Source organism: Thamnophis elegans, chromosome 13, assembly GCF_009769535.1.
Source record: "Thamnophis elegans isolate rThaEle1 chromosome 13, rThaEle1.pri, whole genome shotgun sequence".
Classification (NCBI taxonomy): Eukaryota; Metazoa; Chordata; class Lepidosauria; order Squamata; family Colubridae; genus Thamnophis; species Thamnophis elegans.
The window spans coordinates 11,725,576-11,842,440 of record NC_045553.1 but is presented as its reverse complement, the minus strand read 5'-3'; the positions used below and the strand labels follow the sequence as shown (position 1 = coordinate 11,842,440).

Here is a 116,865-nt window from a genome sequence, read left to right as displayed (position 1 = left end):
TCATCCACTGGGATGCTGGAAATGAGACCTGATGCTCTCCCGTGGTGGATGTGTGATGGGGCACCCATTCTCCATCCATGGGGAGGAGGACACATCCATAGAAGACTGTAGACCTCTTTCAAGTAGTTGGAGCCACACAATACAATCTTGAAGCGATCGCGTTCCTTCTCAAGAAGCCAAAAACCGTCTAGGGTAGAGAGATGCCTCCTCTACCCGGGCAAGGGGACATTCGATAAATGCATGGAAATGACCCCCTCGTCCAATTTAGGTACACATGTTGTGAGAAGGCACAACATAGTTTCTGGAGAAACCTTGGAGTTTTTTCTTCTTCTTCTCATCAATAGCTTCTCTTCCAGGAGGGACAGGAAAAGAGAGGAAAGAAAACACATATGCAATACACAACACACACATACACTAGCTTTGTGAATCAAAGGAGCACTTTATGGAGATGTTGAACTCGATGGTTGCGGGCTGGATCTTCTGTAACAGCTCCAGAGGTGTCTACTGTATGGGACTTCTTGACGTGTTCTGCTCTGCGCTAAATTCATCGTGGAGGGTTCCTTTGTGTTTTTTTTTCGTTTTCTTTTCTTCAGAAATTGCACTACAAGTATGTGTGGGTGTCTACACACACATACACAGACACGTTGCTAAGATCCAATATGTATTTATGTGTATATAACGTATAATGTTACGTGTTTTAACTGTACTGTATGTTGTTAGAATAAGGGGAGGGGGGGACAGCTACACCTTTTTCCTGTTCTCTCTGTAATCCAGGTTGCTAACTTGAACAATTTCTAACATCAATCATGGTCTGTTTTATTTTCTCTCTCCTCCTCCTTCTTCCATCTTCTTCCTATTTTTCTCCTCCTCTTCCTCCTCCCCCTTCTATCTTCTTCCTCTTCTCCTCCTCTTCCTCCTCCTCTTCCATCTTCTTCCTCCTCTTCTCCTACTTTTCTCCTCCTCTTCCATCTTCTTCTTCTCATCTTCCTCCTCTTCTTCTCATCTTCCTCCTCCTCCTCCTCCTCCTCCTCCTCTATACTGTTCAAACCAACATGGTTTTCAGAAGCTAAAGGAGAAGGTTGTGATGGATTGCGTATTTGCAACTTATTGGGTCCCCCTCCCCATTTTTCTTTTGCAAAGAAGTTTTTTTTTGTTTTAGTTGTCTGTTTTCCCATTTTAGCATTCAACTTAAAATTCCCCATTCCGCCCATTTTTAAAAACAATGAAGTAGCTCCCTCCCATCCCACCCACCCCACAAAAAAAGAGATGTTAGGACATGGTGTCTGTATGTTTCTGTACTTTGGAGTGTGCGTGTGTTTGTTTGAGGGGGCAGCGGGGGTGGGAGCTGTACATGCACATTTGATCTTGTGACGGCATCACAGCTCCGAGCCAATGCTTGAGATACACACACACACACGCCCATGAGCTTTGTCTGTGTTGTGTGGTGTGCTTTGTTTTGTGGTGCGTGCATTTGGTTTGTGGTTTTTGTTTTGTTTGTTCATTTTAAATGGAGGGATCCAACATTCGGTTAATTTTTGTCCATTCAAAGTGAAGAAGCATGCTTAGAAAATATATCCCAGATTTCAATATTGACGTTCTTCCCCCCCCCCGCCTTTTCTAAAATAAGAGCGAGTTGCGTTTCTTTTGCACGCAGCCAAGTTCACAATCCATCCCTTTATTTTCTCGTAAAGGAAGAAACAATCTTATTGACTTTGGAGCCAGTTCTGTACCTTTTTTTAATTTTAAAAAAGGGTAATCTACATGGAATGCATTAAAAGATTTATTTTAAAAAAGGAAAAAAAATCTCCCTCGTTTACACGCATACGGGATGGTGGTTTTTTTTTTTTTACACCAACATTTTCACGCACCTTTTGTTTACGCCGTTTCTGGCAATTTGATTGCGTTTTAAATTAGGTACACAAATGCTTGGTTTCAAGAGAAAGAGTGTGTTATGGATTAAAAGCCATCACTGTTGATTTGTGCCTAAACTAACAAGAAACCAGCAAATGTTGTTTTAACCCTGGTGACATTATGGGAGTGGAGATGCATATCTATACATAGTAATAAGAATAAAGGATATTTTTGTCTCTAAGTAACCCAGCACTGCTAAACATATCTGGGTATTATCAAGCATCAAGTTATTATCAAGCATTAGCTAGATGTTTAGGAATACAGTTCAGACAAGAATGGGTGTATGAGTCAAGTATGAGCCACGGTTTGAAAATTGGAAATAGGAATTTTTCTGGTTAGTCCATAAGATGAATATTCAGCTTTGGTGGGTGGGTGGGGAAATCCCCTCGCGCTGAGTGTTAAGTTTGTTGGGCTCCAGAAACTTTTCTAGAAGTGTAAAAACAGGCAAGAGAGCATTTAGAAATTAGGAAGATAAGAGTAATGAAAAGCTCCAAAGTTGAGTGAGAGAGGAGGAATATTCTCACGCCTTGAGATGGATGGGGCAAGAGCAAATAACGTCCTGTATTTGAACATTACTTATCTCAAAGTCTGTTTCCCGTTGTGTTGTGTGATATTTGGTTGCAACCTTTCTATTGCTGTACGTATCTATTACAACATGGCTTGTATCTGCTCTCTCTATGTCTCTCTCTTTGTCTCTTATCTCTGTCTATCTATCTATGTGTGTTTCTCTCTGTGTGTGTCTCTCTGTCTCTGTATATATATATATATCTTTTTTCTTGTCTACCAATCAGCACCCAGGCAATCAACTGTGAAGGCAATTTATCTTTTTCAGCCCCTCACACATCCCTGCCCCCCCCAAACAACATGCATTCTGATGCCACCTACCCACAAAATTTGAGATAAGTGCTGACAGACAACCCCCTTCTCATGAATCTTTACCAAAATAGAGTGAGGGGAAATCTTAAGCCATCTTCTCCTCTGGGCAACTTTTATTTTTTTTTAAATTAAAGATGTTTTTTTCCATAAGTTAGAAAAAATTCTGTAAAGAAAATAGAGAATGCTTCCTATCTACTCTTTGAAACATCCTAACAGACCCAACTTCTTCCAGAATTCCCTTCTATTCCTTACATATCCCACGGCCCAAAGTTGAATCTCGGTCACCGGAACAAAGATTTAATTTACTTTTCCGAGTTTTCAGACTCATTCTGGAGTCTATCTTCGGGGAACTTCTCTCTGTTGGCTGATTGGTGTTGATGGCTGGCAATTGGCTGTTGTTTCTTTCTACTGCCAAGCCCTCGGCTCTTAAGTATTTAATAAACCAATGGTAAATCAGTACTCCTGTTGACTGACAAGGGGCCCGTTTCCCAGGCTTCCACCTTTTCCTTGGTTGTTTTTGTCCTTGCTCAGCCAACAATTTTAGTAGCTACGAAATTGAATGTGTGTCTTTGTTCCTTGCAATGCGAAGCTACCGATGCGTCCGGGGTCTCCTTGTCTGACGGCTCGCTTGTGTTCTTGCAATCTGGTGGTTTAGCTGTGTCTGTCCTACATAGTCATAGGGGCAATCCGTGCATGGGATCCAGTAGATTACAATTGGAAGTTTCTCCTACTTCCAAGCAATCTTTACAGTGCATAATTTGTCCTCGTACGGCAGTGCGATGCCCACTTGCAGAAGCTGCATCCTATTGGTTCCCAAATGTTTTTGATGTGTCCTATAACCGGTCTTGTATCTTCTTTTATCTTTCCTTGCGTTCTGCGCAGGCATCTTGTAATAAATTATTGTGGGTACCCATTACCCTCGAATTGTTCACGTAGGGGACCTTCTCTCCATTTGCTTAGCTTGCTGGCTACGACAATGGGTTGTCACCCTGCCATACATTGTTCTGGCACAGATTTTTTGTGTGTGACAGTGGATGATTCTTCTTGAAATTAAGAATCTGTGGCGTGAAGAAAGAGGCTTCTGCTTTCTTCATTCATCTTCAAAATCTTTTGCATCGTCGTATGAGTTTGGGTCAGAAGCTTCCTCACCAGTCCAATCTCTTTTCTTCATTTAGCAAAAGTCCAATCAAAGTGTCCAGTGTTTTAAAAATGCATGTCACGTTTTTCTCCTTGATCAAATGAGGTCACATTTTTGCGTTAACTTCAGCTGTTTTCTTCCTTTAAGTCTTGTTTAAGCACGAAGGGGATAATTGGATAATCTAAACTTTTTAAAATAAGTTTTATTTTAATAACAACATACCATCTTTCATTAAACAGTGTGCCATCCAGGTACAAATATTTTGTGCAGTAACAATTAAAATTACAGCCGTATTCATTATTTAATCTATTCTTAAGTTAATATTAATACATAACATACCATTGTAACAGTCCCCTTCTTAACTTATTTAACTTTACAATAGAATAATTATTAATACAATTTCCCTCTTTCACTCCTCTGCTTTCATTTCTAATTTTCACATTTATTCTCTATCCATTGATCAATAACTCCCATATACTATAACAATCAGATTCTTCCTTTTCTTTAATTGCAAATGTTAATCTACTCATTTCTGCGCATTCTAATATTTTCTTAATCACCGTCTCATCCATAGGGATCTCTTCACTTTTCAAATTTTGTGGAAATACAATTCTAGCTGCAGTTATTACATGAATAATCAAGTATACCTTTTCTTTATTATATGTTTCTGGTAAAATCCCCAATCTAAACCTTTAAGAGATTTCGGTTCTTGCTGCTCTGGGTTCAAAGACGCCATCCCTGTTGCACGAGAAACGTTTGAAATAGTTTTTTTCTACCTGTCAAGCTGCCAGTTTTTGCTCTTGAGGCTGTAAACTTCCAATTTATCTCCCCACTTTGCTAAAACACTTGGTCTATTCAGTGCTAACTTTCCTGCTATCCTTAGTGACTTGAATGCATCTTAGCTGTCCACGTCATTCAGGAGAGAAAATAGAGAAAGAAAGAAAGAAAGAAAGAGAGAGAGAGAGAAAGAAAGAAAATCACTGAGATTGTCTCCCTCACATGTTCACACGGTATTTTCTCAATACTTGAAATTTAACCACTGTGCTTGAATTAAAACAATACAAATAAAGAAACAAGGCATTTTTTTAAACGCCATATTGGTAGCTTTGTTGTTATTATTTTGTCCTTCTAGGTTTTCAAACTAACTGCATGTAGCATGAGACATTGTTGATTTTTTTTGTTCTTTTTGTTTGATTAGAAAAGTAATTATTTATTGAGCTGTACACGTCAGGAATGGGGGGGGAAGTTTAAAATGAGGAGGGAAAGAATTAGGATGTATCTTCCATCCGTTTCGTTCCCTCGATGGGTTTGTTACTTGTTATCGGCATTTTGTACGTAGCGTCTGAATTTAGATCCCAACTGACCTTCAGTTTTCACCGCCACTCCGTTCAGGTTTGTGAGAAAGTATGTTTGATTGACACTTGGCCTTTCATTTTATTTCAATTTTTTTTTTTTGTTGGAAAAGTGTTACGTGACTTTGCGCGTGGGTGTATTCTTGCTTTCCGTTGTATGACGCCGACTTCAGGAAAATAAAAATTTTGATTTTTCATTCTTGGGGTGCTTTGTTCTCTTTTTTCCCCCCTCTCCAGGATGGACTTCTGGTTGTTCTGCTGATTGGAGATTCTTGTCCCAAAGGTACCTTTTCTCCAAAAGGCAATGGGACTTTGTTTTTCCTTGAAATTTTTTTGCTCCTGATCCAAGAAGCTTCTTCATTTCTTAGGTCAGACTTCCAACCAGTCAGAACAGAAGAAGCTTCTTGGATGAGGAGCGAAACGTCTTCAAGGAAAAACCAAGTCCAGTTGCCTTTTGGAAAAGCATCTTTGGTACATTCAGCTAAGGGAGGCCCGCCAGGCTGAAGTCACCTTGGAGGTCACTTGATTTTTGGTGACGCCATGGAGAAACCCTTAAGGAATAGGACAGAATAGAATTAGAGTAGAATACAATGGGGAATATAAATGGGAATAGGAATAGAAAAGGGAATAGGAATAGGAATTGAATTAGAATAGAATGATAGAAAACAGAACAGAGAATGAAATGAATAGAATAGAGGGAAAGAAGAGGGAGGATAAGAATGAGAGAAGTAGAAGCGAATGGAATAGGAGGATGAAATGAAATGAATAGAAAATAGAATGAAGTAGAATAGAATAAGGAATAGAAAAGAATAGGATGAAATGAATAGAAAATAGAATAAAGTAGAATAGAATTGAATAGAATAGCAGAGTTGGAAGGGACCGTGGAGGTCTTCTAGTCCAACCCCCTGCTTAGGCAGGAAACGCTATACTACTTCAGACAAATGGTTATCCAACATTTTAAAAAACTTAACAGTGCTGGAACATTCACAACTTCTGGAAGCAAGTTGTTCCACTGATTAATTGTCTTCACTGTCAGGAAATTGGTTGTGAATTTTGCCCCCGTTTACGACCTTTCTTTCCACATTTGTTAAGTGAATCAATGCAGTTGTTAGTGACACGGTTGTTAAGTGAATCTGTCCCCCCCCCATTGACAGAAGGTCGCAAGAGGGGATTACATGACCCCAGGGACACCATAGCAACCATTGCCACTAAGAGTCAGTGGCCAAGCATCTGAATTTTGATCATGTGATCATGGGGATGCGGCAATGGTCGCAAGTGTGAAAAATGGTCGTAAGTCACTTTTTCAGAGTTGCTGTAACTTCAAAGTCACTAAACAAAGGATTGTTAAATTGAAGATTACTTCCAGTGTGCTAAAAGAAGCAAATGACACAGAAATATAGTATCTACGTGGGACACCCAATTCTTTTTGTCTGTGTGTGGGTAAGTAAGGTTTTTTATTTTTGGTTACAAATTTTAATACAATACAATAGCAGAGTTGGAAGGGACCTTTGAGGTCTTCTAGTCCAACCCCCTGCCTAGGCAGTAAACCCTATACCATTCCAGACAAACAACTATCCAACATCTTCTTAAAGACTTCCAGTGTTGGAGCATCCACAACTTCTGGAGGCAAGCTGTTCCACTGATTAATTGTTCTAACTGTCAGGAAATTTCTCCTCAGTTCTAAGTTGCTTCTCTCCTTGATTAGTTTCCACCCATTGCTTCTTGTTCTACCCTTAGGTGCCTTGGAGAATAGCTTGACTCCCTCTTCTTTGTGACAGCCCATCAGAGGTGGGTTCCTACCAGTTCGCACCAGTTCGGTAGAACCAATTCGTCAAATCTACCGAACCGGTTAGAAGAGGTTCCACCAGAAAGCAGGCCACACCTACAGAAGAGGTTCCAAAAATTTTTGAAACCCCCCCCCCCCGACTCACACAGACAGAGAAAGAAAGAAAGAAAGAAAGGAAGAAATGCATAAAGAAAAAAAGAAAGAAAAAGTGAGAGGGAGATGAAAGAAAAAAAGGAAAAAGGGACAGAGAGACAAAAGGAAGGAAAGAGAGAGAGAAAATACATGGCCGGCAAGCCACTCCCACAAAGGACGCCACACCCACAGAGTAGGTTCGAAATTTTTTTGAAACCCACCACTGCAGCCCATCAAAAAACCAGGTTTTTCCCAACCTAGTCAAACCCCAGAAAATAAACTGAGATGCAAAATCAGCCCCGCTTCTCTCAAGGGCTTCCTTTTCCAACCCAACTGGGCAGAATGGATCAGGATCAGAATAACAAAGTTACAAGAGACCTTGTAGATCATCTAGTCCAACCCCGCCTCCCTCGGCCCAAGCAGGAGACTCTACATCATTTCTGATTGATTGCAGCCTTGCTTCAGAATATTTCTCCTTATTTCTAGGTTTTGAATCTCTAGGTTCACACTGGGTTGAAATGCAACCGAGCACCCACTCCTTGAGCCAGCCTGGAGGGTTAATAAAGTTGGGTTTATTCAATAAACTTTGAAACTTGGCTGTGCTAAGCTCTCAAAACTGTCCTGTTCACACATCCCCCCCCCTGCATCCAGAAGATAAAGTTGGGAGAAGGGACCTTCTTGGTAGGTCATCTAGTCCAACCCCCTGCCCAAGCAGGAGACCCTACACCATTTCTGACAGATGGCAGTCCAGTCTCTTCTTGAAAGCCTCCAGTGATGAAGCTCCCACAACTTCCAAACACAACTCATTCCACTGAATATAGAATAATAGAGTTGGAAGGGACCTTGTAGGTCATCTAGTCCAACCCCCCACCCAAGCAGGAGACCCTACACCATTTCTGACAGAGGGCAGTCCAGTCTCTTCTTGAAAGCCCCCAGTGATGAAGCTCCCAGAACTTCCAAACACAACTCATTCCACTGAATATAGAATAACAGAGTTGGAAGGGACCTTGTAGGTCATCTAGTCCAACCCCCTGCCCAAGCAGGAGACCCTACACCATTTCTGACAGATGGCAGTCCAGTCTCTTCTTAAAAGCTTCCAGGGATGAAGATCCGAGAACTTCTGAAGGCAACTTCTGTTCCATCAGTTGATTGTTTTCACTGTCAGAAAAATCCTCCTTATTTCCAGGTTGAATCTCTCCTTGTTCAGTTTCCATCCATTATTCCATAGAATAGAATAGAACAGAATAGAATAACAGAGTTTGGAAGTCTAAACCCCTGCTTAGGCAGGAAACCGCGACACCGGTACCACGCGCAACGCTTTTCACACGGTACTTTTGCAAAACAGCGCGCCCGATGCCGTTGTGCGCCTGTGTTTGTATGTGTATGTGAGACAGTGTGTTTGCAAAAGCAAAACGCGTAACGCCCTGCACGGCCGGCCCGTTGCACGCGGTCCCTCTTCGCCTGCCGTACGCCATCCCATAATTTTTTCTCCTCCCCTCCCCACTCCTCCTTTTGCTCCGGTTCCCACGTGGTCCCGGGTTGGGAACCCGGGGTTGCATTGCACGTCGGAAGGCTTGCCAAAAAAAAAAAAAAAAAGCAGAAAAAGCCCCGCTCCTCTGCAGCGCTTGCTGGAATGAGGAGGCTGCTGGGGGGGCCAAAGGGGATTTGGGGTTATTTGAGGGTCGCCGTCGGGGCATGGAGAAGCGGCCCCGGGGGTCGGCGGAAGGGGCGCCCGGGTCCTGGGTTTCTCGGGGAAGCCAGCGGAGTTTTGCCCGGTCCCTGGAGATCTAGCCCTTGGGTGGGCGAAGGCTGGAGGGGAGCCGCCGGTCAGGAGGTAAGGAGATGCCCCCAGGAGGAGGGTCCCTCCTTCTCACCAGCCAGAGGGGGCTGGAAGCGTGCAAGTCCTCGTAGGGAGGTCTTTGCAAAGGTCCTGCTTGCTTTTCAGCTCCAGATTTCCTTTCCTCCCATCTTTTTCTCCGTTCTCTCTCCCATCTCTCCTTCCTTTCTTCCTCTACCTGCCTTCACTCCCTCCCTCTCTCTTATTTATTTACTTACTTCCTCCCTCCCATCTTTTTCCTTCCTTCCCTCCCTCTTTTACTTTCTTCTTCCCTCCCTCCTTCCCTCCCTCCCTTCCTCTACCTACCTTCCTATCATTCCTCTCTTTACTTACTCCTTCACTCCCATCTTTTTCCTTCCCTCCCTCCCAGTTCCTTCCTATCCCCTTACTTACTTACTTCTTCCTCCCTCCTGCCCTTCCTTCCTTTTTCTTCCTTCCTACCCTCCCTCTCTTTTATTTACTTCCTCCCTCCCATCTTTCTTCCTTCCCTCCCCCTTTGTCCATACCCCCTCTCTCCCTCTTGTCCTTCTTCCCTCCCTCCCTCCTGCCCTTCCTCCCTTTTCCTTCCTTCTTTCCTCCTTCCGTCCGTCTCTCCCAGTCATCTTTCTCCTTCCTTCCTTCCTTCCTTCCTTCCTTCCTTCCTTCCCCTACTTTCCTACCCTCCCTCTCATTTACTTCCTCTCTCCCTTCTTTTTTCTTCCCCCCCTTTGTCCTTACCCCCCCTCTCCCTCTTAAGTCCTTCTTCCCTCCCTCCCTCCTGCCCATCCTTCCTTTTCCTTCCTTCTTTCCTCTCTCCATCCATCCTCCCAGTCATCTTTCTCCTTCCTTTCTTCCTACCCTCCCTCCCTCCATTATTTACTTACTTCCTCGCTCACATCTTTTTTCCTCCCTCTCTTGCCCATTCGTTCCTACCCCCTTTCTCCCCTCCTGCCCTTCCTTCCTTCCCCAACCTTTCTACCCTCCCTCTCATTTACTTCCTCCCTCCCTTCTTTTTTCCTTCCTTCCTCCCTCCCTCCCCCTTCCTTCCTGCCTTCCTCTACCTCCCCTCCCCTCCCCTCCCTCCCGTCAATCCATCTTTCTCTAGACAGAAACATTTTCAGCATCTCCTTCCCCCTTCCTATTTTTTTGCAGGGCAGAGTCTTGGGCGGGGGGGCATGCTTCCTTTTTAACCCTTCTTTTCTGCAAAACTCGTCTGCTTTTCAGTATTACATGTATTTTATTTGCAATTGTATTTATAGTGGGCCGCTATTTCTCTGGATGGTACAGGGCTCCTTGCTTTGGGAGGGGGGTTGAACTACAAGACCTCCAAGGACCCTTCCCACCCATATTATTTTATGTTCTATACAAGCAACTCAGAGTCCCGGGGAGGGGGCTGCAGAGCAGATTAAAATCCATTTTTATCTGTGGGTTCTCTCTTTTCTACCCTTATGTACTTAAACTAGGATTGCAACTGTACTTAACTACCATGGCAATTATACCTAGCTAGCATTGCTACTCTGCCTAACTAGCATTGCAGCTGTATCTAGCTGTATCTATCTGCAACTATAACTAGCTAGTATTGCAGCTGTACCTAACTAGCATTATAGGTATATCTAACTATTATTTCAACTGTCCCTGACTAGCATTGCAATTGTACTTAACTACCATGGCAATTATACCTAGCTAGCATTACTACTCTACCTAACTAGCATTGCAGCTGTATCTAGCTGTAGCTACCTGCAACTGTAGCTAACTAGTATTGCAACTGTACCTAATTAGCATTATAGGTATATCTAACTATTATTTCAACTGTCCCTGACTAGCATTGCAACTGTACTTGACTGCCATACCTAACTAGCTTTGCAATGAAGCAGCTAGTCCTCCGTTACACTGTGCATTCTTGTGTGTGTGGGGTGTGTGTGTGTTGTGGTCTCTTCCAGTGTCTTGCAATGGCTGAGCAATTTGGAAGTCTGGAAAACAGCCTGGCTAAGAGGCCGAGGGAGGAGAAGGAGCCTGGGAAGCAGGAGGAGAACGGACACGATGCCAAAAGGCTGAAGGACAACGAGGACGAGGTCAAAGACGAGGCGAAGAAGTTCCCGAAGAAGAAAGTTGTGCTGTTGCTGGTGTATTGTGGGAAAGGCTATCATGGGATGCAGGTAAGTGCCTGGCTGTAATGGCACGTGGGAATATGACTTAGAACCTAGACCAGTGATGGCTAACCTTTTTTGGCTCCCTTGGCAAAAGTGGGGGGAGCGCAAGGGGGTCGTGAATGGGCGTGCCACGCCCATAATGCTATGCATGTTCCCCCCCTTGCGCACATGCGGGCACGACCAGCTCACACACACACAAACACCTTTCTAGAAGCTTGAGGAGGGCAAAAACAGCCTCCCCCCCACATGGAGGCTCCCAGGAGGCTTCAGAGAAGTCACTTCCAGTTTGCTCGTAGAGCCATTTTTTGCCCTCCGGAGCCTTCTGGGAAGCCTCCTGAAGGCCTCCGGAGGGCGAAAACTGGTCCTATGAGCAAACCGGAAGTCCTTTCCCGAACTTCTGGTTTGCCTGTAGGGCCAGTTTTTCGCACTCCAAACGGCCTCAAAAGAAGGCCGAAGTCAGCTGGCCAGCGCACGGATGCGCGCTGGAGCTGACAGGGCAACGCCTCGCGTACCCTAACAAATGGCTGTGTGTGCCACAGGTTCGCCATCACGGGCCTAGAACAATTTTACTGTCACTTTGAATGTACACTAATCTGCATACGTTAAAATGAAATTTTGTTGCGCGCAGCTCTGAATTGGTCTCCGCCTACAATATACTCTAGATAAAAATGACTAAAATGAATGAATACAAAATTATGCATCTCTCTATATATAAAATCCAAATACCACTCAAACACATCATGAAATTTCTAGAACCATAAAGCCTACAAAGTTGTAATTTGGCATGTACCTCTTGGCTTCTAGGTGCTCACTAAGAAAGGATTTCTTGAAATGACTATCAGATCCATTAGTATTTCTTATAGGGTCTTCTGCCTGAACAGGGCGTTGGACTAGAAGACTTCCAAGTTCCCTTCCAACTCTGTTATTCTGCTCTCTGCAGATGTTTGAATGTTCTCAGGATCTAAAGTCCTTGTTTGGATAAAGGTGATCCAGTTCAGCTGGAGTTAGACTTCCTCGGATGGCCTCGTAAATCAGTTTTCAGCTTTTAATAAGCAGCAGACAAATTCATTTTTGGTCAATACAGTCAATCCTCTCTCTCCCTCCTTCCCTCCCTCTCTCTTTCCCCCCATCTCTTAGCGCAACGTGAAATCTTCCCAGTACAGGACAATTGAAGACGACTTAGTATCAGCCCTCATAAAATCTGGATGTATTCCAGAAAACCATGGAGAAGACATGAAGAAAATGTCATTTCAGAGATGTGCTAGGACCGATAAGGTAATACCAGAAGTTCTTGACTAATGGCCATTGGTTTAATGATGGGGAATTAAAGATTGTGCTGAATAGGTAATTGTTGTTAGTTGCGAAGTTGTGTCCGACCCATCGCGACCCCATGGACAATGTTCCTCCAGGCCTTCCTGTCGTCTACCATCCTCTGGAGTTCATTGAAGCTCACACTGACTGCTTCCGTGACTCCATCCAGCCACCTCATTCTCTGCCGTCCCCTTCTTCTTTTGCCCTCCATCGTTCCCAGCATAAGACTCTTCTCCAGGGAGTCCTTCCTTCTCATTAGGTGGCCAAAGTCTTTGAGTTTCCTCTTCAGGATCTGGCCTTCTAAAGAACAGTCAGGGTTGATCTCCTCTAGGACTGACCGGTTGGATGGCCTTGCAGTCCAAGGGACTCGCAGGAGTCTTCTCCAGCACCAGAGTCCAACGGCCTCCATTCTTTGGCGCTCAGTCTTCCTTATGGCCCAGCCTTCACAGCCATCCATTGCAACTGGGAAATCCGTCGCCTTGACTAGACTCACTTTTGTTGGCAGGGTGATGTCTCTGTTTTTTAATATGCTGCCTAGATTTGCCATAACTTTCCTCCCGAGGAGCAAGCATCTTTTAATTTCTTGGCTGCAGTTCCCATCTGCGGTGATCTTGGAGCCCAGGAAAATATAATCTACCTCCATTTCTTCCATATCCATTTACCAGGAATTGAGAGGGTCGGATGCCATGATCTTAGTAATTCAGTTGGTTTTCGAACGAACAGTTGTTGTTTTTTTCCTGGAACTTAATTTTAACACTTAATATTTTCAAGTTTGTGAATTGCAAATTGAGTGGCAAACATTCTTCGAAATGTGACTCAGTGGCATTTTTATAACATCTACCAGTTGTACCGATTCTGTCCAGTTCTGTTTAGTCCATTCCTCATTTTTATTTGATTTCTTTTTGGGGGAAAAAATTCAGGGTGTGTCTGCGGCCGGACAGATTGTTTCCTTGAAGGTCTGGCTGATTGAAGATATTTTACAGAAGATAAACCAGCATCTACCTTCTCACATAAGAATTTTAGGTAAGGCAACAGGACTTTAGAATTATATCATAAGACACAAGAAACTTGGGGATTCTCAGGGAATTCTCAGTCATCCAGGTCCTGGTTGTTCCAAAGGTACTTTTTCAAGAGGCAACAGGACTTTCTTGGTTTTTCTTTTGAAGATGTTTTGCTTCTCATCCAAAAAGCTGCTTCAACTCTGACTGGATGGTGGGAATGGACGGATTTATATTCCTTGCCAATAGCTGGTCATTTGCGTTCTTTTTGTTTTTTGGGGGTGTGGGAGGATTTAGGGAAAAAAAAAACCTTGTGGCCCAGTGACCTCTGCCCGAGGACACTGCATCTGTTTTTAAAAACATACAGTAGTAGCCAAAATTGTCGAAATTTTTATTTTAATGGGATTAAAATTAAAAATGTAATTTTAACGGGGGTGCGGGAGGTTGCACACATGCACAGGGGGGGGCAGAGGGGCGTGCACACATGAGCGGGGGGGCACATTGCATTATGGGTGTAGTGCATTGTATTATGGGTATTGCATGCATGCACAGGGGGGCATGGAGAGGTCGTGCATGCATGCGCAGGGGGACGGGGTGCTTTGCATTATGGGTGTTGCACACACGCACGAGTGTGAGAGGCGCGGAGGGGTCATGCACACATGAGCAGGGGACAGCGCATTGCATTATGGGTGTGGTGCATTGCATTATGGGTGTTGCACGCATGCACAGGGGTGTGTGGAGGAGTCGTGCACGCATGCTCAGGGGGACGGGGTGCATTGCATTATGGGTATAGGCGTGTGCTCGATTTTGCCACGCGAGGAGAGAAAGTTTAGCCACCCTGTCCTAAAGTTTTGTCTGTTAAAAAAAAAATAGGGCTGAAAAGAGTGACAGGGAAATTCAATTCCAAGAACAGATGTGATGCCCGGACCTATTCCTACATGCTGCCGACGTTCGCCTTCGCCCACAAGGACGACACACGTCAGGATGAAATCTACCGCTTGAGTGCCGAGACTTTGGAGGCCGTCAACAACCTCCTGGCCTGCTATAAAGGCACCCACAACTTCCACAACTTCACCTCCCAGAAGGGCCCCAAGGACCCCAGCGCCAAACGTTACATCATGGAGATGCTGTGCGAAGAGCCCTTCGTGAGGGACGGCTTGGAGTTTGCGGTGGTCAAGGTGAAAGGGCAGAGTTTCATGATGCACCAGATCCGTAAGATGGTCGGCTTGGTGATCGCCATCGTGAAGGGCCATGCCGCCAAATCCATTATGGAGCAGAGCTGGGGAGAGGAGAAGGTGGACATTCCCAAAGCCCCTGGGCTGGGCCTGATTTTGGAACGGGTTCACTTTGAGAGCTACAACCAGCGGTTTGGGGACGACGGCCTCCACGAAGCCCTGGAATGGGCAGAAGAAGAGGAGAAGATTGCGGCTTTCAAAGAGCAGCACATCTATCCCACCATTATCAAGACGGAGAAGGAAGAGAGGTCCATGATGAGTTGGCTGGAGACGCTCTTCAACCATCAGTTTGATTCCACCATCTCGAGGTTGCAGGAAGATACCAGAGATGCCAAGGTAAGGGAAAACGATTTTGAGACGATCCCTCCTCCTCAGGCCAAGAACCAGGGGGGTTCAGTGGTGAAGGGGCTGGAGTAGAAGTGGTGAGGCTCATATTGAGGTCCCCTCTCAACTAAACTTCTTGGACGAGAAGCTTCTATCTTCTGATTCTTGATGAATGTATTTTTTTTCTTTTATATACACCGAGAGTTTCTGCACCAAAGACAAATTCCTTGTGTATCCAGTCGCACTTGGCCAATAAAGAAATCCTATCCTATCCTATCCTATTCTATTCCTATTCTTTTCTTTTTCTATTTTTTCTTTTCTTTTCTATTCCTATTTCTATTCTTTTCTATTTCTCTTCTATTTCTCTTCTATTCTCTTCTATTCCTATTATTTTCTTTTTCTATTATTTTCTTTTCTATTCCTATTCTATTATTTTCTATTTCCATTCTATTTCTATTCTATTCCTATTCTTTTCTTTTTCTATTTTTTCTTTTCTTTTCTATTCCTATTTCTATTCTTTTCTATTTCTCTTCTATTTCTATTTCTATTCTCTTCTATTCCTATTATTTTCTTTTTCTATTATTTTCTTTTCTATTCCTATTCTATTATTTTCTATTTCCATTCTATTTCTATTCTATTCCTATTCTTTTCTTTTTCTATTTTTTCTTTTCTTTTCTATTCCTATTTCTATTCTTTTCTATTTCTCTTCTATTCCTATTTTCTTTTTCTATTTATTATTTTCTTTTCTATTCCTATTTCTATTCTATTTTTATTCTATTTCTATTCTATTCCTATTCCTATTCTTTTTTATTTCTTTTCTATTTCTCTCCTACTTCTATTCTATTCTATTCTTTGATGATAAGCGAAATATTTTCAAGGAAAAAAAAAACCCCAAGAAAGCCTTTGGGTGGGATGTGGGGGAACCACTTTTGAGATTATTATGACCTGGGTGATGGAGAATCTCCATTGAAAAATTAAAATGTTTTGCTTCTTTCAGTCTGATCCTGAAGGCAGCGATGGATGTGAAGACAATTCTGATTGAGGATTTCAGGCACCCTTTGATACCCTGGATTCTAGTCCCTTTGGCCAGGAAAACCAAGCTTTTCTCAATGATGGATATTCCTTAGTCTTGAACCAAATGAAATGATGCTTTCCATCCTCACTGCAGCAATGGAAAGGGAGACTGCTAGCTAGAACAAACACTGCTTAAATTATGCTCTATAAAAAAAATGATTTTTTAAAAACATGTCGGAGAAAAATAATTATCGGACTCTTACGGATAAGGGCAAGCCATTAAGAATGCTGTTCTCTTGGTTTTTTTCCAAACAGCCAAAATTAATTGTTCTCTTGGAAAGCTTTCTGTGATTATTGGCTTAGCCGAATAGTAAGGATTTTGGAAACTCTTTCTTCCTTTTGTAAAAACAATATATTTTTAATTTGTTTTTTTTTATTTTATTTTCACTTTCTCATAGACCAAATAATGTGGTGGTTGAAACAAACTCTGGATTGGAACATCTGAGTTTCATCTCTTTTTTTTTTTTTTTAAGGAAATTCTATTTCAGGTTTTTTTTAATGCTCCTTTTGGAAAAATAATAATAATAAAGGCTTCTTATGACACAAGGTACTAAGGTTTTTAAAAAATTATTTCTAATCCAGGCTGCATGTAATGCTGCCATAACTTGGTTGATCTGGGGGAAGGTCAGAGAACATTCTCAGTGTTGGAAGCCATCAAGAAAAAGAAGCCAGAACTAGTAGTGGGTTTCAAAAAATTTTGGAACCTCTTCTGTAGGTGTGGCCTGCTTTCCGGGTCCACTGGTGGAACCTCTTCTAACCGGTTCAGTAGATTTGATGAACCGGTTCTACCGAACTGGTGCGAACTGGTAGGAACCCACCTCTGGCCCGAACATAGTTGTTTTGCTTACTAGTTAACATACAGTTAAAGTACAGGTAGTCGTCAACTTAACCATTCAGTGTCCGTTTGAAGTTATGATGACACTGAAAAAACGGACTGAATATTTGCAAGTCAAGGACGAGTATATAGGTGATTATGAATGTCCTAATAAAAAAATAGAATAAAAGAACAGCTTAGCTGCAAATAAATGGCTATTTATTATCATTTATTTGGTGAATTGGGGTTTGAATCCAATTATGTGAGTATATTTTTATGAGCAAAATGCATTACCACGGGAGAGCCAAATTGTTGGAAAACTGCTGGAATTTTTTAAAATAATTTTTATAATAATGATTTATAATTGTAGGACAAAGCCTACAATTTTCACCCTTTTTAAAGATAAAAAATAGATCTGTATATTAAGTTTTATTAATCGCTATTCTCCTTGTGCCGGCTTGAAAAATCAAAATTTCACATTCCTGCAGGTGTTATTTTTTAATATGTCAATAATGAATAAATGGTGTAGGTAGGGTTTCCTGTTTAGGCAGTGGGGTTGGACTAGATGACCTACAAGGTCCCTTCCAATCTGTTAATCTGAGATGAGGTGAATGTTTATACTTTGCTTCCCCTACTTTCATATTATTTGGTCCCTTGCTGGCTTCCGTAGCGGGAATCACATCTTGCTAGTTTTCTTCCGTTTACAAAGGATTTCAACTCCACCCACCCCCATCCACTGCGCCTGCACTGCCGGAGCTATACATTGCAATCGACCAATAGAATCTCTCCCCCCCCCCCCAAGACGTGGAGCTTACGATGGTATGATCTGAAGGGATTCTTAAAGTGATACCATCTGGTGCAGAAACATGCTTTTGAGCAAACTTGCATAGAACTAGTAAGTAGATAAAGTTCATTTTTTTAAAACAATAAGGGAAGGGCATTTTCCTGGCTGGTGTGTGCGCGCGTGTGTGTATAATATATAATATATATTTACATTATATATACACAGATCAACTCTGTAGCCAAGACCCTCATCTCCAGAACCAAACGCCTAGCCGACAAAGACCACCTGAAAACTGAATTACAGACTCTCACAAACGTATTAATCTCCAACGGATTCCAAAGAAAAACAATTACCAAGCTATCCAAAGGGAGACTCCCCCAAAAAAGCGAGAGACAGAACAGGACAACGGCATCGGCCTCCCCTCTTACATCAAAGGCACCACAGATAAAATCAGCAAAATTCTCCATAAGCACAATATCATGACAGCCTTCAGCACTGACCAAAAAATAGCCAACATCTTAAGAAACCCCAAAGACAAAATCCAGCTAGAAAACCAAGGAGTCTACAAAATACCATGCAAAATCTGCCCTGCCACATACATTGGACAAACTAATAGAAGAATAAATGCACGCATCGCAGAACACAGTCACAAAAAAAACCTTCCTTTTTCAGCACCTTAAAGCTACAAGACATGAAATTAATTTTGAAGGAACCAGGTTAATCTCCAAAACAGAACACTTCAACAAGAGAATAATTATGGAAGCTATCGAAATAGAGAAACACCCCCACAACATGAATAAACATGACGATACCTCCCGCCTACCAAACATCTGGAAACCAGCCCTAATCAACAAACGGGCCCCATCCACCACCCAGGCCATTGCAACATGAAACAACGACACACAGCCAGCACCAATCTACCAATCATGATACAACCAAACAAACAATCATTCCACTTACTGAAACAAAGCCAGTACTCCACATACTCCACACCAAGATTTATAGAAAGACGGCAGCTCCGACCACGCTTTAAGCCCAAAACCCAGCCTGAAGATGTTCAGCCGGTACAATGGCCGTGCTGGTAGTTTTTAAAGAATGGGTTTGTAGAGTGTGAAGTTTATGTGCTTTATTGTGGTTTTTAACATGCTTCTTATTGTTTCTTGCTTGCTTATCAATAGTTTTGTGGCTCTTTGGAATTGCTTTTATAGTTTTCATTGCTTGCAAGCTGCCTAGAGTCCTCTGGAGGAGAGGCGCAGTTACATACATATAAATTAATTAGCAGATACATTTAATTCCATCATGGGTTTAACACAGATATATCGTGGGTTTTGCTGATTTCTGGATCCAAGGGTGAGAAATTGGAATAATTAATAAGTTATAGTTTAATTCCATCATGAGCTCGTTTGTTGAGGGAGAGATTTTATTTATTTATTTATTTATTTATTTTGGTTTGTCAAGCATGTATGAGAAAAGTATAAGTACTAATATAACATATAAACATCAGTATAAGCAGGTATATCTATCATGTATGTATGTCAGAAATGAGTACAAATAGATGAGAACAGTAGGATGGGGGCGGTAGGCATCCTAGTGCACTTATGCACGCCCCCTTAGAGACCTCTTGGGAATGGGGTGAGGTCCACGGTAGACAGTTTAAGGTTGACATTTTGTGGGTTATGAATGGTGTCATCATCAGAATATTAATTGCAGCTCCTGCTTTTCCTCAGCCTTACTCCAGAGGCTCCCCAACCCATGGAGTGCCTTGGCATTGCCTGAGGAGACAGTGAAAATGTTCTGACTGGATGTCCAGAAGGGTATTTCATTCCCTTTGAGGCTTACAGTTGGAGCAAACATTCCTTTTGTTACCTGTTGATTGATTGGGGATCAGTAAATTATCTCATACTTGGATTGCTAAATGCATAATTAGGAATTTCTGTTCTGGTTCTCTTTTCCTTTTTAGGTACTTTGATTCTAACTGTGATACTCACGTTGGACAGCACTGTCTGCCAGGCACCCCTTCTACGTAACGAGCACAGTTGATCTCCAGAACAGATCCCAGCAGTATAAATAATGTATTGATCTTGAGATCTTCACGAGAAGATACATACCAAGATTCTCTCCTGAATCAATGAATTTGTCATTTGAATTAACTGGCTTGTAAGCTCTAAACCTTGGAAAGAATCGGCCTGTGTCAGGGCCATTGAATGGCTGGAATATGCCATTAAGAAGCGTAGCTGTTTGAGAGAACCACTTAAAAAGCAGTGTGGTTTTCCTAAGTCCCACTTTTTAAAATAAAGTTAACAGTGGCAGGGGCATGCAAAAAAAAAAGTGACTTTAGGTAAAGGTAAAGGTTCCCCCGCATATGTATGCTAGTCGTTTCTGGCTATAGGGGCGGTGCTCATCTCCGTTTCAAAGCCGAAGAGCCAGCGCTGTCCCAAGACATCTCCGTGGCCGGCATAACTCAATGCTGAAAGCGCACGGAACACTGTTACCTTCCCACCAAAGGTGGTCCCTATTTTTCTACTGGCATTTTTTACATGCTTTCAAACTGCTTGGTTGGCAGAAGCTGGGACACGTAACAGGAGCTCCCTCTATTATGCAGCGCTAGGGATTCGAACTGCCAAACTGCTGACCTTTCTGATTGACAAGCTCAACATCTTAGCCGCTAAGCCACCTTTATGGAGGGAGGAGGGGGGGTAATCACCACACGACTAGGGTATGTCTAATTTAAACACTCATCTATCCAGATACGTAATCTGTAACTAAGGAAATAAACTGGATTCTAACAGGATGATTGTGTCTGAATGTTTTTGAAACTTAAAAAAAGTTGATTGTTTAAAGAGCCTCCGGGTTGAAAGGATGAGTGGGTGACATCCCCTTTGCCCAGGGATACCCCAGGGGTGGGGGGTGGGAGGCTCATTTTATATCCCTGCAAGGAGCTCATGCAGGAGGTCTCCGGTTTTGAACCAAGTCTTCTAACCGCGTGAGCCACCCTGCTCCAGTCCATAATGGTGAGAAAAATGGAAAAAGGAGCTTATGACCAACAGCAAGATGGACAGACTCATGTTACTGGAGTGATGGGGGAAGGACTAAAGGACCAGATCAGAGATAAATTGGGAGAAAGACTTAGGATAACTTTAAACCTTACTGAATGCATTCAAGAACGCATGACTAGAGGGGCATCAATAGAATACATATCTCCTTATGAGAATAGTAAAACCCAATTTGTTTACAAAAGCCACGTCCAAAATGCAAGACTTAATTACTGAGGAGGCTGTAATTCGAAAAAAAATTGACTGCCGAAATGGTTAGATAAACCTTCAAAAGTCAGGACTTAATTCCTTTTAATTAGCAATGCTTCTCCAGTGCGCATGCGGAGCGTGGACTTCTTTCCCCTGCTTCCTTCCCGTTATGTCTCTACTCCAGGCTCTTCCCGCATGCGCACTAATGTCTTCCCAGCTATACGATTGCAAGGGAGGAAAAAAAAACCACGTCGTTTTCCTGAGGCTTTTTTTTTGTCCCTTGCCAGCGCTCGTCCGCCGACGCATGCGCCCTTTTTTGTTTTCTTCCTCAGGCACCTCCCCTTGCTCAGGCTCCTCCCCCACGCCTCCATCCGTTTCCTGTCAGGAGCGGATGGCCGAGGCTGGGCCCGGCTCGGAGCGGGCCGTCTTCGCTGAGCATCGGCGGACGCTTCGTTCGCGCGCTCCGGCTTCCTGAGAGCCGACGCGAGAAGGCGTAACAAAAGAAAAGAAAGAAAAAGGTAACCAGCCGGGGCCGCGTTTAGGCGGCTTAGGCCGCGCTAAAAGGAACGTTACGGTTCCTACTCTCTCCCCCCCCCCCCACTACGAGCGCATCCATCCCATGCGTCGCGCGCGCCTGCTGAGAGAAATAACGGGAAGCGGCAAAAGCCAAAAAGGTGACGTTGCGGGATAGGCGAACGCGGGTTTTTTTTACTATCTATGGAAGGCACGTTTGCTGGACTCCTTTCGGGGCTGTTTGCTCGTCCTCTCCCTCTGCATCTTTTTTTTAGGGTGAACGGCCACGATTAACGGTCCTTCTCTGGTCCAACAGGCTGCTGAGGTCTCTTAAAGGATAGCTATAGGATGCCCTGTTGGATAATGGATCAGTCAATGGACAGTAGCTGAGTATCAGCAGGCACAGTGAAGTAGGATTAAAATGAAATAAGGTACAGCGGAAGCCGACAGTGAGATAAAATAGGATGAAAGCTAGTAGGTAAGATAAAGAGAAGGTAAAAAAAAAGTGAGATCAAATAGTATAAGGCGAAGGAGGAGGAGGAGGAGGGATGGAAAGAAGAGAAGAAGACTTTATTGAGTCAATGGAATGTATCAATGATGAGCATCAACAGGCACAGTGAAGTGGAATTAAAATGAAATAAGATACAGTGAAGGAGGGGGGGAAGAGATGAAACGGCCGACAGTGATATAAAATAGGATAAAAGGTAGCAGGTAAGATAAAGGGAAGGTAAAAGCAGTAAGATCAAGTGGAATAATGCATGGAAACTGACCAAGGAGAGATTCAACCTGGAAATAAGAGAATTTTTCTGACAGTGAGAACCAACGGGACAGAAGTTGCCTTTGGAAGTTGTGGGAGCTTCATCACTGGAGGCTTTCAAGAAGAGACTGGACTGCCATTTGTCAGAAATGGTGTAGGGTCTCCTGCTTGGGCGGAGGGTTGGACTAGATGACCTACAAGGTTCCTTCCAACTGTTAATCTGAAACAGAAGAAAAACTTTATTTTAAGTCGATGGACCTTATCAAAGAAGAGCATCAGCCGCAGTGAAGTAGAATTAAAATGAAATAAGATACAGTGAAGGGGAGACAGATAAAAACAGCCTATGGTGAGATAAAATAGGATAAAAGGTAGCAGGTAAGTTAAAGGGAAGGTTAGAAAAAGTGAGATCAAATAGTATAAAGGGAAGGTGGAGAAAAGGAAAGGAGGAAGGATGGAAAGAAAAGGATGGAAAAGAACTTTATTAAGTCAATGAACCGTATGAAAGATGAGAATCAGGCAGAGTAAAATAGAATAAAATGAGATAAGATAGAGTGAAGGAAGATAGAGCAGCTACAGTGAGATAAAATTTTATAAAATGTATTAGGTAAGATAAAGTGAAGATAAAAGATCAAATAATAGAAGGAGGAGAAAGAGACTTTGTTAATTAAATGTTTATTTAATTAAGTATTAATTTTCTGACAATTAATTAACCAGTGGAACAACTTGCCTCCAGAAGTTGTGAATGCTCCAACACTGGAGGTTTTTAAGAAGATGTTGGATTTGTCTGAAGTGGTATAGGGTTTCCTGCCTAGACAGGGGCTTGGACTAGAAGACCTCCAAGGTCCCTTCTAACTCTGTTATAATATTCTACCATATCAAAGATGAGCATCAGGCACAGTAAAATAGAATAAAATCAGATGAGATATGTGATATAAAATAGCTGCAGTGAGATAAAGCAGGATAAAATGTAAGATAAAGTAAAGATAAAAGAGTTCTCGTAGTATAAGGTGAAATAGAAGAAGGGAGCTTTATTAAGTCAATTTACTGTAGCCAACTAATACAAAAAAGCAAATAGGTAAAAAGAAAATGAAACTTCACAATATATCATCACTCTTACAGTTATCTCGCGTTTGATCAAGGTGTTGTGTCTGATTTGAGTTGGCCTTTGAAACAAAGAGCACAGTCTTTTTGATGATGTGTTTTTTGTTCCCTGCCAGAAGTAAGACTGTTTCTCCTGATGCCCCGTTATTTTTTTAGTTTTTTAAATAAGGGTTTAAATGGGCTGCCCTTTCTGGAGAGTGCTATTTGCAATTGAAAAGGATGCGTCCAGTATCTTCAATTGGCTGGAAGGTTGCTTTAATAAAATGTTTCTGTGTATTTATTTGATTGGGAAGAGATGTTTCCAGTTAGGAAGATGGGTGCTACCGAATTAGATTTGATTTCTTGGACAAATGCTTATCAGTCCATAGTTCTCCCAAGATTTTGCCTATACTTTGTGTTATCTGCCTCAACTGTTTTTTCAATGATCATACCTGTCAAGTATAATAATTCTTAAAATCCAAAAGCTTTTCATAAAGGCAATTCCTTTCCCCCCCCCTCTTAATCTCTTTGAGAATAGAATAGACTAGAACAGAACTTTATTGTCACTTTAAATGTACACTAATCAGCATACATTAAAATAAAATTTCATTGTGTTCAGCTCTCAAAGGATAACCATTATGCATATACCCACATACACACACACGTATGACACAGAAACATCACAGTTTAGTTCGAATGTGTACACACACACACACACACACAAACACACACAGTGAAAAAAAAATCTTGTGAGTTTACTGGACGGATGGCATAGCGTTCCAGAATCTGGAAGTCCTGCTAGAAATACTTTGAAATCTCACCCCCCAGAGAGGAGCAACAGAAACAGACCTTAAAGTGGGTGTGTGCAGTCTCTTAACAATGCTTTGAGCTCTAAGCTCATAGTGCTTATAAGCAGTATCCTGAATAAAGTGAAGTGAGCTTCCTATAATCTTCTCTGCTATCCTCAATACTCTCTGTAGGGACTTTCTATCTGTGGAATTGTAGGAAGCGATGGTCAATTGCCCTAACAAGGAATTTGATGTCAGTTTCCCCCCTAATGGAACTTTTTGCCTCCCGTCTTCTTTTAGAATTCGAGACCGCTGTCAGCGCGATAATGCACCATGGGACTGGTTCACAGAATGCACAGCGCCAGCTCCAGAGGTCTCGATCCTTCACCGGCAGTGAGAGCGAAGACCAGCAGGCCAATTTACCACAGTCCCCGGCTCCTTCTTTTGCTCCTTCGGCCAGCCCTTCTGCCCCTCAGTCTCCCGGCTACCAAATCCAGCAGTTTATCATGAGCCGAAGTCCAGTGGCAGGGCAGAACGTCAACATCACCTTGCAGAACGTGGGACCTGTTTCTACCGCCAATCAGCAGATCACCCTGACCCCGCTGCCCATCCCGAGCCCGACTTCCCCCAGTTTTCAGTTCAGTCCTCAACAAAGACGGTTCGAGCATGGCTCGCCTTCCTACATCCAGGTCACTTCTCCGTTGCCCCCTCAGGTTCAGTCGCAGAGCCCCACCCAGCCCAGCCCGGTGTCCGTTCAGACCATTTCAAGCGTCCGAGCAGGCACCCCGGGTCCCGGCTTGGGCATGTGCAGCCAGAGCCCGACGCGAGGCTTTGTGGACGCCAGTGTGTTGGTGAGGCAGATCAGCCTGAGCCCTTCCAACGGCGGGCACTTCGTGTACCAGGAAGGGTCGGGCCTCACCCAGATCGCTCAAAGCGCCACGGCTCAGGTCCAGCTTTCATCCTCCGGCACCTCGTCGACCGTCCGAGAGCGCCGACTGTCCCAGCCCCATTCTCAAACAGGAGGGACCATCCACCATCTTGGACCTCAGAGCCCCGTGGCTAGCGGAGGAAATATCCAAGGTTTGCCTAACCCTGGTCACATTACCACCAGCAACCTGCCGCCACAGATCAGCAACATTATCCAAGGGATGCAGCAACAGCAGCAACAGCAGCAGGGGCAGCCTCCCAACAGACCTTTGGGCTTTGACAGGAGTTCTGCCGGATTAATTGCTGGGGTGGGAGGCCCCGCTTTCGGCATCACCTCTCCACCGCCCCCCACAAGCCCTTCCCGGGCCAGCATCCCTCAAGGGCTCACCGGCCACTCGCTGGCCCCCTCGGTCTGCACCGTGGTGAAAAAACCCAAAAAAGTCGAGGAAATCCCGCCGGCCACTCCGGAAGCGGCTCAGATGAGGAAGCAGTGCCTGGAGCACCACTTCAAGCAGATGGAGGCTCTGAAAGACGCTTTCAAAGAGTACTTGGTCGAGTTGTTTTTCCTGCAACACCTGCAAGGGAACATGATGGACTTCTTGGCCTTTAAGAAGAAGCATTGCCTGCCGCTGCAGGCCTACCTTCGGCAGAACGACTTGGATCTGGAGGAGGAGGAGGAGGAAGAGCAGTCGGAGGTCATCAACGACGAGGTAGGAGCTCCTCTTCGCGTACCTGGGTTAAAAACTGTTAGCTCGTGTTTTCCAAGGCTCTGCCCCCCTAAAACGAAGTTGGATTAGAATTTTGTGATGGAGAAAACATTTTAGGAATCTAGATTGTGTGGCTGGTCCAGCAGGGAATGCATCAAGTCTGCAGCGTGAGCTCTGAATGACCTGCGTTAGCACGCGTGTTAACACAAATAAGGGATGGGAGGTGTTCATTTTGGATCGGGGTAAATGTATAAAACGTAAATGCATATACCAGTGGTCCCCAAACTGGGGCCCAGGCCTCACATGGGGGCAATTATATTTTTAATATTTGAGCCTTGTTTGAACCAAGTTAATGGCCTTTTAGGCTTCCTCCATGTGAGTAGAGTTCACCTTTTGAGTAAAGTAAGAATTTCATGTCACGGAGGGGGGTGGGCATCAGGATTTTAAAGATGCTTAGGTGAGGCATGGCCAAAAAAAGGTTAGGAACCACAGGTATATGTATATATTGGGGTAAATGCATAGACAAGGGACGCGGTGGCTCAGTGGCTAAGACATTGAGCTTGTTAATCAGAAAGGTCAGCAGTTCAAATCCCGAGCGCTGCGTAATTGAGTGAGCCCCTGTTACTTGTCCCAGCTTCTGCCAACCTAGCTGTTCGTAAGCACGTAAAAAATGCAAGTAGAAAAATAGGAACCACCTTTGGTGGGAAGCTAACAGCATTCCGTGCACCTTTGGCATTGAGTCATGCCGGTCACATGACCATGGAGACGTCTCTGGACAGAGCTAGCTCTTCGGCTTTGAAATGGAGATGAGCATCGCCCCCTAGAGTCAGGAACGACTAGCACATATGTGCGAGGGGAACCTTTACCTGACACAAATAAGGGATGCAAGGTGTTCGTTTCGGATTGGGGTAAATGGATAGAAGTGTCTCTCTCCATTTATCTTTGAAGGGTAGTAAAATGGGGAAGTGGAAACTCCAAGAAAATGGAAAAGTTTCTTTCTGAATGGTGCTCTTTTCTTCAGAGAAATCGCAGAACTGCAAGCGAGATTGATGAAATCGTCCTTTGCAGGAGTTAGAATTGAGCTTGAAATCGTTTTAAGTCTTGAGTTTTGCTTCACTTTGTTCACCTCACTTTGCGATCTGAGATTTTCTTCTAGATATCACTCAGAAAGTTCTTATCGGAAAAGACAGTTTTAATAAGTCTGTTGTGGTGGGCCGTTTATTTATACTTGCACTCTCAAGTATAGAGAAAAAGGTGCAGGAATTTTATCCAGTTTTGTGGCTTCCCCCCCCCCCCCAAAAAAAAAAAACTTTTGCTGACAAAATATATATTAAATATCACTTGACGGAACCTCGATGTGATTTTTGGATCCTGATTCATGTCCCTTCGTTATGTGTTTTAAAAGTTGCAAATTGGTTTCCCCCAATCCAGTATTTTGTTTGATCGTTTTTCTGAAAATGTCCAATTTCCAGCTTTCTTTTTCTGAAAATAAAAAAATTCAAATGTAATTCTTTCCATACCCTTTTGGAATTTAGGGAAACTTCTTGTTAGGTAATTGTATACAGAATTGCAATCAAAAGAAGTTACAATTGAGAATTGCAACCTAAAATTTTAAAAATGATGTCCATATTTTATAAACTGGTGTTTGTTTATCTTATTTATTTGTAAAACTGCATAAACTTTGCCAATCTTTTATTCTGAACCGTGAGTTAATCTTTATGCAATTCCACACCTTTATTGAGAGAGAAAATGAAATCTATGATTGGAATTTTAATAGTTGATGTCCTACAATTCCAGTTTGGAGTGACATCCGTTTAACAGAAAGTTGATTTCTGTTGTTTTTTTAAAGCTTCGTAAATTGACTCAATTGCTGTTTAACTTTATTAAAAATATAGAATATATGGGTTTGGAAGTACCATTTCCTCAGAGAGGTTTAAATTATGGCCGATTTGGTTTTAATAAAAAGCAGTGAGTATAATTGCAGCGTTAGTAAATTAATAGAATGTTTGCTTCATCCACATGATAATGACTGTGTTCCTAAAAGAACTAGGGAGATTGAATGGAGAGCAGGCATTTCAAATTAGATGGATTATTCATTAGGCATAATAAATATTCAGAAGGCAGTTAAGCGCTGCACCTCCATCACACAGGAAATTAATTATTTTGTACTGCTGGATTAATCCCCATAAAGTCAGGAGAAGCTACCCCATCGATGTAACGTTCGTTTGTTTGATTTTAAACTTTTAAGATTTAGGCAAAGGCTCCAGGTTTTAAAAGCAGGTATTATTGAGAAAGTCCTTTTAAAATCTGTTCACTTGAAAAAGGTGAGGTGCAGCAAAAAATAAAAAAAATAAAAATCTCATCGCTTTTCTGGACAAAATAAGACTGTTTTCAGTTCATAGTGACAATTTAAAAGGTGGGCTTTAAACTGTCTCCTCCGAGGCATCTTTTTTAATGGTCCATTAAATGTATGCAGTTATTGGGTTTTCTTGTGACACACAGGCGTTTGCTTCCCCTTTTTAAATCTGCAAGTAATCTTTATTGGATGTAGTTGTTATTTAGTCGGACTGGGCAAATATGTTTGGTCTCTAGGCTCCTCACTGAGATATCCAGCTAAATGTTTCTTACACGTTTATCCTCATTTTGAGAAATCTGTTTGTAGTGTCCGTAAGGGGGAGTCAAAAATTGGTCTAAGTGAATTTAGGAAAGATAGAAGGGAATATTTGTAGCTCAGGGTTGAACTGTGGTGTCCTCGGTGCTCTCTGAGCTTGGTTGTTTTCTTGCAGACGTTTCATTACCCAAGTAGGGAACATCATCAGCGTTAGAAGGGAGAGGCGTTCATTCTCTTTTTATCTACTAGCCGCTTGCCCTGTCTGTGTTGGTGGGAATGTCCTTGGTGGCTTCTTGATTTGGCTGTTGTTTACCAACAATCAAGCTCTATATGTCATCTGGATAGGTAAATCCATGGTTAAACCACTTAACACCGAGATAATCATCACATCTGAATGTTTTCGCTCACACACACACACACACACACACACACACTATTATGGATACTTAAGTTGGCTGGTGATTTTGGGCACGGGGCTGCCTGAGCAAGTCATGAAGGATTGGAAGGGGGGGGGGGAAGGTGGCACGCAATTTGTTAGAGCATGTGAGGCTTTGCCCTGTCAGCTCCAGCACCCTGGCTAGGTGACTTCAGTCTTCATTTTCGGCCATTTTTCGCCCTCCGGAGCTTTCAGGGATGGACCTGCCTTCTGAATGCAGGTCCATTCCTGAACTTCCGGTTTCCCCATAGGGCTGGTTTTCACGCTTCAGGATGGGCGGGGGGGGGGGGGCAGGGGAGGCTGTTTTCGCCCACCCCAGGTTCGTAGAAAGCCTCTGGAGCCTGGGGAGAGCAAAAAACATGTCCATTGGGTGCCAAAAGCGGTGGGGTCACCTGCATATGTGGGTGGGGGGTGTTTGTGCTCCCACCCGCTTTTGGTGCACGATGGGAAAAAGGTTAGCCATCATTACCCCAAGAGGAATCCCCAAAGGAAAGATCCTCTAAAACAGGGACACCCCTTTAAGACTTGTGGACTTCAGCTCCCAGAATTCCACCTGGCTGGGGAATTCTGGGAGTGGAAGTCCATAAGTCTTAAAAGAGGCCAAGGTTTTGGATACCCTTACTTTAAAACCTAGAGAACCAAGACCAGAAGGGCTTCCTTGTAGGGAAGCAGCTGGCTCAAAGCAAGCCCTGGGGTCACCATGGACCCTTAACCTGTCCCTCAGAGGTAGACTGGACCCCAGGGGCGTTTTATCAAGGGCTAGAAATGAAAGGCTTCATCCAAGACAACCATCAACCCAATCAAGGAACCATCAACCTAGACAAAGAATCAAACTGTAAACAACAACCTCATCAAAGAACCACCCCTCTCACCAACACTGACAGAGTAAGCCACTAGTATACAGATAATCCTCAATTTACGACACTTCATTTAGTGACTGTTCAAAGTTAAAATGGCACTGAAAAAAGTGACCTATTAATCATGCGATCAGAATTCAGACGCCTTACGAACTTGCCAACTACAGTGATTCCCTTAACAACGATGGCAAGGAAGGTCGCAAAACGGGACAAAGCTCACTTAACAACTGTCCCCCTTAACAACAGAAATGTTGGGCTCCGTTGTGGTCATAAGTAGAAGACTAGCCGTGTACAAAAGAGAGTGAACTCCGCTCCCTTTGTCATCCAGATGATGTTACCTAGTCAAGTCGTGAGGCGTCTCCAAGCTAGCCGCCGAGCTCGGAGAGCGCCAAGGACCCAACAGGGTTTTGGAAAAGCTTTCACAAAATCCACGAAGCACCCAACTTGTCTTATCAGCCAAGGATAAGTGTGCGGCACATTGACACCTAAGGTATTCCAGTGTCTCTTCCTTCACTCTGCATATTGTAATGTCCTTCTCTTCTTCACCATCTTCTGCTAAGCTAAAGCAACGCACCTCATCGCTCGCCTTGGTTGTGGGAATGGTGACGGGTGGTGGGAACGGGAGGTGTACACTCATTGCTTAATAAATGTCTAGGGGCTTCTTCTGAGTGTCAACTGTCTGTCACGCTAATGTTGTTTGTTAGAAAGCCAAGGTCTCAAGACTTTAACCCACGCTAATGTCTACATGCAATTTCAATTTAGAACTTTTTGCATGGCCAGAGGGTGAAAAAAAATTGCTGCTAGCTTGTCCCTCACTCTGTTTTGATAGATAACAAAAAAAAAAAAAAAAAAACACCAAACCCCACAACAAAACTTTGCCTTCCTTCGCAAAAAAAGAGACTCTTTTAAACAAAAATAATCAAGAATTAAATGAAGTTTTGTCTCAACCCCATTGGTAGAATGCAAAGCGGGATGCTTTGATCCTATTTTTCTTTTTTGGAATTAAAAAAAAGAGAGAGAATGAAAGAAAAAAATGATTTCCCTTTTTGTTCCCTCCCTCCTTCCCAAAATATCTTCTCTCAGGTAAAGGTTGTGACAGGAAAGGATGGGCAGACTGGTACTCCTGTTGCTATAGCAACCCAGCTTCCTCCAAATGTTTCTGCTGCTTTTTCAACTCAGCAGCAACCGTTTCAGGTACTTTTTCAATGGATTTAAAAACTCTTCAGTTTCATCCCAGATGATGATGATATTAATAATAACAATGATCATTTTGGCTCAGTCAGATTTGGTAACCGAAAGTTAAGTCTGTTTCCTCCCCCCACATCCTTCCTTCCTCCCAACAGCCCATCCCTTCTTCTCATTTTAGAAAAATGAGCAGTAAAAACATTTGAACTTTTCAAATGCATGAGTGGGGAATACCAAGAATGATTTTATTTATTTTATTTTATTTATCTTGTCTCAAAGTTGCTGGCTGATTTCATTAACTTTCAGCTTTTAACGTGTTCCACTTTGGTTTGCTTGTCCTTTGGTCCCTTTGTATGTTCTACTTGGTAACTGTGGGTCTCTCTCTGTGTCTCTCTCTCTCTGTCTCTCTCTCTCTTTTTCTCTCTCTCTCTCTGTGGGATCTTTCTACAAAATATTTTTTTGGGAGTTCGGCGGTGGTCGCCAAAAGCTAACCTACAAAAATGACAAGTTTGCAACCGTGCTTTCCCTTCTTTCTGGTTCAGATGGAGTTAGCACACTTTACAGCAGCGGTCACCAACTGGTGGACTACCAGTGGTCCGTGAGAAAAGTTTGGTGGTCCACAGAAAAATTATTTGAATTTTTTTATAGTGCGCTAAACGCTATTTATCTATTTTAAAAAAATTCCAATTAGTGGTCCGCGGGATTTAAAATTATTAGGAATTTAGTGGTCCCTGAGGTCCGAAAGGTTGGTGACCTTTGCTTTATAGAGTCCAGCGGCATGCTAATTTATCGAGAAATGTATGCATTACAGGATTAATTGTCAGTGCTATGAAGCAAGCATGGGGTTTGCGGCATGTGAATCAGTAATACCTTGATCCAGTACTAATGACAAATCATGGTTGAGTGTTACAAAAAGGAGACTTCAAACCTAGGACTTAGGCCAGTGATGATGAATCTTTTCGGCACTGAGTGCCCAAACCAGAACGTGAGTGCATGGATGTGCATGTGCGTGTGCCAGAAATCCAAGGCCGGAGCGTCTGTTTTTTGGCTGGTTTTCACTGTTTTTAGGCCATTTTCCGAGCCATTTTGGAGTCATTTTCAGGGCCATTTCAGGAAAACCAGCCTGAAAATAGTCTGGAAAATAGCCCAAAACACCTGCCTGTTTTTTGGGCTGTTTTCCGGTGCTCCAGCCCACATGAAGACCAGCTGGTCAATGTGTATGTATGTGCTGGAAACCAGATAACGCGTGTGCCCACAGAGACGGCTCTGCATGCGACCTCTGGCCACAGTTTTGCCACAGGTTCACCATTACGGACTTAGGCGTTTATTCTTCCTGCAACCGGAGGTGGATATCTTTGGCGTTTAGATTTTAGGCAAAGAAGCTCTCAAACTTTGTTTGCTCTGAGGCCAGAGAGATTCAGTAGTCCTCGAGCTAACGACCGTTCATTTAGCAACCATTCAAAGTTCCAACGGCGCGGGGGAAACAAAAAGTGACCGAGGATCGTTTTTCCACACTTAACGACCATCGCAGCATTCCCCAGAATCACGTGATCAAAATTCAGGTGCTGGGCCACTGCTTCATATTTATGACCGTTGTTGGAGGGTCCCCGAGGTCACGCAATCCCTTTGGCAACCTTCCGGCCGGCAGAGCCAGTGGGGAAGCCTGATTCACTTAACAATCCACGGGACTAACTTTAACAAACGCAACGGCTTGCTTAATGACGGTGGCAAGGAAGGAGGTAAAATGGGGCGAAATTCACTTCTCTGCTTCGCTTAGCAGCAGGGATTTAGGGCTGAAATGTGGCCGTAGGTCGAGGACTACCTGTGTTTGGCTTTTTGAGACCAGGAGTGGAATGGAGTGCATTCCCAAAAGGAGCGCCTTTGCATGTCCACAAGCATGATCAGGCATGAAATGTCCATTTCCTGTCCTTTCCAAAAACCCCACCCGATGTTGGTCTATTCTCCCTACAGGACAGCGTTGGCGAACCTTTTCAGCACCAAGTGCCCAAACCAGAACGTGTGTGCATGCACGCCGGCCAGCTGGTCTTCATAGGCGCAGGAGCCGGACTATTGCCTGAAAAATGGCAAAAAAAACCAGGTCATATTTTAGGCCAAAAATGGCCGAAAAACAGTCTGAAAACAGTCTGAAAAACAGCCTGAAAATGGCCCACAAAACAGGCTGGTTTTCCGGCTGTTTTCAGGCCACTTATTGGGCCATTTATTGGCTGAAAAAAGTCTGAAAACAGCCTGAAAATGGTCCACAAAACAGTCTGTTTTTGGGGCTGCTTTCAGGCCATTTTTGGGGTCACAAATGGCCTGAAAATTGTCTGGTAAAGAGCCTGGTTTTGGGGTGTTTTGGGGGCCATTTTCTAGCACTCCAGTGCCTGCAAAGTTTAGTTTAGTTTTATTGGGCTTGTATGCCGCCCTATTCCCCGAGGGGACTCAGGGCGGCTAACAAACTAAATAGGGGAAAGGGGAAGTACAAAAAACCCCCGAAAAGACAGACAAATACGAACAGATTAAAAACTCATCAATAGCCACAACAATTCGAGAGGGGCTGGGAACTCATCAGCCCCAGGCCTGCCGGAACAGCCAGGTTTTAACAGCTTTGCGGAAAGCCTGAAGGGTGGCAAGGGTCCGAATCTCCACGGGGAGATTGTTCCAAAGACCAGCTGGCCGGCGCACATGCGTGCTGGAAACCAGAAGAGCAGCTGGTGCCGCCGTCCATGGCCACAGTGAGGGCTCTGCGTGCCACCTCTGGCACCGCATGCCATCACGGCTATAGGACCCTCTGGGATCTCCTCAAATAATTAATATTTTATATAACTATATGCTTATATCTTCAACCTTATTTATTTTTTAATTAAATGTCACATGAGGCACCTAGACCTTTTAAAAAGTGTTACCATGACTTGGCACCAGTTTTTTTTGTTTTTACCCCTTAGCTTTTTAAATAGTTTCACTTACTTTTTTTTTTGTACCTAACTTACCTTCTGTATGTTAATTTTCATTTCTGACTGGGAGCCACTCAGAGTTTGTTATCAGAGGGGCAGCTGTATAAATGTTTCAGATCAATAAGTAATAACCAGCAGATTATTGATAGGAATGGTAGAAATGTCAGGTGATATTGCCTTTCTCTGTTCTGTTTGTTTACTTCGAGTAGTAGGCCATTGCTTCTACAATTCAGAAACAACAGAGCTCTGATTAGTGCAGAAACCTTTAGGCAGGGAAAAGAGATGAGATATGCTTTCCTATTTATTTTTTGATTATTAGTTTATTTATTTATGAAAAATTATATTGGTTTTCAATGTATCTGAAATAGGCTTGGTAGGAATTCTGGAGATCAATAATCCAATCTTTTGGTTAATTTTATGTGTTTGTATGTGTGTACTATGTACGTACATACATACATATACATAGATATATTTATACACACACTATATATATATATATACACACACACATGCATATATACATATATAGGGATGTGGTGGCTCCGTGGCTAAGACACTGAGCTTGTCGATCAGAAAGGTCGACAGTTGGGCAGTTTGAATCCCTAGCGCCACATAACTGAGTGAGCTCCTGTTACTTGTCCAGCTTCTGCCAACCTAACAGTTCAAAAGGACGTAAAAAATGCAAGTAGAAAAATGGGAACCACCTTTGGTGGGAAGGGTTGAGTCATGCTGGCCACATGACACGGAGACGTCTTCAGACAGCGCCGATATGTGCGAGGGGAACCTTTACCTTTATCTTACACACACACACACACACACACACACACACACACACACATATACATATACATATACATAAATACACACACACACCGTATTTTTTGGAGTATAAGACACACCAAGGTTTTGAAGAGGCAAATTTAAAAAAAAGTAGGTAGGTAGATAGGGAGGGAGGGAGAGAAATATAGTAGGTAGGTAAGGAGAGAGAGAGAGTAGGTAGGTAGGTAGGTATGTAGGTAGGTAGATAGAAGGAGAGAGAGAAATACAATAGGTAGGGAGACAGTGAGAGTAGGTAGGTAGGTAGGTAGAGGGAGAGAGAGAGAAATACAGTAGGTAGGTAGGGAGAGAGATATAGAGAGAAATACGGAAGATAGGGGAAGAGAGAGAGGGATAGAGAGTAGGTAGGTAGGTAGATGTTTCCAGATGTATTTATCCATGTCCTGGAGAAGGAAATTACTGACAACCTGCAACACCTGAGACTTGTTTCTGCTGGCACAGCACTTGATCAATGTAATTCTCATCAATCACTCTAACTAAAGAGCTTTCCGAAAGGAAAAAAAAAAGTTTTTGCATTCTGCAAACCTCCCCAAAATGGCCCATTTTCCGTGAAAACGGGCCCTTTTTTTTGTCAAAAAAATTACATGCATAGCATTATGGAGGCTTAAAGAGTGCTGCTGGGGGCTGGGGGAGGGCAAAAACAACCCATTTTTTTGCTCATTTCTGCCCTCCCCAGCCCCCAGGAACTCTCTGAAAGCCTCCATAAGGCTATGCACAGCGGGGCTTTGGGAGGCAAAAAAATGCTCTATTTGATGTATAAGACACACCCAGATTTTCAGCCTCTTTTTTGAGGAAAAAAGGTGCATCTTATACTCCAAAAATACGGTACATATACATGCAGAACAGTACATTAAAAAAATGAATACAGATATAAAAGACTATATTAGTAAACATTCTATTTACTATAAATATGTCTTTAAAGGATAATTAGTCAAAGTAATTTGTAAAGTAAGAGACTTCATGGTGATTAGCTAGATGGGTAAACAGATGCTCCATGCTTAATGGCAAAACACCTCTTCCTTGTGTACCAGAATGGGGAAAACTGCTGCCTTAGCATCTTGCAAAGTATTCAGTAGTATCTTTTTACTGCTTGTCAGGGGGGGAAATGAGGATGAGCATTTAATCTCATTTCATGGACACTTCCTGCTCCTCTAGTACTGTATGTATTCCCACACACCTTATAAAAATGCCGGTGTTCATTGCCAAACCAGTGACAAGAATATGGGCTTGCTAGCTGTAGATCTAGGAGATCGAATGTCAGTGGCTAAGAAGACAAACATTAATAAGACAGGAACTTGCATTGGGGACTGGAGTGCGTTAAATTATTTTCAGTAAACACTGTAATGGCAAGTTGCTTAACTGTTATATAGACAGAAGTGGAGAATTGACAGTGTTGTCTATTGCACGATTATTAGATGAGAAAAAACAAGGTATTGAATTTTGGAGAAAGTCACACGTGAATTCCCTCAAGCCTTGAGCTCTGGATCTGTTTTGTATGCAAAATACAGGATCAGTTGATCAGACCCTAATGCTAGGAAGGTGAGAGATTTGAGTTGCGAGAAAGGAAGCTCTTTTCATATTGTGTTAGTAGGAAAGAGAGACCCAAACCAACTGGCCCATCACTCAGCTTTTGGCAGCTTTTATATTTGCGATTGAAAGGAACGTTACCAAACGGATACAAAGGCAAACCTTTTGGAAATCAAAAATAACCTCAAATTCTTCCAATGCACACCAGTGGATCCCCATCCTTTTGGACACCATGGATCGGTTCTGCGAAAAGAGATTTTTCCAGGAACTGTAGGAGATCTGGTTTTGCTTGCTGCCTGCATCTTGCGGATGGGGCCTTCGCCTCTTTGTGCGGCCCGGTTTCTGACAGTCCATGTACCTGGGGTTGGGGACCCCTGCTTTGAGCTCTTTAAAAACAAGGGTGCCATGCCCTTTAAAAAAAAAGTCTTAAAAATAAACCTGTCTTCTGCTCACAGACTGTTGACTTCTCCTGTTTTGTTTTACTGATAGCAGGCCCATGCAGGGGCTCCAGTAACGGGAACTGTCAATGCCATAGAAATCGAAGCGTTTAAGAGACAGCAAGCTCTTACATCAGCAGGTATGGCCTCCTCCTCTTCCTCCTCTTCCTCCTCCTCCTCTTCCTCCAGAACTTTTATGGTCCCTTTAGGCTCTCAACCCAAAGATGGTTCCGATTTGCCCTTTTTTAAAACCGCTCTCCTCTCCACTTCATCAGGGCGCCAACCCATTCGGCCAATCTCTTGGGATGGAAAGTCCCAGGATGTCAGGTTCTCCGCCAGCAGCCACATTTGAGAAACGACATTCTTCGACCACGCCACCCTTTCACAGCATTTATTTTTTTAAAAAGAAAGAAAGAAAGAAAAAACCCCAGCAACATCAAAATATTTCTAAACTCTCTTTTCAGGGTCAAAACTCTCACCTGGTAGGCTCGTAGGTATCAGTAGCAATAGAACTCAGACTTATATACCTCTTTATAGTGCTTTCCAGCCTGCTCTAAGCGGTTTACAGAGTCAGCCTCTTGCCCCCAACAATCTGGGTCCTCATTTTACCCATCTCGGAAGGATGGAAGGCAGAGTCAACTTTGAGCTTGGTGAGATTCGAACTGCTAAATTGCAGGCAGCCGGCAGTCAGCAGAAGTTGCCTGCAGTACTGCCCTCTAACCACTGCGCTGCGGCGGCTCATAATATCAACATTTAAACCTCCCAGGGAGCGCCGTTGCCAATCGTATAACCTGACACCCCCTCCTCCTCCTCCCCCTTGTGCACTTATAAATGGAATTTGAATATCACCAGATTCGTCTAAGAGACCCCGAATTGAAGTGGGCCGTCATGGGATGGTTTTTCAGCATCCGGGCGTGGCTTCAGGAGTCCCTCTTCAACAGCTCATGCCAACTGCACAAGGTACTGTGTTGCCACATGCCAGCCGCAGATTAATTTAGCAAAGGGGCTGGGGGCGAGGGAAGCAGAAGCCGGCTAAGAGGTTTTTTTATTTTAAAAAATTGTTATTGAGCTCTCTGGTTCTGCACCCCCACCCCCACCCCCTTGCAAATTAATGTTTGGCGTGAAGTGGCTTGTTCATGTCAAAAAGAGCCGGGAAATATGAGCTCGAGCGATGCATGCGGGCATGGAAGGAAAAAAAAAACCCACCACTCTGCACGTTGAGACCAAAATAATTAGTTCTGGAACCCCAGTAGTTATTATTTATTTTCGCTCCTCTTTTTTTCTTTTCAACGGACCTTAGTACCTCCATTCCTCCTTCGTATTCGGTTTTCATTTTGCAGCTGCCTGTCGGCCCTTCTTAAGCCGTAGGGCATTTCATGTAGCCCTTCCCTTCATCGTGAGGTTTGCTTTCTGCGAGTCGAATCCCTACGCCCACTCTTCCTCACCAGGCAACACGCTCAAGTTGTGTCATGCATGGCCTCTCTGGCTGGGATACCCCAGGGACTTTGAATTTGCCGGTTGGTGAAGAACGGTGGTTTATTTAACTGACCGAGTTTATGCATATTTATGGTTTATTTCCTTGAGTTGGCCAAGTAAGTAAAATAGACGAACACTTCACATCTTCGCTCTGCCCTGGCATGCCACCCTTATAGTTTTTTGAACCTTTGGCTCCCTTATCCCAAAGGTGCTTTTTTTGCCCCAAGAGGCAACTGGACTTTCTGGTTTTTCTTGGAAGATGTTTCGCTTCTCATCAAAAAAGCTTCTTCAGCTTTGACTGGATGGTGAGGAAGGGAAGGATTTAAAATTCCTTGCAGACAGTTGGTCATTTTCATCCTTTAAGAGAGTCATTGAGGCCACCTGGAGGTTTATCTGTGTCATCAGGAGGGATATGACATCATCATCTATCTCCAGTCTACACCACAGTCCTTTCAAGAGATCCAAGAAAAATAGACCAACAGATGAAATAGGAAATGATAATCTGGTTTAACTTTGAAGGGGCAATTAGTGCTACTGTTTATGTATTAAGAAAATAAGTTTAAGATGGAAAATATGGAAAGAGGATCATAGGGCTGAAATTGGAAAAAGAATATGATGTAAAATGGATTATGCATATAGTAGTATAGACTTTATTGTCATTGTACAAAATAAATACAACGAAATTGGTTTTAGCCTCACTGGTGCAATCACATTTATTAACCACATTTATATGTCGCCCAATCCCGAAGGACTCCGGGCGGCAACAAGTACAAACAACACAAGTAGTATAAAGAACAATCCCAGTGCAAGTAATTAGGGGAAGAGAAAAAAGAAAAGAAAGAAAAAGAAAAACTAGTCATATGTTTCCACCCGTGAGTGATTGTGGTAGTGTTTAAGAGTCTGACAGCACAAGAAGAGAGAGGGAGGGAGGGAGGGATGGATGGATGGATGGATGGATGGATAGATAGATGAGAGATAGATGGATGGATGGATGGATGGATGGATGGATGGATGGATGGATAGATGATGGATGGATGGATGGATGTCGGATGGATGGATAGATGTTGGATGGATGGATGGATGGATAGATAGATGAGAGATAGATGTTGGTTGGTTGGTTGGTTGGTTGGTTGGATGGATGGATGGATGGATGGATGGATGGCTAGATAGATAGATAGATAGATAGATAGATAGATAGATAGATAGATAGATAGATAGATAGATGAGAGATAGATCTTGGATGGATGGATAGATGAAAGATAGATGGATGGATGGATGGATGGATGGATGGATGGATGGATGGATGGATGAGAGATGTTGGATTGATGGATAGATAGATGAGAGATAGATGTAGGTTGGTTGGTTGGTTGGTTGGTTGGTTGGTTGGTTGGTTGGTTCTATCTAGATAGATGATAGATAGATAGATAGATAGATAGATAGATAGATAGATAGATAGATAGATAGATAGATAGATAGATGAGAGATAGATCTTGGATGGATGGATAGATGAAAGATAGATGGATGGATGGATGGATGGATGGATGGATGGATGGATGAGAGATGTTGGATTGATGGATAGATAGATGAGAGATAGATGTAGGTTGGTTGGTTGGTTGGTTGGTTGGTTGGTTGGTTGGTTGGTTCTATCTAGATAGATGATAGATAGATAGATAGATAGATAGATAGATAGATAGATAGATAGATAGATAGATAGATAGATAGACAGACAGACAGACAGACAGACAGACAGACAGACAGACAGACAGACAGACAGACAAATGTAAAAGAAAAAAAACCTCGGACAACACTTTGTGCATAAATATATTATTTGTAATAAAACATAAAAATTGGTTTTTGTAAAAGAAAAACCAGTTCCAAGAACATCCATTCGCACCACTCAGTGGCCCTGAGGACACAGATAAACCTCCAAGTGCCTCAATGACCCTCTAAAAGGATGCAAATGACCAGCTGTCTGCAAGGAATATAAATCCTTCCATTCCCCACCATTCTTTCAGAGCTGAAGAAGCTTCTTGGATGAGAAGCAAAACGTCTTCAAAAGAAAAAACCAGGAAGTCCAGTGGCCTCTTGAAGAAAAAGCACCTTTGGGACAACCAGGACCTGGATGACTGAGAATCTCCACGGACTTTGCCACCCTTAATTCTTATGTCCTCTTGCTTTGCAGGGGGAATGCCTCCCACCCCTCAAACCGTGAAGCTGATGGGTCAGAAGCAGAGCCAGCAGCAGTACGACCCTTCCAAAGGGCCCCCGGTGCAGAATGCAGCCAGCCTTCACACCCCACCGCCTCAGCTGCCCGGTAGAATGCAGCCCACCAACGTGTCCATCAGCTCCCACCCTCCAACACTGCAGCTGGCACCCCAGGCGGCTCAGATGAACGACCCTCCCGTGCAACAGGCGGCGATTCACGTCAAAGCTCAGTCCCAAAACGTGATGGTCACTGCGGCTGCTGTGTCCCACGGCCAGGTTCAAGCGCCGTCTCAGCCACAAGGGCAGCCGGCAACGCACGGACCGGGGCAGATGACACCCCCCTCCCAGGTGGCGGCCTCTCAAACTCCAGCCCCACAGCAGGTAGGCAGAGGCAGTAACTTGGCATTTCAGTCAGGGCTGAAAGCCTGTTCTAAAGAGTAAAGGCAGGGGTGTCAAACTTGATATCACTGAGGGCTGCATCAGGGTTGTGTTTGACCTTGGGAGGGGGGGGCTGCTTGACGTTACTGGTGTCGGGGCCTAGATAGGGTGGGGGGGAGGGGGGGGATGCATTGTCTCCAGTGGAGGAATGTGATACCAGAGAGAAGGCCAAACCCTGGTCCTCCAAGAGCAGCGGTCACCAACTGCTGGTCCGTGGACCACTGGTGGTTCGCGAGAAAAATTATTTGCGTTTATTATATTGCACTCAATCAGGGGGTCCTCAAACTTCAGCCCCTGGGACGGATACGTGCAATGAACGCTTGTGTTGCTGCAGAGAGTCTCCCCCTTCGGAGTCCTTTTCTGCAGGTCGGAGGGGGGCAGAAATTCCGACTTGGGGTCTGCTTCAGCCTCCTGGTGTGAGGCTTTGGGAAAAGGCTGGAGGGAAGTATTGGTGGTGGCAAAGAAGCGTTCACTGCATGTATCCATCCCAGGGGCCGTAGTTTGAGGACTCCTGATTTAGGGCAATATAAAAATTGCAAATAATTTCTCTCTGGATCACCAAAATTTTCTCGCGGACCACCAGTTGGTGACCGCTGTCCTAAATGGCAAATTTGTGTATTTCTTTTTGACTGTTTCTCTAAAACGAAATATGGTTTATCCCTTGAAGCTATTAATTTTTCTAATCTTATATTCTAATTTATGTGTCTTCTTTTAGATCACAACTCTCTCTCGTCCCTCATCCGACTCTAACCAAAACTCCCAGCGCATTTCGTCAAGTGTGGTTCCTCCTACCTCAAGCAACCCACCAACTTCTGCTTCCAACCCTGCCCCACAAACAACACACTCAACCCAAGCCAGCAGGTCCTCGCCAGGAGCAACTAAGTCAACATCTCCCGTGGCCTCCAAACCCCCAGGGTTGGCCGTGGCAGCAACCCCCAAAACTCAGAACACAACACAAAATACCGCAACAGGTCAGGATAGCACACACGAGAAGTTGGCTGAACAAGTGAAGTTGGTGAGAGTTTTTCTGTCTCTTCTGATGCCAAAGCAACATGTTTTCCCCAACTGATAAGTTACCTGTTTACCAACCATCCAGCCATTTTAATCCATAGGCTGAAAGGTGATGATGTCCCTGTTCCAGGTTTAGGAACTAATGGGACGCAGTGGCTCTGTGGCTAAGCACTGTGCTTGTCGATCAGAAAGGTTGGCAGTTCAACGGTTTGAATCCGTAGTGCCACGTAACGGAGTGAGCTCCTGTGACTTGTCCCAGCTTCTGCCAACCTAGCAGTTCGAAAGCACATAAAAAAATGCAAGCGAGAAAATAGGAACCACCTTTGGTGGGAAGGTAACAGCGTTCCATGCACCTTTGGCGTTGAGTCATGCCGGCCACATGACCACAGAGACGTCTTTGGACAGCGCTGGCTCTTCGGCTTTGAAACGGAGATGAGCACTGCCACCTAGAGTCTTGTTTTTGAACAAGAACAAACAAACATAAAAATAAAAAAAACCATCTTCCATTACAAATTGTAGAAAGTGTGTCAGATGGTTACCATATTTCCATGCATCTCTTCCATAGTCACCATCTGTTTTTCATATCAACTTGCATATTTTATATTCACCTATATTCATGTATATCACAATTATTATATATCAACCTTAATTTGACTATAATTGTTCTTTTATATATAATATTCAAAATCTAGAATAGGATTATATGATAACATTCCATTAAATCATCCTAAAATCATCCAATTGCAATACATCTTTATAACATATTCTAGATAAAGCTTTTAAACCTCCTCTCATATTCTCCAGGTGTTGTTTATATAAAATTTCATATTATCAAACTATGCATCTTTTGATGTCACCAGAAACCCCGCTCATTGTTCTCCCTTGTTTGCTTCCCCCAGGAAAACCAAGTTCACCAGCGCATCGCGGAGCTGAGGAAGGAAGGCTTGTGGTCTCTGAGACGACTGCCCAAACTCCAGGAGGCCTCCAGGCCCAAATCTCAGTGGGATTATCTCCTGGAGGAGATGCAGTGGATGGCCACAGATTTTGCCCAAGAAAGACGATGGAAGATGGCCACCGCCAAAAAGGTCTGGACTGTCTTTATTTGTAATTCTTTAGCAAAGGGATGCGGTGGCTCAGTGGCTGTTGAACTTGTCGATCAGAAAGGTCGGCAGTTGGGGATTCGAATCCCTAGCGCTGCGTAACAGAGTGAGCTCCCGTGACTTGTCCCAGCTTCTGCCACCCTAGCCATTTGAAAGCACGTAAAAATGCAAGTAGAAAAATAGGAACCACCTTTGGTGGGAAGGGAACAGCGTTCCGTGCGTCTTTGGCATTGAGTCATGCCTGCCACATGACCACGGAGACGTCTTCAGATAATCCTGGCTCTTCAGCTTTGTAACGGAGATGAGCACCGCCCCCTAGAGTCAGGAACGACCAGCACATATGTGCCAGGGGAACCTTTACCTTTATTTTATATGGGAGCTTTCAAAAAGTTAATGATTAATGCAAACAAACAAAAAAAAGCTGGCTTTTTCACGTGGACAAAGTTTTATATATACTTTATGTTTCGTATGGCGTCACTGAATACAACACGAATGCATGAAAAAACACAAAAGGCAACCTATAAAGTGCCCGTCAAACATTTTATAGCTGTCAAAGACAGACAGCTGTGATAAATTTGTGGATGACCCCACTGTCTAACAACCCTTTAAAATTTTTACGTCAGATGGTCAGGACAGTGGCGCGCTACCACGAAGAGAAACAGCTCAATGCAGAGCGGGCGAAGAAGGAAGAGAAGATCAAGCTAAGGCGCATCGCTGCTACCATTGCCAGAGAAATAGAATATTTCTGGTCTAATATTGAACAGGTAAATCCTTCTCTTTCTTTGCCAGTCATTTTTGAAACCCTCGAAGTGGGTGTGTGGAGAAATGGCTCCCTGGGACGGTATTCTGGTGACCCCGGGTGGCACCTAGAAATTCACATTTCGGATCCATGTCAGTCCAGAAAAATTTCACGTAGCTTTGACATTCAAGTTCCCAGCTTCTCTGAGGTGAGTGCAGTGGTGGGATTCAGCCAGTTCGCACCACTTTGGGAGAACCGGTTGTTAACTTTCTGAGCAGTTTGGTGAACTGGTTGTTGGAAGAAATCATTAGGGCAGAGAACAGATTGTTAAATTATTTGAATCCCACCACTGGATAAGTGTGAAAAACAGTCATCGTGTCAGGGTTCCAGACAGCATCCAAAATTAAATCAGAGTCAAAGGCAAAACATTGCTCTAAGTTCCAATTTATTAAACTTCCTGGGGTTTCCACCCATTTGAAAGTTCATGGTCTTGTCCCCACCCCCACAAGTCCATCACATGGTCCAATCTTCCATTGCCACGCTGGCATCTCCACCCATCCACTTCCAGTCAGGTGCAGAGATGCAGAGACAGGGTTCCAGGTTCTTGTTGTGTAGAGCCTGGAAGTTGAACGCTTACATTTGGAGAATTACAGGTTATGACCGTTTTTCGCATTTATGACTATAGTAGCACCGAGCAGGTCACACAATCAAAATTCAGGCGCTTGGCTTCAGTGACTCACATTTACAACAGTTTACAATGTCCCGGGGGTCTCGTGATTTTCCCCTTTTGTGACCTTATGATAAGAACAGTCCAAGAGGGACGCTGGATTCACTTAACAACTGTGTGACTATTATAAGAACCGCAGCGATCAACCTCACAAATGCAGGAAGCAAGTGTCAGCGTTCCAAATACCATCCAGGATTAAATCAGAGTTCAAGGCAGAGCTTTCATCAAAGTTCCAATTTAATAAGAGAGACACATTGGTACAAACTGTGGAAAACCTGAATCTGAAAGCTTCCTGGGTTTTCCAACCAGTTGAAAGTTCAAGACCTTGCCCCCACAACCACAAGTCCATCACACGGTCCAATCTTCCTCTGCCACACTGGCATTTCCACCCATCCAGTTCCGGTCAGGTGCAGAGACAAAGGATGACCTTGGGCTTCTAAGAAGGAATTTTTTATTTTGGCAACAACACATTCTACTCCTTACTATTTCCCCTCCCAATTACCCCACTAATAAAACTGCATAGTAAAATAATAGAGTGTGTGAAAGGCCAAAGGTCCAGCAAGGAATATGGCTGCAGGCCTGACACGCAGATTCAAAGGTTTGCTGAGAATTTTAACGAAGAGGCATTTTGCCCAAAGCTGTTGCAATTCCTTTGTCTGGCAGGAGGGAAGATCACTCTGTCCCTACTCAGGACGTTTTATCTTCCCTAGTTAGTAATTATCATTGTATACCTTAAGCAGACAGAGATAAAGGGGCTAAATTTGACTGAGAAAGGTGAAAACAGAATATAGGTTATAGGGCTTTGTGAGGATCTCTTCCTCTCGTTAGAAGATGCTTTCTACGGTGAAAACGCACCTTTTATTTGTTCGTTTGTTTGTGAAACATGTACAAGGTAACAAGTATAGGTATGAGCATAAACATGAACAAAGGAAGTAGGCGCAGATGAATGGGGACAATAGGACAGGGGCGGAAGGCACGCTGGTGCGCTTATGCACGCCCCCTTTACGGACCTCTTAGGAATGGGCTGAGGTCCACGGTAGACAGTTTAAGGTTGGAGCTGTGTGGGGTTTGAGGAGGTAACAACTGAGTCAGGTAGAGCATTCCAGGTGTTGACCACTCTGTTGCTGAAGTCGTATTTTCTGCAATCGAGTTTGAAGCGGTTGACCTTCAGTTTGTATCGATTGTTTGCCCATGTATTATTGCGGTTGAAGCTGAAGTAGTTGTGACAGGTAGGACGTTGCAGCAGGCAATTTTGTGTAGTATGCTTAGGTTGGACTGTAGGAAGCGCAGTTCTAGGTTTTCCAAGCCCAAAATTTCAAGCCTGGTGACATAACGGATTTTGTTGTGAGCAGAGGAGTGGAGGATTCTTCTCGTGAAATACCTCTGGACTCTCTCGATTGTATTAATATCCGATATACAGTGTGGGTTCCAGGCAGACGAGCTTGTATTCAAGAATCCGCCTTCAAAAGATGCCCTTATGTGGATGACACTGCTTAGGGCCCCTCAATTCAGTTTCCTTGCCAAGTTTGTCCTGCTGACACTTAGTGTAAAGCTTAAGCATAACGTAAAGCGAATGCAATCATTGTCATAATCAACAATCAACAATAAATCTATTTCTGCCTTTCTGTCTTTCAGGTGGTTGAAATAAAGCTGCAGATTGAATTTCAAGAGAAAAGGAGAAAAGCATTGAATTTAAAAAGATGTGCCAAGAAAGGTCCTTTCCCTTTTCGTTTGCTACACCATTAGATTACAATATTGCAGACTAGGAAGTTGCGGGGTGCGGGGGTGGTACTGTCCTCGGTGCTCTCTGAGCTGAGTGTGTGTGTGTGTTTCTAGCAGACAATTCCTTACCAAACTAGGTGACATCATCAGTGCGGTGTCATTTTGCGTTATTGCAAAGCAGGAAGCACGTTCTTGCTCAGAGTTAACAGGTGGCTTTTAAAACAGGTTTTGGGACTGGCTAGTCTAAATAAAAAAAAAGAATTAGGGGTAGCAGCATTCCAGTATTTGAAGGGGTGCCATAAAGAAGAAGGGGGTCAATTTATGCTACAAAACTCCTGAAGGCAGGAGGACAAACAGTGGATGGAAACTAAACAAAGAGAGAAGCAACCAGGAATTGAGGAGAAACGTCCTAACAGTGAGGGCAATTAACCATTGGAAGAGCTTGCATTCATAAATTGTGTCCACTCCATCACTGGATGTTTTTAAGAAGAGACTAGACAGTCACTTGTCTGAAATGGTATAGGATCTCCTGCTTGAGCAGGGGCTGGACTAGAAGACCTCCAAGGTCCCCTCCAGCTCTATTCTATTCTAAACATCTTTTCACTGGGTTTATTTTCTTGCTCCCGGATGAATTGACATGCTAGGCTAACATATTAAGTTGGTTGACTTAAAAAGTGCTTTAAAAAGATAACCATTTTGCAGGTAAAGAGTCGAGACACTTAGAGGACATCCTTCTGGAAAAAGGAAACAAGTCGGTAAGGGATTTTTTTTCCTCCCGTCTCCCTGTTGATAACTCTGGACGGATTGCATGTTTGACAATTATTGAGATTACAATTTTTCAAGGAGTATATTTAGAGAGTGGTCGATCTGCTGCCAGTAAACAGCTTTCTCGTATATAAGGAACATAATAGGAAGATGGGGAGCCGTAGTGAGAAAGTGGTGTATAATAGAAAGCCATTGTTGGTCAGTTTCCTTGGATAACCTTTGAAGAAGGGAGCAGGGTAACATGAAGCTCAGAGGTGATTATTCAGCCGCTTTGGACTGGTTCGGGTGAACCAGTGGTAGAAATTTTGAGTACCGCATTTTTTGAAGTATAAGATGCACCTTTTTCCCCCCCAAAAGAGGATGAAAATCTGAGTTCATCTTATACACTGAATACAGCATTTTTGACCCCCCGAAACCCTGCCCCCTTCGCAAAAATGGCTACGCATAGCCTTTAGAAGGCTTCCAGAGTGCTCCTGGGGTCTGGGGAGGGCAAAAATGAGAAAAAAATGGGCCGTTTTCGCTCGCTTTTGCCTCCCCCAATCCGCAGCAGCAAATTGCAGGCCTCCTAAAGGCTATGCATGCCCCTTTTCTGGGCAAAAAATGGGCCAATTTTTATGGAAAACGGGCCATTTTTTGCTTGTTTTTGGGCCCAACCCCAGGAGCACTTTGCAGGCCTCTCAAACCCTCTGCATGCCCCATTTTTCACAAAAAATGAGGTGTGCAGAGAGTCTGGGAGGTCTGCAGATTGCAGAAACTTTTAAAAAATATTTACCTCTTCAAAATCTTGGTGCGTCTTATACTACGGTGTGTCTTATATTCTGAAAAATACAGTAGTTCGGAGAACCGGCAAATTCCACCTCTGGTTGGTCCCACCCTCCCACCTCTGCTGTTCCCTGTCCTATATTCCCTTGGTTTTTTTTGGCTCAGCTGATTCACGCACTCTCATAGAACTGGTAGGAAAAGATTTGAAATCCCACCACTGATCAAGCTATATGTCAAACTCTTTCAATAATGGCTGCTGTGGTGGGCAGATGTTTTTCCACGGGGGCTTGTGTGTGTGTAGAATGATGGAGATCTTCCCCATCCTCTTTTTCACAATTTTGGGGGGGTGTTAGTTAGGTAAGCTCCCGGTTGGGAGAGTGAGTACGTTCACCGAAGTGTTGGGAGAGTTGTGTTGGAGAACACACAAACCAGCATACAGAGACACTGCAGTTTAAATAGGCTTTTACTTTTGTGGAAGTAGAGGTATCAGAGCATCAAACAGTCCAAGTCATACACAGATAAGACAGTCAGTCATCAATGTCTTTCAGTTAAGGGATAATCCAAACAACATAGTCCAGTATCATATAATCAGTTCAATACTCAAAGTTTGCTAGTAGTTGCAAAACTTACAATAGCTCATGGCACTTTCTAACAGCCAGCTTCCAAAAACACTCAGATCAGATCAGCCCAACATCTAACGAACAAAGAACTAACAGTCGTTCTGGCTCCCTCTTATGGCCGATTGAGGAAAACAGCAACCAATCACATTTTATAGTATGATTTAAAAAAACAGGTACAACATTGTTACATGATTTATATATCATGTAACCCAACCGTTAGAATTATATTCCTAACAGTGTTGGTCCTTTTCTGTTCCTCCTTTGAGGTAATTAACAATAAATCATGTGTTTGATGGAAGGGATAAGGGAAAGGACCCTTCTGAAACGGATGCACAACCTTTATACCTATATTCGTTTTGTAGGGTTCGTGGTCCTGTAGAAGAAAGAGAAAAGCCAGCACTTCTCTAACAGATGATGAAGGTCAGTCAGGGGTGGTCTTCTGATCCACCCCCTTTTTTATATAAAAAGTTTTTTTTATTAGATAAACATTAAAAACATTGGACATAGTGTTGCATTTCTGGCATAAACGTGATTAGATCTTACAACAATTACATTTTATATCCATTACATACAGTAGGTGTATGTAGTCAGTCAGGTTACCTGTCCGTTGATCCTTTCTTTTATATAATTACTAACCATACAAATGCATATCCAATTCCTATCCATCACATATTCTTAATACCATATTTTCCGATTCTTAACTTGTCTGCGTTTTTCTGTCCTGGCCTTTTCCCCTCATTTCTAACCATCGGTACCATTTGTCCCAGATTTCGTGGTATTCCGGCTCACCCTCGTCTTTGAGCTCTAGAGTCAGTCTGTCCATTTCTGCGCACGTCAGTATCTTATTTATTATTTCTTCTTCCGAGGGAGACTTCATTTTTCCATTTTTTGTGTGCAAAAAACATTCTTGCCGCTGTTAAAATCTGCAGCATTAAATATAGTCCACCTTTTCCATGTTTTTCTTTTGTGCTGATCCACCCTTTTCATCTCATTTACTAACGTTGCTCCAACAGCGTTGCAGAAAATGTGAAATCTGAAATCAAATAGCTACGGAGGTTCTCAGCCATCCAGGTCATGGTTGTCCCAAAGGTGCTTTTTTCCCCAAGAGGCAACTGGACTTCTTTTGTTTTTCTTTGAAGGCGTTTCACTTCTCATCCAAGAAGCTTCTTCAGCTCCGACTGGCCGCTCTTAGGAAGACAGCAAAGTCCACATTCTGGACAGAGAGGACCGCTGGTTTGAAAGAGGAGTCAAAGAGACCATCAATGTCAAAATTGAATGGCCCTCTTAACAGAGGGGGAGGGATACGACCTCATCTATCTGCAGTCTACAACACAGGAGTCCTTTCAACGGTTCCAAGAAGGCTCCACACCCATTTGCACCACTCAGGTGACCCTGAGGACACAGACAAACCTCCAGGTGGCCTCAATGACCCTCTAAAAGGATGCAAATGACCAGCTGTCTGCAAGGAGTGTAAATCCTTCCATTCCCCACCACCCAATCAGAGCTGAAGAAGCTTCTTGGATGTGAAGTGGAATGTCTTCAAAGAAAAAACAAGGAAGTCCAGTTGCTTCCTAAAAAAAAGCACCTTTGGGATTCTTAACAAATAGTGAAGTTTTGTGCACATTGTTGACTACAAAGGAGCATAGGAGATCCTATCTAGCATCCGTCTTTCCTTCAAACACAATCCTAAAGAAATAAATCCTGACGGTTTATCCAAATGTGTCCTCCCCATCCAAAAAAAAACCCCAACCCAAAACAAAACCCCACTTAATCATTCATGTATTAACCGTAGCTAGAATTGTATTTGCATGACATTGGGAAAGTGTAGAGATTCCTATTGATGAGAAGATGATAAGGAATGTATTAGAATGTGCAGAAATGAACAGATTAACATTAGCAATTAAGGAGAAAGAGGAAACTGAATATTATGAATATCTCTTGGATGAGAAGCGAAATGTCTTCAAAATTAAAAATGAAAGTCCAGTTGCCTCCTGAAAAAAAGCACCTTTCGGACTGAAAGAAAACAGCACAGCTCCAATTTGGGATTCTGTTTTAGTTCCAGAGGGAAACTACTGCCGTCTCCGTCTCCGTATCTCTCTCTCTCTCTCTCTCACACACACACACACACACACACACACCAGAATTCTGTGACGAAGCCTTCTCAATTATTCTTGCGTGTATATGACTATTCCTTCCTCTCTTTGGCTTACATTTGGGCCTTACATTTTCTTTTCAGCGGAAGATGAAGAGGAGACAATAGAAGAGCAGGAAAAGAAGGAAGGGAATGTCAACCATCAGATGGAGCTGTCCACGCTGGCGAAGGAAGGTGAGTGCGTTGACGATTCCAAAGGAACCGGGCCTGGCTAGGCTAGTGAAGAGAAGGACAAGGGGAGACAGGAGAGCAGTCTTCCAATATTTGAGGGGCTGCGAGAGAGAGGAGGGGGTCAAGCTATTCTCCAAAGCACCCGAAGGCCAGACAAGGAATAATGGATGGAAACTGAACAAGGAGAGATTCAACCTAAGAAGAAATTTTCTGACAGTGAGAACAATCAATCAATGGAACGGAAGTTCCCTTCGGAAGTTGTGGGAGCTTCATCACTGGAGGCTTTCAAGAAGAGACTGGACAGCCATCTGTCAGAAATGATGTAGGGTCTCCTGCTTGGGCGGGGGGTTTGACTAGATGACTTTCAAGGTCCCTAAGAAATCTGCTAATCTGTATCTGTGTGTGATGTCCATGAAGTCAGGGCCTCATTAGCCAAGGACCGGTCATAAAAGTCATTTATTTTCAAGGCCGTTGCAACTTTAAACAGTCACTAAGCAAATAGTTGTAAGTCAAGGACCCTTCCAACTCTGTTAATATGAATCTATCTAAGATGATCAAAGGCCTGAAGGCTAAAGCATACAATGAATGGTTGCAGGAACTGGGCATGGCCAATCTAGTGAAGAGAAGGACCAGGGAAGACATGATAGCAGTCTTACAATATTTCAGGGGCTGCCACAGAGAGGAGGGGGTCAAGCTATTCTCCAAAGTACCCGAAGGCCAGACAAGGAATAATGAATGGAAACTGACCAAGGAGAGATTCAACCTGGAAATAAGGAGAAATTTCCTGACAGTGAGAGTAATCAACCCATGCAACAGAAATTGCCTTCAGGAGTTGTGGGAGCTTCATCACTTGAGACTTTTAAGAAGAGACTGGACAGCCATCTGTCGGAAATAATATAGGGTCTCCTGCTTATGCGTGTGTGTGTGTGTGTGTGTGTGTGTGTGTGTGTGTGTGTGTGCTGGATTAGATGACCTACAAGGTCCGTTCCAACTCTGTTAATCTGTAATTCTGTCCCATCCGTCCCCCCCCCATAGCTGAGCTGCCTTTGGATGATCTGATGAAGATGTACGAAGGAGCCTTCGCTGAGAACTTTCACTGGCCGCAGCCAAAGCCAGAAGAGGAGACAAGCGAAGAAGGTACATCCTGGCAGAGTTTCCTTTCCAAATGCTTTCCTAGAAGGGACTAGCTTAGATGTAGAGAGGTGGATTTTTTCACCTTTCCATCACAGCTCCATTAATGTAATACTTGGCTGTACATGGAATTTTCAGGAATTCCGGGGGCATTTTGAGATATTCAGGAGGGATTATCTCCCCCCACCCCCATGGCCAGAACTGCTCCCATCCTTTCACTTTCCGAAAGGCCTTTGAAGACATGGCTAGGCCAACTAGCCTGAGGCCCTAATGGAGGTGTGGCACGTTGGAAGTGGCTAATGGGCTAGAGAACACCCCACTTTTTCTCTCTATAGACGCTCTGCTCCCTCCCTCTCCATCCTGCTTAGATTTATTTAAATTGACTCTAAATATTTATTGTTCTAATGTTTTATTCAATGTCTGGCTTTCAGCGAGATGGGTGGCATACCAGTTGGATGAAGGAAGAAGGAATGAATGAAAGAATGAATGAAAATATCTAGCATAGCACATTAAAACAAAGCAGTTTTTTTTTTAAAAAAAATTATTTATTCTTTTTCTAGAAATGGAAGATCACCTATGATTGAAAATATGAATGAAAATATAAATGAAAGAATGAATGGAAATATCTAGCATAGCATTCATTAAAGCAATAAAAACAGGGTTTTTAAAAAAACCCATTTATTCTTTATTTAGAAATGGAAGATGACCTATGATTGATTGAATGAATGAATGAAAATATCTAGCATAGCACTCATTAAAATAATAAAAGGGTTTTTTTAAAAAACTTTTATTCTTTATTTAGAAATGGAAGATCACTTATGAATGAATGGAAAATATCTAGCATAGCACTCATTAAAACAATAAAATAGGTTTTTTTAAAAGACCTATTTATTTAGAAATGGAAGATCACTTATGAATGAATGAATGGAAAATGTCTAGCATAGCACTCATTAAACAATAAAAACAGAGGTTTTTTTTTTTTAAAGAAACATTTATTCTTTATTTAGAAATGGAAGATCACCCGGCCGAAAGGGAACTCTTTCAAAAGGAGGTCATCTCGATTGAATCTCTGCTCAGCATCGAGCAGTACAAGGGGGCTGAGAGAATGATGGCCAGCAAGAACCGCGGGCGAGATATAGCCGAAGTGGCCGCCACAGCGGAAGCCCTGTTGCCAAAAGGCAGCGCCCGGATCACCACTGCGGTATGTCCGTCTGTGTGGGTTGATCTTGGTTTCACTGGTGGTAGGCAAGCAGTCCTTGACCTTTTAAAAAAAAATATTAATTTTCTATTAATTACATTCCTTTTTATCATATGTACAAATATTTTTTAGATGTATGTTGAATGCATGAACAGTGTGGCATCTAGGAATTGTTAGTTTTTATACCAAATAATAGTAATAATATTGACAATTTTAGTAATCTTGGTTACATTAATCATACATCATTATAATAACATTATACATAATGTATTATTTACATTCCTTAGTGCTTAATAGACATTGGATTGTCTGGGTATTTAATTTGCTTAACATTGCAAATGCCATCCTTACTCCCCCTCCCCTTTTTCCAACCACTGGTAAAAGAAATTCCAAGTTTGATATCCTATGTCTTCTTTCTGTTTGATTTTCAATATAAGTCTGCCCATTTCTGTACAGTCTAATATCTTCTTCATTATCTCTTTATCTTGGATATATATATATTTAAAGTCACAACCCCTGGTATGCCCCAATTATGGGAGGAAGCTAACTGCTTCCATTCTCTTTCCATCAGCTCGTCACAAGAGACCATCCAGAGAGAAATGTGTGTGTGTGTGTGTGTGTATTTGTGCTGTATTTGTGCTGATAAATAAATAAAGGTGCTGATAAATAAATAAATAACTCTAAATATATATATATATAGATCTGATATATATATGTCACTTCTCTTATCAAATTTTCCTGATATCCCTAATTAAAAAAACACTTCAGTTTAAAAGTCTACATGTTCACCTATTATCTTTTCTAGTCATCAGTATATTCCTGCGCAATTTTTTTTTAACACAAATCCACCACATGTGATGAAATGTGCCCGTCTTTTGGTTACATTTCCAACATTTACTAGACGATGTTTTTAAACATTCTAGCTAACCTTACAGGTGGTAAATGGGCATCTATAAAACATTTTAAATACATTTTCTGTGTAAGAAGTTGCAACCTTTTGTTTATTGGTCAAAGTTCAGACAGCGCTGGAAAAAAAACAACATATGACCGTTTTTCACCCTTAATGACTGTGACTGCATCCCCACAGTCATCTGAGCATCTGGATTTTGATTCCTTATAACCATGGGGATGCCGCAGAGGCAACAGTCCTTGGTGTGAAAAAGTCCTTTGTTGTAACTTTGGAACGGTCCCTAAATGACCTTGTTGTAAGTCGAGGACAAGTGTCATGAAGGGAGCAGCACAACACGGAGAAGAAGAAATGTGTTTGCACAACTTTTTGCAGGTCAAATACAACACCCCTCCTCTCTTGTACGGCTCCCTCCGAGAGTATCAGAAGATTGGCCTCGATTGGTTGGCCAAGTTGTACAAGAAGAAGCTGAATGGCATCTTGGCTGACGAAGCTGGCCTCGGGAAGACGGTGCAGATCATCGCCTTCTTCGCACACCTGGCCTGCAATGAAGGTAGGCACCCTTGTGTTGTGTAAACGGGCCAGGTAGCGAAATGGAATAGATGTCAGGCCTGCAGTCATATTCCTTTTAGGATTTTGGCCTGCCACACTTTCTATTATTTTACTATGCTATTTCATTAGTGGGGTGATTGGGAGGGGGAATAGTAAGGAGTAGAATTGTAGAATGTGTTGTTGTCCAAATAAAACATTCCTTTCTAGAAGCCCAAGGTCATCCTTTGTCTCTGCACCTCTGCACCTGACCGGAACTAGATGGGTGGAAATGCCAGAGTGGCAGAGGAAGATTGGACCATGTGATGGACTTGTGGGTGTGGGGGCAAGGTCTTGAACTTTCAACTGGGTGAAAAACCCAGGAAGCTTTCAGATTCGGGTTTTCCAGAGATGTACCAACATGGCTCTCTTATTAAATTGGAACTATGCCTTGAACTCCGATTTAATTCTGGATGATATTTGGAACGCTGACAATAGGAATAGAACAGAGAAGGAGTGGAAGGAGAAAGGGAGAAGGAGAAGCAGAGAATAGAATATAACAGAACAATTTGACTCCCTCTTCTTTGTGGCAGCCCCTCAAGTACTGGAATAGTGCTATCATGTCACCCGTAATTCTTATTTTCTTTAGACTAGCCAAACCCAAATCCTTCATATGGTTTAGTCTCCAAGCCTTGGATCATCTTAGTTGCTCTTCTCTGAACTTTTTCACAAAATCTCAACAAATGTTTTTTTTTTTTTTTTGTAATATGGTGACCAAAAATTAGTTGCCGTATTCCAGATGTGGTGTTACTAGGGCTTTATAAAGTGGTACTAGTCCTTCACATGATCTTGATTCTATGCCTCTGTTTATACAGCCCAGGGATGGATTCTTAGCCTCTCTTCTTGGTTTTCCTTTCCAGGGGATTGGGGTCCTCACCTTGTCGTCGTCCGAAGTTGTAACATTCTGAAGTGGGAACTAGAGCTCAAACGTTGGTGCCCTGGCCTAAAGGTCCTGCTCTACATCGGTACCCAGCGAGAACTAAGAATGAAAAGACAGGTAGGTGGTTTTATTAGTTCAAATCCATTGGGTGTGTGTGTATGTGCTTGTTGTTGAGTTTGTAGCAGAAATCAAATCCAGAAAGCACACACACATAACTGATTCAGCAGGATTCATTAACTTCTTTATATATATAAAAACAACACATGAATAAATGTACAATACCAACAGCTGATTTTTCCAACGTGGTAGAGAGGAGATATTGTAAGCAGGTTCAAACATGGGCAGGCTATATAGAGAATGAGTTTCTTTTAGTTTCAGTTCAGAACTAAGCCACACCCAGACCCCAAACTGTTTCTGCTCCCATTGGCTGACCTTGTTACTAAGCCTTATTTATTGGCTGACCTTGTTACCATGTCTCTTCTGGTTCATGAATATTCTGACTGTGTTTACCACAAATTCCGCCCCCACCCCTCAATCCGCTGTCCCAAAGGTGCTTTTTCTAAAGGCAAATTGGACTTCAGCCACAGAGCCAAAGAAGCTTCTTGGATGAGAAGCAAAACAACTTCAAAAGAAAAAAACAGAAAAGTCCAGTTGCCTCCTGAAAAAGCACCTTTGAGACAACCAAGACCTGGATGACGCAGAATCTCTACAGACTTTTAGCTATACAATTTGGGATGAAGTCCCTTTGAATGGGGTGGGAGTAGGAATGGATTTCCAGAAGGGAGAAAAAATTGCAGACTACAGGAACCATTTGCACCACTCAGGTGATTCTGAGGATGCAGATAAACCTCCAAGTGGCCTCAATGACCCTCTAAAAGGATGCAAATGGCCAGCTGTCTGCAAGGAATATAAATCCTTCCTTTCCCCACCATCCAGTCAGAGTTGTAGAAGCTTCTTGGATGATAAGCGAAAAGTCTTAAAAAAAACCCCAAGAAAGTCCAGTCATGGTTGTCCTTTGGGACAACCATGACCTGGATGACAGACAATCTCCATAGACTTTCACCCATTTGGTTGTGAACTGTTTCAGATTCACTTCTAAGCTGGCTCAGACTGATTTGGATTCTTAAATCCAGCCAAATCCGTGTTCCTCAATCTTGCCCTCTTGAAGATGTCTGGGCTTCAACTCTCCGAATTTCCCAGCCAGCGTCTGGAGTGTGTGGGGGTGGGGGGATGGGGGCTTTCTTAACCAATGGTTTGTTTGAAAGTGTTTTGATTGACTTGAGTTTGTGCAGTCATGGCTTGAGTTTTCCTGAGCCACAGTTGGGTTTTCTGACATTATGGTTTGTGAATAACATGGAAGTTAGTTCTTCTTCAGAAAGAAATGTTTAGGTAGATGTCAGAGGTTTCCCTGGAATGTTGTCTATCACCTGAAAGAAAATAGGGGAGTGGGATATAGGGGAACATTCCTGCCACAGTTTTTTAAGTCCACAAGTTAATATAGGTGTAGATTCCAGGTTCTAAATCTTTGTTTACTTTGCCTCCCCCTCTTCCTTCCTTCCTCCCTCCCCCTCCCTTCTTCCTTCCCTCCTTCCACCATTCCTTCCCTTCTTCCTCCCTCCCTCCCTTCCACCCTTCTTTCCTTCTCCCCCTCCCTCCCATTGTTCCTTCCTTCCTTCCCTCCCTTCCTTCTCTCCCTCCCTCTCATTGCCCCTTCCTTCTTCCCTTCCCTCCCATTGGCCCTCCCTCCCTCCCATTGGCCCTCCCTTCCTTCCATAGGAGTGGACCGAACCCAACAGTTTTAACGTCTGCATCACCTCCTACAAGCAGCTCTTCAAAGGCCACCAAGCATTCATGAAGATACGATGGAAGTACCTCATGGTAGACGAGATGCAACAGATTAAGAACATGACGGAGAAGCACTGGGAAGCCCTCTTCCACCTACGCAGGTCTGGACCCGGTCAAAATCTTATATATTTTTATATCTATATATATATATAACTCTGGAACGCCTCGAGCAATTTCAACCAAACTTGGTACACAGATGATGTACCCTCTGGAGACAAATACTGTGGGGGAAGACACCCCTAACATTGCCCCCCCCCTTCATTGGGGTGTGTTTTCTGCTAAGATACAGCCTGTTGTGCTGTAAAATGGCTTCTAATGTACTGCTGTAAAATGGATTCTACTGTACAGCGCAGTGGAATCGCCATGTAAACAGCTTCCCAGTACTCCACAAGGGGGCTTCCTCTGGTAAGGGGGAAAATCCAATGTTAGAAATTACGTTTGGTTTGGACTTTTCCCCCCTATAAATAAATACCCAGGCAATGCCGGATTATCGGCTAGTAAACTATTAAAAAAAAGTATCCATGGAAAGTTTGGACCTTCCGACTTGCAAGATTCTGTTGATGTAGCCTTACACTAAAATAGAAGGAGGCCATTTGATTGTGTTTCTTTTTCTCGTTTCTCCGGGAGGGCTTACACTGTGCCACCCCCACCCCCTCACCTCTCTTTGCAGTCAGTACCGCTTACTTCTGATCGATACCCCTCTGCACAACACCTTGATGGAACTGTGGACCATGGTGCACTTCCTGATTCCAGGAATCTCCAAAGCTTACCTGGATTTCCCAGTGAAAGCAGCCAACGAGGAGAATCAAGACTACTGCCATAAGCTCGTCATCAGGCTGCACAGGGTGAGTCCCTCAAGCCAGGCGCTGGGATTGGGCCCAGGGCAATAGGATTTGACAAAGGTTATGTTGGAAAGATAGAAAACTGGCAGAAGAAAAAGTGGTGCATCAAGGCTGCCCTTTGAGTTTATTTCCTTCCTTCCCATTCTCCCTTCCTTCCTTCCCTCCCTCCCTTCCTTCCTCCTTCCTTCCATCCTTCCTCCTTCCTTCCTTCCTTCCATCCTTCCTCCCTCCCTCTCTCCCTTGGTTCCTTTCATACCTCCCTCTCATTGCCCCTTCCCTCCCTCCCTCCCTCCCTCCCTCCCTCTCAATGTCCCTTCCCTCCTCCCTCCCTCTCATTGTCCCTTCCCTCCTTCCTCCCTCCCTTTCATTGTCACTTCCTTTCTCCTCCTCCTTTCTTTCCTTTTCTTTTTCTCCTTCACCTTTAATTTTTATCAAATTGAAACTAATTTAATAATTCATTATTTTTATTAATTTTTATTTTATTTTTCATTTTTGGCCGGATGATGGACATCTGTTTACCCCCAGCATGTTTATTTAAGCTTCATTTCCTAACAGCCGACTTCCCTGAAAGTTGCTTCCAAGCTTCTGCTACTCTTTGTGCGAAGGGATATCCTTGAACGTCTAAAATATTCACCGCCGCTTCCTCCTCTCCCTCCCTCCCACCTCTCCTCTGCAGATGATCCAGCCATTCATCCTGCGCAGATCCAAAAGGGACGTGGAGAAGCAGCTGACGAAGAAGTACGAACACGTCCTCAAGTGCCGGCTTTCCAATCGGCAGAAAATGATGTACGAAGACGTCATCCTCCAGCCCGAGTAGGTGTCTCTGAGTTGAACATCGAACCATTAACGATGGTTAGCCATGCCCGGTTCCTGCAACCGTTCATCATAGGTTTCATCCTCCAGTCCCCTCATCATCCTGGTTACAGATTAACAGAGTTGGGAAGGACCTTGTAGGTCATCTAGTCCAACCCCCTGCCCAAGCAGGAGACCCTGCAGCATTTCTGACGGATGGCAGTCCAGTTTCTTCTTGAAAGCCTCCAGGGACGAAGCTCCCACAACTTACGAAGGCAACTTCTGTTCCATGGGTTGATTGTTCTCACTGTCAGAAAATTCCTCCTTATTTCCAGGTTGAATCTCTCCTTGGTCAGTTTCCATCCATTATTCCTTGTCTGGCCTTCGGGTGCTTTGGAAAACAGGTTGACACCCTCCTCTCTGTGGCAGCCCCTCAGATACTGGAAGACTGCTCTCCTGTCTACCCTGGTCCTTCTTTTTCCTAGACTAGACATGCCCAATTCCTGCAACCGTTCATCGTAGGTTTCAGCCTTAATTCACTCTTCTAGCTTTGAGCCTCTGGTTTCTTCTCCTTCGGCAGAACCCAAGACGCTGTGAAAAGTGGGCACTTCGTCAGTGTTCTTCATGTCTTGATGCAGCTGCAGAAGATCTGCAACCACCCGGATCTGATCAACCCTCGGCTGTGTGGCTCCTCTTACGTTTCAGGGGCCTTGCAGTTCTCGACCGCCTCGCTGGCCTTAACAGCCTTGGAGAGCGGCCTGTGGAAGGTGAGTGAAGGGTTGGACTCGCAAGGTCCCCTGTTGGGTGAGGAAGAGGGAGAACCTTTCCAACTTCCCATTTCTAATTCTATTCTTTTGCCCCATGGCGTGCCCAAGGACTCCATAGTGTGTGTGTGTGTGTGTGTGTGTGTGTGTGAGTGAGTGAGTGAGTGAGAGAGAGAGATGGAGATGGAGAGATGAAATGGACTAGAAAATAAAAGGGAGAATGTTTTCAACTTCTAAGTTCTAATTTTACTTTTCTGCTCCAAGGTGTGATCAAGGACTCCATAGTTTGTATGTGTGAGAGAGGGGGGGGGGAGAGAGAGGGAGATGGAGAGATGAAATGGACTAGAAATGGACTAGGAAATAAGGAAGAATCTTTTCAATTTCTAATTTTACTTTTCTGCTCCAAGGTGTGATCAAGGATTCCACAGTTTGTGTGTGTGTGTGTGTGTGTGTGTGTGTGTGTGTGTGAGAGAGAGAGAGAGAGAGAGAGAGAGAGAGAGAGAGAGAGAGAGAGAGAGAGAGAGAGAGATATGAAATGAACTAGCAATAGAAGAGAATCTTTGTAACTCAAGATTGAACTGTTGGGTCCTTGTTGCTCTCTGAGCTCGGTGGTTTCCTTGCAGACGTTTCATGACCCAACTAGGTAGCATCATCAGTGCTAGAAAGGAATGCGGCTTGCAGAGTGGAGGAGGAGGAGACGGGAGGAGGAAGAGAAGAAGGACTGTGGGGTCCGTGATGCTTCCTGAGCTTGGTTGTTTCCTTGCAGACCTTTCGTTACCAAACTAAGTAACATCATCAGCCTAACAACTAAAGGGACTAAATCCAATGATAACAGGTTCCCAAGGTACACTTTCTCCCCTCTTGGCCATCCTCTAGGTTGCAGACCTGAGTCTCTTTGACCTGATTGGACTCGAGAAGAAAATGACGCGGTATGAATCCCAGGTGGTGCCCAAACAAAAAATAACCCGGAAGCTCATCGAAGAGATCTACACCTCTCCCCTGCCACCTCCCAGGCCACCTCCCGTCAAGCTGAAGCCCAACAGGTAAGCCGCACCTAGCCTTCCATAACACCACTGCCTCTTGTTCAGCCAATCGTAATGCTGATCGGACTCTTGTCCCTGCACAGTTTTGTGTGGCGTGTTGATGCTCACAGGGGAGTGTTGCGGTGGCCCAGAGCTGGAGCTCTCACCTTACAGTTAGGAGGCTGTGAGTTCAGTCCTAGGTGGAGGCAGATATTTCTCTCTGTCTGGGCAGGATGAGAATGTATCTGCTGAACAAAACTCCACCCTGGCAACAGGAATGGCATCCGGCCATTAAACCTTCTGCTAGCTCCATTCCCTTGGCCAGATTCCACCCCACAAGGAATTATGGGGTCGTTAAAAGACGATGATGATGATGATGATGCTCACGGTCTCAAGCATGGGTCTCAATTTCAGAATGGCATTCAAGGGTTGGAAGGAAGGAAGGAAGGAAGGAAGGAAGGAAGGAAGGAAGGAAGGAAGAGTTTAAAGCATCTCCAAGGGTTAGGGCACCATGACCATCCCCTAAATATTCAACCCCCTTCCACCCTAAGGTCATTAAAAAGGATGCTAGAATGTGCCTTTGGCTCAAGATAGCAAAATCCCAAAATCCTTCTCCTCCTTGAGGAGTTCCTCAATTTTTAAATGTGGTCGAAAGGACTCTGAATTACTGTATTTTTTGGAGTATAAGACGCACCGATGTTTTGAAGAGGCAAATTAAAAAAAAAAGTTTGCACTGTGCAAACCTCCCAAAAATGTCCCGTTTTTTGCAAAAATGGGCCTGCTTTTTGTCACAGAGGGCATGGATAGCCTTTAGGAGGCTTACAAAATGCTCCTGGGGGCGGGGGCAAAATTGAGCAACAAATGGGCTGGTTTTTTGCTCATTTCTGCCCTCCCCAGCCCCCAGGAGCTCTCTGAAAGCCTCCATAAGGCTATGCATGGCCATTTTGGTGAAGGGGCGGGGATTTGGTAGGCAAAAAATGCTGTATTCAGTGTATAACATGCACCCAGATTTTCAGCCTCTCTTTTTGAGGGGAAAAGGTGCATCTTATATTCTGAAAAATATGGTACTTCTTGCTTTTTTTTATTACTATGACTCCAAAATTACTTTGTGGAAAATCATCCCAGTAGCCAACCGTCCTTGGGTTTTTCTTTTTTCCAGATTGTTTCAACCTGTTCAGTATGGACAAAAACCTGAAGGCAAGATGGTCACCTTTCCTAGCGCTCAAGTGCAGCGGGCCACCAGTACGGCAACGGTTGCTCAACAGGCCCAAGTGCGAGGAAGGTCTCCCATGACAACGGTATCTGCCAATCAAGGTGAGAAAGGCGATCCTTCTCGGTTTCCTTCCTTGTCAACAAGGGTGGGTTGGTTCCCCTTCATGCTCATCCTCCCTCCCTCCCCCTCCCGTGACAAAACCAGTCCTTGGAATTAAACCAGCCTTCCTCAACCTGGTGCCTTCCCGATCTGTTGAGGTTCACCACAACCACCACTAACTACAAGCCCAGGTTGGAATTCCTGCACATCTGGATGAAATCAATGTTGAGGAAGCTGCACACAAGTCATCAGACTGGAGGCACGAATTGGGGTAGATCCACCTAATTGTTTCTTCTCCAACCAGCATTTCCAGCTGTGGACCTCAGGCCAGGTTGGGTCTACAGATGTTGAGATATTGTCCACTTGGGATTTGGATGGAAGGATTCCCAGGTCTTTGACTTGACCTTCTACTCAGCTTGAGCTGCATTTAGTGGTTTCTCTGTTTCCTGAATGCGTCCTGAGCTGGCACTTTGGAAGCTCAATTCTGAGGTTCTTCTGTGAATTGTGAACCAATTCTGTGGTTCTTCAACACATAAGGTGCTCTCCTACCCTGGTTTCCCCCCAAATAAGACCTCCCCAGATAATAAGCCCAATTGGGCATTTGAGCCAGTGCTAAAATAAGCCCTCCCCAAAAAATAAGCCTTCCCTGAAAATATTTAAGCGCATGAGCAGCCGGTCCCTGCCATTTCTTGGGGATGGGGAAGGAAAGGGGGGACATGCTCCCCAAATGCACCTGCCATCCATTTGGAACAGAGTCACAGAGGCCACTCCCACAAACCCTAGCTCCCACGCCCCTTCTCTTAGTGGCGGCTGCAAAAAGAGCAGCCCGCCCAGTGACGCTAGGGCTGGCAAGAGTGTACCAGAAACAGACAGAATTTCCGGCCCTCTCTGGATCAGCTGAGCCACGGGCCAAGGTTAAGGGGCCTCCTGCACCTCCAAAATAATAAGACCTCCCCGAAAATAAGGCCAAGCGCTTATTTGGGGGGGGAGGTGTCAAACGAAAATTAGAGCCTGTCTTTTTTTCAGGAAAACATGGTAGGTTTTGGTGGGTGTCTTCCTGAGTTTTCAAGGCAGGATGCTCTTGTTGAGTTCGCTTGGGCTGAGATATTCCCGGACATTTTATTTCGTTTGTTAAATTTTCATACGCTGTTCATCTCACCAGCAAGTGACACTGGGCAGATTTCATTTTGATGGAATTTCTCTCAGAAGAGCTAATTTTAAGCTCTCCCACCCCCCCTTTTTCCCCCCTCCCCCTTTTGATTTGAAACTTCAGAAAGGGACTTAAAAAAATGGAACAACAGCCAGTTGTCCTGCTCTTTCTGGAGATGGTCCAGGCAAGCGACCTGGGGCTTAAATGCTTAAATCCCACACCCCCAAACTTGGTTTTAAAGAGGTTGATCCCAGTTTGATCACTAATATTTTCTTTTTAAAGGTTTCAGCTTGAGCGGAAAGTCAACATTTCCAGCAGAATGTTTAGACTGTGTCCTTTTTTTGGTCTCAAATTCAGCGGGTGGTTAGGATGGGCATGATAAAGCTGCTTTGTTGTGTGTTTGTGTTTTTTTCCCCTTTGGTCTCAAATTCAGTGAGTGCTTAGGATGATGAAGCTTCATCAGGGCAGCCCTTTTTATTTATTTATTCATTTGTTTGTATCCCACTGCTATTATTTTTAGAAATAACTCAAGGCAAATTTATCCAACACACCTTTTTTCCTCCTCCTTTCCCCCATAACAACAATCCTGTGACGTGGGTTGGGGAGGAAGGGAGGGAGGGAGAGAGACAGAGAGAGAAAATAGATAGATAGATAGATAGATAGATAGATAGATAGATAGATAGATAGATAGATAGATAGATAATTGATGATAAATAGAGATGTAGGGAGAGAGATTTATGGATGGATGGATGAATAGAGAAATAGAGAAATAGAGAGATAAAGAGATAAATGAAAAAGATAGAGACAGAGAGACAGACACTGGCTCAAGGTTGTGGTTGTGGTCCACCAGTGGCCAGCAGAGCTGGCCATTGATTCGGACAGTGAGGAGGTTGGGGAGGAACATGGGCCAATCCAGGAGTCTGGGGAAGGCTGTGATGAGGGCTCTGTGTCAGAGGCAGAAATGAGGCCAGGGCCATCTGGTAGTTATGTGCTGCCTCTGGAGTCTGACATCAGCGAGGCAGAAGAACAGTGTGAGCCTGTTCCCAGTGTGCGCATGCTCAGAGCTGCCAGAAGGCAAGAACAGTTAAGACAAAAAGGGCTTGGAGATGATTGGCCCCTCCCATGAGACATAAAAGAGGAGCAAACGGAGGTGAGCCTTTGCAGGAAGCAATCTGGTCGGTTCAAGCTCTGAGAAGTCCTGTTTGACTCTGTGCTCTGTTTGGCTTTGTAAAACTAATTGACAATTAGGTCTCTGGCAGAGTTTCAAGGGAGAGAAAGGTGGGTGCTTATCAACATTACCCTGAAAGACTTTGGCAACTTGACCAGACATCTGTCAGAATCTTCACATAATGTTTGTGAATAATTATGGGCTGTGAGTGACCATAATTCACAGCCATTTAAATAGAAGAGGGTTTTGGGGACTAAGATTGTGATTCAGCTTTCTCAGGAAGCCTAGGTCAGAACACCCACCTGGTTCTCTTGCCAAAGGGAGGAACTAGAACTCACAGTCTCCTGCTTTCTAGCCTGGCACCTGAACCAACCTGGCGGTCTTTACACCACCCCAGCTCTCCTTGGATAAAGTTGGAGAACTTCATGTTAGAAAGCCTTCCAAGCTTTCAAAGTGAAGAGCTGGAAACCCACCTGAACTCTCTCCCCTCCCCTCCTCCTCCCCAAAGTTGTGTTCCCATGTGTTTGTGCATGTGTGTTTACACGCACAGCCACCGAGAAGCTAAATTTGAGCATCGGGTCGCTTTCGGTGCCTTGATTTAAGGCTCCCAAATCATCATCATTTAATAATCCCTTGCGGGGTGGAGTCTGGGCAGCTGAATGCAGCTGAGTGATTACTGGCCGGATGCCTTTCTTGTCACCAGTGCGGAGTTTTGTTTGGCAGATAATATTCTCATTGTGCCCAGAGAGAGAAAGATCTGCCTCTGCCTACGATCAAACCCACAGCCTCCTGATTGTGAGGGGAGAGCTCCACCTCTAGGCCAACCGCACCACTCATTTAAGGGTTAGGCTGTCTGTAGTCACCCCCCCCCCCCCGATGTTTAAAACTGTGACCGCTGAAATTTCTCCATTGCTCTAACCCTTGAAAGAAAAAAAAAGGACCGACTCTAACCGCTTATACCCCCTGACCTTATTGATTGCAGCCGCCGTTGCCGTCTCCTCGGCTGCCACCGCCGCGCCACCACAATTGCAGTCTTCCTCCAGTGTTCCTCCACCTCCTCCTCTTCCTCTTCCTCCTCCAAGACATCCGCCAGCAATGACCTTCGCCAACGCAACTAGCCCGGCCCATCCAGTGAAACTGCGGGGCCAGGCTACCACCCAGGGCCTCCAGCTAGGGCAGGCCCAGCCACAGGCTCCCCCACCCACCATCCAACAGAGTGTCCAGCCTCAGAGGCTCCTGTTAACCAGTCAGGCACAGGCTCGGTTACCCAGTAAGTGCCCCTCTGCCCTGCTTCCTAGGTGTCTCCAGCTTCCTTCTCTCCCTCCTCCTCCTCTTCCTCCTCTTCCTCCTCCCCTCCTCCTTTCCAAAGCTTCCCTGAGGTTAAGTTATTAGGCACCCCTAACCATGTGTACAGGGATCCGCGTAGAGGTATAGAGGTATATTTGGACGGGGGCTCGGTTTGCTCCCTCCCTTTCCATTCTCCTCCCCCTTTGGAGTTTGCCTTGCTCACCGTTTTAATTTGCTTTATTTTGGGAACGGAAAACTTTGGGGTGCAACGTAAGAGCCACAGTGGCACAGTGGTTAGTGCAGTACTGCAGGCGACTTCAGCTGGCTGCTAGCTGCAGTTCGGCAGTTCGAGTCTCACCAGGCTCAAGGTTGACTCAGCCTCCCGCCCTTCCGAGGTGGGTAAAATAAGGACCCAGATTGTTGGGGGCAAGAGGCTGATTCTGTAAACCACTTAGAGACCGCTGTAAAAAGCACTGTGAAGCGGTATATAAGTCTGAGTACTATTGCTATTTAGATAAGAAAAAAGGACTCTGAAAATTGATGTGAACACACAGGTGGTCCTTGACTTAAAACCGTTTTGTTAGTGACAGTCCGAAGTTAACAGCACATTCAAAATACTTGCAGCATCAAAATCTCGGCAACTGGCATGTACTTACGACAGTTGCACTATCCTAGGGTCATGTGATCCCAGCTGGTAACCTTTCCAGGCGGTTTCCGGACAAAGTCAACCGGGGGGGGGGCAGCCGGATTCACTTAATGACCTCCGGATTCTGCGGCGATTCATTTAACCAATGTGGCAACATTTAAAAGGCTGGGAAACGGGGCGCGGCTCTCTTAAGGACCGCCTTGCTTAGCCGCGTAAACTTTGGGCTTTGTTATTGAGGTTAAGTCAAGGATTACCTGCACATTAGCGGTGTCAACTTAATCTCCTTTCTCTTTGCATGTTTCTTCTCTTCGGTCAGCCTTCCTCGGAAACTAAATTTTGGGAAAGGAAAAAAAAAGCACATTTCCTCCTCCTAATTTAATTCTTTCATTTTTATTTATTTTTCTGAGAACACTAATCTCACAGGAAGGAACCACGCTCCGTAAGGAAGAATGGGAAGCTGGGCTTAGGAACAGGCTAAAGCTATTTCTATTTCTGATGAATAGATGAATTATTAGCACCTCTGGAGCAAGGGTGGGCGGCTCTGTCCCCTTTCCACCTGTAGGCTTCAACTCCCAGAATTCCTCAGCCAGGGATTCTGGGAGTTAAAGTCCACAGATGGTATAAAGGAGCCAGAGTCGTCCACTCTTGCTTTAGAGTGACTCTCCAGCACTGTTGTACTAATGTTCTCCCCTCACCCCCATCTCCCCAGGGAACCCACTGCCTTTATAAAAGTCAAACAAACATGCCACACTCTACTCCAAAACTTGAGAGATTCGACGTTTGTATACAGGCGTTAAAAATCCTGATTTTTTCTGTCCCTTTCTGAGTTGATTTTACAGAGAAACTCCATAAATTCAGGTTAACAGAGCCTGAATTTCATGTTTCATTCATGGCAGGGACACCTACACACACACTCAAAAAATTGTCACTTGTCACAACCAATAAACCTTCAATTCTTCATCAAAGGGAGTCTGAGAAAGATAACCTTCTGTGTGCTGAAAAATACATTTGCTGAATCCAAGTCCTTTTGGCTAGAGCTGCATGAGCTTACCGACCTCCCCAGTAGAAAAATTCGTCATTGCTAATTGGACGTTTCCAATGAATTGGGGAAATTAAATCCTTGGGAATGAATCTGCTTTCACGTAGATTTCCAAGCCCCCCCAAAAAATATCTTCCTCCTTCTTTCATATATATATATATATATATGAAATAAATGAATGGTTGTGTGTATTTGTGTGTGTGTATGTTCCAACATAATTCAACAAACTTGGTACACAGTTGACTTACTCTCTGGAAAAAATTACTGTGGGGGGTACGACACCCTTAAAACCCCTCGGTGTGTGTGTTCTGTTAAGATATAGCCTATTGTGCCTTAAAATGGCTTCTACTGTACTGCTGTAAAATGGCTTCTGCTGTACAGCGCAGTGGAGTTGCCATGGTAACAGCTTCACAGTACTCCACAAGGGGGCTCCCTCTGGTAAGGGGGAAAATCCAACTTAGAAATTATGTTTGGTCCCGATATTTCCCCCCTATAAATAAATACCTGGGCAATGCTGGGTTATCAGCTTGTGTATATGTATGTATGTATGTATGCTTGCATACATGCATGCATGTACAGTATATCACAAGTGAGTACACCCACTCACATATGATCTTATTTTGGGCTTGGAGTTCAATGCAAAAGTAGATTGTGTATATATACACATAAACATACTCTTCTTCGGTTCAATTATTCCGTGTGCCCTGTGCATTGTTAATTCCTGTGTTAGTTTGCTTTTGAAAAGGCAGTAGAGGTTCCGATCTTAAGGACTTTTCTTCTCTCTCTTTTCTGAAGTGTCACGTGAGTTTTTTCCAGGTCACGCTTGTTAATCCGTGAAAGTGGAAGGATCTCTGCCCTCTGCCTGCCCCGATCACCCCACCGTTCCACATTTAAAGAAACTGAGCCCAATGAAATTGGCCCGTCACACCTGTATCAAAGCTGTACCTGTGGAACTTCTTGGATGACACTTCCCTCCTCCCTTCCCCTCCCTCCTTCCCTCCGCTCCCACCTCTGCATTCTCTCTACATCTCTGCATGTGGTTCACGTCCTCCGTTTTACTAACCGCCACAACAGGAAATCAGGGGATCTCTGGGAGAAGCCCCCCCCCCACCTGCCTCGCCCTCTCCTTCTTCACGGGTGCTTCCACCCCTCTTCCCCAGGTGGTGAAGTGGTCAAAATAGCCCAGCTGGCTTCCATTGCAGGGGCACAGGGCCGGATCACACAGCCGGAGACACCGGTGACGCTGCAGTTCCAGGGGAACAAATTCACTCTGTCTCACAGCCAACTCCGCCAGTTGACCGCAGGACAGCCTCTACAACTGCAAGGTGAGCAGCTTTGAAGTATACTTCTGGGGAGACTCCCCGTCCCCAGCATTTTTCTCGGTTGGGATGGGTGATCTACCCGTGCTTCCTGGGACGTATTTTGGATTTTGCGTGGTCTTCCGGTTGTAGACATTAAGGGCAATTGCATCCCTGTTTGGTTTGGTGGCAGCAGTGCCTCAGATAGAAAATTCCTACAGAGAGTAGTGAGGGCAGCAGAGAAGATTATGGGAAGCTCACGTCCCTTTATTCAGGATATTGCTTATAAGCGCTATGTGCTTAGAGCTCAAAGTATTGTTAGAGACCTCCCCACCCTACCCATCCCATAGTCTGTTTCTGTTGCTCCCCTCTGGGACGAGGTTTCGAAGTATTTCTAACAGGACTACCAGATTCTGTTACAATTTTGTTTCCAAGTCTGGTAAATTCTCAAGATTCATTTTTCTCGCCATAAACATGTATACATCCAATCTAAACGATTGTTTCTCTGTGTCATAGAATATATGTGGGTATATACATACTTTTGTATTTACCTATTTATTTATTTTGTCATGTTTATGTAGGGTAAATTGGAGGTGGTGACCCTTTAAGAGCTGGATGCAACAAAATTTCATTTTTAATGTATGACAATTTGCATACATTCAAAGTGACAATAAAGTCTCTTCTCTTCTCTTCTCTTCTCTTCTCTTCTCTTCTCTTCTCTTCTCTTCATCAAGCTAACCCTCCTGGATCATTCCCATTTTGGAGATCCTTGGAGACCAACAGAATCCAGCCTTCATTAAGGCCACCCAAGGAATCCGTGGATTGTTTAACCATTCAAATAATTATCGATTTACAAGCAAAACTGAGCCCAAAATTTCTGCTGCTAAGCAAGGCAGTTGTTAAGCGAGTTTTGTTCCGTTTTACGACCCTTTTTTCCCCATGGAAGTTTAAGCGAATCCCTGCAAGGGTTAAATGAATTATGCGGCCTTAAAGCAAATCCATCTTCCCCCGTTGACTTTGCTTGTCGGAATCAGGCTGGAAAAGTCACCATTAGGTGATTACATATCCTTGAGACGCTGCAACCATTGTAAAATGTATGTCAGTTTCCAAGGGCCCAGATTTTGATCGTGTGACTGTGAGGATATTGCAGTGATGGTCAACTTTTCCTAAGATGAGATGTTAGAAAAAAATCAGTGGGACAGTCTTATTACTTCCTGAAAAAGTCAGTCCCCTTTTTCTTTCACTTTCAATTTCTACCTTCCAGGCAGTGTCCTGCAAATAGTTTCGGCTCCGGGTCCCCAATATCTCCGACCTCAGGGCCCTGTGGTGGTGCAGACGGTGCCCCAGCCAGGAACTGTCCAAAATGCTCTCAACGCACTTGGGAACCAGCACACAGTGGGGTTGCAGACTTCGTCAGGAACTCAGCCAGGTAAGGACGCTTCCTTTGTGTCCATCTTTCTATCTTACCTGTCCCAATTCCTGTATTGCTGTGACACTCAGAGCATTCATGAGAGAACAATGAACTTGTGCTGCCCGCCACTCACCCACATGTCAGGGTTGTTGTAGAGAGCTTTATTCAGTCTGTTCCCTATGTTCTGACTGAGGCTTCCCAAAAACAAGACGCCGACTCCTTGTCGCGATAAAGCCCCTTTTATTTAATTTAAAGGGAATTCCTCTCAAGCAAAGTCCTGGTAAACAGTCTTTCATGGGATTTCACAACAGACTTTTAACAGGCTTGGAGAGATAAGGCTGAGGGGGCTTTCCTAGTCAGGGGGTGGGGGGGAGATGCGGCTCCTCTCTACATGCCAGGAGGTCCCCCTTTGCTTCGCCACTCCTACAGAGTGGCTATGGTCCAAATTTGGGCCCTTTGATAAGGAGAGATCGGAGCTGATCGCAGATTTTGAAGATCAGGCTTCTGAGGTGCAGTTTAGACTGTTTTTAGAAACCTCCAGTGATGGAGCACCTGCAATTTCTGGTGGCAAGCTGTTCTACAGGTTAATTATTCTCACTGTTAGGAAACTTCTCCTCAATTCCAGGTTGTTTCTGTCTTTGGTTAGTTTCCATCCAGTGCTTCTTGTCCTGCCTTCTGGTGCTTTGGAGAATAATTTGACCCCCTCTTCTTTGTGACAGCCCCTCAAATACTGGAATACTGCTATCATGTCACCCCTAATTCTTCTCTTCTTTAGACTAACCAAACCCCAAATCCTGCAGCCGCACTTCGTATGTTTTAGTCTCCAGGGCTTTGATCATCTTAGTTGCTCTTCTCTGAACTTTTTTTCCAAAGTCTCAACATCTTTTTTGTAGTGGGGTGACAAAAATTGGTTGCAGTTATTTCAGATGTGGCCTTACTAGGGTTTTATAAAACGGCAAGGTAAGTAATCCAGCTGTTCAGTGAATCTGGCTTCCCCATTGATTTTAGTTGTCAGAAGGTTGCCAAAGGTAACACTGCAACCGTCATAAATACGCTACGTGTCTGAATTCTGATCACAAGACCGCAGGGATCATGCAGTGGTCTGAAGTGTGAGAAACAGTCAGAAGTTTTTCACACTTGAGACTGTTGAAATCATGAAGGGCCATGAGAAATGGCACCTTTTTTTTAGTGCCGTTGTAACTTCGGGCAGCCACTTAAAAAACTGTTGTAAGTGGAGGACTGTCTGTGTGAATGTGACCTGTGGCCTCCACTGTTTGATTCAGAGTGCGAAGCCTTATAAGGGGATGCTTGAGCCGTATAAACATTTTGATTGAGGTTTTAAGTTTGTGTTTGCAGGAAGAACCATGGGCACTAATATGGCATCGGGAGACTCTGCTTCCTCCCTGAAGTCTGGCATTCATGGCGGTCATTCACAGGTATGGCCACTTATTTTGCATTTGCGAGCCACCAAGGCCTCAGAATTAACATCTCTTTCAAATCCATTTTTGGAAGTAATGGAGTATGCCCCATACCACAGTATTAGGGTTCCTTCCTTCCTTCCTTCCTTCCTTCCTTCCTTCCTTCCTTTCTTTCTTTCTTTCTTCTCTCTCCCTCCCTTCCTCCCTTCCCTTCCTCCCTTGGCCTTTTGCACAATTTTATTTCATTTTGTCGCTATTGTTTGTCCTCTTTTTTCAAGGTGAAATTGCGTATTTTAAATTGTGTGTGTATGGGGGGGGATGGCTACACTTTATAGTTATTTTTGGTGTAAGCAAGGCTGTAAGTTTACAAGGCATCCCAGCAGGCAGCTGTAGAACTTTAATCTTTCTAATTTTAGAGAATTAATGATCTCTGCAACCGCTCTGGGCGTTCTTGTTTTTGTCTTCTACCAAGGAGTCGTTTGAGGAGAAAAACAGGCTTCTGAAGGAACGCTTGGACCGGATCTTCTCTTGCAACGAACGGCGTTGCTCCAGAGCTCCCGTCTACGGCAAGGATGTGCGTAGGATTTGCTCCCTGGTGGGCAACTCCAACACAACAACACCTCAGTTCTCCGCCAGAACCAGAAAATGGAGCTGGGCTGGTTTCGTCAACTGCGGTCTCTCCAAAGATCATCAAGACCCTCTAGGAGGGTTGACCTGCCAGCTGGAACAGCAGCAGCAGTCCTTGAGGGACACCATCGACAGGTGACTCCAAGCTCCATCCTTGGCTCGAGTCTTCCTCCCAACGATTCTCTACTGAGTTGTTATCAAAGGGCATTCTTGGCTCAGGGGGTTGCCTAGTTCAGGGGTCTCAACCCTTTGCAACTTTAAGTTGTGTGTGTTGTGGCCCGCCAGCAGAGCTGCCAGCAGATTTGGACAGTGAGGAGGTTGGGGAGAAACATGGGCCTTGAGATGTAGACTTTGGATGCACTTTCCATACTTTATACATTGTCTTCCAACACTGGGACATTTAGAAACCTGAGTCTACACTTGAGGTCAAAGAGAAAGGAGGTGTTGTGGCCTGTTAGTGGCCAGCAGAGCTGGAAGCAGATTCGGAGGTTGGGGAGGAACACGGGACGGTCCTGAAGTCGGGGGAAGGCTCTGATGAGGGCTCTGCGTCAGAGGCAGAGGGGGGGCCAGGGCGATATGCCAGTTATCAGCTGCCTTCAGAGTCAGACATCAGTGAGCCAGACAAACAGCTGGAGCCTGTTCCCAGTGTGCACACGCACAGAGTTGCCAGATGAAGGGAACAGTTAAAGAACAGGGGTTCTTTAAAGTTAAAGTTTAACAGTTAAAGAGACCATTAGTTCGCTTAATTGGTTTGTGACTCTCCAAGACTCCTTGCCAAGTTTTGCAGATATCTGCCTGGCAGCTCTCCAAGCCCGATAAGGTCTGTGACAGTAAATCCTCCCTTGAAAGACTTTGCTGGATGTGAATGAGCAGAATTCACAGTCAATTAATAAAAGGGGTTTTTGTCGAGTTTGCTTCAGGCTCTTGGGGAAGCCTCATTCAGAGCAGGTTTTGAAATCAGGCGGGTGACAACATGGCCCTGCCAGGAACATTTGCCATGGTTGTGCTTTGTTCCCAAGGGCACTCTGCGCGTTGCCCGCTGCTGTGGCCGCTCCTCCGTCTTTGCACGTGGCGAGGCTTCCCCCTGCTTACAGCCACCGGATGAAACTCCTCCGGCACAACCTGAAGGAGAAGGCGTTGCCGTACCTGAAGCAGCTGCATCAGCTGACCATGCCCCGGCTGCTGCTTCCCTTCCCTGACCTCCGTCTGATCCAGTACGATGCAGGTAGAGGAAACGCCTTGATTTCCACCTGTCCATCAACCTGACATGACTTCAGGCTCCCAGGCTCTGATTCTTCTTCTTCCTCTTGCATTGCAGGGAAGCTGGAAGCCCTGGCGGTCTTGCTCCAGAAGCTGAAGTCAGAAGGGCGAAGGGTGTTGATCTTGTCGCAGATGATGCTCATGTTGGACATCTTAGAACGGTTCCTCAACTTCCATTTCCTCACCTACGTGAGAATCGATGAGTGTGCAAACCAGGAAGAGCGCCAGGTCCGTCTTGCTATTTTTCCTCGTTCTTTCCAGAACTTGATTTTTGTAACTTCCCCCTGAGCACGCTCACTGTGGGAGGAAGCCCACTTGCACCCAGTGAGCAAGTTCACACACAGCATTTTCAGGTCTATAACAGAACAACCAAGTTGGAAGGGACCTCAGAGGTCTTCTAATCCATCCCCCAAGCTCAGGCAGGAGATCCTGTGCCGCTCTGGACACACGGCTGTCCAATCTCTTCTTGAAAACCTCCAGTGAGGGAGCACCCACAACTTCTAGAGAGTTCCACTGATTAATTGTCCTCACTGTGAGGAATTTTTTCCTAAGTTCCAGGTTGCTTCTCTCCTTGATTCGTTTCCTTCCATTGCTTTTTTTGTCCTGCCCTCTGGTACTTTGGAAAATTGATCGATACCGTCTTCTCTTGGGACAGCCCCCCCTCCCACAAATAGTAGAAGACTGTTCTCATGTCACCCTTAGTCCTTCTCGTCCTTAGACTTTTAGACATAACCAGTTCCTTTCAAACTATTCATCGTATGTTTTACTTTGCGTCTAAACCCTGTCACAGATGTCATAATATAGGGATGTCAAATTGGATTTCATTGAGGGCCGCATCACGGTTTTGTTTCACCTTGGGGAGGGTGATGGCGACGGGATGAGTGTGGCCAGCTCAACATCACTCGTGTTGGGGGCATCTGTGGTAGCCCGAGTACTCTGCCAGCGAAAACAGGCTCCCGAGCTCCATTTTTTGTTGGGACAGCTACTTGCAACCCTCTGCCAGCGAAAACAGCCTGGGAGTGTCACCCGCAGCTCTCCCGAGCTCCATTTTTGCCGGCAGAGGCACCGCGGGCCAGTCCTTCGCTGTTTCCAGGGTGACCTTGCGGTTCAGGTCTAAGCATGCCGTGGGCCGGCTCCGGCCCCTGGGCCTTGAGTTTGACACTCCTGTCATAAAACATGGATTTCTGCCTGCTTCATTGGGCAAATCCTACCAGGTTTAGTTTTTAAGCCAATGAGAATGCGGCAGATTATCCTGTATTTCGGTATATCTTAGGGGTCAGCAACCCGTGCTCTGGAGCCGCATGTGTCTCTTTCATCCCTCTGATGCGGCTCCCTGTTGCTCTAAATATGCGTCACAACCGCCGCCAATGTGCAACATCAGCCGGCACATGATTTATTGAGCGTTTCGACCCCCAGTAGGCCAACCATGGATAAATCCAGGAAAAGAAAAGTTTCAGAAGAAAACACAATGTTTCACTCAACTACATAGGCTAGTTTTGCGGCTGCTCAGGAAAAAGTCAGGCAGTTCTTGTGGCTCCCAGTGTTTCCTTTTCTGTGGGAAACGGGTCCAAATGGCTCTTTGAGTGTTTAAGATTGCTGACCCCTGGTATATCTGTATATCTTCTCGTGAGCTTTTGCAAACCAGTGTGTCCTTCCCTCCCTGTCAGGAGCTGATGAAAACCTTCAACCGAGACAAACGGCTCTTCTGCGCCATCCTCTCCTCCCACAGCCGCTCCACGGGCGTCAACCTGGTGGAAGCCGACACCGTCGTATTCTATGACAACGACTTAAACCCGGTGATGGAAGCCAAAGCTCAGGAGTGGTGCGATCGGATTGGCCGGTGCAAGGATATCCACATTTACAGGTGATGCCGGTGGAAAAGAAGAGACAACTCAGGAGATAAGGGCGAGCCTATAACGCTATCCCTCCAAATCGGGTTCTTAATTCTTTTTTTTTTTTTTTATCCAATACTGGTAGTCCTCGACTTAGGATCACAACCGAGCCCAAAATTTCTGTTGCTAAGGGAGAAATTTGCTAAGTGAGTTTTGCTCCATTTTTTTTCCCCAAGGAAAGTTTTTTTTTGTTTTGTTACATACTTAAAACTTCTTTATAAACAAAGTGTTGTCCAGGCTTTTTCCCTCTGTACATCTTCTAATTATACATAGTACATTTTACATCTTTTTCCCATTTTCCATTTCTAGTCATCGTATCTTCATTACATAATCTCCCGCTTAATTTTAATTCCTTCTTAATATATTGACAATATCATTATTTGCCTCTCCAAATTAATTATTAATTAATCACATTTAACATGTCCATTTGCATCTATTATTCTATTTCACTGTTCATAACATGTATCCTCAAATTTAATTTTACATATTCAACATTTCGTTTAATTATCCACAAATAGTAATTTTAATGTGTCCCCCCCCACATTATATTAAGCATAAACCTTTGGCTATATTCACTAAATTTCATTCTATTCTATTAACCAATGCTTCTCTTTCTTCTCTTTTTAAACATTTTCTCTCAGTTTCTCAGGAACTTCATTTCTCTTAAGGTCTTTTCTCTCCATCCATTTAAATGGTAAATGGGAATGTTGGGGAAAATTGGAAGGAAAAACTGAGGAGAGGTACTAGAACAATAGAATTAAAAAGGAGAAAAAAAATTGAAAGAAAAAATATAAAAATTTTAAGATCAAGAAAAAGTCAAGTAAATGAATGGAGAGTTTTGCTCCATTTTTACGACCTTTCTTGCCACAACAGTTAAGGGAATCATTTTTTTTTAAGTGAGTAACATGGTTGTTAAGTCAATTTGGCTTCCCCATTAATGTTGCTTATTGCAAGGTCGCAAAAGGGGATCGCGTGACCCTCTGACGCAGCAACCGTCATAGGTTTGAGTCAGCTGCCACGTGTCTAAAGTTTGACCACATGACCCTGGGGATACTGCAATGGTCATAAGTGAGTAATGGTTCGTAAGTCACTTTTTTTCTTTAGTGATGTTGTAATTTCGGACAGTCACTGAACTAACTGTTGTAAGTGGAGGACTGCCTTTTGTTATCCGTGGCTTTGCTGTTTTTCTCAGGCGCTGTCTTTAAAACCCTCCCTTTTAAAGCCATGCTTCCTCTCTTGATTTCTCTAGGCTGGTCAGCGGGAACTCGGTTGAAGAGAAGCTCTTAAAAAACGGGACGAAGGATCTGATCCGAGAAGTAGCCGCTCAGGGAAACGACTACTCCATGGCCTTTTTAACGCAGGTATCTCCAGCTTGGAAAGGGCAGGAAAAATGTTCGCTTGGGCCTGGTGCCTTTGGAAAATTCGGAGCACTTGACTGACACCTCTGAAGCATCTGGAGATGAAGTGATGTAGAAATATAAGATTCTCACCCCAGCTCCTGCTCTCCTAGCAGTTTGAAAACTTGCCAATGCGAGTAGATAAAGTTGACATAGGCACCACTTTGTTGGGAAGGCAGTAGAGTAGGAATAGGAGTAGAATAGAGTAGAATAGAATAGAGAAGAATAGAATAGAGAAGAATAGAATAGAATGAGGAGGAGGAGGAAAAAAGGAAGGAGAAAATAGAATAGAATAAAGAGTAGAAAATAGTTGAGAATAGAACAGAACAAGAAATATGGAAGAGAATGGAATGGAATAGAATGGAATGAGGTAAGAAGAAAGGATAAAATAGAATAAAGAATGGAAAATATAATATAATACAATAGAACAAGAAAAATAGAATAGAACAGAACAGAATATAGAAAATGAATAGACTAGACTAGACTAGACCAGACCAGACTAGAGAATAGAATAAAATAGAATAGAATAAGGAGGAGGGAGGAAGGAAGGAGAAAATAGAATAGAATAAAGAGTAGAAAATAGTTGAGAATAGAACAAGAAATATAGAATAGAATGAGGAAAGAAGAAAGGAGCAAATAGAATAAAGAATAGAAAATATAATATAATACAATAGAACAAGAAAAATAGAATAGAACAGAACAGAATATAGAAAATGAATAGACTAGACTAGACTACACCAGACTAGATAATAGAATAGAATAGAATAGCGCAGTTGGAAGGGACCTTGGAGGTCTTCTAGTCCAACCCCCTGCTTTAGGCAGGAAATCCTGATTAAGGACTTAGGCAAGAACATGAAATTATGTTCCATGCTGGCCACGTGACCACAGAAAATGCCTTCAGACAACGTTGGCTCCCTTGGCCAGGGAACGAAGATGAGGCCCACCCCCTAGTCTCGGACACGACAGGGGAAACTACCTGAGAACCAAAGTAAGTAAACGAGGGAGGTGAAGATGGAATAAGTCTTCCCTTCTATTCCCTTCTCTCTGCAGCAAACAATTCAGGAACTTTTTGAAGTTCACTCACCAATGGAGGATTCGGGCTTCCGGGTGAAAGCCGAAGAATTCGTCATGCTGTCACAAGAGCCGTCTCCATCCGAAACCATCTCCCCCAAAGTGGCCAGGCCTTTCATAGAGGTAAGGAAGGGCAGAGCTTTTCAAAGGAGGCAAGAAAGTGTGGAGCATTTGCGCTTTGGATTTGCTGGTTGAGAGTTGAGTTGTACAAAGGGGTACACAAAGATGCTTTGCGTTTTCTTAAAGGCTCTGAAAAGTACCGAACGAGAGGAAGAGGAGAAGGAGGAGGAAGAGGAGATGGAAGAGGACGAGGAGAACGAGGAGTGGAATTCACGCGTCCGGGATGGAGAGAGCGAGTCGGTGTTGAGACCTCTGGTTTCAGAACTCGGGAAGGCACAATATCTTGAGCAACCTTCTCTGCTGCAGGAACTGGTGGCTGTGGTCGATCAGGTGCTCTTGGTTTCCATCTGCATTTCAGATCTGAGAAGCATGTTCTTTTGATGTCCGTGCGTGTGCTTTTCAATTAGTGAGGGGAGTCCTGACTTCCAGTGGTGACACGGTGGTTAGAAGGCAGTACTGCAGGCTACTTCTGCTGACTGCTGGCTGACTGCAGTTCGATTCTCACCAGGCTCAAGGTTGACTCAGCCTTCCTTCCTTCTTTCCGTGGTCGATAAAATGAGGACTATTGTTGAGGGCAATAGGCTGACTATAAAACTCACTAAGACTACACTTGAAATACTGCAACCATTTTGGGAAAAGTGCAGAGAAGAGCAACTAAGATGGTCAAAGGCCTGGAGATGAAAACATAGGATGAACGGGCTGCAGGATTTGGGTTTGGTTAGTCTAGAGAAAAGAAGGACTAGGGGGACCATGATAGCAGTCTTCCAGTATTTGAGGGTCCCCCATAAAAGAGAGGGTGTATAATTATTCTCCAAAGCACTAGAAGGCAGGAAACAAGGCTTGGAAACTAATCAAAGAGAGAAGTAACCTGGTATTAAGGAGAAACTTTCTGACAGTGAGGACGATTAACCAGTGGAACAGCTTGCCACCAGAAGTTGTAAGGACTTCATCACTGGAGGTTTTTAGGAAGAGACTGGACAGTCACTTGCCTGAAATCTTTATAGGTTCTCTACCTTGAGTAGGGGGATGGACTGGAAGACCTCCAAGGCTCCTTCCAGCTCATTTATTTGAATCTTGTAAAACCCCTTGGGGGCTGTAAAAGCACTGTGAAGCAGCATTCCTATTCTACCTGGACCAGCCCTTGAAGTTTTGTTGGCATGATTTCTCAGTTTCCTTTGCTAACTTCTTCTAAAGATTAGAAGAGGGACTGGGCTAAGATCCCCCCCCCCCCCAAGCTGGCTTCAGGCCAAAGACAGAACTAGAATTCCACAATCTCCCAGTTTCTAGCTTGGGGCTTCAATCCCTATACTAAAGTGGCTCTCCATTTTTATGTCTTGCTCGCTTAAAAAAATAAAAATTAATGTATCTGATTCTTCCCAGCAAGCCATCTCCATTTTGCTCTGACTAAGAAAAAAATATATGCTTCTTTTAAGATTGAGTTAGCTCTACCCAAAGGTGCTTTTTCAAGAGGCAACTGGACTTTCTGGTTTTTCTTTGAAGTTGTTTCGCTTCACATCCAAGAAGCTTCTTCAGCTCTGATGTAGAGGCTTCAGAAGAAGCTGAAGTAGCTTCTTGGATGAGAAGCCAAACGTCTTCAAAGAAAAATCAGAAAGTCAATTGCCTCTTGAGAAAAAAAGCCTCTTTGCGACAACCATGATCTGGATGATGGAGAATCTCCATAGACATTTAGTTGGCTATCCAAGTTGTCCATTCCTTTGCTTTTTAAAAGAGTTACCGTATATACTCGAGTATAGGCCGACCCGAATATAAGCCGAGGCACCTAATTTTACCACAAAAAACTGGAAAAGTTATTGACTCGAGTATAAGCCTAGGGTGGGAAATGCAGCAGCTACCGGTAAATTTCAAAAATAAAAATAGATACCAATAATGTTTTTGAATATTTATTTCAAAGAAAAACAGTAAACTAGCGGTGTATTCAATGAAATACTTCACTCACCTCATGATGCTGATGTCCCGCTGTGATGATGATGTCCCGTGCAGCCGCGGGAGCGATGTCCCGCCTCCTATGACACACGGCACAGTGATTCCTATCATTGGATCACTGTACCAGAGGAGGTGGGACATCGCTATGTGGCTGCTTGCCATAACAAGGAGGAGGTGGGACATCGTTGCAGAGCGGCAGGAGGGGGAGGAAGGGGAATCGTAAGACAGCCCTGCATTACATTAGAACGTGAGGAGGGGGGATGGTGCGGTGCGCGCTGCGCGGCAAACTGACACAGAGGGAGGGGAAACTCACAGGGGCACTGGGCCATTCACGAGTGTCACCCAGCGGCATGGCCCCGCCCCTTTTTCTCCTCCATTTCGGGCAAATTTTTCACTGACTCGAGTATAAGCCGAGGCGGCTTTTTTCAGCCCAAAAAGTGGGCTGAAAAACTAGGCTTATACTCGAGTATATACAGTATGTCCCATTCGAAACTAAGAGAGAGATTGTGTTCCCAATTTAATAAACAGAGTGTGGCTGTATTTATCAAGTGACACCAAATTAATGCAAACCAAACATGGTTCTATATTGGCACAAGGAATGCGGTGGCTCAGTGACTAAGACGCTGAGTCTGTCAATCAGAAAGGTCGGCAGTTCGGTGGTTCAAATCCCTAGTGCCGTGTAATGGAGTGAACTCCCGTTACTTGTCCCAGTTTCTGCCAACCTAGCAGTTTGAAAGCACATAAAAAATGCAAGTAGAAAAATAGGGACCACCTTTGGTGCGAAGGGAACAGCGTTCCGTGCCCCTTCGGCATTGAGTCATGCTGGCCACATGACCACGGAGACGTCTTCGGACAGGGCTGGCTCTTCGACTTTGAAACAGAGATGAGCACTGCCCCCTAGAGTCGGGAACAACTAGCACAGATGTGCAAGGGGAACCTTCACCTATTGGCATTCGGTTGCCCGCTCCAAAGGTCATTAATCTGTTGCCCATTAATATTTTAATATTTTAAGCTATGGCTTCGCTTTGCTTTTTTTTCAGCTCACCCCCATTGAAAAGTATGCCTTGAATTATTTGGAATTCTTTCATGTTTCCGCTGAGGAGAATGAATCTAAAGAAAATGAGGTAGGATCTGTTTATTTATTTACTTAGTTTTATTGATATGCATCCTGCTGTTATTATTTATACGAATAACTCAGGGTGGCAAACATATCCAACACGCCTTCATCCTATTTTCCCCACAACCCTATGATGAGAGAGAGAGGGACTATCCTAACATCACACTTTCATGGCTAAGGCGTGACTAGAACTCACTGTCTCCTGGTAATTGGCTCAAAGTCACCCAGATGGTTTTCATGGCTAAGGCAGAACTAGCGCTCCCAGTCTCCTGGTGATTTGCTCAAAGTCACCCAGTTAACCTTGACGTTTAAGGTGGAGTATGGGTCTGATGATTGACCCAAAATCACCCAGTTGGCTTTCATGTCTAAAGCAGGACTAGAACTCACCATCTTCTGGTCATTAGCCCAAAGTCACCCAGCTGGTTTTCATGGTTAAGGCCGGACTAGAAGTCTCTCTCTTCTGGTGATTGGGTCAAAGTCACCCAGCCAGCTTTCATGGCTAAGGTGGGACTAAAACTCACAGACTCCCCATTTTCTAGCCTGGTGCCTTAACCACTAGATCAAACTGACTGGCTGATGATATGCCGGGAAGTAAGAATGTCAACATTATTATGCTGTTATTATATGTTGATAGGGACATTGTGGCTCAGTGGCTAAGATGCTGAGCTTGGCAGTTCAGTGGTTTGAATCCCTAATGCCATGTAACGGAGTGAGCTCCCGTTACTTGTCCCAGCTTCTGCCAACCTGCAGTTTGAAAGCACGTAAAGAATGCAAGTAGACGGAGGTGGGGTTGACGTCATGACGATACAATGTGCATCTTGGAGCTCCAGGATCGCAGTCGATATCTCTGCTGCTGGATGGTCCATTTGGACCTAAACCATCCCATAGAGACGGTGATAGAGAAGGGCACATCCTGTCGATCCCAGGGACACTGCAAAGTCCCCAGTAGGTCCAGGAGAAGCCTTTTTTCCGGTCACAGAGAATCAGCCATTGAAGCTGCTGAAAGTTGGGACAGCTCTAGAACAGAAGCAAAGCGGGAGAGAAAATGTGTCAAATTGGTGAGATAAATTTTATTATTAGAAAAGAGAACACCCAAAAAGATCAAAAGTAAAGTTAAAATTGAAGACAGAAGAGATTAAGCGGCACGATTAAGCCTGAGTCACACTTAGTGTATTATTTTTTTTTCTTTTTAATCTTTTTATTGATGGAATTTTTACAAACGCTTCTTACTTTTTAAACTGGACTGGGGTTTTTTTTATTCTTCTTCTATTTTTCCTTTTTAAATACCTATCGATTAAGACTTTCTTTTTCTTTTTTCAATGCTCTATCACATTTTCTCTTTAAGTACTTTTCTTTTTCTCCTTAAGCCTGGAATATAAAGAGGGGAGTAAAAGTAGAAGAAAAGAAGTAACTGCCACTTAGATGCTTGGAGGCTTGGAAACATTGTTTTTCTTTTCTTTCTTTGAAAATTTGATCTACATTTCAAAGTCTTTGAGTTTGTTTATTGAAAATGATAGTGGGAGGAGCACGGATTGTTTATACAGGTACTCCTCTAAGATACTATCAGTAGCTGGATTCGAGTGAAAAGAAAGCCTTGACTTGAAAGAGAGAAGATTGCAGTGAATTGGTTTGGAATTTAACAAAAAAGCTTTATTCTATATAGTGGCAGGGTTTACTATCTGGAGGAATGTTCCAGCATGGAAAAGAAAAGAAAATGACATTACAGATGATTATGCAAGAAATTCAAAAAATACAAGTAAGAACAGAGAGCATTAAAAAGAGAATGGAGAATATTGAACAAAGAACAGAAAAAATAGATGAAAAAATTGAGAATACTTATCAAATGATGATGAAATATGAGGACAGATTTCAAAAAATTGAAGAAAAAGGTGAACAAAAAGATAAGAAAAGAGGTGATATTGACAGCAGATTGAGCGTGGATGGAAAAGACAAGAGTGGAATATTGGAATGGGAGATTGACAGATTAGAATTTTACTTCAGATTCCAGAATATAGAAGAAAAGGGAGAAAATTTGGCAGAAGTAATGATAGAAATTTTGGCAAAGCATCAGTGATGACCAAAGGGAAGTTGATGGAAGGAACAGACAAGGGGTAACAAGTCTTTACAAGATATGCAATGGAAAACAAGAGATGTCCATATAAGATCTACCAAGAAAGCAATTAGAACACAAATACTACAAATGGCAGGCGATATAATACTGCACTACTATTGGAAGGATAAAGGATGATGTAATGAAATGCTATAATAAAAACTAATTTAAATTTAGTTAAACTTAGAATATTATGCATAAAATGAAGTAATAATAGTTATAGTCAAATAAATGATTAACAATGATAATGTATGCGCAAAAGTTTTGTAACCAAAAATAAACAATTTCATATAGAATACAATATAAAGAGGTAATATTACTGGATGGTTTTAGGATGATGTAATGACATGCCAAAATAAAATTTTATTCTAAATTTAGGAATATTGGACAAAAATCTATAACTGGTTGGAAAAAAAATGAGAAAATACCAATGCAAGAGGAAGTTATTCATAAAATAATAGAATGAGCTGAAATGAGTAAATTGACATTTGAAATTAGAGAACAAGAAGATAAACAATTTTATAAGATATGGGATTTATTTTATCAATGGTTAATAAAAAATATGGAAATGAAAGATACTAGAGAATGTTATGAATAAAAGAATAATAGAATGATATTGAATATAACATAAAGATATATTATTATTGGATAGATTGAAGATGATGTAATGAATTGTTATAATATAAATGAACCCAACATTTAGAATATCTCGTTTAAAACAAGGTATAATGATAATAATGTATACAAACATATTCGATTTGATATTATGTGATTCATATAAATTGCAAGTGATGACTATGGAAAGAATGCACAAAAACCTTGTAACCAATTGACACACTGTACGTAATGGAAGATGTTTTTATGTTTTGTTTTATGTCTTGTTTATGTTTGTCTAAAAATAAAAACTTTTTATACAAAAAAAAAAAAAAGAATGCAAGTAGAAAAATAGGGACCACCTTTGGTGGGAAAGTAACAGTGTTCCGTGTGCTTTCGGTGTTTAGTCATGCCGGCCACATGACCACGGAGATGTCTTTGGACAGCGCTGGCTTTTCGGCTTTGAAATGAAGATGAGCACCGCCCCCGAGAGTCGGGAACGACTAGCACATATGTGCAAGGGGAACCTTTACCTATACCTATTATTATACTTATCAAAGGAAGGCAAAATGTCTAGCCCCCATCAACGGACACAGGGATCTTTTGATGCAGAAATACCGCAATAACAAGCTCTCCCGAACCCACATTTTCTTTTTCTGTTTCTGTTTCTAACGTCTAGGTGGAAACAAGGACGGCAAAACGGAAATGGGAGTCTCAGCACCTGAAAGAGCTGAGAGAGGAAGAGGAGAAAACGCTCCTGCAAGGGAAAGAGGAAGAGCTTTTCACTTACACTCGAGAAGATGCCTATAACAAAGTAAACACTTTCCCCAGCTTTTCCCCCTCGTCTTGAAGGTCTGGAAACATTTCCAGGCTTGGGGGCTTGTCTGGTGCTTTCCTGTCACAACCCACATCCACCATCTTTTCAGTGCCGCCCTTCTCCCATTGCTGTAAATTAACATCTCCAAGTTAGCTCTAGCTGAGGTCAATTTTCAGGAGTAGGGAAGCTGTTGTGGCAGCGGCTGTCGACTTTTCTCTTCGCTCAGCTTTTTTCTCTTCTTTGCTTCCCAGCCAACGATGCCCTTTGGGGATTACAGTCTCCCTTTTGGAGGCAGTGGGGGATCCCCTTAGATGATGCTCCCTATTTTGAACTGGCTGTGAAGAGGGGATATTAAGAAGTGGGGTTCATTTTTCATAACATTGAAACTGAATAAACCTCTCTTTGTCCTTCCTCTCCTCCCCACTACCACCATCCCTGGCACTACAGGAGTATTTTTACGAAGGACCAGATGGACAAACTGAAATAATGCCAGTAAGTCCTTCTCCTGCTTTTCTTCCCATTCTCCTCCTTTCATCCTCTTCCTCCTCCCCTCCTCCTTCTATCTCTTCCTCCTATCCTCCTCCCGTTCTCCTTATCTTCCTCCTTCCATCTTTCTCCCATTCTACTTCCATCTTCCTTCCATATTCACCTGGGGTGAAATCCACTTAACTTTGCTACTGGTTCGGTAGCAATGTGAGCCCGCACATGCGCCACCTCAGCACATGCGCAGTATCTCCCGCGCCTGCGCAGACCGTCAAAAAGGTAAGGTAAGTGAACAGCAGAGGGGAGGGGAGGAATCTGCTGTGCAAATCCTGCTTTGTAGCTAATATAAATTGCACGTCACAGCTCATCATCAGAAAAACCGGTTCGCCCAAATCGGTTTCATTTATTTTACTACCAGTTCTGCGAACCGGTAGCCTTTTTACTACCAATCCAGGTGAACCAATCCGAACCGGTAGCATTTCACCTGATTCTCTTCCTCTCCTCCTCCTCCTATTCTCCTCCTCCCATCCTCCTTCTATTCTCCTCCTCCTCCCATTCTTCCTTTCTTCCCATTCTCCTCCTCCTCCTATCCTCCTTCCATCTCTTCCTCCTATCCTCCTCCTATTCACCTCCTCCTTCCATCTCTTCCTCCTATCCTTCTCCTTCCCTCTTCCTTCTCTTCAGTGAAATACACCCAAGCACGTATCCACATGTACAGTTTAGGAAACAAGGGAATGGTGTTTCACTCTCTTCTGATGCTTTTTGCAGCTTTGGACTCCACCCACCCCGCCGCAGGATGAAAACGATATATACATTGACTCGGTCATGTGTTTGATGTATGAGCCAGTCCCCATCCCAGAGTCCAAGCTGCCTCCCGTGTACGTCAGGAAGGAGCGCAAGAGGCACAAGACCGATCCTTCCAGTAAGCTTTGCATGGGATCCATATGCCTTCTGCCTTGGGTATTTGCTGCAGCTCTTGTCACCTTCGCCTCCAAGCTGATAAGACTCCATCCAAGTCATCTTCCTAGCTTGAGGCGTGACATGTTTGGGACAGACTGCATGCACTCTTGTTTGTCTCTTTACACACACACACACACACACACACACACACACACACACACACAGAGGGAGGAAGAGAGAGAGAGAAAGAGACCAAGAGAGAGAGAGGCAGAGAAAGGGAGGAAGAGAGGTTGAAGGTTTGAAGGTTTATTTTGTTTATATGCCGCCCTATTCCCTGAGGGACTCAGGGCGGCTCACAAACCCAAGGGGGAGGGAAGGTAAACACAAAGGAAATACACAAAAAGGTACAAGGGAATTTAAAAGACAATCAACAGTCACACAATTCAAGAGGGGAAGGGAACTCATCAACCCCAGGCCTGCACAGCCAAGTTTTAACGGCTTTACGGAAGGCCTGGAGAGAAGTGAGGGTCCGAATCTCTGCGGGGAGCTGGTTCCAAAGGGCCGGAGCAGCCACAGAAAAGGCCCTGCCCCGGGTAGTAGCCAGATGGCATTGGCCAGTAGATGGAAACCGGAGGAGGCCTAATCTGTGGGATCTAATGGGCCTTTGGGAGGTAATTGGCAGCAGGCGGTCTCTCAAGTACCCAGGTCCAATACCATGAAGAGAAAGAGGGGGGGAGGGGGAGAGAGAGAAAAGGGAGGGAGAGAAAGAGAGAGAGACCGAAAGAGGGAGAGACCAAGAGAGGAAGAGGGAGGGAGAGAAAGAGAGACAGAGAACCAGAGAGAGAGGGAGAGAAAGAGAGAAAGAGGAAGGGAGGGAGAGAGACAGAAAGAGAGAGGGTAGGAGGAGGGGAGGGAAGGAAAGAGAAAGAGGCAGACAGATGGAGAGAGAGAGTGGGAGGGGATGAAAGACAGAGGGAAAAAGAGAGAGATGGAGGGAGAGAGAGAAAGAAAAAGATACACACACCCCTCTAGTTGTCTTGCTGACTCTGACCACCTTCTCTCCCAGCCGTAGGAAGGAAGAAGAAGCAGCGTCATGGAGAAATTGTCATCCCTCCTCGCTCCCTCTTTGATCGTGCCACTCCGGGGATGCTGAAAGTACGACGGGAAGGCAAGGAGCAAAAGAAGAACATCCTGCTGAAACAGCAGACCCCGTTCGCCAAGCCCTTGCCCACCCTCGCAAAGCCGGCGGCGGAGGCCGGCCAGGACAACCCCGAGTGGCTGATCAGCGAAGACTGGGCTCTCCTCCAGGTGAGAGGCGATCTACCAAAACACCCCAAAAACCATCCCAGCATCTCTGTGGTGGCCACCCAATATGACCCAGCGGGTGCCATTAAGCGGCCGGGCACTAGATGTGATCTCCTTACATCACTTGTTGTTTTCAGAGATATCTCGGAGACAGCCAAGGAACCCCTTTTCTCTCTTCTTCAGAACGGTTTTTCCCCCTTCCTACTTTCTTAATACAGGAATGCGGTGACTCAGTGGCTAAGACGCTGAGCTTGTTGATCAGAAAGGTCGGCAGTTTGGCGGTTCAAATACCTAGTGCCCTGTAACGGAGTGAGCTCCCGTTACTTGTCCCAGCTTCTGCCAACCTAGCAGTTTGAAACCATGTATAAATGCAAGTAGAAAAATACTATTAAAATTTTAAAAAATGCAAGTAGAAAAATAGGAACCACTTGTGGTGGAAAGGTAACAGCGTTCTGTGCACCTTCGGCATTTAGTCATACCAGCCACATGACCACGGAGATGTCTTCGGACAGCGCTGGCTCTTCGGCTTTGTAACGGAGATGAGCACCGCCCCTTAGAGTCGGGAACGACTAGGACATATGTGCGAGGGGAACCATTGCCTTACTTTCTTAACATAAATCCTTAAGTCTATTCCTTTATTAGGAATGTCGGCAGCCCTGGCAAAACGTTTATCTTGCAGACTAGCAAGTCCGTCCGTCAGGGAGATGAATAGTCTGCCACATCTATTCATCTCCATCCCCTGCCATTTATCCCTAGAGCTAGGGTGGGGCTTCGCTAGCAGTGGTGGCTCTTCTGTCCCAAGGACCGGCCCATAGATTTCCACTGCTCTCCTCTCCTCTGCCTTCTGCGCATCCTCACGTCAGGCACTTGACCCAGCCGTTCCTCCTCTTCCTCATCAGCCCCCTCCAGACCTGGGGGCTGTTGACCTTCCATCTGAGGGCTGACAGATGGCCCAGGCTCTGCCTCTGTTTCTCTCTCTCTGACAACTCCATTCCCTCTTCCCACTCGGAGCTCCCAGGTTGCCTTGATGATTCTCATGCTGCCTCTTCATCTGATTTGGTTGTTGGAGGGGCTGGCGGCCGACAGGCCACAACAGTCCCTTCCAACTGCATTATTCCGTTATTTTGAGACCTTCCCCCCCTTTACTCCAGGCCGTCAAGCAGCTGCTGGAACTCCCACTCAACCTGGCCATCATGTCCCCTGCGCACACCCCCAACTGGGACCTGGTGAGCGACGTGGTGAACTCCTGCAGCCGGGTTTACCGCTCCCCCAAGCAGTGCCGCAACCGCTACGAGAACGTCGTCATTCCCCGTGAAGAAGGGAAGGTGAGTGCCAGTCCAAACTGGGGGGCGCTTTCCCCCACCTCCCCGTGGCCAAAGGGATCCGCAAGCGAGCGGGGACGGACGCAAAACCCCGTCCAAAGTGGGCTCCCTCTTTGTGACCGTGTGTGCCTGTGTGTGATGCTTTGGTGTGGCGCTTTATCCTCCTCCTTTTTTTTTCCTTTTTCCTTTTTAAAAAAGAAATATTTCTTATTATTTTGCTTGTTTAAGAAATTGCCAGGGTGTTTCCCGCGACCGTCACCGGCTTGTCCTCTTGAGCTAGGTTTAACCCCGATACCTCGTGGATGGACGGGCATGGAGACTGAGACCCAGGAGCTTGTGTCAAGGCTTTCCAGCATGTTCCCCAGTTCCTTTGGGGGGGGTGTCCCATCAGGGATGACAAAGCCTGTCTCTCCCTCACTCCCCCATCCCCCCTCCCCCAGGCCTCATGCCTGCCTCTCCTTTGCCCACTAACTCCATGAGGAGACCTCTCTGATTATTGTCAATGGAGATTCTCAGTCCTCCAGGTCCTGGTTGTCCCAAAGGTGCTTTTTTTTTTTCAAAAGGCAACTGGACTTTCTTGGTTCCCCCCTCCTCCCTTTTTCTTTTTATTATCATCATTACTATTATTATTACTACTTTTTTATTTTTGTGACACTAATCGCCTTCCCAAACCCATCGCGGAAAGTCAAACTTTGCTTCTTATTTTACAGCTTATGTATGAAGCGAACCCTAAGAAGAAGACTAAAAGCATTTATAAGGTGTGCACTTACAAATTGTTGTTCCAATTTGCAGACAGTTCCGATCTCTTTAAGCGTCAGCAGAGAATGGCGCCCGACCTGAAGTAGGAACGGTCCATATTCCCTCACACCTCACACCCCACACCCACCCACCCCCTCACCTCCCAATTCGGCCCTTTCGAAACATCCACCATTTTGTTTTCCGCGTCCAACGCAGTAGATTGTGGTTGTGGAACCCTTTTGTGTCTCCAGCATGCAGTCAAGCAATTTCCTCACCCCCCCTGGTTTGAATTCCATTATTTTTTCCCCCTTTCAAATATATATATATATATATAGTTAAAAAATGAAAAAATAAAATCCATCCACCTCCAAGAAACGACACCTCATTCCTCATGGTTTTAGTCTGGTTTCTCTCCCCCCTCCAATCTTTCTTCCTTTCTTTTCTTTTCTTTTTAAAAAAAAAAATTGGGTTTGAAGTAATAAAATTTTGGCTACTAGCTCTTTTTTTTTTGCTTTTCATTTTGAAATATGATTGCTTTGCAGAACTTTAATGAATTAATCCCTGCAACACCCCCTCAGGTAATGTATCACCTCCTCTCCACCACCCACCACCCCATTCCCCCTTTAAATTAACCCCTGCAGAATTCGAGCAGTACAATATAGCTATATTGTTAGAAGATGTAATGGTCCTTCTGAGTGGTTCTTTACAAATTGGATTAGACACACACATCATGAATACACATGCACACAAACCTCAGTGAGGGGTGGGGGGGAAAGCTCTGGCGCCCTTTTTCTGACATCACAAATATTAAGCCTTTTGGGTAATTAAGCTTTTTGTGTTAAGCCATCATAGATATTAAGCCTTAAGCAAACCTTTTGTGAGGTTGCAAATGAATATTAGGTTTGCAACTCGATTAGGAGACCCAACGTTTCAAGAAAAAGCTCTCTCTGTGTGTGTTTGTCCATGCACAGAAGTGTGACCAAGTTTGTACGTTAACCTGAGCCTTCCTTTGGCTGGCTTGATTTGGACTTTTACAGGTTGCACAGATCCGACCCTGTGGGCTTGTTAGTTGTGGGTTTTTGGCTTAGCCTGATGGCGTTCGACAGGGTATTGTGGCTGGTTTCAGCAAATTTGTGTTTAAAACAAGCTGAGTTTTCCCCTGACGGGGAAAACCAGTCTATGCTTATGGGATTGTTTATTGCCCCTGTGACAACCCTGAAAGAGACTGTATTGGAACTCGCTTCTCATAAATGCTGGTGTTACAATAAGCTGTGGTTAGTTCTGAAAAACAAACAAACAGAGGATTAGATAACGGAGGGATCTATCAAGAATTCATTCCCCTCTTTCAATTCGTTATCCTGAGACGTGAGAAAACACAGATTCAACGTTGGCTTCCTCCGTTCTCAGCTTTTGTATGAATTAGTCTTGTCTGACTATCTAGACATGGGATGGTGAAGCTTTTTGGCACCGAGTGTCCAAACCAGAACATGCATGCACGCACGTCTATGTGCACGCTGGAGCGCCAGAAACACGAAGACCAGCTGCCATGCTTGATTTTTGGTTGTTTTCAGGCTGTTTTTCGGGCCGTTTTCCAGTGCTCTGGCACCCACAAAGATCCGCTGCTCAGAAACCGGAAGAACAGCTGGCTGAAAAACAGGGCTGTTTTCTGGCTGGTTTTGGATGCTCTGAAAACCGGCCGGAAAATGCCCTGAAAGTGGTCCCAAAAATGTCCTGAAAACTGTCCCCCAAAACACCCTGTTTTTTGGCCAGTGTTGGCCGTTTATTGGGCCGTTTTCAGGATGTTTTCCGGTGGTCTGGCACCTGCGAAGACCAGCTGGCCAGCGTGTATGTGCGTGCTGTTAGCCAGAAGAGCAGCTGGTGGCATCGTGCATGCCCACAGAGAGGGCTCTGCATGCCACCTCTGGCATGCATGCCATAGGTTCACCATCACGGATCTAGACAGTCTCCTCCGTTCGAGATGGAATCTGTAGTCCAATGTTTCTGAACCTGTGCAACTTTAATAGATGTGGACTTCAATGCCTGGAATTCTCCAACCCAACCATGCTGGCTAGCTGGGGAATTCTGGGAGTTGAAGTCCACATGATTTAAACTTGCGCAGGTGGACAAACATTGGCTTGAAGTCTTGATTAAACCCACTGAGCCCAGCAACCATAGAGTCTGTTATCTAGACAAGCCGTATCCTGGGGAATTCTGGGAGTTGAAGTCCATCCTTTTGAAAGTTGGCCAGATTTTGAAACATCGGCTTAATGCCTTGGTTAAACCAACCCACTAAGCTCCAACAACCATAGAGTCTGGACAAGCCATACCCTAGGGAATTCTGGGAGTTGAAGTCCACTCTTCTGAAAGTTGCCTAAGTTGAGAAACATTGCTATAGATTATCATAATTGGAGAAGGCCAGATTAGGGAAGATTACTGCTTTGAAACTCCCACATGAGTCGGTGCGCAGACCAATGCCTCCCTGCTTCTTTCCACGTTGCTCCATATATAAAGTTTGTCACATTTGCTCATGTTTAGACAAAAAACAGTCGCCCACTTCGGACCAACCAGCTGTACGCCCAGGACGAAGGTGCGTCGCACACCCATCTCTACACAAACCATTTCGAGATCATGAAACTAATTGCTGGGAAAAGGAGCCCACCCATCAAACCCCTGTAAGTTCAATTAAAAGAACAATTGGAGAGAAAATGAGTCCTTTCCATGCTTAATAGGCTGGAATCCAGTTGGCATTCCCCAGATGTGATATTGATAAAGGAGAGCCAGCTGTAGTGGGGAAGGTCTTAACTTAGAAACCAGGAGATCGGGAGTTCTAGTCCTGCTTAAGGCATGAAAGTCGGCTGGGTGACTTTGGGTCAATTACCAGGAAACTGAGTTCTAATCCCGTTTTAGGAATAAAAAGCCAGTTGGGTGACTTCAGGTAAATCACCAGGAGACGCCTTAGGCATGAAAGCAACTAGCTTACTTTCAGCCACGTACCAGGAGACAGTGAATTCTAGTTTTTCATGCTTTAGGCATGAAAGCCAGCTGGGTGCATTTGGGCCAGTCCGTCTCTCACTCTCATCCAAGTCCACCTCACAGGTAGTTTGTAGGGAAAATAGGAGTGTCAGGTTTCTGAAAGATGCTCTTATTAATTCATGAGCCCCGAGCCAAGTTTCAAAAGAAATCCAGTCATTTATTAGGAATACCATTTCGGCAAGTTGCCAAGGAGGAGGAAGAACTATTGGGTATGTTTGCCACCTTGTGTTACTTTTAAAGTAGTAAGGGCAGGATAAAAACATTTAATGAACAAACTAAAAATACCAGCTCGTGTTAAATAATAGAAGTATGCACTTCTATTAAGACATAAGGAATGTCTTATGAACAAAAGGTGTGGCTGCCGTTGCAGCGATACAACACATCCCACAGAGTTCCATGGACTGTGTCGAAATCCAAGCTGCTGGGCGGTCTGGTTGGATCGAAAATCACCTCAGAGGGGTGATAAACAAAGAGAGCACACTCTGCTGCTCTCGGGGAGCCCGCAATCTCCCTGATTGATCCGGAGAAGGCTCTCAAACCCAACAGAAAGGGAAATGACGGCCATTGCATGCTGGACCGAAGCTGTGACAGCCACCGGAAGGAAGCATGGAAGATGGACTGACAGTGTGATCAATGGCTTTCCAACAAACTCTCTCTCTTTTTGTTGTTGTTTTATTTCAGGCTTGGCATGAATCCTTTCCAGAAAAACCCGAAACACACTTCAGTCCTTGCAGAAAGGTAAGAACTGGCAAGAGAAGGTGGAAAAAACATACGATCTAGAGCAGGGGGTGGGTGGATCATCAAATTTGGCAACTTTACGACTTTGTGGACTTCCAACTCCCAGAATTTCTCAGCCAGCCATGCAGAGTTCTGGGAGTTGAAGTCCACAAGATGTAAAGTTGACAAGTTTGGAGATTCCCCCGATCTCGAGTTCATGATATTCACTCCAACACTGTTATGTTAGTGATGTGTTTACACATAATCCAGCACTGAAATCATAAGGTTTTAATTGAACTGCTTTGTGCCTATTTGTTTTTGTTTTTTCCCCTTTCAAACTATCTAACTTGGGCTCCCTTGCTCAATCCACCATTTATTCATTCATTTACTCATTTGCTCATTCACATCACGTTTCTGTACCTCCTATTTGGCTTTACTTCTTATCCTATCTATTAACTAGTTATTTTTCCTCGAATTCTAGTGGGATCAACTATGATAAGCCACTGCCTCCAATTCAGGTTGCATCTCTCCGAGCAGAGCGCATTGCAAAGGAAAAGAAGGTAGGTCAAAAGAGAAAGAAACAAACAAACAAAGAAAGAAACAAACAAACAAAGAGGAAGGAAGAAAGAAAGAAAGAAAGGGAAAAGGAAAGAAGGAAGGAAAGAGAAAGAAAGAGAGAGGGAAAGGAAGGAAGGAAAGAGAAAGAAAAGAAAGAAAGGGGGAAAGGAAAGAATGAAAGAGAAAGGAGGGAGGGAAGAAAGGGAAAAAGGAGGGAAGGAAGGAAGAAAAAGGAAGGAATGCAGGCAGGAAAGAAAGAAAGTTAGAAAGAGAAAGAAAGAAAAGGGGGAAAGGAAAGGAGGATGGAAGGAAAGAAAGGAAGGAAAAAAGAGAAAAAGAAAAAGAAGGAAAGAAAGAAAGAAAGGGGAAAGGAAAGAAGGACGGAAGGAAGGGAAGAAATTGTGTTTTTAATTCTTGTGCCTATTTGCTGATCATGTTAAGTTGTAAGACTGCCTTAGGGAGAAATACATCTGTAAGCCAGCTGGGTGACGGAGTCAGTCACCAGGAAACAGTGAATTCTAGTTGCACCTCAGGCATGAAAGCCAGATAGGCCAGTTACTCTCTCCCGCTCTCTCAGCCCAGCCAGTCTCACAGGGTTATTGTTGTGGAGGAAATGAGTAAGGAACATTAGGTATATTCACCCCCTTGAGTTTCTTACAAAGTAATAGAAGCAGGAAAAATAACTAATTAATCAATAAAAAGAGGTAAGATTAACACAGTGACTCAGTGGCCAAGACACTGAGCTTGTTGATCAGAAAGGTTGGCAGTTCGGCGGTTTGAATCCCTAGCACCGTGTAATGGAGTGAGCTCCCGTTACTTGTCCCAGCTTCTGCCAACCTTACAATTCGAAAGCACGTAAAAAAATGCAAGTAGAAAAATAGGGACCACCTTTGGTGGGAAGGTAACAACGTTGCATGTGCCTTCGGCGTTTAATCATGCTGGCCACATGACTACGGAGACGTCTTCGGACAGCGCTGGCTCTTCGGCTTTGAAACTGAGATGAGCACCATCCCCTAGAGTCGGGAACGACCAGCACATATATGTGAGGGGAACCTTTACCTTAAGAATGATTCAAGGGAAGGAGGACGCACTCCCTTCTAGCACTGATGATGTTACCCAGTTGAGCCATGAAAGGTCTGCAAGAAAGCCACTAAGCTCAGAGATCACCAAGGACCCCTCATTAACTAGGTAATTGGAGGCCAGTCCCTCTCTCTCAGCCCTAGAGAAAAGAATGCAGGATCAAACACCAAGAAAACGGCAGTCACCCCCAAGGGTGTCACAAAAGCCTCGTCACAAACTCTTTGCCTCTCTTCTCCTTTCCAGGCTCTGGCAGAACAGCAGCGAGCTCAACAACAAGCCACTCCACAACAGCAGCAGCAGCAGCAACAGCAGCAGCAGCAACAGCAGGCCGGACAGCAAACCGCTCAGCCATTGGCGGGGCAGCAAGCACAATCTCAGCCCCAGGCACAAGGCCAGAGCATCCAGCAGCCTCAAGGTGGGCTGCAGACGGCCGCCACCACGGTGGCAAGCACAGCTGTGTTGGTAAGACCCTCTTGTGGGCTTGCAAAGAGGCCAAGAAAGGCTCTCTGTGGGCAGCCAGATAGGGCACAGAGCTACAACCGGATTTTACGCATGGCTGTGGGGCGATTCCTTTCCCTTGGTTGCCTCTCAGGTGTTAAGAGAGATGAAGATGCATGCTAAATAGTGTCATGGTGAGGCGCTTCCCTAGAAACCAGGAGATGGTGAGTTCTAGTCCTGCCTTAGGCATGAAAGCCAGCTGGGTGACTTTGGGCCAGTCACCAGGAGACCAGGAGTTCTAGTCCCCATTTAGGCTTGAAAGCTGTCTCAGTGACATTGGGCCAATCACGAGGAGACCAGGAGTTCTAGTCCTGCCTTAGGCATGAAAGCCAGCTGGGTGACTTTGGGACAATCACCAGGAGACTGTGAGTTACAGTCCCCCTTTAGGCTTGAAAGCTGTCTCAGAGACATTGGACCAATCACCAGGAGACTGGGAATTCTAGTCTTGCCTTAGGCGTGAAAGCTGCTGTGTAACTTCAGGCCAATCACCAGGAGACCGGGAGTTCTAGTCTTGCCTTAGGCACAAAAGCCAACTTGGTCACTTGGGCCAATAACCTGGAGACAGTAAGTTCTAGTCCTACCTTAGGCATGAAAGCCAGCTGGCGACTTTGGGCCAATGACCAGAAGACTGGGAGTTCTAGTCCCCCTTTAGGCATGAAAGGTGTCTCAGTGAAAGAGAGAGAGAGAGAGAGAGAGAGAGAAAGAAAGAAAGAAAGAAAAAGAAAGACAGACATCATCTGGTGTGGTGGTGCAGTGGATAGAAGGCAGTATTGCAGGCTAACTGCCCATGCCAACAGTTCGAATCTCACCAGGCTCAAGGTTGATTCAGCCTCCTATCCTTCTGAAGTGGGTAAAATGAGGACGCAAGAGGCTGACTCTGCAAAGCACTTAGAGAGGGCTGTAAAGCACTGTGAAGCAGTATATGTCTAAGGGCTATGGCTATTGATGCTAGGAGGCATCTGGAGGGGATCAGGAGGGTCTCTTCCTTATTCCTCTCGTACCAATGTCGGTGCCTTCTCTCTCTCCAGGCTGGCACCATGAAACCCACAGTGACCGGGACCAACATACAGACAGGTACACCTGGCCAGTCCTTGCAAAGGGGAAAACGGCAGAATAAACGTTCCTCCCCTTCACTCCCCTCCCAACTCTCCCCCCCCCCCAATCATATCTGCTCCTCCTGCAACCCAAGTGACCTCTCCTTTTGCTTCCAGCCACTGTGAGCGTCAACACCATAACCGGAGTCCCCGCAACTACGTTTCAACCCATCAACAAGCGGTTGGCTTCACCCATTATTCCTGGGACGCTGGCGGTGAGTGGCCGTTCCTCGGAGCAGAAAACTAAGACGGTGAATTTTGCAAAAATAAAAAATAAAAATAGCCACCTTGTATTAAAATGGGAGTGGGAGGGATAGCCTTTGGAGAAGAATAGATAAGATTGGAGGTATTGGGGTTCATTGCAGAGGCATCCAGATGTTCAAACTGGGATTGGCATTTTTGTCCATCTATCAAGTGGACACTAACCCTAACCCTTCCCAAGATTTCATCAATGTGTTTGTCAATGTCAATGCCTCCTCCTTCCTTCCTTCCTTCCTTCCTTCCTTCCTTCCTTCCTTCCTTCCTTCCTTCCTTCCTTCCTCCCTCCCTCCCTCCCTCCCTCCCTCCCTCCCTCCCTCCCCCTCCCCTTCGGTCCTTCCTTCCCCTCCTCCTCTTCCTTCTTTCCCCTCCTCCTCTCCTTCCTTCTTCTCCTCCCTTCTTTTCTCCTTTCCTTCCTTCCTCCTCCTCCTTCCTTCCCCTCCTCCTCCTTCCTTCCCTCCTTCCCCCCTCCCTTTTTCTTTCCCTTCTGTCCTTTTCCTCCTCCTCTTCCTTTCTTCCTCTCCTTCTTTCCTTCCCCTTCATTCTTCTCTTCTTCCTTTTTCCCTCCTTCTTTCTCCTCCTCCTCCTCCTCCTCCTCCTCCTCCTCCTCCTCCTCCTCAGTAGTAGTAGTAGTAGTAACAGTAGTAGTAGTTCAGTGATAATACACATTTAAGTAACTTGTAAATGGCTTGGCTGCATTGCTCTTAATAATGTTTCCTATTACATTATTATTCTGGATTGACATCCTGTCTTTCTAAGATTGGCATTCTTTCGTAACAAACCATGATGCTAAGTTGTGATTTAACAAAGGAACGGTGTCACTTCCGTTGGACGAAGTGGCCAAATTGTTACAGATGGGGCTGAATTACCGATTACCTCCCTCCGTCCCATCAGATCGCACAGATTGGGCCTCCTCCGAATTCCATCCGCCAGTCAGTGCCGACTGGCGACTATGCGGAGGAGAGCCTTCTCAGTAGCAGCTCCGACCCTTTGGAACGATCTCCCCGTGGAGATTCGTACCCTCACCACCGTCCAGACCTTCCGCACAGCCCTCAAGATCTGGCTATCCTGTCAGGCCTGGGGATAAGATCCTAATCCGCCCCGCCCGAATGCTGAATGAATGTTGTGTTTTATTGTTTTATTTTATTCACATATTTTATGTTTTGTCGTGCACTCCCTCCCACGAGTTGTAAGCCGCCCTGAGTCCCCCAGGGAAAAGGGCGGCCTATAAATGCCAAATAAAACTCTAAAAAAAAAAAAAAACTCTGAAGGCTTTTGAGAGAGATGGGAAAGAAATTTGCTCTAAATGTGGATTTTCAGCCGGGCCAGTTCCGGTGAGGTGAATTTAGCTGCATACCTGCTAACCTTCCGATTTCTCTCCTTCCCTTTAGACGTCGGGCTCAGGAACGACCACTGCTCAGGTGGTCCATTCCCAGCAGAGAGCCACTGGCACGTCAGCTGCCTCTACAGAAATGGTCACCCTCACGTCTACGCCCGGAGTCCGAGCAGTCACTTCAGTGACTGCCTCTACTGTGGTAACCACTAACCTGACTCCAGTCCAGACCCAGCCAAGATCTTTGGTCACTCAGGTGACCCCAGGTAAGACCTGTAGGGCTGCATCCTTGAGAGTAGCATTTTTCAACCTCAGCTGCTTTTTCAGAGGGTGATCTGAGCTCGGCTTCCCCAAAAACCACAAGGCAGATTCCTGGTCCTGAGAAAACCCCTTTTATTAAACGAATGTGAATTCCTCTCATTCCCATTCAGCCAAGGCCTGGCAAATACTCTTTCAAAGGAATATTTATGAGTACAGATCTTATCTATCTTGGAAAGCTGCCATGTAAATATTTTCCAAATGAGGTGCTGTGCAAGGAAAGGCTGGACACAGAGTCTCGGAGATTCCTTCCTCACTCAGGATGGAAGGCTGAGTCAACTGTGAGCCTGGTGAGATTCAAACTGCCAAATTGCAGGCTTATGGCAGTCAGCAGAAGTAGCTGGCAGTACTAACCGCTGCGCCAATGTGGCTCATGATTCTTTTTTCTTTTTTTTTTTGTTCCCCTGCAGCTGCTGCAGCCAGCGTCCAGCTCTCCGGGAAGACCATCCCTCAAAATCACTTCCAGCTCCTACGCCAGCAGCAGCAACAGCAAGCAACAGGACAGGTGCAAGTTCCCCAGATCCAAACCCCAGGCCAGACCCCATCACAACCCCAGATTAAGACTGTCGGCAAGATCTCCCAGGTGAGGAAGAAGAGGGTCTCTACATCTGTGGTTGGGAAGCTGGGCAATGCCCCCCGCTTTGGCTTTGAAAGAAAGCCACTTTTCCCAGCTCAGGGAAACCATGCAAGAAGTTGAAATTTACTGTTTTGACCTAGACTTCCCCAGCAGCACAAAGCCGAGTCCTCTTCCCGATAAGCCCCTTTTATTTAGTTGACAGTGAATTCCTCTCCAGCAAAGTCTTTCCTCTCCCACAGTCTTTCAAGATAGGTCACAATTACTGACCTTTATCAGGCTTGGAGAGTGGCCAGAAGCGATAGCTTTCAGATGCCGCAATACTTAGCAAGAATGCAGGAAGGAAATAATTGTCTTCTGCAAACTCTCCTCCCCTTTCGCTCCTCTTTATTCCCTATGGGAGGAGCCATTCAACGCCCACCTGTGGCCTTACTCCAGGGGTGAAATCCAGCAGGTTCTGACAGGTTCTGGGGAACCGGTTGTGGAAATTTTGAGTAGTTCGGCGAACTGGCAAATACCACCTGGCTGGCCCCAGAGTGGGGTGGGAATGAAGATTTTGCAATATCCTTCCCTTGCCACGCCCACCAAGCCATGCCCACAGAACCGGTAGTAAAAAAAATTGAATTTCACTACTGCCTTACTCCCAAGTCAACCCTGATTTCTTAGCTGTTCCTTTCTTCTGGCAACTCTGCGCATAGGCACACTGGGAACAGGCTCCAGCTGTTCTTCTGCCTCACTGATGTCTGGCTCCAAAGGCAGCTGATAACTGTCAGATGGCCCTGGCCCCTGCTCTGCCTCTGACACAGAGCTCTTGTCAGAGCCTTCCCCAAACTCCAGGACTGACCCATGTTCCTCCCCAACCTCCCCACTGTCTGACTCTGCTGCCAGCTCTGCTGGCTGCTGGCCGGCCACAACATTTACGTTCTTGGGGGCTTTGGCTTCCACCAACCAGGAGCAGCTCATCAAGTTCCAGAAGCAGAAGATGCAAGCAACACAACAACAATCTTCCCAGCCGCAGGGAACCCCTGGAGCACAACAACAGGCAGCCCAGGTTCAGGTGCAGCAGCAACAGACGCAGCAGCTGACGGCGGTAGCGGCCTCCAGGCCAGGCGCAGTCCTGGCTGGCACCACAGTCACCGGCCTACAAGTGGCCCGGTTGGTGAGTGAGCCCTTGACCTTCCCAGGGCTGCCCAGAGCTTTGCTAAGGTCTCAGAAGGCAGACGGTATCTCCTTTGGTTCACTAACCTTTATTAAGATTTTTAGGAAGATCAGCAAAAAAAGCTAGGGCGAAGTTTGAAAAAGTGCAAGAAGCAAAATTAGTAAAAATGAACCCTCTCCTTTAAAGAAAGCAGCTTTCCATCCTCGTCACAGCAAGCGCAGTCCTCCACTTATGACCAGTTGCTTAGAGACCGATCAAAGTTACAGCGAACCCCCCAAATAGGTTCTTAATGAGCCAGATTTGAAGTTACGATGACTGGGGAGGGCTGGGGAATTCTGCGAGTTGAAGTCCACCTTTCTTAAAGTTGCCACGGTTGAGAAACATCAGTTTAGATCAGCGGTCACCAACTGGTGTCTGCGAGAAAACTTTGGTGGTCTGCAGAAAAATCATTTGCATTTTTTAGATTGCACTAAATCAGGGGTCCTACAGCTCCTGGGCCGGATACGTGCAATGAACGTTAGTGTTGCTGCAGAGTGTCTCCCCCTTCAGGGTCTTTTTGTGCAGGTCGGAGGGGGGCAGAAATTCCGACTTGAGATCACTGGGCGTGGCTGACTGAGTGGGCGTGGGCAGTTTGACACCACTCCCCAAACTGCTTGTCAGCGTTCCAAATATCATCCAGAATTAAATCAGCACAGCTTTCATCAAAGTTCCAATTTAATAAGAGAGACATGTTGGTGTAATATGTGGAAAACCCGAATCTGAAAGCTTCCTGGGTTTCCACACAGTTGAAAGTTCAAAACTTTGCCCCCACACCCACAAGCCCATCACATGGTCCAATCTTCCACTGCCATACTGGCATTTCCACCCATCCAGTTCCGGTCAGGTGCAGAGGTGCAGAGACAAAGGATGACCTTGATTTCTAGAAAGGATTTTTTTTATTTTATTTTAAAAACAAACACATTCTACTCCTTACTATTCCTTTCTCCCAATTCACCACTAATGAAACAGCATAGTAAAATAATAGAAAGTGTGGCAGGCCAAAGATCCTAAAAGGAATATGAATACAGGCCTAACACTGCTGGCATGTTTCGTCTTCAGATTGGGTAGACTGGGCCAAAGCCATGATGGCCGGCCCCTTACATTTTCCAGGACGGTCCAGATTGCAGGCTGGATCTGGCCCACGGTCCAGATTGCAGGCCGGATCTGGCCCACGAGCCTTGTGTTTGAGACCCCTGGACCAGGCAGCCCCAGTTACCTGCCTGTTGCTTTGCACCTGTACAATAATAGCAATAGCAGTTAGATTTATATACCGCTTCATAGGGCTTTTAGCCCTCTCTAAGCGGTTTACAGAGTCAGCATATTGCCCCCAACAATCCGGGTCCTCATTTTACCCACCTCGGAAGGATGGAAGGCTGAGTCAACCTTGAGCCAGTGAGATTTGAACAGCCGAACTGCAGAACTGCAGTCAGCTGAAGTAGCTTGCAGTGCTGCACTCTAACCACTGCGCCACCTCGACTCTCTAATAATCCCGATCAGGGGTGGGATTGAAAAATGTTTGCAACTGGTTCTCTGCCCGCTTGCTGGATGGGTGTGGCCTACTCGGTCTCCTGCACCACAGCTGGTGGTGTGCGTTATCGCCCTTTCCAGGCTGCAGAGGCTTTCCTTGAGCCTCCGGGAAGGCAAAAACAACATCCCCCAGGCTTCGGAAGCCCGTGTTTTGCTCTCCCAGAGTCTTTGTGAGGGCCCTGTATTTACCTGGCATGATGAATGGGTACCCTGGAGACTCAGGGAAGGGGAGGGGTTGGGTGGGGCCAGCCGGTCCTTGCAACAACCGGTTTGGCGAACCAGATGCAAAATTAACATCCGGTTTGCCTGAACCAGTGCGAACCGTCTGAATCCCACTCCTGATCCCGATTCCTTCCTGCTTAGACGCGCGTTGCTGCTTCTCAGCTCCAAGCCCAGAGCCAGATCCCGGGTCAGACGCCTCAAGCAGCCCAAGTGGCTTTGGCCAAGCCGCCTGTGATGTCCGTCCCGGTGGTGTCGTCGGCAGGGGTGACCGCCCTCCCCGTGACCGTCTCCGGAATCAGCGTGGCGATTGGGCAGCCCCAGAAAGCAGCAGGTATTTGGGTCGGAAAGGATTTGAGTGGAAAACGGGACTGGGGTTGATTTTGGTTTAGCTGAATCGTTTGTCCATCCGATTTCTGTAGCCGCCCAGTCGATGAATCTGGGTGGCTTGCCGAGTAATCCTCCGCTTACAACCATTCGTTTAGCGGCCGTTCAAAGTTAAAACAGGCCGGAAGAAAGGGACTTATTGTGATGTCTCTTCTTTGCACCCTGAGCAGGAGGGCAGGCAGTGATGGCTCAGCCGCTCCATGTGCAACAGTTTTTGAAGGTGAAACAAGCTCAGCACCACCAGGCGGCCCAGCAGAAGATCATCCAGCCCCAGGTGGCCCAAGGACAGGCAGGTGTTCAACAGAAGGTCAGTCTCCCTCCTCCTCCTCCTCAAAAGACTTTTTCCTTCCAGCACTGACTGATGATGTTACGTAGTTGGGTCATTAAACGTCTGCAAGAAAATTGCCAAGCTCAGAGAGCACCAAAGACCCCACAGTTGTCATGGTCATTCTCTTCCTCCTCTCTACAAGCCCATTCCTCTTCCTCTTCACAAACCCCATCCATCCTTCCTTCCTTCCTTCCTTCCTTCCTCCTCCTTTTCCTCCTCTCCACAAACCCCATCCTTCGCTCCCTTCCTTCCTTCCTTCCTTCTCCTTTTCCTCCTCTCCACAAACCCCTCCCTCCCTCCCTCCCTCCCTTCTTTCCTTCCTTCCTCCTCCTTTTCCTCCTCTCCACAAACCCGTTCCTTCCTTCCTTCCTCCTTTTCCTCCTCTCCACAAACCCCATCCTTCCTCCTCCTTTTCCTCCTCTCCACAAACCCCTTCCTTCCTTCCTTCCTTCCTTCCTTCCTTCCTTCCTTCCTTCCTTCCTTCCTTCCTCCTTTCCTCCTCTCCACAAACCTCTCCCTCCCTTTTTTCCTTCCTTCTTTCCTCCTCCTCCTCCTCTTCTCCACAAACCCCATTCTTCCCCCCCCCCCACCTCCTCTCCACAAACCTAGCTCCCTTCTAGCAGTGATGAGATTTCCTAGTTGGGTCATGAAATGTCTGCAAGAAAACCACCCAATTCAGAGAGCACCAAGGACCCCACAATAATCCTCCTCCTTCATCTTCATTCCTTCCTTCCTTCCTTCCTTCCTTCCTTCCTTCCTTCCTTCCTTCCTCCCTCCCTCCCTCCCTCCCCTATATAAGGGTTCTTTTAGATTTACTCATCAGAAACCACATTCCTTGGAGACCCCAGATTGCCGTCACTAGGGGAAGATGGCCAAATTGGAAGGTCCAGTTGGTCATTTCTGGGTCACGATGGAGCACAGCTGCTCCCCTGAAGGTCCATTGGTGTCAGAGGGAAAGTGGCAGATTCATCTACCTCTTCATTTCTTCTCGATGACTTGTTTGCCTTTCGACCAAGGAACACAGATGACCGGCTGCTTTCTCCCATCTTCCTCTCCTCTTGGAAAGGCAGATGAGTTGACCTTCCCGGCCAGTTAGGGCCCCATCCTCAGCTCCTTCCAGGTCTAGTCTAGGTTGACAGCAATCACTCCCCTCCCTCCTTCCTGGATGGTCACCAGATCAACTGGCAGGAATAGCCAACACTCCAGAAGATAGGCTTAAGATACAAAATGATCTTGATAGATTTGAACATTGGGCACTATCTAACAAAATGAAATTCAGTGGTGAAAAAAGTAAGATTCTACATTTAGGCAAGAAAAACCAAATGCACAGGCACAGTATAGGTGGTACCTTGCTCAACCGTAGTAACTGTGAGAGGGGTCTTGGAGTCCTAGTGGACAACCATTTAAATAGGAGCCAGTTGTGTGCAGCAGCTGCCAAAAAAGCCAACACAGTTCTAGGCTACACAAACAGAGGGGTAGAATCAAGATCACGTGAAGTGTTAATGCCACTTTATAAGGCCTTGGTAAGGCCACACTTGGAATACTGCATCCAGTTTTGGTCGCCACGATGTAGAAAAGATGTGGAGAATCTAGAAAGAGTGCAGAGAAGGGCAAGAAAGAGAATTAGGGGACTGGAGGCTAAAACATATGAAGAACAGTTGCAGGAACTGGGTATGTCTAGTTTAATGAAAAGAAGGACTAGGGGAGACATGATAGCACTGTTCCAATATCTCAGGGGTTGCCACAAAGAAGAGGGAGTCAAACTATTCTCCAAGACACCTGAGGGCAGGACAAGAAGCAATGGGTGGAAACTAATCAAGGAGAGAAGCAATCTAGAACTGAGGGGAAATTTCCTGACAGTCAGAACAATTAATCAATGGAACAACCTGCCTCCAGAGGTTGTGAATGCTCCAACACTGGAGGTTTTTAATAAGAGGTTGGATAACCCTTTGTCTGAAGTGGTGTAGGGTTTCCTGCCTAAGCAGGGGGTTGGACTAGAAGACCTCCAAGGTCCCTTCCGACTCTTATTCTATTCTAATTCCCAGCAGGTCACCGTTCAGACCCAGCAGCCAGCATCTCAGCAGCAGAAAGTCTATGCCACCCAGCCGGCCATCAAAGCCCAATTCCTACCAACGCCAATTTCTCAGCCCCAGAAGACAGGTGGGGCACAGCAGGTCCAGACCCAAATACAGGTAAGGAACTTTCATTTCATTCCTTGGGAGAGGGGGAGGAGAAAAAAAAAGGGTAAATCTTTCGCTTGGACTCTTCACTGCTTTCTCAACAATTCCATCCAACCCCAAGTGGGTGCAAGCAGTCTTTTGACTTAACGAATGCAGTTTAGTTCGCAATTACGGGTTTTTTTCAGTTGTGACGGTTGCCAAGCACAGGTTGTTGTGTGTAAATGCCCATGGTGCATAAACACTCAGTTTTTTGTGGCATGTGCAAGGTGACACTGCGGTCATTTCGTGAACCCATTATTTATTTATACATTTTCTTTAACATACATCAATACTTTATAAACAGCATATTGTCTGGGTGTATTTTCTTTACATAATAGTACATAATACAATATGGCTCAGTGGCTAAGACGCTGAGCTTGTCAATCAGAAAGGTCAGCACTTCGGCGGTTCGAATCCCTAGCTCCCGTGACTTGTCCCAGCTTCTGCCAACCTAACAGTTCAAAAGCACGTAAAAAATGCAAGGAGAAAAATAGGAACCACCTTTGGTGGGAAGGGATCAGCGTTCCATGAGCCTTCGGCATTGAATCATGCCGACCACGTGACCATGGAGACATCTTTAGACAGTGCTGGCTCTTTGGCTTTGAAACGGAGATGAGCACCGCCCCCTAGAGTCAGGAACGATTAGCACATAAGTGCAAGGGGAACCTTTACCTTTATATAATTTAGTAATATATTAAAACATAAATCATAGATAATAGTATTTTTCTAATGTCTAATTTCTACTTCTATCATCCAACCATTGATAGAATAAATCCTATGTGTGAAAGTATTCTGTATCTTCTTTATCTTTTATCCTCAATATCAACCTGTCCATTTCTGCACAATCAAGTTTTTTTTTAATTACATAGAAGATGTAATTTTTAAAAATGCTGTTTTTTTAAAAAAAAAAAAAAAACTGGAAACCAGAATCAAATACTGGTTGCCCCCCGAAAAGTCATATATTGAGGTCACGTGATTGTAAACAGTTGTAAAGACAGGTCAACTGCTAAGCGCCCAAAATATGGTCACACGACTCTTTTTGGGGCGAAAAGGTAGCCGACAGAACTTCAGATCTGGGCCAGAAGTCCCTTTTTGGGGGTCTGCCATAACTTTGAACGGGCACTAAACAACCAGTTGTAAGTCAAGGACTACCTGTAAGAACCCAGGTTTGCACATAAGATTGATGGAAGACAAGTTATCTGATCTTTGACTGTAATAAACATTGCCTTGCCTTGCCTTGCCTTGCCTTGCCTTGCCTTGCCTTGCCTTGACTTGACTTGACTTGACAGAAGTATGCAGTATATCTTTATTATGGTCAAAGATCAGCAATAGACTTTACTTTTTACAATATATTAAAAAGTACTGACGTTAAAATATATTTAAAAAGTACTGATATTAAAAGTGGATAATAACATACATGCTGTCAAACTGTTCAGGTCACTCCCTGGTTTTCGTGGGTGAAAAGTCGCTAAGTAAATACAATGGTCCAGAAATTGTTAAAGATATGCCCAAATAATTGGTACAAGTTGACAGCTGTACTTCTGTAACCAATTTTTTTTTCCTTGTGGACATTGCAGCAACACAGAATTTTGCCACTGCATGTGTGGTGGGTGGGGTTTGAGTCCTGAAGGAGAAAGCCTACATAAAAATTTTCTGCCCTCCCTGGCAATCTCTCTAATAAGGGGAGAATATATGCAGACCTACAAACTCTGTATAGCTCACAGTACAATAAAACATGTGAGATATCTTCAACTTCTCCTTTACCACATATACATACCTCTTCTGCTACTGGAGTTCTCTTATACCTGCCTTGGAGGAGTGCTGAAGGAAGAATGTTAAATCTGGCTCTGAAGAAAGCTATTCTTCATTTTGGGAAGATCAGGTCATTTAGATACCTTGCCGATTCCCACACACCCTGTTAGATTCTGTCCCTACTATGGAGAGGCAACCTATTTAGTTCTTCTTGGAACTCCATGTCCCTCATTCTATTGATTACTACTTGCTTTGCTTGCTCAAAGCCTAGAGACATTAAGAATACCGGTGAGATCCCATAAGAGGCCAGTTTGTGATCTATTGCCTGTTTCCAGGGGTAGGGGAAGTTGTCAGTCAACACTAGTGGGGACAGTCCCTCGGGAAAGAAATGCATTTTGAGCCAATGAATGATCATCATCTTCCAGACTTGACTTGACAGAAGACAAATCCACCTGCTGTATGTTGTTGAATTGTGCACCCTCCAACTAACTCTCACCCATTTTAATATATTTTTTTAAAAAGAATTTTATTATTTTTTAGTTACAAAGTTAAACATCCCATCTTTCCTTATTCAGTGTGTCATCTGGGTACAAACATCTCTATGCAACATCGTTCCTCTTTTGCCACATTTTTCACAGTCATATTAACATTATTTCCCTAAGTTTAGCATTATAATATATTGAGCATTTAAACGTTATGGAACTCTCCATTTTTCTTTTTAATATCTTCTAGTAATAATATATCAATGTTACACATAATTACTCCCATCATACACATACTAATCATTTTCATCTTATTTATATCTCTATCTAAGTGTATTATCTACCTATTTTTTTTAACTTTTTTCATTTCCAAACTCCTTTTTTCCCCTCCAACCATTGGTAAAATACCTCCCAAATTATGTAGTATTCAGTTTGCTCTTTCTCCTTAATTGCTAATGTTAATCTGTTCATTCCTGCACATTCTAATATTTTCCTTATCACCTAATATCTTGTTCTTAAAGGTGGCCAAAATCCCACAGGTCGTCTCCCAACAAGCAGCAGTGGCTAATATCCAGCAGGTGGTTTCGGTTTCCCAACAGGTAAGGTTTCCTAGAACCTGTTGGCTCTTCCAGGTGTCCACAAGGCAGCTGGGCCTTGAAGCTTATTGTAATGGCAGTCTCATCTTTCTCAGAAAGGCACTAAAATTGGCCCACTATATTTTTGGACTGTTGTTCGCAGCTCCGAGGTTGGCAATTTGGTTGCAAACATTTCATCACCATTCATGAGACGCAGTGGTTAGAGCGCAGTACTGTAGGCTACCTCTGCTGACCGCTGTGGTCAGTCACGATATAAAAAAGATGTTGAGACTCTGGAAAGAGTGCAGAGAAGAGCCACAAAGCTGCAAACTACAGGAGTGATTTACTATTGTCTTCTCCTGTACAGTATGAGATGATTTTTTTGTTGTTGCTACTAAAATGTAATGGCCTTAGAACCTTCCTGTATCACTGCCCTCTGGTAGAGGTTTGTGCTTGCTGTAGCTGGCCATATGGAGTGGCCCTCATGCTTGACTGGGGGAGTATATATTCTTAGCCTATACTCTGATGATCTTGGTTATCCCACCCAGGAAATCCTTGATCCTTGTTTACGGTGAGGCAGCAAAGCAGGACTTGATGGGAGGTTATTATATGAAACCAGTAAAATTAAGTGTAACTAATTTACTGCAGATACCAAGTACATTGAAATTGTTTGGGGCTGTTTTATACCTTTGCCTACAAAGCACCTAATACTATTGCAGCATTTTCAACAATATACTGGCATTGTAATTGTTAATTATTTACTTTTCAAATGTCTTAATGCATATTAACCATCTATTAATGTTGAATATATATTATATCAGTCTGATGTTTATGCAAGTTGGCTTCTCATTGAATTTTTTGGCTGATTTTCAGCTTTATCTTACTGATTAGATTTGTGGGACTACTAAAATAGAAACGTACATATTGTGTTTCCAATATTTAATGTTACACAATAAGCTGTTTTGCAATTACAGGGGGGCTGGAGGCTAAAACATAAAGAACAGTTGCTAGAACTGGGTATGTCTAGTTTAATGAAAAGAAGGACTAGGGGAGACATGATAGCAGTCTTCCAATATCTCAGGGGTTGCTACAAAGAAGAGGGAGTCAAACTATTCTCCAAAGCACCTGAGGGAGGACAAGAAGCAATGGGTGGAAACTAATCAAGAAGAAAAGCAACTTAGAACTAAGGAGAAATTTCCTGACAGTTAGAATAATTAATCAATGGAACAACCTGCCTCCAGAGGTTGTGAATGCTCCAACACTGGAAGTTTTTATGAAGTTGTTGGATAACCATTTGTCTGAAGAGGTGTAGGGATTCCTGCCTAGGCAGGGGGTTGGACTAGAAGACCTCCAAGTCCCTTCCAACTGTTTTATTCTATTTCTTCTATTTATTTTAGCTTGTAGGGGAAAGAAGCCTTCCACTGTGCCCACCTGCCTTCCCTCACTTCTCTTTTGCTCTCCCCCCACCAGGTTCAAGCTCAACCCCAAACAGTCACCTTGTCCCAGACCACAGCGGGACAACACCAAGTCCAGGTCATCCCAGCCACCACCGCCACAGCTCAGGTCGTCCCCCAGAAACTGATCCAACAGCAAGTGGTAACCACCGCCTCCCCCCAGATCCAAGCCTCGGTCGTGCCGAACCCTGCCCAGGCGCCTGCCCCACCCGACGGGCAGAGTCAGCAAACGAAAGTGCAGATGAGAGCACCCGTCCGGTTAAAGGCTCCGAACAAACCCAGTTGAGCCCTCCCAACTTTTCGTGGCAGCAAGCCAGGGAGAGAGAGAGAGAGAGAGAGAGAGAGAGAGAGAGAGAGAGCTTCTCTAGATGGTCTCCCGTCTGACAAGATTGGAGGTTTGGCTTCTCTCCTGCGAAACTTCTTACTCGTCTGCGCCAGAAAGGGCCGTTTCCCCTGCTCTCCTCCAGACTTCTCTGCTTCCTGGAGAGATCCGTGGCTTTCAAAGCTGACCCCCAAGGAAACGCCGTTCTCGCGAACTCTGCCGTTAGCCCAACCGCTCGCCGATGCTCACTGCCCTTTCAGTGGAAACCCCGCAAAGTTGCTTCTCCAGTGTCGTGGGTAGCAACGCCGGTCGTTATGGTCCTCCCCTGTGAGAAGGGGGAAATCTTTTTAGAACTTTGTGGGGTGCAAAGCTGGACACTATCCGGGCCTCGCATGTCCAAGTGGGAGGTGTGGGGGGGGGGGGGAGGACAGAAAGTTTTGTCCAAAGCTAGGGGTCTCCAACCTTGGCAACTTGGAAGCCTGTCGGACTTCAACTCCCAGAATTCCTCAGCCGGCTTTGCTTTTCTGGCTGAGGAATTCTGGGAGCTTTGCTGGCTGAGGAATTCTGGGAGCTTTGCTGGCTGAGGAATTCTGGGAGTTGAAGTCCTCCAGCCTGCAAGTTGCCAAGGTTTGGAGACCCCTGTTCCAAAAGCACTCCCTTCTCCGTTGAGCCGAGAAATGTGAAGATTTGTAAGTATCTGTAATTATGCATCCTATTTCAGTCACCTTTTTTTTTCAGGGGGGGGAGAGAGGTTTGAGCCTTTTTTAAACAAACATTAACTTGTGGCACGTTGGTTCGTGGGTGGGGGTATGTCAGGCATTTTGCTTACTGTTTTGCTTAATCGGTCTTCGTGTTTATTGCGTGTGCGTGTGAGTGTGTGTGTGTGTGCATTCTTTGTTTTATTTTTCTTTTGTACAGAGTAAAACTCTTTGTTTTAAAGCTTCCGCTTCTCTCTTTTTTGCCCCTCACGGTTTCAGATATTAAGTGTGCTAGACATGTGGTTGATTGGTTGGTCTTTTTTTATTTAAGGTATTAATATTATGTGACAGTGACTGTATTTCAGCGTCGTCCATCATTCTCAGCCCCTTTTTCACGGGTGGAAGGAAAAAAGAAAAGAAAAAAAACGTGTTTCATTGCTCGTCAGATGTTCTGTTTTGGGGGGGGGAGGATTGGGGGGGGGGGGCTTCCAGGCTGAAGGAAATTTTAACTTAGGAGTTCCCAGCGTTGGTTTTGGCCCTTTCTCTTTGCAGTCTTGTTTTAAAAGCTCAGCTATGTTTCCATTTCAGAGAGTTGGAGGAGAGAGAGACATTCAGGCAAATTATTATTATTATTTTTTCTATCAACGCCAAAACAACAGAGGTATTTTTCAGACCTTCAGTTGTTTGAAACAAACTTCTTTCCTTCCTTCCTCCTCCTCCTCCTTATTTTTCCTCTTTCCCTCCTCCTCCCCCTCCCATTATTCCTTGCCTTATCCCTTTCATCATTCCTCTCCCCCTCCCTCATTATTGTTCTGTTTTCTTCTATCCTTCTCCTCCTTCTTCATCTTCCTTCTCCTCCTCAACCTCCTCCTCTTCTTCCTCCCCCCCCCCATACTAACTTATATAGTGGCATTCATGCCAAACTTCCGGACAATGTCGGTCCTACCTCCAGATGTTCCCAAGTTGAGATTTGTGCTGGCCACATAACTTCGGCATCTCCGCTCTTTCAAACAGGCACAATTTCTTACCCCCTTTTTGTCATTGCTTTTTTGCTCTTCTTAGTGCCCTATCCTTTCTATTTTGGAGCCTCGGGGCTGTTTTTCGTTTTTACAAAAAAAAACGGTATCCTTTTTAAAATTTAAATTAAAAAAAAACTTTCTACGTGAAGGAAGGTTGAAGTTGTTTTACCCCAAAATCTATTTCATACCATGGACTTGTATTTTATCAGTTAAATATCCATTCAGGAGTGCTATAATTCATTTGAAAAAACCAAGATATTGGGGATGGGGGGAGCCGTTTGGCCCCAAGGACCCTACAAGACTGGGATGTTGGCAAATTAATGCCCCCACCTTCAAGGGTCCTCTCACTCTCCTTTCCCCCACCTTCCATGCAAGTCTGACAGCCAAAACAAATTTTGCTCCCAAATATGCTAAAATCTTAACGTGTGCACAAGGCTGTAGGCTATAAATCCCCTGTACCTTTAACAGTGTTGGGTTAAGCGTGTTGGGACTTCAATTCCCAGAATTCCCCCAGCCAGCAGCTGACTAGGGAATTCTGGGAGTTGAAGTCCACCCTGCTTTACATTACTGAGGCTTAAAGGAACACTGCTGTAAATGAACTCCATATGCATAAAGTGACACCGCCCATTTCAATTTCACTGTGCCGGTTTTGAGTGTGTCTGATTTCGACAGAAAAAATGTGTACGATTTCCGTGTCTTGATTTTCACGGGAAAATGCCAATTTGGTAGTTCCACATTTCTGATTACCTATTCCTTACTTTCTCCCCTTGGTAAACTGACTTGTAAATAACCTTTATGAAGATTAAAAAAAAATTTGTACTTGACTGTAGGATGGGAAGGATTTCTGTTGTATCTTACCCGAAAGTGTATTAAAAGTGTACATTTTTACAACATTCTTGTAACTTGTGCGTACCTAAAGTGTGTTTTGTCTGATCTGCCCTCCCTCACTCTGACATTTAGGGAGATGGAGCCTAAAATCTTGAAAGTTTTTTAATAAATCAGCCATGCCGATCAAAGTGGATCTCTTTTTGCCACCTTATCCTCCTCACCATGTAGGTTTTTCCATTGTGTTCAAACTTTTCCAGCTTTTGCAGAGTTAAGAAAGAAAAAAAATAAGCACTCCCCAACTGCATATTCCCATATTTCCCCATCAGCCTTCATCATCATCATCATCATCATCATTATTTAGGTAAAAGTAAAGGTTTCCCAAGCACATATGTGCTAGTCATTCCTGACTCTAGGGGGCGGTGCTCATCTCCGTTTCAAAGCCAAAGAGCCAGTGCTGTCCAAAGACGTCTCCGTGGTCATGTGGCCGGCATGACTAAACGCCGAAGGCGCATGGAACTCTGTTCCCTTCCCACCAAAGGTGGTTCCTATTTTTCTACTTGCATTTTTTACGTGCTTTTGAACTGCTAGATTGGCAGAAGCTGGGATAAGTAATGGGAGCTCACTCCGTTACGTGGCACTAGGGATTCGAACCGCCGAACTTTCAGCCTTTCTGAACAACAAGTTCAGCGTCTTAGACACTGAGCTACCACATCCCGCTTTGAGGAGCATTTTGCAAATCTTGTTTTGCCTTTGCAGAATCCAGAGGAGGAAAATGAAATGAAGCTATGTCTTCAAATGAAAAAACATCATTGTTTTCTAGCACCAAAGGCCACAAAATTTCTGGAGCTGCTGCAGTTCAGCACGTATTGTACCATTTCTTCCCTAGCGACTATTTATTTTATTTTACTGGGTCCAAGTCTTGTGTTGAAAGGTTCCTCCCTCCCCCAAGAACCATAACAAGTAACAGGAGCTCACTCCATTACGCGGCACTATGGATTCGAACTGCTGAACTTCCTGATCAACAAGCTCAGTGTCTTAGCCACTGAGCCTACATCATCATTTAACAACCCCACAATCCCTTCAGGGTGTAGTCTGGGCAACAGAATGGAGCTAGCAGAATGTTTAGTGGCCGGATGCCCATCCTGTTGCCATTGCGGAGTTTTGTTCAGCAGATATATTCTCATTGTGTCCAGAGAGAGAAATATCTGCCTCTACCTGGGATCGAACTCATACAGTCTCGGTTTAACACGGTCGTTAAACTAATCTGGTTTTCCCATTGACTTTGCTGGTCAGAAGGTCGCAAAAGGGGGATCGCCAGACCCTGGGGCACCACAAAGATCATCAATATGCGCCCATTGCCAAGCATTTGAATTTAGATCATGTGATGGTCGTATGAAAAATGAAAGATGCTACAATGGTTGTGTGAAAAATGATGATAAGTTCCTTTTTTTCCCAGCGCTGTCACTAAACTTTGAACTGTTGCTAATCCAGGATTACCTTATTCCCATATTTCCCCATCAGCCTTGGGGGGCATGTTTAAAGAGAAGAATTTGTAAAAAATGTTTCATTTCCTCTGTTCCAGTTTGTATCTGTTCTTATTCCTAAAAAGTTTAAATAATACACAGTTAGTGGCCAACATTGTGGAAACTTTTGGGGAAAAGTGTATTTTCAAAACTAGTTTAATACCACCACTTTTTTGGGAGTACCACCATAAAATTAATATTTTTAATCAAGAATGCAATAACTTTTATGAAGGATTTGCTATTAGAATAGCAGTTATAAAGTAGAAAAGTGAAACGAGATATACAAAAAAGATCATCATAGAAAAAAACAAGATATACAAAAATGATCACCATAGGAAAAACAAGATAGCCAAAAATTATTGCCATGTCAGTTAATACTTAGTTGGGTAACCTTTAGCATGAATTATGGCCTTATAACGTCTTCCCATGGAGTGGACCAAGTCTTAGTTGTTATAATGTAAAATGTTATAATGCAAACAGCTGTTATAATGTAAAATTGGGTTTTATCACAGGCTATATTTGCCTATAACTCTTCATAGAATACAGATAATTAAACAAACCATGTTGCATTACATTCTTGATTAAATTATCTTTCCATGGGTATAACTCCCAAAATAAAATGGTGTTATTAGCCATCAAACCTCAAAAATACACTTTTCCCAAAAGGTTTCCACAATTTTGGCCACCACGTTTATGGGTGGGGGAGTGGAGAGACCAGGAGGAGCAATAGGCAATTATGCCCCTTTAGAAGGAACTTTCTCTGCCCAGACAGATGGGCTAAATTCCCATGCCTGGCGCTTCCCAGATGAGCTGCATCCCCACGTTCCCAATATTCCTCGCCTCCACTCGGGGGCTTTTCCCGATCCACCCCCCCCCCCAAAAACTAGCCAGGTTTTGGGTCTGGCTAGTCTAAAGAAAAGAAGAATTAGGGGTGACAAGATAGCAGTATTTCAGTATTTGAGGGGCTGCCCCAAAGAAGAGGGGGTCAAATTATTCTCCAAAGCACCAGAAGGCAGGAAAAGAAACAATGGATGGAAAATGATAAGAGAGAGAAGCAACCTGGAATTAAGGAGAAATTTCCTAACAGTGAGGACAGTTAACCAGTGGACCGGATTGCCTCCAGAGGTTGTGAATGCTCCAAGACTGGACGTTTTTAAGAAGAGACTGAACAGCCATTTGTCTGAAACTGTATAGGTTCTGCTTGGGTGGGTGGGGGTGGACTAGAAGACCTCCTAGGTCCCTTCCAACTCTGTTATCCTTCCTTCCTTCTCCATCTGGAAGTTTTTAAGAGATCGGACAACTATTTGTCTGAAACGGTATAGGTTCCCCTGCTTGGGTGGGGGGCTGGATTAGAAGACCTCCAAAGTTCCTTCAAACTCTGTTATCCTTCCTTGCTTGCTTGCTTGCTTGCTTCCTTCTTTCCTTCCTTCCTTCCTTCCTTCCTTCTCCATCTCTGGAAGTTTTTAAGAGATCGGACAACTATTTGTCTGAAACGGTATAGGTTCCCCTGCTTGGGTGGGGGGCTGGACTAGAAGACCTCCAAGGTTCCTTCCAACTCTGTTATCCTTCCTTGCTTGCTTGCTTGCTTGCTTGCTTGCTTCCTTCCTTCCTTCTCCATCTCTGGAAGTTTTTAAGAGATTGGACAGCCATTTGTCTGAAACGGTATAGGTTCCCCTGCTTGGGTGGGGGGCTGGACTAGAAGACCTCCAAGGTTCCTTCCAACTCTGTTATCCTTCCTTCCTTGCTTGCTTCCTTGCTTCCTTCCTTCTTTCCTTCCTTCCTTCCTTCCTTCCTTCCTTCTCCATCTCTGGAAGTTTTTAAGAGATCAGACAACTATTTGTCTGAAACGGTATAGGTTCCCCTGCTTGGGTGGGGGGCTGGACTAGAAGACCTCCAAGGTTCCTTCCAACTCTGTTATCCTTGCTTGCTTGCTTGCTTGCTTGCTTGCTTGCTTGCTTGCTTGCTTGCTTGCTTGCTTGCTTGCTTCCTTCCTTCCTTCCTTCCTTCCTTCCTTCCTTCCTTCCTTCCTTCCTTCTCCATCTCTGGAAGTTTTTAAGAGATCGGACAACTATTTGTCTGAAACGGTATAGGTTCTCTTGCTTGGGTGGGGGGCTGGACTAGAAGACCTCCAAGGTCCCTTCCAGCTTCTATTCTATTCTAAACAGCCTATTCTAAACGCTCCCCCAAGAGCCGGGCAAGGTGCTTGTTTGCAAGGGGCGCCCGGGAAGCTGCCCGCAGCCAGAGGCGGAGCGCTGAACGGCGGGGAGGAGGCGGAGCCGGTGGGCAAAGGCGGCGCCTGGCCGGCCTTCCTTCCGCGCACGTGGGCAGCGGGTGGAGGCGCGATCCGGCGGAGGGAAGCCCAGCTCGGAGCTCATGGCGGAGGCTGCGGGGCGAGGAGCCGAAGCCCGGCTGGCCGCCTGCTTGGAGGAGACGCTGGGCAGCCGCCGAGGCGCCAATCGCGTTTTCGAGATCCTGGAGCTTCTGCAGGTAGGCGCAGGGCGGCGGGGAATGCAGTAATCTCCGGTCCTTGGAAGGGGGGGCGTGTTATTCACATATTGTATCCACGTGTAATAGTCTTCGGGCCCTTGGAAGGGTGTGTGTGGGTGTTTTGTATGCACAACCCCACGGCCTCCAAGAGATTGTGGAGGTTGTCCAAGTTGGGCGCGAGGCAGCCAAATGGGGAATCCAATCATCCCGACCTCTTGGGTGGGTAGGGAGCAGTGTGTGTATATATTGCAGCGCTGTATGCACGGGACCTCCTCCAACTACAATCCCCATCGTCCCCAGCCCCCTCGCTCTTTCCCTGCCCTTCTGGATTGCTCACTTCATTCTCAAAAGCATTTTTTTCCTTGCTGGTACACCAGGACCTCTTTAGAGGGTCAGGCCAGCTGCTGAATTTCACATCACTCTGGCTTCTCAAGCAAACTTCCTAGCATCCCCCCCCCCCCCAAACAAATTGGCATCCTGGTTGGACCTGCTTCCTGAACCCCTTCCCAATTGGGGGAAACCCTCTGTCTCCAGCTCATCCAAAGGATGCAGCTGTTTCCAATAGCCTGTGCAAAATCCATATTTCCAAGAGAATTTGGTGTAGGGGAAAAAATGCCAGAGAATGAAATGAGCAATTGCATCCAGCTTTGATCCACACACTATAAAAAAGATGTGGAGACTCTAGAAAGAGTGCAGAGGAGAGCAACCAGGATGATGAGGGAATTGGAGGCTAAAACCTACGATGGACGGTTGCAGGAACCTGGCATGGCTAGTCTAGAGAAGAGAAGGACCAGGGGAGACATAATAGCAGTTCTTTCAATATTTGAGGGGCTGCCACAGAGAGGAAGGGGGTCAAGCTATTTTCCCAAGCACCTGAAGGCCAGACAAGGTATAATGGATGGAAACTGATCAAGGAGAGAGTCAACCTAGAAATAAGGAGGAATTTTCTGACACTGAGAACAATCAATCAACGGAACAGAAGTTGCCTTCGGAAGTTGTGGGAGCTTCATCACTGGAGGTTTTTAAGAAGAGACTGGACTGCTATCTGTCAGAAATGATGTAAAGTCTCCTGCTTGGGCAGGGGTTGGACTAGATGACCTATAAGGTCCCTTCCAACTATTATTCTGCCAAATCTGTCAAATTGAGAAGATCAAGGCAATTACACTCTGCTCCTGAGCGTATGCAGAATGTCCTTTCTTGTTCATCAGAAAAATGCAGCTGCTTTCAACGGCAACTTTCTAGTTTCCATGAATCTTTCCTGTAGCTGTCTCAATCCTGTAATTTCCTTTCCCCAAATCCTGGTTTCTCCAACTCGCAGGCTGAGGACCAGGAGATAATCCTGTGTGCCATCCGGACATGCAGCCGCCTCTTCGGAGCTTTACTCACACGGGGCGAACTTTTCGTGGGCAAACTTCCCCCTGAGGAAGACTCTGTCCAAGGTAAGAGCATGGCCTTGGTGTGGGGGGGGGGTGGCGGGACAGCTATAGGTGTGGTAAACAGGACACAGATTTCACTAAGAGTAGGGAAATTTTAGGCCGTTCC

At 44.7% G+C, this 116,865-nt stretch overlaps 3 protein-coding genes and 1 non-coding gene across 16 annotated transcripts in view; all 4 read left to right on the top strand.

Annotated features, from left to right (window-relative positions):
* Positions 1-8,694: 8,694 nt before the first annotated feature.
* PUS1 (pseudouridine synthase 1) lies at positions 8,695-16,611 on the top strand. The gene is made up of 6 exons (XM_032229564.1): positions 8,695-9,029; positions 10,952-11,167; positions 12,299-12,436; positions 13,393-13,495; positions 14,344-15,041; positions 16,027-16,611. The coding sequence occupies exons 1-6, from the start codon at positions 8,829-8,831 to the stop codon at positions 16,069-16,071; spliced, it is 1,401 nt and encodes a 466-aa protein (XP_032085455.1). The 5' UTR covers positions 8,695-8,828; the 3' UTR covers positions 16,072-16,611.
* Positions 16,612-19,419: 2,808 nt separating this feature from the next.
* Positions 19,420-19,556, top strand: LOC116517266. Its single transcript, XR_004256437.1, has one exon. It is a non-coding gene; the product is annotated as a small nucleolar RNA SNORA49 (small nucleolar RNA).
* Positions 19,557-21,306: 1,750 nt separating this feature from the next.
* Positions 21,307-109,250, top strand: EP400 (E1A binding protein p400). Of its 12 annotated transcripts, none has more exons than XM_032228993.1 (55): positions 21,307-21,461; positions 24,382-25,718; positions 30,703-30,813; positions 36,612-36,699; positions 37,412-37,519; positions 40,218-40,621; positions 41,394-41,693; positions 42,589-42,774; positions 43,413-43,553; positions 45,891-45,969; positions 46,680-46,732; positions 48,487-48,544; positions 50,361-50,450; positions 51,483-51,584; positions 52,586-52,779; positions 54,059-54,236; positions 55,132-55,268; positions 56,928-57,097; positions 57,667-57,841; positions 58,515-58,651; positions 59,211-59,397; positions 60,271-60,437; positions 61,576-61,730; positions 65,029-65,316; positions 68,221-68,343; positions 69,581-69,745; positions 71,084-71,163; positions 71,618-71,907; positions 72,792-72,997; positions 73,091-73,260; positions 74,700-74,896; positions 76,174-76,285; positions 77,372-77,515; positions 77,639-77,842; positions 80,497-80,580; positions 83,957-84,091; positions 84,542-84,586; positions 85,346-85,499; positions 86,544-86,785; positions 87,934-88,107; positions 88,815-88,862; positions 91,378-91,514; positions 92,557-92,613; positions 93,074-93,152; positions 94,474-94,692; positions 95,757-95,802; positions 95,940-96,073; positions 97,472-97,679; positions 98,142-98,314; positions 99,258-99,464; positions 101,394-101,583; positions 101,807-101,943; positions 104,010-104,156; positions 106,939-107,016; positions 108,463-109,250. In XM_032228993.1, exons 2-55 carry the CDS (start codon positions 24,408-24,410, stop codon positions 108,730-108,732), a joined length of 9,474 nt encoding a protein of 3,157 aa, XP_032084884.1. In that variant the 5' UTR covers positions 21,307-21,461; positions 24,382-24,407; the 3' UTR covers positions 108,733-109,250. The 12 variants fall into 12 exon arrangements, with proteins under 12 accessions (XP_032084884.1, XP_032084883.1, XP_032084881.1 ...); XM_032228992.1 differs by having other exon boundaries at positions 68,179-68,343; positions 95,940-96,037; XM_032228990.1 differs by having other exon boundaries at positions 68,179-68,343; positions 104,013-104,156.
* A 5,897-nt stretch (positions 109,251-115,147) lies between these two features.
* Positions 115,148-116,865, top strand: part of NOC4L (nucleolar complex associated 4 homolog) — a 16,655-nt gene continuing 14,937 nt past the window's right edge. For both annotated transcript variants that reach the window (XM_032230096.1, XM_032230095.1), the window contains exons 1-2: positions 115,148-115,323; positions 116,642-116,762. In XM_032230096.1, coding sequence (XP_032085987.1) covers positions 115,210-115,323; positions 116,642-116,762 — 235 coding nt within the window. In that variant the 5' untranslated portion in view covers positions 115,148-115,209. The remainder of the gene's footprint in view (positions 115,324-116,641; positions 116,763-116,865) is intronic.

What these genes read in the sequence shown, in the direction of transcription:
- EP400 (XM_032228989.1), top strand. Translation starts at nt 24,408, where the DNA reads ATGCACCATGGGACTGGTTCACAGAATGCACAGCGCCAGCTCCAGAGG. An exon ending in TTCTCTAACAGATGATGAAG is followed by an intron (nt 48,545 to 50,360) that starts GTCAGTCAGGGG and finishes TTTTCTTTTCAG; the next exon opens with CGGAAGATGAAGAGGAGACA. An exon ending in TGGCCAGGCCTTTCATAGAG is followed by an intron (nt 77,516 to 77,638) that starts GTAAGGAAGGGC and finishes GTTTTCTTAAAG; the next exon opens with GCTCTGAAAAGTACCGAACG.
- PUS1 (XM_032229564.1), top strand. Translation starts at nt 8,829, where the DNA reads ATGAGGAGGCTGCTGGGGGGGCCAAAGGGGATTTGGGGTTATTTGAGG. An exon ending in GGGGAGCCGCCGGTCAGGAG is followed by an intron (nt 9,030 to 10,951) that starts GTAAGGAGATGC and finishes GGTCTCTTCCAG; the next exon opens with TGTCTTGCAATGGCTGAGCA. An exon ending in GATGTGCTAGGACCGATAAG is followed by an intron (nt 12,437 to 13,392) that starts GTAATACCAGAA and finishes GAAAAAATTCAG; the next exon opens with GGTGTGTCTGCGGCCGGACA.